This window comes from Erinaceus europaeus, chromosome 12 (genome assembly GCF_950295315.1).
Source record: "Erinaceus europaeus chromosome 12, mEriEur2.1, whole genome shotgun sequence".
NCBI lineage: Eukaryota > Metazoa > Chordata > Mammalia > Eulipotyphla > Erinaceidae > Erinaceus > Erinaceus europaeus.
In genome coordinates, this window is record NC_080173.1 from 44,945,281 (window position 1) to 45,050,943 (window position 105,663).

Consider the following 105,663-nt stretch of genomic DNA (forward strand, 5'->3'; position numbering starts at 1 on the left):
GGGTCTACAGAAAAAGGAGGGTTCTGGTTCTTCCAATTATACAAACCAGAAGTGCTAAAAGGGATGTAAGTCCTTAGAGGTCGTCCTCCTGTATCCGCCTCCTCTATCTCCCGCAAAGGAAAAGTCCCGACCGACACAGGTTCTGATCCAAAAGCGGTCCCTGCTCTCATGTGAGGCGGACTCAAAACTCCTGAGAGGAGCCCAGACGTGGAATCAGGTACCTGGGGGGGTTCCCTCGGGGGCAGAGGCCCTTGGGGCTTCAGGATAAGGAGGAGGGTTCTCACTCCTTAACTTCCTTATGCTCAGGGGAGACTCGGGGGCCTCAGGGAGGACCAGGGCGGTAGGCCTTCTAGGAAGCCTGTCTCCCGGCTCACTCCCGGCCACAAACATCCCTGATCTATTCCTAGCCTTTTTCTTCCGTCTGGGGCCACTTCTGCACTCTCGCAAGTACTTCGGCTGGTCCTGAACGATACCTATCTAGACCTTGATGTAGGACATCTGGTCAGGGTGCCTGGGGTTTCCGAAAACCACGTCGTGCACTGCCACGCACTTTCCCGGGTCGAGACTCCCCGTCCCAGGCCAGCCGACCCCAAAGGTCGGCCACTCCCTTTCACAGAGCTTCCTCAGTGTGAAGACGTCCACCTGGGCTCTGAACCCAGCCACCCTCCTAGAGAAATCTGAAAAATTCTTAATTAAACATTCAAGGGGGGTGAGTTGGTAATTCTTGGACTGGCTCTGTCCATTTTTTCATCAAAATGGAACAAAAGGGAGACAAACAATGCAACAAGAGTTATAGCAACTAAACTGAGGGTCCCTTTCACTCCTTTTCTCACACGCCAGCTGGCACACCACACACTTTCACAATCTCTTTCACTCACATACACTTTTCCAGTCAAACCGAAGGGTGTCCACTTAGGACCTTCTCCCTTTTTGGGGTTGTGTAGGGTTTCTGTGGATGGGAACTCCAGTTTTACTTACTACCTAGTCACACAGAAAAAGAAGGACAGAAATAACACTGGAAAAAGAACTTCCATCCTGAGGGGGACAGATAATCATCTGTGCTCGCCTGGCTGGGCCCCTCGCGGGACCTTAAGGAGTCTTAGCTTAGGAGTAACCGTATAAGCCCCAGCCTCGGTCTCAATGAAATTGAGAATCTCCACTGAGCTGAGACGACTCCAATCATGCCCCGTAGTCTAATGACCGTGAGGCACACAACACACAAGCATTCACACCAAAGCATTCATTCAGTCAAAAGGGGGTGATTACCTGACCGGCCGCCGCTACTAAGATATTACAAGTCAGACCTTCAGGAATCACTGGAGAGTAGCTCCGGCCAGACTCCGTCAGTTGCACTGACAAGGTCAATCTTTTCGTGAATTGCCAAAGTGGAGAGAGAGACCAGAGGTGGACAGGAGAGAGAGATAAGTCAGGGCCACAGGGGACGTTTCCTGAGGCGTCCGAACCAGTGGCCGACCTATCGTCCAGGCCTCACCTGGCTATAGCATGGCGTGGTACACACCCACACTCTTCAGGACTCTGCCCCAGGAATTCCCATCTGAAGAGAGCCTTGACCCAAGCAGCCTGGAAGTCGTCACTTCCCAATGCTGCGGTCTGGGATTTCAACGCGGCGTCCCGCAATCCACAGACTCCAAACCCCGCGGGGACACACAAGCGGTATACCGTGCACAAAAATCAGGCCTGTCTTACCGGCTCCAGGCAAGGCTTCTTAGGATCTGGATCCGGGATGGGGTATCCTCTGGAATTCCCCATCTGAGGAGATCTCGCTGGAGACTCCAAATGTTAGCAAGCAAAATCAAACCACCATCTACTGCAAGGAAGCAAAAGATGTTTATTCACGAATTCGAATCCGGGTCGAGAGGTGACTGACAGCAGTCCACCAGGCTCGACACTGAGCAAGGCTCAAACCACACAATTTATAGGATTTCAGAATACACTCAGGGAGGGGGAATGTATAACCTTATCACTCTACAACCAATAACATGCCATAAAAAGCGCGGAATCCAATCATTTTAAACATAGTGAAGCGCGGGGTCCACTCAAAGCAAAGCGTGGGCTTATTTCAAACATTGCACCACCACACAACCAATAGGACTTAGCCAGAGTAGCTGTCCCCACATCCTTCTGCCATCAATTGTAACCATCTGGTAAACAGCTTTCTTTAAACCCTGTGTAAAGGTCCTGATAAGCCTTGCCCTTATGCGGGGTCTTGTTAAACATCTAGTGGCTTACTGGTTGGGTCCTGTTTTTCTTTAAGGGAGAAAGTACAAAGAATTTTCCACTCCACAGAAGGAAGCTTTGATGCTATAGTTTCCTTTAGGCTCTCTCTGCCTCTACCTGAAAAACTCACCCTAGAGCAATGAAGCCCCAGTGATGACAAGAGGAAAAAAAAGTCTGAGGAGACAGCGTAATGGTTATGCAAAAGACTTTCATCCCTGGTGCTCTGAGGTCCCAGGTTCAATCCCCAATAAGCCAGAGCTGAGCAGTGCTCTGGTCTTTCTCTCTGTATCACTCTCATTAAAATAAAGTTAATAGTTTTTAAATAATAAAATGGATGGGGGTAGATAGCATAATTATTATGCAAAGAGACTCTTATGCTTGAGGTTCCAAAGTTCCAGGTTCAGTCTTCCATCACTTGCACCACCATAAGCTAGAGTTGAACAGTGTGCTGGTTAAAACCAATAATAATAATTAATAAATAAAAGAATTTGTCCCGGGGCAGTGGTGCACCTGATTAAGCGCACACACTACAGTGTGCAAGGACCTGGGTTCAAGCCCCTGGTCCCCACCTGCAAGGGGAAAGCTTCACAAGTGGTGAAACAGGGCTGTAGGTGTCTCTCTCTCTCCCTCTATCTCCCCCTCCCCTCTCAATTTCTCTCTATATGATAAATAAAATATTTTTAAAAAGAATTTGTTCCAAAGAAAAAAATAACTGAGGACCAGGCAGTAGCATAGTTAGTTAAGTTCACAGGTTACCATGCACAAGGACTTGGGTTTGAGCCCCTACTCCCCACCTACAGGGGGAAGCTTCATGAGTAGTGAAGCAGGTCTACAGGTAGCTATCTTTCTCTCCTTATCTCTCCCTCCCCTCTCAATTTCTCTCTGACTTATCAAATAAAATGGAAAGAAAAAAAATAGGAAAAAATGGCTTCCAGGAGCAGTGGATTTGTAGTGCAGGCACCAAGTCCCAGTGATCCCAGTGATAACCCTGGGGGCAATAAAAAGATGGAAATAAAGAGGGGAAAGAAAGAAGAAAAGAACAATTATGATATTCAGAGGTGTAGCTACATTTTAAAAAATATTTTACTTATTTATTAATGAGAAAGATAGGAGGAGAGAGAGAAAAAACCAGCTATTACTCTGGTACATGCGCTGCCAGGGATTGAACTCAGGACCTCATGCTTGAGAGTCCAGTGCCTTAGCCAGTGTGCTACCCCCTGGACCACTTTCTTTCTTTTTTTTTTTTTTGTAGCTACATTCAGGTATAAGTGTAGCATCACAGTATTTATCAAAACATGAAAGATAGCCTGGGAAACAGCCTATATGCATACCTTAACAAGCTCAAGGTCTTGGGGGTTGCATTGTTATGTGGAAAACTGAGAGATGTTATGCATGTACAAACTATTGTCAAATGTAAAACATTAAACCCCCCAATAAAGGGGAAAAAAGCTTAAAAAATAAAATAAAAAGCATACATTGTAAGTATACAGTGTGGTGGACTTTTCATCTGTTCGTACCTTGTAAGCAGTATTTAGCTCAATAAACAACATAATTCAGAAATGTTAGAAACAAAATAACAAACAAACAAAAAAACAAGCTCAAGGTCCTGTATGCAAACCTCCTTGAGTGTACCATGGACAGTACCAGAGGGAGCTCCATGGATGATAGAGATTTTCCTCACTGTCTTTCTCTCTCTCTCTCTCTTTTTTTTTAAATTAAAAATTATATTTATTTATTATTGGATAGAGACAGAGAGAAAATGAGAATTGAGGTGGAGGTGGAGGAGAGAAACACCTGTAGTCCTATTTCACCACTCGTGAAGCTTTTCCCCTGCAGGTGGAGACCAGTGACTTGAACCCCAAGTCCGTGTGCACTGTAATGTGTGCACTTAACCAGATGCAGTACTGTCTGGCTCTTTCTCTATCTTCTCTGTTCTCTTCTTCTCCTTCCTGAAAGAAAAACAGAAAAGAACCCAAACATCCATCAAAAGGGATTCAATAAAAAAAAACTGTAGTGTGGGACGGGGGTAGGTAGCATAATGGTAATATAGCAATATGCAAACAGACTCTCCTGCCTAAGGCCCCATAGTCCCAAATTCAATCCCCTGTACCACCATAAACCAGAACTGGGCAGTGCTCTGGCAAAAAAAAAAAAAAAAAAAAAGAGGAGGAGGAGAAGGAGAAGAAATTCTGTATTGTGTGGTCTAGGAAGTGGCTCCGTGGATAAAACGCTGAACAAACTCTCAAGCATGAGGTCCTAAATTCAATCCCAGGCAGCACATGTACCAGAGTGATGTGTGGTTCTTTCTCTCTCTGCCTATCTTCTTCATAAATAACTAAAAAAGATCTAAAGAAGAAGGAGGAGGAGGAAACTGTAGCAAAAAACATCACAATGGAATACTTTGAAGTCATTGAAAATGATGTTGCTGAAGATTTGATCCCATAGGAATACACCCAAGATATATAAAATGTTATAGCAGCCTGGGAAGTGGTGCAGTGGCTACCGGTTGGACTTTTAAGCATAAAATCCCAAGTTTGATCCCTAGCATTACATGTGCCAGTGATGCTCTGGTTCTTCCTCTCCCCCCACCCCCTCTCTCTCACACACACACATAAATAAATCTTAAGGAATAAAAAACAAAACGGAGGCTGAGTGGTGGCACACCTGGTTGAGCACACACATTACAATGTACAGGGACCCGGGTTTAAGTCCCTGGTCCCCACTTGCAGGGGAAAAGCTTTGGGAGTGGTGAAGCAACCAGTGCTACAGGTGTCTCTCTGTCTCTCTCCCTCTCTATCATCCCCTTCCCTCTTGATTTCTGGCTATCTCTATCCAATAAATAAAGATAATTAAAAAAAAAAAAGGGAAAAAAAACTCAGTCTGTAAAACTGGGGGCTGGAAAAATAACTCACTTGGATAGTGTGCTGCTTTGAATTATGTGTGACCTAGGTCTGAGCCCAGTCGTCACCACAATGAGGGAAACTCACATACAGGGCTGGCAAAATAGGTCATTTGGATAGTGTGCTGCTTTGTTATAAGCATGAACCAGGTTCAGGTCCATGTCCTATCACACTGAGAGGAAATTTATTCTCTCCCTCTCTCTCCCTCTCTGTCTCTCTGTAGTTTCCCCCAGACCACTGTTTAGCTCTGGCTCAAGGTGGTGCTGGGAGTTGAACCTGGGACCTCTGGGGCCTCAGACATACATGTTGGTGCTCTAAGAGGCTGAACTGTCTTTCAACTATTTTTTATTTTAATTCAATTTTTTTTTAATTTGAACTTAAAATTTAATTAATTAATTAAGTAAGTAATTTTTGCCTCCAGTCCCTGGGGCTCGGTGCCAGCACTACAAATTGACCTCTCCTGGTACCCCACCTTTTTTTTTTCCTTTTCATCCCATAGGTCAGAGAGAAGTTGAGAGGGGAGGGGGATTCAGAGGAGGGAGAGAAAGATAGACACCTGCAGACTTGCTTTACCACTTGTGAAGCATTCCAACCGCAAGTGGGGAGCGGGGGTTCAAACCTGGGTCCTTTACATGTATCCTTGTGCTTAGTACTATGTGCACTTCACCAGCTGCATCACCGCCCAGCCCCATTTACTTATTTATTTATTTCCTTTTGTTGTCCTTGTTGTTTTATTGTTGTAGTTATTATTGTTGTCATTGTTGGATAGAACAGAGAGAAATGGAGAGAGGAGGGGAGACAGAGGGGGAGAGAAAGATAGACACCTGCAGACCTGCTTCACCGCCTGTGAAGCACCGGGGTCCTTAAACCGGTCCTTGGGCTTTGCACTATGTGCACTTAATCCGCTGCGCTACTGCCCGACTCCCTTTATTTTTATTAAATAGAGACAAAGAGAAACTGATAGAAAGGGGGAGAAAGAAAGACAGCAGTAGAGAGCATAGTAGTTATGCAAAGAGACTCTCATGGCTGAGGCTCCAAAGTCCAAGGTTCAATCCCTCCACATCAATATAAGCTGAGCATTGCTCTGGTGAAAAACAAAACAAGGGCTGGGGAGACAGCATAATGGTTACGCAAAAAGATTTTCATGCCAGGCAGGGATAGATAGCATAATGGTTATGCAAAGAGACTCTCATGCCTGAGGTTCTAAAGTCCCAGGTTCAATCCCCCATACCACAATCATCAAGCCAGAGCTGTACAGTGCTCTGGTAAAAATAAATAATTAAATAAATAAATAAATAAATAAATAAATAAATAAATAAAGAGAGAGAGAGAGAGACCTACAGCACTTCTTCACCACTTCTAAGGCTTCTACCCTGTAGGTGGGGGCAGGGGCTTGAATCCTGATCCTTCTACATGGTAATGTGTGTACTTTACCAGGTGTACCACCACCTGGCCCCTCTTAAATTCAAATGTAACTTCCATTTGTCACCTCTACCCTTATCTGGCAACTCTATTCTGAACTCCATGCTTCTGTAAAATCCCCGAAGCTAGAAACAGATTTGGGAACTGGGGGCATGGGATTTGGAGCCAAGGATGACAGAGGGAAGGGCATCAGTCATTTCCAGAGTGGAAGGGGATGGCCAGTAGCATTCTAGCAAACTCAGAACCAGAGAAGAAGTGGAACCAAGACTGGAGGTAAGGATGGGACTTAGCCTTTGCTGTACCCTTCGCTGACCCTTTATTTATTGATTGATTGATGAGACTAGGAGGAGAGAGAGAAAGAACCAGACAGCACTCTGGTACATGTGCTTCTGGGGATTGAACTCAGGACCTCACGCTTGAGAGTCAAGCGCTTTATCCACTGCGCCACCTCCGGAACCACTTTTTTAAAAAATATTTATTTTCCTTTTTGTTGCCCTTGTTTTTTTATTATTATTGTTATTGATGTTGTCGTTGTTAGGACAGAGAGAAATGGAGAGAGGAGGGGAAGACAGAGAGGGGAAGAGAAAGATAGACACCAGGGGGGTCAGGCAGTAGCTCAGCGGGTTAAACGCAGGTGGCACAAAGTGCAAGGACCAGCTTATGGATCCGTTCGAGCCCCCGGCTCCTCATCTGTAGGGGAGTCACTTCACAGGCGGTGAAGCAGGTCCGCAGGTGTCTTTCTCTCTCTCTGTGTCTTCCCCTCCTCTCTCCATTTCTCTCTGTCCTATCCAACAACGACGGCATCAATAACTACAACAATAAGACAAAAAGGGCAACAAAAGGGAATAAATAAATAAATATTAAAAAAAAAAAAAGATAGACACCTACAGACCTGCTTCACGGCCTGTGAAGCGACGCCCCTACAGGTGGGGAGCCCGTGGTTCAAACCCGGATCCTTACGCAGGTCCTTGCTGTTCGCACCACATGCGCTTAACCCTCTGCAGTAACGCCCAACTCTCTTTTTTTAAAACATTTTTTTATTATCTTTATTTATTTCTAGGATAGAGACAACCAGAAATCAAGAAGGAACGATGAAGAGAGACATCTACAACACTGCTTCACCACTCGTGAAGCGTTCCCCTTCAGGTGGGGACCCGTTACTCGAACCAGGACCCTTATTCATTGTAACATGTACACTCAAGCAGGTGCGCCACCACCCGGCCCCTAAAACATATATCATGAGAGTCTGGCGGTAGCGCAGCAGGTTAAACGTATGTGGCAAAGCGCAAGGACCTGCAGCAGCGTAAGGAAACCAGTTGGAGCCCCTGGCTCCCCACCTGCAGGGGAGTCACTTTACAGGCGGTGAAGCAGGTCTGCAGGTGTCTCTCTTTCTCTCCCCCCTCCGTTTTTCCCTCCTCTCTCCATTTCTCTCTGTCCTATCCAACAACGACGACACCAATAACAACAACAACAATAATAAAAAGGGCAGCAACAGGGAAAATAAATAAATATAAAAAAACATATGTCATGTGTTTTAATTAATTTATTTTTTACTTTTTTTTTTTTCTCCAGAGCACTGCTCACCTCAGGCTTCGGGTGGTGTGGGGGAATGAACTTGGGGCTTTGGAGTCTCAGGCATGAGAATCTCTTTGCATTACTGTTACACTATCTACCCCTACCCCACTGACTTTTTACACAGTTATTCCAAGTCATGTCCCAACAACTCCATGGTAATGATGTTATTTTCCTTCCCTACAAGTGGGAAACCAGATTCTAGGACATTGAAAGCGGGTAGAGCACTGAATTTGCAAACTTTAGGGCCCAAGTTTTATTCCTTGTACCACATATGCCAGAATAATGCTTTTGTTTTCTCTATTTTCTCTCACACAAATACATACATCTTTTAAAAACACTATAATAGTCTTATCTTTCTCTCCATGTCTCTGTCTTCCCTTCCTCTCTCCATTTCTCTCTGTCCTGTCTAATGACTATGACATCAGTAACAACAACAATAATAACTACAACAACAATAAAAAACAACAAGGGCAACAAAAGGGAAAATAAATAAATAAATATAAAAATTGTTTAAAAGAAAAAAAAATACTATAATAATAATAATCCTGCCCGGGAGGTGATGCAGTGGATAAAGTGTTGAATTTTCAAACACCTCACACACAAAAAAATGACAAGGCAACAATAAATGATGGGGAAGTTAGGAGAAAAACATTCCATGTGAGTGGTACAGTAAATTGGAACAGCAGTCTGGAGATCCAGCTTTCTGGTCCCTCTCTCCAACCATGACACCATCTCCCCAGACAACAGTCTAGGTCACCTATACACACCAGATGTTAAGCACAGGCAAAAACTAGTTGGGTCATGGGCCCCTTGAAATATACCCAAAATAAACCCACTAGCTTTTTCCAATATGGAGACCCCCAAATCTCCATCAGCAATATTCTTGCCTTTAGGTTCATGATCAGTCAACAATTTGCTCTGCCTTCCATCCTAACTCTCCTTCACTCACCAGGTTCTAGACACTACCATAATGCCAACCCGACCTTCCTGGGCAAAGGACCCCACCAATGTGTCCTGGAACCCCACCCCACTAGAGAGAGTCCGGCTGGTAGCATGGATCAACCTGACAATGCCCAATGTTCAGCAGGGAAGCAACCACAGAAGCCAGACCCTCCACCCTTCACACCCCACAATGTCCCCAGGTCCATACTCCCAGAGGGACAAAGAATAGGAAAGCTATCAGGAGAGGGGATGGGACACAGACCTTTGGTGGTGGGAATTGTGTGGAGCTGCACCCCTCCCATGCCACAGTCTCGTCAGTGTTCCCATTTCACAAACAAAAACTTAAATATATATATGTATATGTATATATATATATATATACATATACATATATATATATATATATATATATATATATATATATATATATAATATTAAAAAGGAAAACCCTGGGGTGTGTGTGGCAGGGGGGGAGAATACAGGTCCAAAAAGGATGACAAAAGACCTAGTGGGGGTTGTATTGTTATATGGAAAACTGGGAAATGTTATGCATGTACAAACTATTGCATTTACTGTCGAATGTAAAATATTAATTCCCCAATAAGGAAATTAAAAAAAAGAAAAAGAGAAACCTCTGGAAGCCACCAGGTTCCAGATGCTAGTATGATGCTGACCAGACTTCCCTAGACAGAGGACCCCACCAATGTGTCCTGGAGCTCTGCTTCCCCAGAGCTCCACCCTACTAGGGAAAGAGAGAGGTGGGCTGGGAGTATGGATCAACCTCTCAACACCCATGTTCATCAGGAGAGCAATTCAGAAGCCAGACCTTCCACCTTCTGCATCTCCCAATGACCTTGGATTCATACGCCCAGAGGGATAAAGAATGGGAAAGCTATCAGGGGAGGGGACGGGATACGGAGAGCTGGTGGTGGGAATTGTGTGGTGTTGTACCCCTCTTATCCTATGGTTTTGTTAATGTCTCTTTTTTATAAATAAAGAAAAAAAAAAGAAAAAAGAAAAAAGAAAAAGAGAAACCTACAATTGGGGAGATATCTCAGCCTGTTAGGACCTGCCTGAGGCTCCAGAGAATATAGGTTCAAATTCATGCACCCTTATATGCTAGAGCTAAGCAATACTCTGGTTCTATCTATTTATATATCTCATCATAAATAAACAAATATTTTAAGAAAATATAAAAAGGATAACCATAAATGCCATAAGCCCTAGATATTCCATTTTTGACATTTGTTAAGAACATACAAAAACATCCATTTGGAAAGACCTAGGCATTCACAATTCATTGTAGTGTTATGTGCAAAACAAGTCATGGGAACAGCCAGGGAAGTGGTGCAGTGGATGAAGTCTTGTTATGTGCAAAACAAGTCATGGGAAGCCACTGGATTCTTCACAACTGGTGGATGGATAACGAAGATGGGATGGATGTATTACAGACATACGGGTATAGATACAAAACGAGTGAAAAACCACTCAAGTATAAAAACATGATGGAATCTTGATATCTACAACAGGGCTAGATCTTGAAGGCATTCTATTTAATGAAGTATGTCAAATGGAGAGAGAAGCTTGTAGCATGATTTCTGTAATGTGCTGGATACATCTTTAGCTTGGGCCGGGTGTTCTGAGCGGCTTCCCAAGAATGAAGAGGAGAGAGTGAACTAAAGGAGGAAAGAGAAAAACAAAACAAAAAACACAATGAACTCAGAGACACAAAAAGACAAGTGGAACTTTTTTTTTTTATCTTAAATTCAATTAAAAAATTTTTTGAACTTGGGGCCAGGCAGTGGAGCACCTGGTTAAGCACACACATTATAGTGTTCAAGCCCCTGGTCCCCACCTGCAGGGGGGAAAGCTTCATGAGTTGGTGAAGCAGGTCTGTAGGTGTCTCTCTGTCTCTCTGCCACACTATTTCCACCTCCCCTCATAATTTCTCTCTGTCTCTATTCAAAATAAATAAATAAATATTAAAAAAATTTAAATGTGACCAACAGTGTAAAATTTCACTTATATACTGGGTGAAAAATTGAACTTAAAGTTTAATTAACTGCTCAGCTCTGGTTTATGGTGGTATGGGGGACTGAACCTGGGACTTTAGAGCCTCAAGCTTGACACTCTGTTTGCATAACCATGATGCTGTCTACCTCCACTCACTGATAAGTGGTCTTTACCTGACTGAGGTAGAGTCAGTGGCTAAGCCATTGTGTGCTCCAATAGTGAGGAGCAGAACCCTTATCTTTAATTACTTGGTGTGGCTTTTGGCAATTTCCTGAAGTCTCCCAAACCTCAGATTCTCTTTGCAGAACAGGGAAAAATCTTTTGGAGTCAGCTATGTCATTTTGAAAATTAAATTAATTATTTTTATTAGGAATATTATATTATGTTATGTTATATTATATTAGTTAAATAGAGATGGTCAGAAATTGAGAGGGGTGGGATGATAGAGAGGGAGACAGAAAGATACCTGCAACACTTCTTTACCACTTGGGAAGCTTTCCTCTGCAGATAGGGACTGGGGGCTTAAACCCAGGTCCTTGTGCATTGTAACATGTGCACTCAACCAAGTGAGCAACCACTCAGCCCTTAATTTATTATTTTTTAAATATTTATTTCTTCCTTTTTGTTGCCCTTGTTGTTTTATTGTTGTTGTTATTGATGTTGTTGCTGTTGGATAGGACAGAGAGAAATGGAGAGAAGAGGGGAAGACAGAGGGGGGAGAGAAAGATACCTGCAGACCTGCTTCACTGCTTGTGAAATGACTCCCCTGCAGATGGGGAGCGGGGGGCTCGAACCAGGATCCTTATGCTGGTCCTTGCGCTTTGCACCAAATGCGCTTAACCCGCTGTGCTACCTCCCAACTCCCCTTATTATTTTTTTTAACCAGAGCACTGATCAGCTCTGGCTTATGTTGGTGTGGGGAATTGAACTTCAGATTTTGGAACTTCAGAAATGAAAACCTGTTTGCATAACTGCTATGCTATCTTTCCCACCCAAGTTATGCCATTTTATATGTATAGCAATTGAAGCTCAGAATGGTGCTGGTTTCTCCTATTGCTCTCTCTGCAAGCATCTCAGCAAGTACTGTTATAAGCCAACTACTCAAGGAAAACAGGTTCCTCCTACTGAAAGGCCAGTAAAGAGGGATTTCTTTCCTCACCCCCTTCATCCGTTGGACCATTCAAAAATGTATTCATCTGGAATACAATCCAGTCCAGCCTTCTCATCTTACAGATGTAGAAACTGGTCTGAGGGCATCCATCCAGGGCCTCACAGGGAAGCCTGGACCACACTGGGGACAGTCTATATTATACTCTGCACAGCTCTGTCCTCACAGACTGGCCTTTACTTTGTACCCAGGGGCATTGGAATTGTTTATCCTGAAATCAAATCTCTAGGTTTTTGAGCACATTGTACACAGCCCCTAGTGCAGGCATACAGGTCCAGCCTAAAATCTGAAGCCAGCACTAAGCTGCATGGCATTTGATTCTAAGCTCTCTAGTATGGTGGAAGTGAAAGGGAAACTCGAGAACAGAAGTCCAAGTTCTGTTTCCCAGGTAAGGACACTAAGGTGCTGAGGTGAAACGGAACAGATCCTTGCCTCTGGTCCTGTTTTTTTCTTGTTTTTGTTGTCTTCCCCAAAGCAGTGGAAATTGTGCTGGCCTCATAACTTTTCAATATGCTCTGAAAATCTTGCTGGATTAGAATACAAACAAGATGTCTCTATAAAAAACAAAATATTTAAAAAATAATAAATTAAGGGCTGAGTGGTTGCTCACTTGGTTGGGAGTCTGGCAGTAGTGCAGCAGGTTAATTGCAGGTGGCACAAAGAGCAAGGACTGGAGTAAGGATCCGGGTTCGAGCCCTGGATCCCTACCTGCAAGGGAGTTGATTCACAATCGGTGAAGCAGGTCTGCAGGTGTCTTGTCTCTCTCCATTTCTCTCTGTCCTATCCAACAATGACGACATCAAGAACAACAATAATAACCACAACAATAAAAAACAAGAAGGGCAACAAAAGGGAATAAATAAATAAATATTTTTTTAAAAAGTGGTCTGGGAGGTGGCACAGTGATAAGGCTTTGGACTCTCAAGTATGAGGTCCCGAGTTAGATTTCCAGCGGCACATGTGCCAGAGTGATGTCTGGTTCTTTCTCTCTCCTCCTATCTTTCTCATAAATGAAATAAAAATCTTAAAAAAAAACTTTGTAATTGATAAAACTTTAAAGCTTTTTAATAAAATTTGTAAACATTTATTTATTTCCTTTTGTTGCCCTTGTTGTTTTTATTGTTGTTGTTATTGATGTTGTTGTTGGATAGGACAAAGAGAAATGGAGAGGAGGGAAAGACAGAGGGGGGAGAGAAAGATAGACACCTGAAGACCTGCTTCACCTCTTGTGAAGCAAATCCCCTGCAGGTGGGGAGCCAGGGGCTCGAACCAGGATTCTTATGCCGGTCCTTGTGCTTTGCACCATGTAAACTTTAAAGAATACATATTTCCTTTGAGGAATGTCTTACACATTCTTTTTAAATTTTTTTAAAATTATCTATTTATTTATTGGATAGAGATAGCCAGAAATTGTTAGGAAGGGAGAGGTAGAGAGGGAAAGAAACAGAGACACCACACCTGCAGCACTGCTTCACCACTCGCAAAGCTTTCCCCTACTGGTGGGGACTGGGGGCTTGAACCTGGGTCCTTGTGCATTGTAACATGTGTGTTCAACCAGGTACACCACCACCCAACCCCTTCACACATTCTTTAATTTTTTTTTTAATGTATTGGATACACATAAAAATTGAGAGGGAAAGGGAAGATAGAGAGGGAAAGAAACAGCTGCAGCAGTGCTTCACCTCTTGTGAAGCTTTCTCCCTTCAAGTGGGGATTGGGGAGCTTGAACCTGGTTCTTTGTGCATAATAGCATGTGCACTCAACTAGTGCACCACCACTTGACTCCTCTTGCAAATTCTTTTTTGTTACAAATTTTTTTTTGCTCCCATAGCCACTGCTCACTGACTTTCTAGTGACAGGAGTGAGGATGAGGGCTGGGTGAGGGGGTGGGAGTGGAGGAGCAGTAGATCTCTCACTAATTGAGCACACTTTTTGCCATGTATGAGGACCTCGGTTACAGCCCCTGCCACCACCTGAGAGTATCTGCACAGCAAAGCGTCAGAAGCAGTGGAATAGTGCTGTGGTGTCTCTCCTCTCTATCTCTCTCTCCCTCTCTCTCTCTCTCTCCCCTTCCCCTATATCTTAAAAAAAAAAATCTCCTGGTGTAGGTGCAGAGCCCCAGTGATAACACTGGTTGCAAGAGAAAAGGAAAGAAAGAGGGAGTCGGGTGGTAACGTAGTGGGTTAAGCGCACGTGGCGCCAAGCGCAAGGACCAGCGTAGAGCTCCTAGTTGGAACCCCCCCCCCGCCCCCCCCCCCCCCCCCCGGCTCCCCACCTGCCGAGGAGCCGTTTCACAAGTGGTGAAGCAGATCTGCAGGTGTCTGTCTTTCTCTCCCCCTCTCTGTCTTCCCCTCCTGTCTCCATTTCTCTCTGTCCTATCTAACAACGATGACATTAATAACAAAACAATAATAACTACAGCAACAATAAAAAAAAACCCAAGGGCAACAAAAAGGAGAATAAATAAATTTTTAATAAAAGAAAGAAGACACACCACAGCACCCCCTACATCATGACACTCCCTTATGGCTCCAGAGTTCAAACCTGGGCTGTGCAAATGGGTAGGCACATGCTATACTGGGTGAACTATCTTCTTGTTTATTGTAACTTTTTTTTTCTTTTGGTTATCATCGGGCTTCAGTGATCTAGACTAACTTTCCCCCCCTCTGAATAGAAAGAGAGAAAGGTGGGGGAGATCATAAGGCTCTGAAGTCTCTAGCACCACCCAAAGCCAGAGCTGAGAAAAGAAAAGAAAAAGGAAAGAAAGAAAAAGGAAAAGGAAAGAGAGAGCTACCCAGGAGGTGACCTATTGGCTAAAGTGCTGGACTTTCAAGCATGAGACCCGAAGTATGATCCCTGGCATTGTATGTGCCAGAGTGAGTCTCTTGTCCTCTTCTGTAATTAATGAGAGAAGGGAAGGGGAAGCTAGGGAGATAGCACAATTATTATGCAAAAGACTTTCATGCTTCAAGCTCCAAGGTCTCAAGTTCAATCCCTAGCACCATAATAAACCAAAATTGAATAAAAATAAAATAAAAGAGATATTAAACCAGACCAGCCAAGTCAGAAACCGGAGAAATTTCCCCATATCTATCTCAGTTTTCCTTTATCTCAGGGACTTTCGATAAGAAAGAGAGGGGAGGGTTGAAAAAGAGTTTAGAAATGGTTTGTGTGTGTGTGTGTGTGTGTGTGTGTGTGTGTGTGTGTGTGTGTGTGTGTGTGTGTGTGTGCAGTGTTGGCTTCATTTGACGTTTGATTGGTTCAGCCTGTTTTGTTATGCACACAGTAAAGCACATATGTTACAATGCTCAAAGATCTGGGTTCAAGTCTCTAGTCCCTACTAAAGGGAAGAAGCTTCACAAGCAGTTCTACAAGTCTGCCTATCTGTCAGTCAGCCTATCTATCTGTCTATCTATCTATCTATCTATCTATCTATCATCTACCTATCTATCTCCACTTTCTCACTTTCTAGCTCTACTCAATAATAAATAAATAAAGTATTTTAAAAAATAAAAATAAAAGAGATAGGTAGATTAGATTAGATTATATAGATAAACAGACCACAGCACCAGTGCTTTTCCCCAGAATGAAACTGGGCTCGAGCCTGCATCAAACATATGACAAAACAGGTACCTTCTCAGGTGAACTGGCTGTCTGGGCCATATTGTAAATTCTTTTTTTTTTAATTTTTGTATTATCTTTATTTATTTGACAGAGAAAGCCAAAAATCTTTTGGGAAGGGTGGGATAGACAGAGTCAGAGAGACACCTACAGCACTGCTTCACCACTTGTGAAGCTTTCCCCCTGCAGGTGGGGACTGGGGACTCGAATCTGGGTCCTTCCACATTGTAATGTGTGTGCTCGACCCGGTGTGCCACCGCCCGGCCCCACCATATTGTAAGTTATTATTGCTTGGGCTTGACAGCTCTGTTCTTTCTCAGTCTACAGTACTTTTTTTTTTTTTTTTTTTGCCTCCAGGGTTATTGCCGGGGCTCTGTGCCTTCTTTATGAATCCACTGCTCCTGGCAGCCATCTTTTTCCATTGTTGTTGCTGTTATTGTTGCTGCTGCTATTGTTGTTGGATAAGACAGAGAGAATCTGAGAGATGAGGGGACGACAGAGAGAGGAAGAGAAAGATAGACACCTGCAGATATGCTTCACCACTCTTGAAGTGGCACACCCCCCCCGCAGGTGGGGAGCAGGGGGCTCGGACAGGGATCCTTGCGGCAGTCATTGTGCTTGGCACTAAGTGCGCTTAACCTGGTGCACTACTGTCCAGCTCCTTCTACAGTACTTTAAAAAAATTATTTATTTGTTTATTTATTTATTATTATTTTTTGACTCCAGGATTATCACTGGGGCGTGGTGCCTGCACCACGAATCCACTGCTCCTGGAGGGCATTTTCCCCCATTTTTTGTTGCCCTTGTTGTTACAGCCCTTGTTGTCATTATTGTTATTGTTGCCATTGATGTTGTTGGCTAGGACAGAGAGAGGGAGAGACAAAGAGAGGGAGAGAAAGATAGACACCTGCAGACCTGCTTCTTCACTTATGAAGCGATCCCCATGCAGGTGGGGAGCCGGAGGCTCAAACTGGGATCCTTACATAGGTCCTTGCTCTTTGTGCCATGTGTGCTTTTTTACTGGGGGTTGTATTTCAACAGAATTGAACTATTTCCACCCCCACGCACTCTTTGGAGGCCAGCACAGACACTTTAAGTGTTGTTTTATCAGGAACCAAAACTACGAACTCTTACTGGGACCTTCCCAGAGCTTCTGGAATCCTGCCCATGGGTCTGAGGGCTTCCACTCCAGAAGAAACCTCAGGTGAATGCATATGTAATCTGGGTACCCTATCTGTTCCCATGCAGTGCTAGGTGTATGAGAGAGGAGTATGTGTGTGAGAGGAGATGAGTGTGAGCTGTCAGTGTCCACCAAGAGAGAAGAAAGTTTCTGTCTTTCCTGCTCAGGTTCTGGCCAGTGAAAATCTTATGATTCCAGCTAGGGGTAGCCACTCTGAGAGCCCCTAGTCACACTCCTCATTCCTCATTGCTCTCATTTACCTTGATGCTTCCTTCTCAAACTCCCATAGTGCTGCCAATCTTTTATATATATATATATATATATATTTATTTTTATTTATTTTCCCCTTTGTTGCCCTTGTTGTTTAACATTGTTGTGTTTATTGATGTTGTTGTTGTTGGATAGGACAGAAAGAAATGGAGAGAGGAGGGGAAGACAGAGAGGCAGAGAGAAAGACACACCTCAGACCTGTTTCACCACTTGTGAAGCAACTTCCCTGAGATGGGGAGCTGGGGCTCAAACTGGGACCCTTACGCAGGTCCTTGCGCTTTGCGCCACGTGCACTTAACCCGATGCGCCACCGCCTGACTCCCTGTGCTGCCAATCTTTTGGGCTATAGTTTCAACACTTGGCTCCTCCAAGACTGAGTTCCTTCTACCAAGAAATCAAATTCACCACCTGATCTCAAGGTCAAAAGTTCCCCATTGAGCTACTAGATCCTACCTGCAGGGTCACATTGGGAAACTGATGTTACCCCACTATATTTCATATTAGACAGGGTCTACCCTAGGACTTGTGGTAAAAGACAGTTTTATTGTTGGTAAGTAAATTATTATTATTATCATTATTATTATTATTTTGCCCTCAGAGTTATGGCTGGAGCTCAGTGCCTGCACTACGAATACTCCCAGAGGCCATTTTTTCCCTCTTTGTTGCCCTTGTTGTTTATCATTGTTGTTGTTGTTGTTATTGCTATTGCTGTCATTGTTGTTGGATAGGACAGAGAGAAATTGAGAGAGGAGGGGAAGACAGAGAGGGGGAGAGAAAGACACCTGCAGCCCTGCTTCACCGCCTGTGAATTGACCCCCCTGCAGGTGGGGAGCCAGGAGCTCAAACTGGGATCCTCACACAGGTCCTTGTTCTTTCTGCCAAGTGCTAATCTGCTGTGCTACTGCCCAGACTCCTAATTTTTTTTTTTAATTTGGAGAATACATAGAAAAATTGAGTTGGGGATGGGGTAGAGAACAAGACAGAGAGACAACTAAAGGACTGACTTATTGTTTGTGAAGCCCCTCACCCCATAGTGGGAACCATGGGCTTGAACTCAGGCCCTTGAGCATTGTAACATGTGCACTCTACCAAGTGTGCCATCTCCTGGCCTCAACTCTGAGTTTTCTAAGGGCAGGTGATTTCCTTCTCTCAGTTTTTTTCTTTTTCTTTCTCTTTCTCTTTAGTTGCCACCAAGGTTATTGCTCAGTGCCTGCACTACAAATCCACCATTTTTCTAGCAGCCATTTTTCTTCCTTTTTTTCTTTTATTTGATAGGACAGAGAGAAATTGAGTAAGGAAGAGGAAATAGAGAAGGAGAGAGAAAGAGGAACACTTGCAGCACTATCTCGCTGCTTGTGAAACTCCCTGCCTGCAGGGTCCTTACACATAGAAGGAACATATGCACTTAAGTGGGTGTGCCACCACTAGTCCGCAAGATCTGTTTGCTTATGAAAGGTAGGAAGAGAGGGGGGGGATGGGAGAGGGAGAGAGAAAGAGAATATCAGAGCATCACTCTGGCACATATGATGCCATGGGCTGAACTCAGAACCTTATGCTTGAGGATTCAATGCTTTATCCAGTCTATCACCTCCTGGACCACTTTTCCCTCATTCTTTATAAATATTTTAGTTTGCACAGCACTTCATATATTTGTGGGGGTGGGGGGAGTCAGGGCCTAGAGAATGCATATTGTTACTGCTCATGGGATACATATATTTTTTAAATTTTATTTATTGCTTTCTACGAAGATGGAACAAAAAGCAAAGAAGGAAGCCCCTGCCCCTCACAAAGCTGAAGCTAAATCCAAAGCTTTGAAGGCCAAGAAAACAGTGCTGAAAGGCGTCCACAGTCATAAGAAAAAGAAGATCCACATGTTACCTACCTTCTGTCAACCCAAGACAGCTCAGGTATCCTCGGAAGAGCGCCCCCAAGAGAAACAAACTTGACCACTATGCCATCATCAAGTTCCCCCTGACCACAGAATCAGCCATAAAGAAGATAGAAGACGATAATATACTTGTTTTCATTGTGGATGTCAAGGTCAATAAGTACCATATAAAACAGGCTGTAAAGAAACTCTATGACATTATGTGGCCAAGGTCAACACCCTGATCAGACCTGATGGAGAGAAGAAGGCATATGTTCGATTGGCTCCTGACTATGATTCCTTGGATGTTGCCAACAAAATTGGATCATCTAAACTGAGTCCAGCTGCCTAATTCTTTTTGTTTGTTTTTTAATTTCTTTATTGGGGAATTAATGTTTTACATTTGAAAGTAAATACAGTAGTTTTTACATGCATAACATTTCCCAGTTTTCCATATAACAATACAACCCCCACTAGGTCCTCTGTCATTCTTCTTGGATCTATATTCTCCCCATCCACCTATCCCAGAGTCTTTTTTTAAAAAATATTTTATTTATTTATTAATGAGAGAGATAGGAGGAGAGAGAAGGAACCAGACATCACTCTGGCACATGTGCTTCCAGGTATCGAACTCAGGACCTCATGCTTGAGAGTCCAAAGCTTTATCACTGTGCCACCTCCCAGACCACCCCGGAGTTTTTTACTTTGGTGCAATACGCCAATTCCAGTTCAGGTTCTACTTGTGTTTTCTCTTCTGATCTTGTTTTTCAATTTCTGCCTGAGAGTGAGATCATCCCATATTCATCTGTCTGTTTCTGACTTATTTCATGAATTTTTCAAGGTCCATCCAAGATAGGCTGAAAACGGTGAAGTCACCATTTCTTATAGCTGAGTAGTATTCCATTGTGTATCTATGCCACAACTTGCTCAGCTACTCATCTGTTGTTGGACACCTGGGTTGCTTCCAGGTTTTGGCTATTACAAATTGTGCTGCCAAGAACATATGTGTACACAGATCTTTTTGGATGGGTGTGTTCGGTTCCTTAGGATATATCCCCAGAAGAGGAATTGCAAGATCATAGGTTAGGTCCAGCTGCTTAATTCTAAATATAATTTCTCACTATAAAAAGATTTTATTTATTTATTGATGAGGAAGATAGGATGAGAGAAAAAACCAGACATCACTCTGGTACATGTGCTGCTAGGGATTGAACTCAAGACCTCATGCTTGAGAGTCCAATGCTTTATCCACTTTGCCATTTCCCAGACCACTGGGCTGCATTTTTTTCCTTTTTTTTTTTTTTTGTTCTGCATCCAGGGTCATCAGTGGGGCTTGGTGCCTTCACTGTGAATCCACTGCTCCTAAGGCCATTTTCTCCATTTTGTTGCCTTTGTTGTTATTGTTATTATTGGATAGGACAGAGAGAAATCAAGAGAGGAGGGGAAGAAAAAGAGGGGGAAAAAAAGACACCTGCAGACCTGCTTCACCGCTTGGGAAGTAACCCCCCTGCAGGTGGGGAACTGAGGGCTCAAACTGGGATCCTTATGCTTGTCCTTGCACTTTGCTTATCCCACTGTGCTACTGCCTAGCCCCTGGACTGCATTTTCATTCAGAGAGAATGAAGGAGAGAAGCACCAGAGAACAGAGCCCCCTACAGTGCCATAGAAAATCCCATGTAGTGCTGGAACTTGAAGCTGGGCTCCACACACATGACAAGGCACCTTACCTACCTGGTGAGCTATCTCCAACCTAAGACACATCATTCCTATATTCTCAACATCAGTCACGAATATGCAAGCATGTAGAATTAATGCAGAATTATCTAACTCCTGAGAATAGGAAATCTGTGGTTTCATCAGGGTGCCCTGTGGTGAATTCTTGTTAGTTCTGGGCATTTGGAGGACCCAAGTAAATTTAGAGATCTTCAAAGAAGAAAACTAGAGTGTTAAAATCTTTAAAAAAAAAAAAAAAAAGAGGTCCGGGAGGTGGCACAGTGATAAAGCTTTGGACTCTCAAGCATGAGGTCCCGAGTTTGATCCCCGGCAGCACATGTACCAGAGTGATGTCTGGCTCTTTCTCTCTCCTCCTGTCTTTCTCATAAATAAATAAAATCTTTTAAAAAAAGAAAAAAGAAAGAAAACTAGAGTGCTGAGCCTGGAAATTCAACTCCCTCTGCACTTGTTCCTTATATGTGTGGTACAGACCCGGGGTGTGAGTCTCAGTTCTCGCTTTTATGAAATCTGTAACTGTAGATACTTTATTTAGCCTCCCCGAGCCTCAGTTCCCTCCTCTATGGAAAGGGAAGTGCCTAGCAAAGGTGCTCCATGAGATGGCTACAGGCATCCGTCACACAAGATGAGGACAGACTTTCCCCTTGTTCTGAGAACTCCAGAGGAGAAATTCCAGTGTCTTCAGTGTCCTCAGCCTTGCTATGTGGGAGGTGATCTGCTAGGTGTTAAAGAGGCAAGAAGAAACATGATCTTCTCAAACACTAGGTTTGGGGAAGCAAGACACAAGCACTGAGAGAACACAATCCTAACTTAGCCCAACCGCCCAAAAGACATTGTAAAGTTGTGCAAGAGTCTCAGCAAATGTGTGGCCTCATTGTTACAGGGTGGAGGGAACAGGACTCCTATCTTAGAGTCACATGGGATGACTGAGAGTGGCCTTCTGCTCAGAATCCATTGTCCAGTAAGAAAATGTTCACTTTACTTTCATAGTTTTTCAATTTGCTCCAAATTTATTTTGTATAGTGACAAAGGAAAAATGAGAGGGAAGGGGGAAATAGGGAGACACATCTGTAACACTGCTTTACCACTTCCGAAACTTCCCCCTGAAGATGAAGAACAGGAGTTTAAACTTGGGTCCTTGTACAAATTTGTGCCACCAGTGGCCCCATTTAGTTTAGTTTTAATATATTTCTTTATTTATTGTTACCACCAGATCTGTTTTTGTTTCTTTATTTTTTCAGGAATAGCTCTGGGGCTTGGTGCCAGCATACAAATCCACCTAGTGACCATTTTTTCCTTTCCTTTCCTCATTTCCTTCCTTTCTTCTTCTTTTCCTCCTTCTCCTTCTTTCTATTTTACTATTTAATAGTACAGAGAAAAATTGAAAAAGGGATTTCGACTTCTAGAGGCGGGGCTACGGAACAGCAGCAGCTGTGTTTCTCTCCTCTCCTCTCCCGGGTCAACTAGGAATACTAAAGGAGGTTACCTGGGACCACAACAAGGCAGGACTAGAACAACTTCAAGAACCCACCAAATCAATGATGAGTGCAAATACTTGTGGCTATGGACAGAGAGGAGCCTAAGGAGAGACTGAGCAGCTGGTAACAGTCTGGCAGTTTACCAGTCTGCTTTACCAATAAAAAGACTGCTGAAGGGAGGAGAGGACTCCCAAATACTCACCAAATGCAATTGTGAGTCTCCAATGTTACTGCCCTCAGAGGCTGGAGCAGCAGTGGGGGAGGCCCTGTGCTGACATCTGGAAACAGAGAACTGACCAGGAAACTCAGGAGAAGAGCTACACCTTGGTGGCCCTAGCAGTGGGGCTGTATAGTGGGAGCCTTTCCACATTGTTCTCCTGATGAGAACATGGTGAATAATTGCCTCAGAACTTACAGACTATAAATGGGTCTTGTTTAGAAACTCACAGGGCCCAGCAGTGCTGCCTGGATTGGCAGAGAAGTTGAATTGAGCCTGGAGCTTTGTATCTTTGGGGTGTGAGAGTCTCTTTTCATAACCACTGTGCTATCTCTCCACCACCCTGCTATATCTCTTGGTCAGGAGTGAGTGATTAAGCTAAGAAGCCTGCTTATAGTTTAAAATCCCTCAGGCTCCCATAGCCTACAGGGAAGAAAAAGCACAAAAGAGGCTTTAATAGCCAATGGGCTACAACTCAGGAACTGAAATAATATTGAAACAACTTAATTTCCACAACTGTGAACTCCTTCAGTACCTTACTTAGACACAAGTCAATCCAGGCAAGAGTGATCAGTAATTTGAAAAGTACTGAGAGAGGGACCTCATAACATACTATATAGAATGGTTAAACCAACAAGAAGAAATACTGGAAAAATGAATCAGGACAAGAGTCCAGCTAAAAGCCCCCCCCCAAGGCTGAACCACAAAATAGTGAGGTTAACATCCAAACACTAGTTAAGGAAATAGTCATAGGAGTGAGTAAAGAGTTTGAAAGAATTGCCATCAGAAATGCAGAAACAACAAATGAGACTCTGGAAGAAAACACTAATTATCTCAAAGTTATTAAAGAGCTGAAAGCTGAAATAGCTGAGCTAAGAATATAAATAGCTGAACAAGCTAAAACAGTATCAGAACAAGGTAACAAAATAGATGAACTTCAGAAAACAGTAGAGGGGAAAGAGAATAGAATAAATGAGGCTGAAGATAGAATTAGCAAGATCGAGGACGAATTAGAGACAACTAAAAAAAGAAGTAAAAGGGGAGTTGGGCGGTAGTGCAAGGACCAGTATAAGGATTCCAGTTTGATCCCCTGGCTCCCCACCTGCAGGGGAGTCGCTTCACAAGCGGTGAAGCAGGTCTTCAGGTGTCTATCTTTCTCTCCCCCTCCTCTCTCCATTTCTCTCTGTCCTATCTAGCAACAATGACATCAGTAACAACAACAATAATAACTACAACAACAATAAAAAACAACAAGGGAAAATAAATATATAAATAAATTTTTAAAAAACATTAAAAAAGAAGAGATCTCAAAAAGAAATTAAGAGATACTGAAAATAACAACAGAGACCGATGGGATGACTTCAAAAGAAATAATATATGCATTATTGGCTTACCAGAGGAAGAAAGAGAGGGAAGGGAAGAAAGCATTCTTCGGGACATAATAGCTGAGAACTTCTCTAGTCTAGACAACATAAAAGACATAAAGATTCAAGAAGCCCAGAGGTTCCCAAACAGAATTAACCCAGACTTAAAGACACCAAGACACATCATATTTAAAGATAAAGAAAGGATAAAGAAAAGATAAAGAAAGGATCTTGAAGGCTGCAAGAGAAAAACAAAGAGTTACCTACAAAAAAAAAATAATAATAAGATTACCAGCAGACTTCTCCACACAAACACTACAGGCCAGAAGAGAATGGCAAGATATCTATCAAGAGCTCAATGAGAAAGGCTTTCAACCAAGACTACTGTATCCTGCTAGACTGTCATTCAGACTAGATGGAGGCATAAAAACCTCCTCAGACAAACAACAGTTGAATGAATTAACTATTACCAAGCCTGCCCTGAAATAAGTTCTGAAAGGTCTCCTATAAACAGTCAGACCACCATAAATATGCCATACATAAGAACACTCTACAAATCTACAACAATGGCATTAAAATATCTTCAATCTATGATATCAATAAATGTCAATGGCCTGAATTCACCTATTAAAAGGCACAGAGTAGGAAGATGGATTAGAAAACACAATCCAACTATATACTGTCTACAGGAAACCCACTTAACAAGACAAACACAAACTCAAAGTGAAAGGATAGAAAACTATCATATAAGCCAATGGCCCACAAAAAAGGGCAGGAACAGTTATTCTCATATCTGACATGATAGACTTTAAAATAAATGAAATTGGGGAGTCGGGCTGTAGTGCAGTGGGTTAAGCACAGGTGGCGCAAAGCGCCAAGGACCTGCATAAGGATCCCAGTTCGAGCCCCCGGCACCCCACCTGTAGGGGAGTCACTTCACAGGTATGCAGGTGTCTGTCTTTCTCTCTCCCTCTCTGTCTTCCCCTCCTCTCTCCATTTCTCTCTGTCCTACCTAACAATGACAACATCAATAACAACAACAATAATTTATAAAGGCAAGGGCAACAAAAGGGAGAAAAAATGAAATTAAAAAAGACAGGGATGGACAGTACTTAATGCTCAGAGGATCAGTCAACCAAGAGGACTTAACAGTTATTAACATCTATGCACCCAATGAGAAGCCATCTAAATACATCACACATCTACTGAAAGAGCTACCGCAATATATTAACAGCAACACAGTCATAGTTGGGGGCTTCAACACCCCACTCTCTCACCTTGACAGATCATCCAGGCAGAAAATCAATAAAGAAATGAGGGAGCTAAATGAGGAGATAGATAAATTAGAACTATTGGACATTTTCAGAGTCATTCATCCCAAGAAACTGGAATACACATTCTACTCAAGTCCACATGGGTCATTCTCAAGGTTAAACCATATTTTATGCCACAAAGACAGCATCAGCAAATTCAAGAGCATTGAAATCATCACAAGCATCTTCTCAGACCACAGTAGAACACTTAAGAATCAACAAAAGATTAGTTATAGTCCCAAAATGTGGAAGCTCAACAGTACACTACTTAACAACTACTGGGTCAAAGAGGAAATAAAGGAAGAAATCAAAATGTTTTGAGAGTTCAATGAAAATGAAGACACAAGCTATCAAAATACTTGGGACACAGCAGCTAAGGCAGTACTGAGAGGGAAGTTCATAGCCATACAAGCACAAATCATGAGAGGCTTCTATGAACAACTAGATGCCACCAAGCTAGAGAACCTGGAAGAAATGGACAATTTCCTAGATACCCACAAACTTCCAAAATTAAATAAAGAGGAACTAGAAAATATGAACAGGCCCATCACAGCTAATGAAATTGAAACAGTTATCAAAAACCTTCCCCAGAATAAAAGTCCTGGACCAGATGGTTTTACAAAAGAATTCTACAAAACCTTCAAGGAAGAGTTAATACCTCTACTTTTAAAAGTCTTCCAGAAGATTGAAGACACAGGAATACTCCCTTCCAGCTTCTATGAAGCCAACATCACTGTGATACCAAAAGCAGACAGGGAAACAACCAAAAAAGAAAACTACAGGCCAATATCTCTGATGAACATAGATGCAAAAATATTGGACAAAATTCTAGCCAACTGGCTACAGCAGTATATTAAAAAGATTGTTCATCATGACCAAGTGGGGTTTATCTCAGGCATGCAAGGTTGGTTTAATATACATAAATCAATCAATGTGATCTACCACATCAATAAAAGCAGACCAAAAACCACATGGTTATATCAATAGATGCAGAGAAAGCCTTTGACGAAATCCAACATCCCTTTATGATCAAAATGCTACGAAAAATAGGAATATATGGAAAATTTCTCAAGATAGTGGAGTCTACATATAGCAAACCTATAGCCAACATCATACTCAATGGTGAAAAACTGGAAGCATTTCCCCTCAGATCAGGTACTAGACAGGGGCTGCCCACTATCACCATTACTATTCAACATAGGTTAGAAGTTCTTGCCTAGCAGTCAGGCAGGAGCAAGAAATTAAAGGGATACAGATAGGAAGAGAAGAAGTCAAACTCTCCCTATTTGCAGATGACATGATAGTATACATAGAAAAACCTAAACAGGGAGTCGGACGGTAGCGCAGCAGGTTAAGCACATGTGGCGCAAAGCGCAAGGACCGGCATAAGGATCCCGGTTTGAGCCCCCGGCTCCCCATCTGCAGGGGAGTCGCTTCACAGGCAGTGAAGCAGGTCTGCAGGTGTCTATCTTTCTCTCCTCCTCTCTGTCTTCCCCTCCTCTCTCCATTTCTCTCTGTCCTATCCAACAACAATGACAACAATAACTACAACAACAATAAAAAAGACAACAAGGGCAACAAAAGGGAAAATAAATAAATAATAAAAAAAAAGAAAAACTTAAACAATCCAGCAAAAAGCTTTTGGAAATCATCAGGCAATACAGTAAGGTGTCAGGCTACAAAATTAACATTCAAAAGTCAGTGGCATTCCTCTATGCAAACACTAAGTTAGAAGAAGATGAAATCCAGAAATCAATTCCTTTTACTATAGCAGTAAAAACAATAAAATATCTAGAAATAAACCTAACCAAAGAAGTGGAAGACTTGTATACTGAAAATTATGAGTCACTACTCAAGGAAATAGAAAAAGACACAAAGAAGTAGAAAGATATTCCATGTTCATGGGTTGGAAGAATTAAAATCATTAAAATGAATATACTACCCAGAGCCATATGCAAATTTAATGCTATCCCCATCAAGATCCCAACCACATTTTTAGGAGAATAGAAAAAATGCTACAAATGTTTATCTGGAACCAGAAATGACCTAGAATTGCCAAAACAATCTTGAGAAGAAAGAACAGAACTGGAGGGAGGCATCACACTCCCAGATCTCAAATTATATTATAGGGCCATTGTCATCAAGACTGCTTGGTACATATCGCACCAAAGTAAAAGACTTTGGGGTGGGTGAGTGGGTGGGGAGAATACAGGTCCAAGAAGGATTCAGAAGATCTAGTGGGGGTTGTATTGTTATATGGGAATCTGGGGAATGTTATGCATGTACAAACTATTGTACTTACTGTTGAATGTAAAACATTAATTCCCCAATAAAAAAATAAATTAAAAAAAACTGCTTGGTACTGGAACATGTATAGACACACTGACCAGTGGAATAGAATTGAGAGCCCAGACAAAAGCCCCCACACCTATGGACATTTAATTTTTGACAAAGGTGCCCAGACTATTAAATGGGGAAAGTAGAGTCTCTTTGATAAATGGTGTTGGAAAAAATGGGTTGAAACATGCAGAAGAATGAAACTGAACCACTATATTTCACCAAACACAAAAGTAAATTCCAAGTGGATCAAGGACTTCGATGTTAGAACAGCAACTGTCAGATACTTAGAGGAAAATATTGGCTGAACTCTTTTTTTTTATTTCATTTTTTAAAATTTATTTATTGGGGAATTCATGTTTTACATTCAATAGTAAATACAATAGTTTGTACATGCATAACATTTCCCAATTTTCCATATAACAATACAACCCCCACTATGTCATTTATCATCCTTCATGGATCTGTATTCTCCCCATCCACCCACCCCAGAGTCTTTTACTTTGGTGCAATATGCCAGTTCCAGTTGAGGTTCTACTTCTTTTCTGATCTTGTTCTTCAACTTCTGCCTGAGAATGAGATCATCCCATATTCATCCTTCTGTTTCTGACTCATTTCACTTAACATGAATTTTTCTTTTTTTCTTTTTTTTCCTCCAGGGTTATTGCTGGGCTCGGTGCCTGCACCATGAATCCACCACTCTTGGAGGCCATTTTTCCCCCTTTTTGTTGCCCTAGTTGTTGCAGCCTCGTTGCGGTTATTATTGCCATTGTTGATGTTGCTTTGTTGTTGGATAGGACAGAGAGAAATGGAGAGAGGAGGGGAAGACACAGAGAGAGGGGAGAGAAAGATAGACACCTGCAGACCTGCTTCACCGCCAGTGAAGAGACTCCCCTGCAGGTGGGGAGCCGGGGGCTCGAACCGGGATCCTTACGCCGGTTCCTGCGCTTTGCGCCACTTGCGCTTACCCCACTGCGCCACCGCCAGACTCCCAACATGAATTTTTCTAGGTCCATCCAAGATCGGCTGAAAACGGTGAAGTCACCATTTCTTATAGCTGAGTAGTATTCCATTGGGTATATATACCACAACCTGCTCAGCCACTCATCTGTTGTTGGACACCTAGGTTGATTCTAGGTTTTGGCTATTACAGATTGTGCTGTCAAGAACATATGTGTACACAGATCTTTTTGAAGGGGTGTGTTGGGTTCCTTAGAATATATCCCCAGGAGAGGAACTGCAGGGTTATAGGGTAGGTCCATTTCTAGCCTTCTGAGAGTTCTCCAGACTGTTCTCCACAGAGGCTGGACCAATTTACATTCCTACCAGCAGTGCAGGAGGGTTCCTTTGATTCCACAACCTCTCTAGCATTTGTTGCTGTTACCTTTTCTGATGTATGACATTCTCACAGGAGTGAAGGGATATCTCATTGTTGTCTTTATTTGCATTTCTCTGACAATCAGAGACTTGGAGCATTTTTTCATGTGTTTCTCGGCCTTTTGGATCTCTTCTGTGGTGAATATTCTGTCCATGTCCTCCCCACATTTTTGGATGGGGTCATTTGTTTTCTTGTTGTTGAGTTTGCAAGTTCTTTATATATTCTGGTTATTAGCCTCTTGTCTGATGTATGGCATGTAAAGATCTTCTCCCATTCTGTGAGGGGTCTCTTGGTTTGGGTAGTAGTTTCTTTAGCTGTTCAGAAGCTTTTCAATTTGATGTAGTCCCATAGGTTTATGCTTGCCTTAGTCTTCTTTGTAATTGAATTCGTTTCATTGAAGATGTCTTTAAAATTTATGCAGAAAAGAGTTCTGCCAATATTTTCCTCTAAGTATCAGATAGTTTGTGGTCTAACATCCAAGTCCTTTATCCACTTGGAATTTACTTTTGTGTTTGGTGAAATATAGTGGTTCAGTTTCATTCTTCTGCATGTTTCAACCCATTATTTCCATCACCATTTTTTGAAGAGACTCTGCTTTCTCCATTAATAGTCTGGGCACCTTTGTCAAAGATTAGATGTCCATAGGTGTGAGTGAACTCTTTTTTGCATAAATTTTAAAGACATCTTCAATGAAATGAATCCAATTATAAAGAAGACTAAGGCAAGTATAAACCTATGGGACTATATCAAATTAAAAAGCTGTAAGCTCTCTGTCCTATCCAACAATGATCACATCAATAACAACAACAATAATAACTACAACAATAAGAAACAACAAGGGCAACAAAAGGGAATAAATAAATAAATAAATAAAAGACTTTCATGCCTGAGCTTCTGAGGTCCTAGGTTCAATCCCTAGCATCACCATATGCCAGAACTGTGCAAATGCCCTCATTAAAATAATAATAACAATAAATAAAATATAATTCTGGGGGCCAGGTAGTGGTGCACCTGGCTAAGCATACACATCGCAGTGTGCAACGATGCAGGTTCAAGCCCCTGGTTCCCACCTGCAGGGGGAAAGCTTCATGAGTGGTGAAGAAGGGCTATAGGTGTCCCTCTTCCTTTCTTTTTTTCTTTTCTTTTCTTTTTTTTTCAATTTTTTTACCTTTATTTTTTTGGATAGAAACAGCCAGAAATTGAGAAGGGGGGACAGAGAGGGAGAAAGATGGAGAGACACCTGCAGCCCTGCTTCACCACTCGTGAAGCTTTCCCCCTGCAGGTGGGGACTGGGGGCTCGAACCTGGGTCCTTGTGCACTGTAACTTATGCGCCCAACCAGATGCGCCACCACCCGGCCCCTGTCGCTCTTTTTCTTTTTATTTTTTTAATATCATTTTATTTTATTTATTCTCTTTTGTTTCCCTTTGTTCTTTTACTGTTGTAGTCTTTGTTGGATAAGACAGAGAGAAATGGAGAGAGGAGGGGAAGACAGAGAGGGGGAGAGAAAGACAGACACCCACAGACCTGCTTCACTGCTTATGAAGCAACTCCCGTATAGGTAGGGAGTCCGGGGCTGGAACCGGGATCCTTATGCCGGTCCTTGCGCTTTGTGCCACGTGTGCTTAACCTGATGCCCTACCGCCAGACTCCCTCTCTCTTTCTTTCTATCTCCCTCTCCCTGCTCAATTTTTCTCTCTCTACCCAATAATAAATGAATAAAAATATATAAAAACAAAAAATAAAATTCTAGCCTCCCCACTCCCACCCCAGTATGAGGAAAAGGATCATTTTGCTGCAGTAAAAATCCCCTGGGGTACTATTTAAGATAAAGATATCGGGGCCAGGTGGTGGCACACCTGGTTAAATGTACACATTACAGTACACAAGGACCTGGGTTTAAGCCCTCAGTCTCCACCTGCGGGAGAAAGCTTCAGGGGTGGTGAAGCAGGGCTGCAGGTATCTCTCTGTCTCTTCCCCTATCTTCCCCTCCTCTCTTGATTTCTCTGTGTGTCTCTCCAATAATATATAAATACATAATAAAATATAAAGTTTTCTGAAAGACAAAAAGCACAATGATTATACAGAGAACTTTGATCCTCTGGTAAAGAAAAAAAAAAGTTATATTGGGGTTGGGAGTGTGCTTAGCCAGTAGAGTGCACTTTACCAAGCAAAATGACCCAGGGTCAAGCCCCTACACAGGAGCACCATGTGAAGAGGAGATTTCATGAATAGTGAAGCAATGCTGTGCAGTGATCTGCTGTTTCTCCTTCTCTCTCTTTTTCTCTACCATTCCTTTATTTTTTTAAAGGTTATTTATTTATTTATTTATTCATGAGAAATGATAGGAAAGAAAGAACCAGACATCACTCTGGTACACGTGCTGCTGGGAATTAAACTCGGGACCTCATGCTTTAGAGTCCAATGCCCTATCCAATGTGCCACCTCCCAGACTACTTTCTCTACCACTCTTTATCTTAAAAGAGTCCATTGTGAGTAGTGGAATCATGCAGGCATGAAGCCCCAGAGAAAACCCTGGTGGAGGAGAAAAGAGGAAAATTTCTTTCTTTTTAATTTTTTCCCCTGCCTCCTGGGTTATCACTGGGGCTTGATGCCTGCACTACAAATCCACTGCTCCTGGAGGCCATTTTTCCCATTTTTGTTGCTCTTGTTGTTATTGTTATATCTGTTGTTGTTGTTGGATAGGAAGAGAGAAATCGAGAGAGGAGGGGAGGACAGAGAAGGGGAGAGAAAGACACCTGCATACTTGCTTCACTGCTTTTGAAGCAACCCTCCTGCAGTTGGGGGGCTGGGGTTCGAACCGGGATCCCTGTGTGTTTAACCGGCTGTGTTACCGCCCGGCTCCTCTTTTTAAATTTTTATTGTTTTTATTTATTGGATAAAGACCACCAGAAATCAAGAGGGTAGGAAGATATGGAGGAGAGATACACCTGCAGCACTACTTACTATGTCACTACTCGCCAAGCTTTACCCTTCCAGGTGGAGACTGGGGGCTTGAACTTGGGTCCTTACACAGACTCAACCAGGTGCGCCAAGAAGAAAATATCTGGGTCTGATCTCCAGTGAAAAATAAACTCTGTGCTTGCTTCGGCAGCACATACACTAAAATTGGAACGATCCAGAGAAGATTAGCATGGCCCTTGAGCAAGGATGACATGCAAATTCGTGAAGCATTCCATTTAAAAATAAATAAATAAATAAATATATAAACTGAGGCTGAGGAGATGGCATAATTGGGGATTGAATCTGAGTCCTTGTTCTTGGTAACTCTACTGCATAACTCTTATGCAAACAACTTTCATGCCTGGGGCTCAGAATTCTCAGGTTCAATCCCTAGCACCTCAGTAAGACAGATCCAAGCTGTGCTGTGTTAAAGAAAGGGCGGGGGTTAAAAAAAAAAAAAGGCTAAAATCAAACACAAATAACAAAATGAAAAAAAACCTGACTGGCATTCTTAGCATTTTGAATAAGCTTCTCAGATAGTTTACTTTAAATTTTCAGTTTAAAAAGCACCTTTTCTGGATTAGATACAAATTTCAGTGACAAAATTGAACATAGGGCATAGAGCCCTTCCTTGATTAGCTTTGTGTTCTAAAAGAAAAAGAAAAAAAAGACACTTCCCTTATGGGGGAAGGTTGGAGTGAATGTATGGAGTAAGGAGTAACTCATTTGAGGAGGCAGCTGTATTATTACCTCAGCTGTGGAATGATTTGGCTCAAAATGAGGATGTGGATGGAAATGGGTGAGTGTGGCCAAACTGATGAGATACTCTGTAGGAAGTACCTTAACATGAATTATAGATGCACTTATGCATGTCATTTAATTTTTCTATTAGATAAATAACATGTGACCATTGTAACATTTCAGTTATACATGAAAAGATGAAGGAAGCAGGTGGGGATAGATAGTATAATGGTTACACAAGGGAATTCTCATGTCTAAGGCTCCAAAATCCCAGGTTCAATCCCCTCTAACACCAGAAGCCAGAGTTGAGCTATGCTCTGGTAAAAAACCAAACAAGGACCCGAGTAAAGATCCCAGTTGGAGCCCCTGGCTCCCCACCTGCAGGGGAGTCGCTTCACAAGCAGTGAAACAGGTCTGCAGGTGTCTTTCTCTCCTCTTCTCTGTCTGCCCCTCCTCTCTCCATTTCTCTCTGTCCTATCTAACAACGATGATATCAATAACAACAACAATAATAACTATAACAACAATAAAAAACAAGGGCAACAAAAGGGAAAATAAATAAATATAAAAAATAATAAAAACCAATCAAACAAAGGAAGGGAGCAGAGGCAAATGTTTCAGTATGCATCTTCTAGGCCTCTTTATATACAGACTGATTCAGACATCTGAATCTAGTTTGTTGCTGCTTACAATAATGAAACAATTCTGTAGTATTTGAGGTCCTATGTTTGATCCTCAGCACCATCTGTACCAGAGTGTTGTGCTGGTTCATTTCCTCTTTCTTCTTTATCACTAGTTAAAAAAAAAAATGTTTAAAACAATTATTATATCAAGAGTATCTTTTTAGGTTAATACAGACCTATATCATTTTAAGTGCCTGGATAGCATTCCATTTAGTTGATTTTTTTACAAAAGATTTTAATTATTAATGAGAAAGATTAATAATTAAAAAAACAAACATCACTCTGGTACATATGCTGCCAGGGAGCAAACTTGGGACCTCACGCTTGAGAGTCCAATGCTCCATACACTGTGCCACCTCCTAGACTAACCATTTAGCTAATTTTTCAACACATCTGATAGTTACTTTCCAGCTTTTCATATCATTATAAGCAGTTCTTGCTTTCTATACTCAGTTTTTTAGTATAATAGTGTTTTTATTTCCTTAGAATAGTTGGGTTAGTTGAGTTACTGGGTCATTGACAAACTGTCATTACATACACTCATATTGCGTACTAATAGGAGTTACAGAGGTTTAGGACTCCCAAGACAGGGGCCCTAAGATTTCCTTTTGAAAGTCTGCGACAGTTATAACCACACTCTACTTTTCCTTGTCTTTTCTTTCCCTGGAGCAGAGAGGGTACTCGGCCTGTCCCAGTCACTTAGTCTGGGCCCCTAGGGGCCTCCGCGGGCCGACGAGCTTCTAAGAACCCCCCCTCCCCCACCGCGGAGGGCATGTTGGGGAGAAGCTTTCACTGGCAATGACTGCACCATGCGTGGTTCGAAAAGGAAGTCGAAGAAGCTCAGAAAGGAAAACCGAGCCTCCCAGAGGCCCAGTCCCGGCCCGAAACAACTCTCCTTCACTCCACCTCCGCTTTCTGCTCCAGGATCCCCCAACTCCTCCCCGCCCCGCGACACTTTGCTGGGCACTGGCCCTTTAAGAAGCTGTCACGGGGCGCTTCAGGCCACGCCTGGGGGGGAGGGCCCACAGGGAGGGGAGGGGTTGGTGATGGCTGAAGCTGGAGGGGGGGTCTGGGTCTATTTTTAGTACCGGGTCGGGTCACGTGACGGGAGTGACGTCTCCGAATGTTGTTGTTGGTGGCGGCGGCGAACGGAGCCGGAGGAGCCGCCGCAAAGATGGAGGAGCCGTCGAGGAGGCGCTGTCGCTGCTGCCGCCGCCGCTGCTACCGCCACCGCCCGCGAAGCCGGAGCTCGAGCCGCAGGGGGTGAGTCCGCCGCACCCCTCCGGTCCCACCTCCCCGCGGCCGCTCGGGCCCGCACGGCCACCCCTCCTCCTGTCGTCGCTGCCCGCGCGCGCCGGCTCCGCGCCCCCTTCCTTCCTCCCCGCGCCGGGTGCCAGCCCGCGCCCCTTGGGAGCTTCGCCAGCCCGGGAGCCGGGCTCGGGTTGCTGCGCGCGCCCCTCCCGGCCCTCACAAGCAGGGGCGCCTTTCCTGCAGTTCAAGGGAGGGGCCCGTGCTTCGCGCCCCCAAATGTCCCGGAGACCGATCCCTCTGGGACCGCGCAGGTTGCGGAGCAGAGCGATTCGAGCCCTGCAGCAAGGTTCTTTGCAGACCCCTCTTCGCTAGACACCCTTTTCTTGGTTCTCTGAGGTGAGGGGCGCTGCCCATCCCTCAGCGCCTCTACCCAAAGCTAAGAACGCATCCTTGATTTTGTGTCCTTGACTTCCAAGCGTGAGGAGGGGCCCTTGGGGGCCCACCTTACTTCTCTGCCATTATTCTCACCCCCTCGCCTGCGATTGTTCCCACCCTCTTCTCCCGTCTGACACCCTGGAACCAGAGAGAGCTGAGAGATGAGCTCCCCTCTCTTCTAGTCTTGGGTGGATGCCCCCCCATCTTTTCATATTTGGTCTCGTGGAAGCGGGGACACTGCTTGTGCCATTTGCCTTGGGGAAGACTGATTCCCTACCCCACCCTTCTCTGGGACTCTGGGGAAGATGAGAACTGGCTGGGTGGTAATAAGTATTCAATCTGGGACTCTGGTTGGGGAGGGGGCCCACTTGAGGGAGGTGATGACCACCTGATACCCCCTCTATTGGCCTTCTGAGACTACGTGTGTCCCTAAAGAGGAAGCTACAGTTGTTTGGGGGTGTTGTAAAGCAACCCACTACTCTGACAGTGCCCACCCTCATTGTTTCTGGGGCCTGGCATTGGCTTTGGTGATGGGGGTGGTGCTGGTGGTGATTACTGGGTTCAGGGTTCAGCTGGGTAGGGAGGATGGAGCCACATCATATGAACAAAAGAAAGCAAGGAATGGGAGATCTAAGAGTCCTGTCTGTAGAGACACCTTACCAGCCTGCCCTGCAGGGCTGGAACCCAGGCCTGGGTCCTACTCTTGGCTTCCTTAGGTTCACAGGAGTGAGGCACTGTGGTTCTCAGTTAAGAGTTCCAGCCACCAGGGCCCCTGCACCTATGCTGGCTGGGGATGGTGGGGTGAGCCATGTTGGGGGCTGCCTGATTTTTCATTCCCATCTAGCCTCCTTACTTTTCCCTTCTAAACGCAGCTGTGGGGAGGCCATGGTTTCTTTCTCTTGATTCCTCGGTTTGCCCTGTCTTGACTTGGACTTGGGTCTGGGCTCTGTCTTGACAAGGCAGGCCAAGGTGTTTCTAAGTTGGATGGGAGGGCCCCCATCATCTGCACCCAGTCCTAGGACGGTGTGCATGTTAGGTGTGGGAGAGACAGGTCTTAGTTAGGTGTGAGCTACTTGGGGGCCAGGATGGAGAGAGTGCTAGTTGTGCACAGCCTCTGCTTTCTCCATGGGAATTCTCTATGGTTGGATGGGTAGTTGGTGTGTGTGTGTGTGTGTGTGTGTGTGTGTGTGTGTGTGCAGTATCATATGCCCCACCCACTCCAAGTAGCTGTTGAGACAAAGGTTTGCTTTGCCTTCCCTAGGGGTGGCATCTTAACCGAGTGTTTAGAAATGGGGACTGGGGATTGGCGGGAGGAGTTTGTGTTGCTGCTGGGTGGGGTGGGGGGTAGTGGGAGGGGGATAAGCTATAGGAGCTGGGGCGGGGGTGGGGGGGGGGTGGGGGGGTGAGTGTAGTCGGTGCCGAAGTACCAGCTGCTCTTTAATAATTAATTCTTCCTACTCACATCCCTTTGAGGAGGGATGTCTGGAACACGGCATCAGGCTCAGCCAGCCTGCTAGAGGACATACTCCTGTTGGTGGGGTGGAGATAGGAGAGAGACTGGTGGGGGGTGCTTCGTTCTTGGCATTTTTGGAGCACCGTTGCTTGCTCATGAATGAAAACCTGATGCAGCCTGTGAGGGGGCCTGTTGTAGCCAACTTGCGCTAATTAAACTTTCTCTGCTTTTCTTTGCACGCTCACCCCATCTTGCCCCAGCCCCAAGCTCAAGCTCTTTCTTGAATAGATACCTTGTCTGGTAGTGCTGGGGAGGGTGGAGGGTAATCTACTCTGCCTCAGATTTTAGGGTAAGCAGACCCTGTCTTCTGCCCTCTGCTTCCCCTCCTCTCTTTCCCTCCCCCCCTCCTTTTTTTTTTTTTCTAGAAATAGCAGCCTCCTCCATCTGGCTTGTGCAGATGCCTGGAGCTGCATCTGAGCAGACAAACAGAAATGGGCCGATTGCAAAAATGAATTTGTCAGCCTGGTGCCTTTTTTCATTCTCTGTCGGCCTTCTCCTTTCTCTTCATTTCAGACCTGGACATTTATTTCATCTTCTTTTTGGGCTCTGACAATCCCAGGCTTCTCATGGCCCCATTGAGAGGATGCTCTTGGAGAGTGTGCAAAGTGGTCTGAGATGGGGTCAAGATGAGAGGTTTTTGTGTCTTAAGTTGTGCTTGCCTGGTATTATAACTTTCAGATTAAGCCTTTGGGAGGACATTTCAGATTCTGAGCCAACTCAGACTAGGGGGATTTGGTTCACAGCTCACCCATCGCCTGTGACCTGGGGCAAGGACCCAAACCTTTGTGCTCAGGATCTGGCCAGAGTTAGTGTGTCAGGAGGGGTCTGCCTGGTAGCACTGGGGTCTGAGAGACCCTGGAAGGGACACCTACCTTTCCAAAGAATTCCCATGGAGTGTGAGGGATAAGATTCCTTGCAGGATCTTGGAAGGGAACACAGACCTAACTAAAAGAGAGACCTTATGGGTAGGGACAAGGTCCTGGGTTTTGCCTACTTACTGCTTCATGGAAGCTAGGTCACTCATAGGTTTGGCTTGAAAGTGCTGGTCACTTAGATGATTTACAACTCTTGGTCTCCGACTATGTGCTGAGACCCTCTTACAATATTAGTCAGCAGTCAATTTTTTTCTGGTAAAGACCAAATGGCTCAGATTTTGACCATCATGCTGTCCACTTTCCTGTTCATGCCCCACCCCAGTCAAGAATCGGTGCCTGCTCTGATCAGGCTGAGGACACTGTTTTGTCCTAGTGAGTCTCCTACTCACTGGGGAGTCTGGGGGGGGGGGGCTGAGGAGGGCTCTCTGCAGGTGGACAGGGTCCCAGGGGTAGGGTGCTGCTGAATCCTGCAGGGTGGAGAGTCAAGCCTCTTAGCCAGCTAGTTACTGTACCCTGGGAGTTATAGGAGCCCCTTTCTTTCTGTTCTCCCTAGAACTGTGAAACATGGGGGAACAGGCAGATCTTAACCTAGTTTAGACCACTGAGGCTCTTCTTCTGAGTACCCACTCTTGGAGGTGCCTGCTGGAAATCGTGAGAATTGCTGAACCTGTGTTCCCCAACCCACGGGAAAGGGTGTGAGCGGGACTGGGCGCCAGTCCTAGGGTAGGCATGGGCTGAACTGCCTGCCCACGCGGGCCCTGCCAGAGTACCTACAACCCCACCTGCTGCATTCCTAAGTTTGGCCCCAGCCCTGTGCCAACTTCTTTTGTCCTTACACCACACCTGTGCTTGCCAGGAGCCATTCAGACACTTCACTCTGCTTCCTCCCAGCTCCCTGAGTGAGTGTACCTTTCTAGAGTCTTAGAGTCCAAACCCCAGGGAGTCAGAGCAGAGGACCACAGGCCTGGGAAGACTTGAGATCTTGCTAGGAGTGGTGTGTGTGTGTGTGTGTGTGTGTGTGTGTGTGTGTGTGTGTTTTTCTTCGTTCATGTTCCCTGCCATGGCTGGCTCCTGGGCTCCAAATGGACCCCACTCCTGGGAATCCTCTAGAATGCAAAGCTTCCTGAATGTTAATCCTGCCAGGAGGTGGGGCTGTCCAGGAGGCAGAGCTGATTGCCTTCTCTTGGCTGGGGCAGTAGAGTGACAGCTTAAACACCTAGCTCCACGCAGCCTCATCTGATTGCTTCCCATTGCCCTGCTTTTATTGGGTACTGGAAAGCCTGCCTCCGTTTGGAAGCAGATGAATGAGATCATGTCTGGGGTGGATCGTGGGCTGTTTAGGGATGGCCCAGGTGGGAGTATGCGTAGTGTCTGAGGTTAGTGGCGGGGCTGGAGAGGAACAGGGAGTTGGAGGAGTGGGGTCAGGTCGTATCAGACTGACAGTCCTGATCCTGTACCTCCTCTATTAATATGTTGACTGTGGCAAACCTATTACTAGTGGGCCTTTTTGTTCCTTTGTGCAAACTGGAAAATGATGTCCATTACTTTGGGTGGACTCAGCCTGTGTCAGACTCTTGGCTTGGTAGGCAGAGTGCAGACTCTATTTCAGACTGTGCATAGTGCACAGCTTATAGTAAAGCACACCCAAAGCCCAGGACTTGCCCTATTTTTCACCCCTCATCTGAGGGCTAGTACCAGGAGTGCAACTCTTGGATGAATATCCATACTTTTTCAAATTCCAGGAAATGGCATTTTTTTTTAATATTTATTTTTTCCTGTTTGTTGTCCTTGTTGTTTTTTATTATTGTAGTTATTATTGCTGTTGTTGATGTTGTCATCATTGTTGGATAGGAGAGAAATGGAGAGAGGAGGGGAAGACGGGGAGAGAAAGATAGACACCTGCAGATCTGCTTCACCTCTTATGAAGTGACTCCCCTGCAGGTGGGGAGCCGGGAGGGCTCTAACCGGGATCTTTAAGCCGGTTCTTGCACTTTGCACCACCTGCACTTAACCCCTTGTGCTACCGCCCAATTCCCGGAAATGGCATGTTTTATGGTGGTGCCAGGGATTGAACCTGGGACCTCTAAGCTTCAGCCATGAAAGTCTGTTGCACAAACAACTATGCCATCCCCCTGGGCCCACTTTCTTTGCTTGATCTGTTATTGAATGTGGTAGACCAAGGCAGAAGTACATCATATTTCTAGAGTTGGTTGCATAAGGATCAGAAAGTAGGGAGAAGGTGACTGCTTGAGAGATCCAGTTCAGGCCACTGAGGTTGGGGTTCCAGTGTGTCCCTTCTGCTAAGAACTCCAGATCAACCCTGCATCTCCTCATAGCCATGGACAGAACTTAGAAGCCTTCTTTAACTTTCTCCTTTGGGGTACACACACCCCAGTGCCACATCAGGTACCCTTGCGAGTCTGTAAGAACCCCCTCCCTACCCTCCCTCCACCCCCACAGTAGACTGTCACCCAAAAAGGAGTTTGGCTGGGTATGGCTGCCAGAGCTATCTTATTCCCATTACAGGGATGCTCACTAGTTAGAAAGTTATGTGAGTTTCTCTCCCCATTAGCAGGTGTGTCCTTATACTTTGCCTCCTTGTAGCAATTGACAAGCTCTAAGGTCTCCTTTGACTCTCAGATTCCTTAACCAGGGACCTCTAACCCTGCTCCATCTCTCCCCCAGGGATGCCGTGCTGAGTGCCTGACTGCCTCGCCCAGAAGGATGGCCTCGGATGGGCATTAGAGGCACAGTGGCCCCGGGCTCCTGTCCCGTCCATCTGTCTGTTATCGTCTGTCTCTCTTGACATCATCGCAGCTTCACCCCCTCCTGTCCCAGCCCCCAACGCCAGCTTCCTGCGGGCCTAAAGCCGGTATGAACTCTCCCAACGAGTCGGGTAAGAGCTGGGAGACCAGAGAAGAACATCCTGGGGTTGTATTGGACGTGACAGACTGGGGGTTTCCAGCCCACCCAGGCCAGCAGACCTCCAGTGTCTGAGCTGGGAGGCAATAACAGGGTCAGGAGTGGAGAAGCAGTGCCAGAAAAAGATGGAGGCACCTCAAATTATTGACCAGAAGGTAGACTGGGAACTAATGCATTGACATTCAACCTGACTCTGGGAGTTCACAGATCTTTTTCTGTCCTCCTGCTCACTTTGGGGGCCTTTGGTTTCTGCCCTTTTCCCCCAAACAGACAAGCAGTGGGGATGTCTATCTCTGGATTTCTCTGGGCAGTCTGGGATGCTGTTGGAAGAATTTCCCTATAATAACTGAATCACACAGCCTCTTTTTTATGATGGTGGCCTCTTCCTGGTGGAGTATTTCTTTGTGTTGCATACTTTTTTCTTCATGGAGACCAGTGGCCTGAGCCTCTGTTGCAGTGAATAGTAGGGGTACAGTGACATGTTGGTAGCGGAACGTCATTCTCTCCCGTAAGTCAAGATAGGCAACCCTTTCTCCTCCTGAGCCCCGGATATGGCTGATCCTTAATTTGGGGTCTTGGACTCTTTGCTCCTAGGATCCTGCTGCATGCTGCCAGAAATACTCTGTGGGTGGAACTCCAGGCTGCTTTGTGCCCTGGTGGGTCTGGGTGTGTGCCCATGAGTTTGTGTTAAAATGGCCTGAGCCGGACCCTCAGGAGTTTCCCAGGAGGGTCATGGGTCAGTGTGGTCAGTGTAATAACTGCTTTTGCTCCTGAGCTGTCTCCTTCCCTACAGACTTAAGGACCAGAGTCCATCTTGTCCAACTTTAACTCCCCCTAGCTCCACCCCCATTCATCTTTTTTTTTTTTTCCTGTGAGAATAGAGAAACGTTCTTCATTTATTTATTTTTTTATAAAGACAAAAAAGGTAGAGAATGAAAGAGAGCACTGCACCAGAACTTTCTTTAATGCAGTGGGGGGCCAGGCTTGAATCTGGGTCACGTACATGGCAAAGCAGCACACTATCCAAGTGAGCTATGTCCCTGGCCCATTTTTCCTTCTTTTAGAGATAGGGGCTGGGCTGGGCCGGGCTACATCTGATTGAGCACACATGTTACCATGCACAAGGAGTTCAAGTTCCTCCAGGGAGGCTTCACAGTAGTGAAGCAGGTCATCAGGTGTCTATCTTTCTCTCTTTCTAGCTTTTCCTCCCCTTTCAGTTTCTCTCTGTCCTACCTAATATAAAAGAAAGGGAGAAGAAGAGGAAGAAGGAGGAGGAGGAAGAGGAGAAGTAGTAGTGGTGGTGGTGGAGGAGGAGGAAGAAGAAAACATGGCCACAGGAGCAGTGGATTGATAGTGCTTGCACTGAACCCCAGCTGTAACTGTAGTGGCAACAACCACCACACACACACATACACACACACAAAAATAATGACGATGCTAAATAAACAAACAAATCAAAATAGAGATAAGGAAGCAAGAGATGAAAACACATGTGTATGATGGTGCAGAAGGAGTGTTGGGGGACCCAGGTCCCTCCCATCTCATTCCCCACCACCACTTTGCTGGACCTAATACTCTCTTTTGTGAGGACCCAGTACTGGCCTTATATGGAAGAGAATCTACCCAGTGTCCTCTGGGTTCCAGCAGACTCAAGGAAAGCAGGAAGCTGATAGCACTGGTTGGGTTTGTGCCCCCTCCTTATAAGCAGAGAGGAGTGTCAGTGGGAGGAGTGCCAGCTTTACCTGGGGGGGCTCCTCCTGCATGGTCTGTGGCTCCCCTCATATCCTCCATTTCTGCTGTTACCTTCATTCATTCAGCCTGCTGGGCCATGTTTTGTATGTGAGAGGTGTGTGTGATTCCAGTGCTTGGACAGGAGGTTGTCAAGCTCTGACTTCCACTTCCTTCTCGGAGGCTTGGCTGGTGAAGGAAGAAGAGAGGCCTGGTGGGTTCTCACCCATCCCTTGCCATCTCACTGGAACAGGTGGCTGTCCCCAGCAGTAGCTGTAGGTGTTCTTTCCTGCTGAGCCACTACACTGTCCAGGTCCCATGTCCAGTTATACCTGGGGTCTAATCCTTGACCAAGGGAACAGAAGCTGCCCAGGCATCTATTGGTGGCTTGGGAAGGACATTTCCCAGTCTTGGGGCTTCATTCTCTTACAATAAAGGTTAAAGTATACCATGTTTGAGGCCCAGTAGGACAAGCACTGGACTTGGAAACATGGGGTCCTGATTTTGATCCTCAGTGTTGCACATACTAGAGTGATGTTCTGCTCTTTCTCCCTGTCTCTCAGTCTCTCCTATGAGATAAATAAAACAAATTTTAGTGGTCTGGGGGTAGGCGCAGTGGATAAAGCACTGGACTCTCAAGCATGAGGTTCCAAGTTCAATCCCTGCAGCATATATACCAGAGTGATGCCTGGTTCTTTCTCTTTCTTTTTAAGAAATATTTTTATTTACTTCTTATTGGGCAGAGACAAATAAATGGAGAGGGGAGGGGAAGATAGAGAGGGAGAGAAACAAAGAGACACTTGTAGCCCTGCTTCACCACTCATGAAACTTTCCCCCTGCAGGTGGGGACCAGAGGCTTGAACCTGGGTCTCTGTGCACTATGATATGAGCGCTTAACCAGGTGTACCACCACCTGCCCCCTCTGCTTCTTTCTCTCTCTTCCTATCTTTCTTTAAATATATTTTATTTATTTATTAATGAGAGGGATAGGAGGAGAGAAAGAACCAGGCATCACTCCGATACATGTGTTGCCTGGGATTGAATTCAGAACCTCATGCTTGAGAGCCCAACACTTTATCCACTGTGCCACCTCCCAGACCACTCCTCCTATCTTTCTAATAAATAAATAAAATCTTAATAGAATAAAATAAATTTAAAAAGTGAAGTATACTGGGCTAGCTAAATAGCTTACTTGGATAATACACTGCTTTGCCATGTGTGCAATCCAGGTTTGCACCCAGCCTCCCCCACACTGAAGGAAGTGCTTCAGTGCTGTGCTCTCTGCCATACTGTCTCTAAGTAAATAAAGTGTACCACCTTGATAGATGATGCCTCTGGGTGCTTTTGTAGACATAGGGCCCAAGTTACCCTTTTAGCCTCTTCTTTCAGGACTGGCAGGGGTGTATGGTGGTAGCTGGAGATGTCCAGTGCAGCAAATGGGCAGCCTGGGAGCACCTGCGAACTGGCTGCAGGGCCTCCTGGTTGGGCTTATGGAATCACTTCAGCTCCTGGCTGGCTTTCCAGCTCCCCCCAGTAGGGGGAGATGCTGTCTTCTTTGTGTTGGGGAAGGAGGGTGTCAGAGATTGGGAACCTCATTTTAGGGCTCTGGAGAGGCTGAGGAACTGGGATCATTAGCTAGGGACTTCCCACAAAGAGCCTCCCTCCCTGGCTTTCCCTGGGGCTCCTGGACTGGCTCTCCCACCTGTGGAGTTATAGTTGCCCTGAGCTGGGGAGATGCTGGGCCTCCAGACCTCTCTCCCTCTCTGGAGGGCTCAGCACCTGCTATTCCTAAAACTCACAGGCATCTGGGCTGGGGGTTCTGGTGCTTGGTGCAAGCAGCCCCCCTGCAGGTGTAGAGCAGGGGCTCAAACCTGGGTCCTTGCACTTGGTAATATGTGCACTTAACTGGTACTCCGCCATCCGACCCCACCAGAAATCTCTACAGTGCCAACATGGATGATCTCTGGGCTGCTTTTTTTGTTGTTGCCATCAGGGTTTTTGATGAGGCTTCATGCCTACATAATTCCAGTGCTGCTGAAGGACATTTTCCTTTCCTTTTTTTTTTTTTTTTTCTCCCTCTTTAGAGAAGGAGGCATATGGAGTGGGAAAGACAACCACTCCACCACTTATGACACTTCCTCCCTGCATGGTGTTCCCATTTGGGTACTTGGACCCAGACTCTGATTCATGGAAAGCTTGCACTCTATTGGCTAAGCTATCTCCCAGCTCTGCTTTGGTTTATGGTGGTTTGGGGGGATTGAACCTGGGACTTTGAAGCCTCAGGCATGAGAGTCTTTTTGTATAATCATTATGCTATCTCCCCTACCCTCAAGAGGAATTTCTTTATGAGAGAGAGTCAGAGTAACACTTTAGCATGTATAGTGCTGGGGATCCAACTCAGGGCCTTACCATGTCCATCGCACACTCCACCACTGAACCTTCTTCCTGGCCACAGGAGCAAAGTTTTCTGCTTTTCCCTGTTCCCCTCATTTTCTCCCAGGAACTTTTCTATTTGAGAAGGTCCTGCTGAGTATCACCAACCTTCCTCTAGCAGACAAGTCAGTCACCAGTGTCCCTGGTGAAGGGCGTCAGGTAGAGACGTGGAGTTATTAGCTTCTGGGGTTCACTCCTCCTCCTTGGGGAGTGGGAACTGATCAGCTTACCTCCTGACTGGACTCAGCACCAGCACTTGACCTTGTCTGCCTCTTGTGCAGTGCTGGGAACACAGGTGGAGGCTGCTGAAGGGAACATCTGCTCTCTAAGCAGCACTTCCTGGTTTCTGGCTTCTCTTCGAACGCCTGAGGATTGAGACTTTCTTTTTTCTTTTTTTGATTTCTTTATTTGGGGGATTAATGTTTTACAGTTGACAGTAAATACAGTATAAATACATGCATAACATTTCTCAGTTTTCCATACAACAATACAACCCTCCACTTCTTTTTTATTTTTATTTTTTATTTTATTTTACTTTTTTACCAGAGCATTGCTCAGCTATGGCTTATGGTGGTACAGGGGATTGAACCTGGGACTTCGGAGCCTCAGATATGAGAGTCTCTTTGCATAATCATTATGCTATCTACCCCCACCCTGAGACTTTATTTTTCTGTCTAATTAATTTTTTTTATTTTATAATGATTTTATTTTTTTATTAATGAGAAAGAGAGGAAGAGAGAGAGAAAGAACCAGACATCATTCTGGTACATGTGCTGCTGGGGATTGAACTCAGGACCTCATGCTTGAGAGTCCAGTGCTTTATCCATAGTGCCACTTCCCAGACCACGAGACTTTATTTTTCTGCAACTGATCATTTCTACTCCCCTCAGTGGGGTTCAAAGACTAAAGGAATCTACCCCCTGCCTGGACTTGGCCAGCCCAGGCCAGAGAAGCTATCCTAGACCTGGGAGTGAGGCCTATTCTGTTGCTGCCCAGAGCTGAAAGAGAATGAGACCCACCTGGCCTTACCAGCCTGTCTGTGTGGTGACAGGGCCCCAGGAGGAGGCAGCCAGGATCTTAGCCCCTGCGTGGGAGGGAGACAAGCTTCATGACAACACCTGCCTGCCCAGCACCTCCCAGCACGCTCCACACTTTCTCTCCTTCCCTTTCCCGGGGGGAGGGTATCTGCCCCTTCCTTTCTGGGTGACCAGAGAAACTGGGGCATGGGTGTGGAGTGGAGCCAGGCACCTCTGCATCTTGCCTTCCAGCCTTGGGCTCAGGCTCTGCCTGAACCTCCTGGGGATGATGGACAGCCCTGAGGAGGAGAAAGTGGCTCAGTGCCAGAGTAGGCAGGGGTCCCCTGGCACACCTCTGTGCCCACCATAGTTGGGCTCTCCTTCACCTTTTCTTCCCTCCTCCATCATTCCAAAGGGATCAAAGACTTAGAATGGAACAATGAGAGGAGGCAGGACCAAGCCTGAGGGGAGGTGAAAGATGCCAAAGTAGGTGTTCACATTTTTCCTGGATTTAGTTTCCATTAAGAGCATTCAGCCAGCACCTTGCATGGGACCTAGCACCTGGCAGTGATGCTGATGGGCTTCGGCATGACTGGGCTCCAAGGACAGGAGAAAACTGGAGGGCAGGCAAGCCTGGCAGCTTGCCCAGGGCATCTGGCACCCCACACTCTCCTATCTGGGGTGCTCCTGGGCCAGTCTTGGACTTTTTAATTTTCTTTTTCAATTTTTAAAAACATTTAAAAATTGTTTTAAATAATTATTTATTCCCTTTTTGTTGCCCTTCTTTTATTGTTGTAGTTATTGTTGTTGTTATTGATGTCATTGTTGTTGGATAGGACAGAGAGAAATGGAGAAAAATGGGGAAGACAGAGAGGGGGAGAGAAAGATAGACACCTGCAGACCTGCTTCACCGCCTGTGAAGCGACTCCCCTGCAGGTGGGGAGCTGGGGGCTCAAACCGGAATCCTTATGCCGGTCCTTGCACTTTGTGCCACCTGCTCTTAACCCGCTGCACTACCGCCGGACTCCCTAAAATATTTTATTTATTTGTCAATGAGAGGGATAGGAGGAGAGAGAGAGAGAGAGAGAGAGAGAGAACCAGACATCACTCTGGTACATGTGCTGCTGGGATCGAACTCAGGACCTCATGCTTGAGAGTCCAATGCTTTATCCACTGCGCCACCTCCCGGACCACTTAGTTTTATTTTTCATTCAAGTTTTTTTTTTTATTTTTTAAAAAAATATTTATTTACTTTCCTTTTTGTTGCCCTTTTTTTTAATTGTTGTTGTAGTTGATGTTGTTATTGATGTCATTGTTGGTAGATAGGACAGAGAGAAATGGAGAAAGTAGGGGAAGATAGAGAGAGGAAGAGAAAGACAGACACCTGCAGACCTGCTTCATTGCTTGTGAAGTGACCTCCCTGCAGGTGGGGAGCCAGGGGCTCGAACTGGGATGCTTATGCCGGTCTTCATTAAAGATTTTATAGGGTGGAGGGTAGACAGCATAATGGTTATTCAAACAGACTCTCATGCCTGAGGCTCCAACGTCCCAGGTTCAGTCCCCCACACCAACCATAAGACAGAGCTGAACAGTGCTGTGGTTAAAAAATTAAAAAATAAAAAGATTTTATTAACACAAGATGGGAGGGTGGAGTGGGGGAAGAAACATCACAAACCAGAACCTCATTTGAACACACAAGATGCTAGGGATTGGACTCGGGACCTCATGTTTCCAAGTTCAGTTCCTCACTGCACTACCTCTTGATCCACTGACTTTGACTTTTAAATTCTACACAAAGGAGACTCACTGTCTTCCCTTCAGTGAGGTCTTAGTTCAGCCTTTGGGTCCAGAAAATAACCTGGAGGAACACAAGGACCTAGTATTGAACCACCCCTTCCCTGCAGATCTTTAAAAATATATATTTACTTGAGGAATGGATGGTAGCGCACTGGGTTAAGAACACATAGTGCAAAGCACAAGGCTCCTGGTTCAAGTCCCTGACTCCCCACCAGCAGGGGGGGTCTCTTTGCAAGCAGTGAAGCAGGTCTGCGGGTGTCTCTCCCCCCCCCCCCATCATTCCTTCCTCTCTCAATTTCTCTCTGTCCTCTCCAACAACAACAATGGAAAAAAGATGGCCTCCAGGAGCAATGGATTTGTAGTGCAGGTACTGAGCCCCAGTGATAACCCCAGGAGGCAGGGGAAAACATATATATATATGTATACATGTATACTTACTTTATTTATAAATAGCTCCACTGCTCCTGGAGGCTATTTTCCCCTTTTGTTGCCCTTGTTTTTTTCTTTTTTGATTGTTGTTGTGGTTATTATTGTTGTTATTATCAATGTCCTTGTTGTTGGATAGGACAGAGAGAAATCCAGAGAGGAGGGGAAGACAGACAGGGGGAGAGAAAGATAGACACCTGCAGACCTGCTTCACTGCTTGTGAAGCTACTACCCCCCTGCAGGTGGGAAGCTGGAGGCTCGAACCAGGATCCTTACGCTGGTCCTTGTGCTTTGCGCCACATGCGCTTAACTTGCTGTGCTGCTGCCCGACCACCTCTTTTTATTTTTAATCATACATGTACACACACACACACACACACACACAAACACACACACACCAGAGAACTACTCAGCTCTAATTTATGGTAGTACAAGGGGATTGAACCTGGGACCTTGTAATCTCAGACATAAAAGTTCATTTGCATAACTGTTACGCTGTCTCTCCTGATTTTTAAAAAAACTATATATATATATATTTAAATTTTATTTATTATTGGATAGAGACAGAGAGAAATTGAGAAGGGAGGGTGGGGAGATAGAGAGGGGCCAGGTGGTGGCACACCTGGTTAAGCGCACACTTATAGTGTGCAAGGACCCAGGTTCAAGCCCCTGGTCTCCATCTGCAGGAGGGAATCTTCACGAGTGGTAAAGCAGTGCTGCAGGTGTCTCTCTGTTTCTCTCCCTCTATATATCCCCTTGCCCTCTCAACTTCTCTCTGTCTCTGTCCAATAATAAATAAATAAATAAATACATTTTAAGAGAGGGAGTCGGGCAGTAGCACAGCAGGTTAAGCGCATGTGGCGCAAAGTGCAAGGACCAGCGTAAGGATCCTGGTTCAAGCCCCCAGCTCGCCACCTGCAGGGGGGTCGCTTCACAAGCAGTGAAGCAGGTCTGCAGGTGTCTTATCTTTCTCTCCCCCTGTCTGTCTTCCCCTCCTCTCTCCATTTCTCTCTGTCCTATCTAACAACAATGACATCAATAACAACAATAATAACTACAACAATAAAACAACAAGTAACAAAAAGGGAATAAATAATAAATAAATAAAAACATTTTTAAAAGTACAATAAAAAAAAGAAGAAAAGAGAGGGACCTGCTCACTACTTGTAAAGCATTCCTCTGCAGGTAGGGACCAGGGGCTTGAATCTTGGTCCTTGTGCTCTGTAATATGTGCATATAACCAGGTACGCCACCACCTGCCCCTCCAAAAAAATTATATATTCACTAATCACACACACACCACAGCATTACTGCGGCATATATAATGCCAGGGATCAAACTCAGGACCTCATGCTTGCTAGTCCAACACTGTATCTACTGTATCACCTCCCAGGCCACCCGGATTTAAAAGATTAGGAGACCTGAATCCATCCTCTCAGGGAGGCTGTTAGATCATCATGGTCTGCAGAGGTGGTGCTGGCCATCATGCTTGCTGGGTGCTCTGTTAGGCTGGTAGGATGACAAGTGGGTAAGCTAGGTGGGCAGGGATAGAGAAGGACTATAAAGCAGGAAGGACTGAGGTTAGACATTATGAAGACATTAGGTGAGACATGTCTCACCTGCCTTTCAGAAGAAAAGGAGACATTGGCCCCACAGCAAGCTGTCTCTCCTGTTCCCCTGAAGCATTCTGGGAATTGCATTGAGGAATGCCTGGCTGTCTGACACTTTGCTTCCCACTTCATCTGTTACTGGAAGCCATAACAGTGCCAGCTGCTGGCCTCCTCTCCTGGCTCTGGCTCTCTCTAGGTGCCCAGTCTCCTGGGTGCTCCGATCTTTATAAGCAAGGAACTCTCTGGCCTATAGGCTTCTGACTGTTGCAGATTCTGGGGAATCTGCTTTTGAGTCATTGTAACTGATGACTGGCTTGCTTTCTATCAGAGCTCCCTTGCTGTACTCTCCTGTGCCCGGGGCAGGCAGAGATTGCTGGGACTGGGCTAGCCAGCCCTTCTGGTTGCTCCAAGCGTGGGTAGGTGGAGTTGGGGCTGGGAGGGGCTGTTGCCCCCGGCTTTCTGGACTCCTTTGAATCTGCTGCCTGCCACCTTAGTGAGAGGATGTTGAGTTCCCTTCATTTTTTTCCTCCAGAGTCAAACCTGGTTGGTTGGGATGAAGTTGGGGCAGGGTACAGGGAATGAAGTTCCCAAATCTACCCAATTTTTCACCAAAGCCAGCCTCCTGTTGAGAGAACTATTCCATCCTCATTCTTCTGGAGTCTTTCTTTCCTGACTGAGGTGTGGAGACTCCAGATCTGTATTTAGTTCCAGTTCCTACACCCCCTCATGCATCTTTCCAGGCCTGGGAGAACCCATCTCTTACCTTCCTTGTCCATGTGCTGTCACAGCCTGAGGGCAGGCGGTCTCTTTGCCATTCCTGGCTGGCAGATGTCATTCAGAGATGGGCTTCAGGAGCCTCAGCCACTGTGTCCTTGGTTGGCCAGCTTCTCCAGCGCTCCCGACAGGAGGGTGAGGTCATCTAGTCCAGAGAGGACAGGTGTCCCTGGCTCCATGCCTGGAGTTGGGGGCAAGGAGGGGCCATAAGGGGGCTTGAAAATAGCAACTGTGACATCAGGAAGGGGGAGGGGGATGCAGGTCCAGGAATAACCAGGCTATTAAAAGGCTCCAGTGAGGTCAGGGGGCCAAGTGGGATCTCTGCACCATTGGGAAGCATGACCCGGGGAGAAAGGACTAGCTAGTGGTGATGGTGTTTGATGGGTGGCACCAGTCCTCACAGACACCAATCATAGGTCCCAGCAGGACCCCAGGAAGAGGGCTGCTCTGCCAGGCCTGAGGGGAAGGGCCAGATGTCATTGTCCTCTTAACTCCAGAGGGCTCCAGCCACAAGGGGTCATTGTAGTGTTTTTTGTTTGTTTTTTGCCACTGGGGTTATCACTGGGATTGGTGCCTGCATGAATCCACCACTGGTTCCCAGCAGCCAGTCTTTTTTGTTGTTGTTGGAGGGAGGAGACTTATAGCACTGTCCCATCGCTTGTTCAGATTTCCCCCAGCAAGTGGGGACCAGGGTCTTGTACCTGGGTGCTTGTGCATGGTAATATGTGTGCTCTATTGCTTGTCAGGTGAGCCACCATCTAGCCCCATCATACAAGTTAATGGAAATTCAGGAATGAAGACACACACACACACACACACACAGACACACACACACATATAAATTCAGGATAGCTTCATGAACTCACTCACTTAGAAAACAGTGGGCTGTGGTGATCAGCACTTTGATTTGAGCCTTCAACATGGAAACCTTGTACATAAGCAGGTAGGGCTGCTTATGACCAGGGCAAGTGACTTCATCTCTTTGTGCCTTAGCTTCCCCACTTGCACTTTTCTCCTGAGGTTATCGTGCAAAATAAGTCAAATGATGTAGGTACTGCTCTTAGCATTGTATCTGTCATGTTGCCAGGGAAGAGACTGGGCAGATGCTCCCTGTCCCCTTTCTTGGGTGGGGGCGAGGCCTATCCAGCAAAAGTGTCCCTGTCCCTTGGAGGGAAGCTGAGCAGCCTAAAAATATGACACCCTAGTAAGCAGGAGGGAGATGCATTTTGCTGTTGCTCAGGGGTGTCTCCCTGCTGGTCACTGGGTAGGGAGACACCTTCCAGCTGAGAGGGGAGAGAATAAACAAACTTCCATCTGGTTATTGGTACTTAGGAAAGATGCAACACTAGGGTTGTTGGTCCATTCTGCCACCCTCTCCTAGGCCCTTCCGCTTCCTCTGCCTACTCTGAGTGGCAGGAGGGTAGACAGCCCCTCACCTGCAAACAACAGCACTAGAGCTACTCCCAGACGATTGGATCCTCTGGCCAGCCCTTCCCAGGCATAGCCTCTGGCCACCAGGCTCTGTGGCCTTGGCCCTGAGTGCAGGCCCTCCTCTGTTCCCATCCCCCTCCCTGGTGCTTCCTCCTGGGGTGGAACGCGCCTCCCCCCCATGGGGCCTCAGCCAGGCCTGGGCTCCTGGCAGCCGGCCTGCGGCTCCCTGAGCATGCTCCACCTATTTATAGATAGGGCCCTCCCCCAACTGCTATTTCAGTCTCTTGCCAGCTGCCGGCGGCTCATTCGGGAAGGAGGAGCAGGGAGCCGGGCCCAGAGCTGTCACCCAGGACTGGGAGGGAACACAGAGAGCCCGCCTGCCTGCTGAGCTCCCCTTCCTGTTCCCTGAGTGCCCAGCCATACAAACCCCGGCTCCTGGGAGCTGGGGAAAGACCAGTGGTTCAATGCCCCATACAGGAGAGCTGGGCCTGTAGCTCCCAGGCCTCCCTGTTCCCCTTGCTACCAGGAGGCCAGGAGTGGAGTGCCTAGGCCAGATGAGGCACCTCCCCAGCCCAAGGGTCCCAGCAGCAGCAGCCTGAGGGTGTCCCCTGAGTAGCAAGGGCCCTGCCCACCACCTCTGCTTTGGCTGACTCCCCGCCTCAGGCGGCCCCCTCCCTGGCATGCTGCTGGTGCCCAAAGCTCAGGGGCTCGTGGAGATGCTGCAGACTATCTATGAGACGGAATCCTGTTTCTCAGCAGATGGGATGTCAGGCCGGGAACCGTCCTTGGAGATCCTGCCTCGGACCCCTTTACACGGCATCCCTGTGGCAGGTAAGTCTAGCCTTGATGTTCCAGCCTGCTCTCTGCTGTGGGGCATCCTTGCCCCTGGGGTTGAGTATTCAGCTCTGAGACTCCCCTAGATAGGGTCTTCCTACTCAGATCTTCTTGGATGACTTTGTGGAGCACAGGGGAGCTGGTCCTTCCCTGGTCTAGAACTTGCCCTCCCACCATTCCCTTCAACTGCACTCCACTGCATCTCTCTAAGTCCCTTTGGCATTCCACAGGGTCGGTACCAGCTGCTGGGGGCTGTGGATTACTAGAAGATCCTGGCCTAGTTGGCACTGTGGTCAGAGGGGAGGAAGTGGGTCAGTAACCTGCCTCCACTGTCTGTTCCCCAGCCTCAGCTCCGGAAAGAAGCCAGGGCTGCAGTGTTCATGAGAGTGAAGGCTCCCCAGCCTCTCCTGCTGGTTCTTGGGGGCAGTAGGAGGAGGGCAATACTTATTGCCAGCCCCCTGGCTAGGAGCCTCTTGGGAGAACTTACCTGGGGAGGAAGCTTAATGCACTTGTGTTGGAGTGAAGCAGAGACAGGGGACCTTGGCTCTCAGCTCCCAGCTCCCCCACATCTCTCCTTTCTGCAGGCCTTGGCATGTGTATGCCCCTTTCAGGAGGATAAAGTGTAATTACTTCAGCTATCCCTTCCTGTGCAGGCTTATGGGCTCCCTAACCCTGCCACCTTCTCAGCAGGAACTTTTCTGGCCCTTCCTGGGGGTGGGGTCCCCCAGAGCTGGGCCACTCCCTCCCTCTCTCCCAGGAACCTGCTGGCAGCATCAAAGCTTTCTGGCACAGCTTCCCCACTGGGCTGGCACCACAAGATGCTTCCTTTAGGGAGGGGCCCACTGGACCCATGCCCGCTTGGCCTCTCCTGGCAGTGGTTTGGCATTTGGGTGTTGGGGTGTGTGTGTGTGTGTGTGTGTGTGTGTGTGTATGCAAGCAAGTAGGGAGTCTTTGCCTCTATATATGTGGGTGTGGCTCCCAAGCTTTAAACTGGAAGGTGGGAGCTGTGTGCCCACACAGGTGCATGAGATTTGGCTCTGAGCCACTCAAGGATAAGGTTGCAACTGGACTGGGATATGTCAGAGGACAGTGCTTTAGGAATATTTGGAAAACCCTTGGAATAAAGCCTGCCACCTGCCAGGGATGGGCTGCCCATGTAGTTTCCTAGTATAGGGGTGTGGCACTGGGGGCCAACCATTTAGAATACTTGCACCCTTGTGATGAGGCATAAACTATGGAGGACTGGCCTGGCCCTGGTCTGGGGACCCTGCAGCTCCGATTCTGGTTCTTGCCTGCTGTTCCCTACCCCTAGGGCTCTGGGAGTCAGGGTAGTCTCTTGGGAAGCCAAGGGTTGGCTGCAAAGCATCTGCTTGGGAGCATTTCTGTCCCATGTAGCAGATACCCTATCAGCCCACGCCTCCGCCCTGTCTCCACTGTCCTATGTCTCCCCGCAGTAGTTGGCAGCAGACCTGAAGTTTTCTCCCCAACTTCTTCTCTTGCCTTCTTTCCAGCTAGACCCTAGAACCTTTTGCAAACTGGAACCCTTCTCTTCACTCTTTCCTTAAGACTGCCTGCCCTGTGTAGAACTCCTCACCCCCAGCCAGTTCCTCTCCAGATCCTGTCTTTCCACCCCCTTTCCAGGCACACACACTGCCTCTGAGTGGCATGGTCTGTGCTGGCAGGAGGGAGGCGTGAGTCACCTCAGTGGCTCGGGGAGAGGGCTAAGAATGTCCCTTCTGCGCAGCTCTGATGCTGTGTCTGTGACGCGACTGGGGACAGATATAGACCTGGAGCTCGGCTGCCTTGTATTTTTTTTTTTTTTTTTTGGACTCTGGAATGTAAATAGATGTTTCAAATAGAAACGCTTTAACCTTTGGGTTAAAAAAAAAATCCACCCCGGATAAACACGGCCACGAGGGCCCAGGCAGCCTCGTGTCCCCTCCCCCCCCTTCCTCTTCCCATCTTTGATCAGTCTCCAGACAGGATGCAGAAGCCTGTAGCTGAAAAAGCAGGTGACCAGGGATATTTCTTGGACTGTGTGTGTCGCCAGGCCTTCCCAGCCCAAGAGACTGGGGGAAGGGGCTTTCTAGGGTAGTGAGTATCTGTCTGGGTTCTGGTGGCCAAACTTTGAAACTCTATTTTAAAGGCATCCTTTGCTCTCTGGGCTGCCTAGTTCCCTGCCATTCCCCAGCAGTTAGCATGGTGCCTGGCACACGGATGAATGAGTGTTGCTGGAAAGGGCTGGTATCCAGGACTGATGGCAGGACTCCGGGTCTCTATTCTGGGGCTTGCTGATTAGAGACAGCAGGGGAACTAGAACCTTGGCATGAGCAGTAGGGGGTACTTTCTACTGTTCCCCTCTCCAGAGAGAATGGGACCCAAACCACTGCTTTAGCTCCTGCATTCAGAGCTCTTTCTTGATAGATGGGTCTCCACCTTACTTTCCCACAACATTGGCACATCAAACAGGCACCCCTTCATCCAGTCCTGGTCTCAGCCGGAGGAACCCCAGAACTTCAACTCCATGTGGGATTCCCCAGGATGTACTGCTGCCAGGGAGTCCCTGCCTCCTCCTCCAGCCTGGCCTGGGCAGAGCTGTTGCTTGTCAGTGTAGGATGTGGTGAACAGGCATGCAGAGGGAGGCTGAGGATCCTGCTTGTGCCAGGAAGGGTGCCATGGATATTGGGGATTGCCAAGGGTTTTGGGTTTTTCCCTTGGATAATTTTTTTCTGCTGTTGTTTGGTGCTAAAGGTTGAACCCAGGATTTCACACAAAAGGCACACAAAGCAAGTGCTGTCCCACTAAGATACATCCCTCGTATTCCCTGTATATTCTTGTCAGTTTGTTTCATTTTTTTTTAACAGAGCACTGCTCAGCTGTGGCTTATGGTGGTCCTGGGGGATTGAAACTGGGACTTTGGCATTAAATTTTTTTTTTTGCATAACCACTATACTCCCATATCTCTTTAATTTTTTTAAATGTATTTATTAACAAGAGAGAAGTAGAGCATCACTCTGGCACATGTGATACTGGGGACCAAGTTAAGGATCTTATACTTGAAAATCCAGCCCTTTATTCACTTCACCACTTCATGGCCACTTCCTTGTACATCCTTTAAAAAAAAATCATTACTGGTGTATTGCACCAAAGTAAAAGACTCTGGGGATGGTGGGGGGGAGAGTACAGGTCCAAAAAGGATGACAGAGGACCTAGTGGGGGGGTTGTATTGTATTGTATTTGTGGAAAACTGAGAAATGTTATGCATGTACAAACTATTGTATTTACTATCAAATATAAAACATTAATCCCCCAATAAATTTTAAAAATCATTATTAATGAGAGAGAGAGATAAGAGGAGGAGTGGTCTAGCCTAAAAAGAAGAGGAAGAAAGAACCAGAATAGGGTTGGTGAAATACATACCTCACTTGGATAGTGCACTGCTTTGCCGTTTGAGCAACCAAGTTCAAGCCTGACCCCTCTGTCTTGAAGGGAGCTTCAGTGTCATGGTGTGTGTGTGTGTGTGTGTGTGTGTGTGTGTGTGTGTGTGTGTGTGTGTGTGTGTCCTATGTGAGAAAGAAAGAAAGAAATAAGAGGGAGAACCAGAGTATTGCTCTGGCACTTGCAGTGCTAGGGATTGAACTTGGAATCTGATGCTCAAGAGTCCAGTGCTTTATCCACTGAGATATACTCCTGGTCTCCCTTGTATATTCACTTTATTTCTCTCTTTCTTTCTTTTTTTATTGTTGTAGTTATTGATGTTGTTGTTGTTGGGTAGGACAGAGAGAAATGGAGAGAGGAGGGGAAGACAGAGATGGGGAGAGAAAGACAGACACCTGCAGACCTGCTTCACCGCCTGTAAAGCGACTCCCCTGTAGGTGGGGAGCTGGGGGCTCGAACTGGAATCCTTATGCTGGTCCTTGAGCTTAGCACCAACTTATTTCTCTCTTTTAAAATATTTGTATGCATCAGAGAGGGAGAGAAAGAGAGAAAGAGAGAGAGAGAACCAACCACAGTATCACTATGGTACATGTGCTGCCAGGGATAGAACTCTGGAACTCATGCTTATATTATAAGTCCAGTGTTTTGTCCACTGGACCACCCCTGTATATTTTTATCCATGTTCTTCAGACTATTCTAAGATAGACAGAGATAGAGAGTTTGTGAGAATGTGGGGGTGAGGTGGGGGATGGTGGTGCAGGGAAGGTAGAAAGGGCAAGACTCTTGGAAGGGACTAAATAGGCACCGAGTGCAAGGTATTGGGTATTTTCCTTACTTTATCTCTTTTAGGAAGCTAATAATAGCCATGTTTTGCAATTGGAAGATCAGAAAGTTTAAAGAATTTGCCCAAGGTCACAGAATAAAGTGGCAGCTGGGATTCAGACTCTGAATCTCTGAGCAGAGCCGTTGCTAACCTGCACAAAAGCTCCATTGTCAGAATTTCAGATGGTGGCCCTTCTTCCAGATAAAAAGAGGAGTCCATGGCTTAATCATTAGTGTGTGGGCTTGATTTCAGTGCCACTTTCTCCTTTTTCTTTGGGACATTCTTAGGGTCTTGTGCATGTGTAATCTCTCTGCAAGTGATTTTTTCCCCTTCCATTCAGAAAGAGAGAGGCAGAGAGAGAGAGAGAGAGAGAAAGAAAGAAACACCACAGCACCACCATTTCCTTTGGTGCCACAGCACACTCCCAGGTAGTGCTGGGGCTTGACTTGGGTTGTGCATGAGCCAAGCAGTTACCCTACCTGGTGAGCTATTTCTCCAGACCTGCCCCTTTCCCAGATACACAGGTGTGGGTCCCAAGATTTGAATGGAAAGGTAGACTGTACCTGTGACTTGGCTCTGGGTCCCCCCTCCCCCAAGGGATGAGGTTACAGCTGGGCTGGGCTATATGTCTTTGTAAGACTGGAAAAACCTTTGGCACAAGACCTGCCACCTGCCTGGGGACTGGGTGGCTCATGCTGTCTCCCAGTGTCGCAGTACTCTCATAGAGCACACAGAGCAGATTGCTTGCTGGGTCTCAGCGTGCCTGTAGCTTGTGCTCCTAGAGGATGGAGGCCAGGCTGGCTTTGGAGAAATTCCTGAACTTTTTGAGTGGAGGCTTTGTTTTCTCTGAGCTCTGAGAATACTTGCTCAGCTATCTCCCTCCCTGCAGGGACTGCAGTCCAAGGGGAAGAGAGGGGCCTCAGCAGCGAAGACAAACCCCCTATCCCATGTAGGCAGTTTCCCCTGCTCCTATCCGCTCTGTCTTCATGCTCTCTTCTTGTTTTTTAGACCCTCAGCTGTCCCTCCTGCACAGCTGTCAGACAGGAAATCAGATTAACTGTGTCCACACTCACAGCTGTAGCAGCTGTCAGGTTGGCAGCAGGAATAAGTGCAGTTAGCCTGGAGACACTGTGAGAAAGTGGGTCTCAAACATTCACTTTCAGCCAAATCACCAAAATCTAGATTAAAATACAGATTCCCGGGCCAGGGAGATAGCATAATGGTTATGCAAAATACTTAAAAATTTTTTTATTCATCATTGCATAGAGACAGAGAGAAATTGAGAGGAGTGGGGGAGGTAGAGAGGGAGAGAGAAAGAGAGACACCTGCAGCCCTGCTTCACCCACTTGTGAAGCTTTCCCCCTGCAGGTGGGGAGCAGGGGCTTGAACCTGGGTCCTTGTGCACTGTAGTGTGTATACTTGACAGGTGCACCACCACCTGCCCCCCCCCCTTTAAGTATCTTTACTTATTGGATAGAGACAGCCAGAAATCAAGAGAGAAGGGGGGGAGTAGATAGCACAATGGTTATGCAAACAGACTCTCATGCCTGAAGCTCTGTCAAGTTCCAGGTTCAATCCCTTGTACCACTAGCTGAGCAGTGCTCTTGTTAAAAAAAAAAAAAAAAAAAAAAGGAAGAAGTGATAGAGAGTGAAACAGACAGACACCTATAGCCCCTGCTTTACCACTTGTGAAGCTTTCCCCCCGCAGGTGGGGACTGGGGGCTCGAACCCAGGTCCTTGCACATTGTAATATGTGCGCTCAACCAGGTGCACCACCACCCGGCCCCAGGTTCAGAATCCTTAGGGAAACCCAGGAATCAGCATTTTTGTAGCTCTCAGTTGGTTGTGATGTGAGTCTTTTCAGGACACACTTGGAGTCACCAGCATTCCTGGGAAGTCTTGGTGGACTTTGGGACTCCTGGGAGAAAGGCCTTCTGCAAAGGGAGGAGGGCTGTCACTCCAGTGTGGGGGCACATCCAGCTCCCTGCAGCCGATAGTCTGAAGAGAGACAATGTGTAGATACTGGGGAGCAAGTGTGTAAACTCCAGCAGGGGTGGGGGGGACTATGGCATATGGCCAGGTGGGCATAGCAGCATACTGAACTCTCAGAACTGGGTTGTATTTGGTTTTACTAATTTTCCCTGTGTCTGGGATTTCACCACTCCAGGCTAATTGTTTTTTTTTTTAATATATATTATATATATATATATTTTTTTTTTTGCCTCCAGGGTTATTGCTGGGGCTTGGTGCCTGTACTATGAATCCACTGCTCCTGGAGGCTATTTTTTCCCCCATTTTTGTTGCCCTTGTTGTTGTTATTGTTGTATTGCTATTGTTTTTGTTGGATAGGACAGAGAAATTGAGAGAGGGAAGAAGACAGAGAGGGGGAGAGAAAGATAGACACCTGCAGACCTGCTTCACCGCCTGTGAAGTGACCGACCCCCCCTGCAGGTGGGGAGCCGGAGCTCGAACCAGGATCCTTGTGCTTTGTGCCATGTGCGCTTAACCCTCTGTGCTACTGCCTGCCCCTCCTTTTTTTTTTTTAAATATTTATTTTATTTATTTATTCCCTTTGTTGCCCTTGTTGTTTTATTGTTGTAGTTATTATTGTTGTTGTCATTGTTGGATAGGACAGAGAGAAATGGAGAGAGGGAGGGGAAGAGAGAGAAGAGGAGAGAAAGATAGACACCTGCAGACCTGCTTCACCGCCTGTGAAGCGACTCCCCTGCAGGTGGGGAGCCGGGGCTCAAACCAGGATCCTTATGCCGGTCCTTGTGCTTTGCGCCACCTGCGCTTAGCCCACTGTGCTACAGCCCGACTCCCCTGCCCCTCCTTTTTAAAAATATTTGTAGGGGCCTGGAGGTGGTGCACTTGGTTAAGTATACACATATTACAGTGCGCAAGGATCCAGGTTCAAGCCCCTGCTCCCCACCTGCAGGGGGAAAGCTTCACAAGTGGTGAAGCAGGGCTGAAGGTATCTCTCTGTCTCTCTCCCTCTCTGTCTTCCCCTCTCAATTTCTGTCTCTTTACAATAATAAATAATAAGTTTAAAAAAATTTGTATTTATTTATTATTGGATAGAGACAGAAATTGGGAAGTGAGGGGGAGATACAGAAGGAAAAATAATAGGGAGACACCTGCAACCCTGCTTCACCACTCATGAAGCTTTTCCTTTGCCAGTGGGGACCAGGGGCTTGAACCTGGATCCTTTCACATTGTAACGTGTGCTTAAGCAGGTGCGCCACCGTCTGGCCCCTTCCGATCTAGTTTTTCAGATAGTGACACAGGCAAAACAAACAAATCCAGAACAACAAAGCTTCTTCAATGTAGTGGGGGCCAGGCTCAAATGTGGGTCACACACATAGCAAAGCAATGCACTATACAAATGAGCTGTTTCACCAGCCCTGGCTGAGTTGTACTTGTGGGGTAAGGATGAGCTCTTGTCTTGGGCCCTGCTGCCCACCCCAGGTGTGGAGCAAGCAGTCTCAGCAACAGCTGCAGACTCTGCAGGATTAGTGGCCTCTGAATTACCTCATGCTTGGTGCCCAAGTGTTTCCTGGATATGGCTGGGCTGGAGAAGCCAATCTATTTCACCACATAGTAAGTACCCCAAGATCGGCAGCTAATTTTCCCATGAGACGTATTCTGTGACCTCTACCATGCCACTGTACCCCTTGGGGCATATTCTGCCTTGACATTCCTGGGGATTCTGTTCATTTGACACACCCCCATACTTCCTGCTTTTACTGTGCTAGCCAGCTGCCCTTGTCTAGATTCTAGGGGTGTGTGTGTGTGTGTGTGTGTGTGTGTGTGTGTTTGTGTGTGTGTGTTGTGTCGTGTCACTATGGATTGAACCCAGAGCCTTATACATACCAGGCACATGCTTTGTCACTGAGCTATATCCCCAGCTAGATCCTGAGATCCTCAATACAGAGTATGACTCTTTGCTTCATCTCTTTAAATTCAGAAGCAGCCCTTAAGGTTTCTCCTGTGGGTGGCAAAGAAAGAGCCAGAAGACCTTAGGGCAATCGTTGGCTTCCCCATCTTCTTTCCAAATGATTCTCTCTTTTTAAGATTTTTTATTTGTTTAATTTTTATTTGTTTATTTGTATTTATTTATTTTCCCTTTTGTTGCCCTTGTTTTTTATTGTTGCTGTAGTTATTGTTGTTATTGATGTCGTTGTTGTTAGATAGGACAGAGAGAAATGGAGAGAGAAGGGGAAGACAGAGAAAGATAAGACACCCGCAGACCTGCTTCACACCGCCTGTGTAGCGGCTCCCCTGCAGGTGGGGAGCCAGGGGCTCAAACAGGATCCACGTGTGCTTAATCTGCTGCACTACTGCCCAACTCCCTGGGTTTTATTGCTTTATTAATGAGAAAGGAGGAGAGAGAAAGAACCAGACATCACTCTAGTACATGTGCTCCCAGGGATTAAACTCAACATCTCACCCTTGAGAGTTCAATATTTTATCTACTGTGCCACTTCCCAGACCATGTGGACAGATATCTCTCTGGCCTCACTTTCCCCCTCTGTCACCTGCAAAGTTGAGTTGCTGATACTTAGGCCCTTCCTGAAGTGGGTTGCATGTGGCTTCTGCCTTGTGAAAAGAGGGGCTAAGTGCCCTCAGTGAGTATGTGGAGTCAAGTTAGGGAAGGAGGTATGGCCTTCCGTGAACACATCAACTATAGATACCAGGCAAGACTTTCTGAATGCTTGGAACTAAGTCTTGGAGATCAAGGACTGGAACATATGATCGTTTGTGCTAAATAATGTTTTTGAGGAACAGGAGAGATCTCACCGCTGTGGACTCAGTGAGGGGGACAGAGTGGCCCTTCCTTGAGGTAGCAAGGGAGAAGAGACAGCTACAAGTGCTGTGGATAGGTGGAGACTCTTCCTAGAGATTTCATTCCCAGCATGGGGGCCCAGCTGATGGCCACTACAGCTGGCTCTGCATGGGGCCCAGTGGGAAGGGCTCTGATTAGGACAGGAATACAGATCGACCTTGGGACAATCCCAAATGAGAGGGCTTAGCCCGTACTTTGGCAGAGGTCTGAGACTAGCTTCTGTTGACGCAAGGAGGTTTATGACTTGATCCTCTGTAATTCTATATATCCTTTAAAAACATTCTGAGAAGAGATCTATTGGTTTCAGTGAATTGCCAAAGGGGTCCAGGAAATGAAACATGTCAGGAGCCATTAATAATAGCCATAGCTAGTATCTGTTGAGATCTTCTTGGGCCGTGTGCCTACCTCCTCTGTATGTGTTATCTCTCCAGTCTCTCACAGCTTTGGGAGGTGGGTGCTATTCTTACTCCCATTTCACAGATGCCCATGCATCCTAGGGAGGTGCCTGGTGCTTTGCCCGACATGAACCCTGGTGCCCTGGTGTTCTCTTACTCCAGAGCCCTGGCTCTTAACTATTTATGTGTGCTGTGTTTGCTTATATTACATGCGGGATTGTGGAAATTGCTAGGTGAGAGCCATCCCTGATTGCACATGTAGAAATACTGCTGGGATTGTGGTAAAACCTGTTGGCCTTCCTAGTTCTGGAAGAGCACAGAAATAGATCATGGGAAATTGCCCTTTCTGGTGGGGATGGGAGTGTCACATCACAGGGAGGAGTGTGAAGTGCTATTTCCTACCTCCTTCCCAAGTCCCTTAAAGCCTGGAAGGGTACCAGAATCTTTTCTCATTCTCCAATAAGACAGAGTGAGGACAGTAGATGATTCCCCAGCCTGGCAAGAGCCAACTTGAGGGCAGAGGTGCTGGTGGAAGATGCTGCCAGCCTGATGCTTTCTGGGAGAGTCAGTAACCCAGGCCTAGGATGCACAGAGCACCCAAGGTGCACATCTATGTTCAGAGGGAACCTGTCTGAGTTGGGACTCAGGACACCTGGGTGTAGGTCCTTGTTTCACTGCTGCTTCATTAATGGAATCTTCCTGTCCCCTTGTCTGCGGAACAAGAAGGTTGGAACAGATTATCTCAAGGCTCATCTACCCTTTCTTCCTCTTTTATGCACATAACTCCTCAGACTTGGGGTTTATCAACAGAGACCTTGTCTGTGTCCTGCATCAACATTCCTAGCAGCTGGATGCACCTAGCCCTCATAGTATGCCACCTTCCTCCAATCCTGTTGTGTCAACTCCTGGGAGCTTCTTCTTCTTTTTAAATTTTTTTAAGGGAGTCAGGCAGTAGCACAGCGGGTTAAGCACAGGTGGCACAAAGTGCAAGGACTGGCGGAAGGATTCCAGTTCAAGCCCCTGGCTCCCCACCTGCAGGGAAGTCGCTTCATAGGCGGTGAAGCAGGTCTGCAGGTGTATCTCTTTCTCTCCCCCTCTTTGTCTTCCCCTCCTTTCTCCATTTCTCTCTGTCTTATCCAACAATGACGACATCAATAACAACAACAATAATAGCTACAACAATAAAACAAGGGCAGCAAAAAGGAATAAATAAATAATTTTTTTTTTTTAAGAAAGGATTAATTAACAAAACCATAGGGTAGGAGGGGTACAACTCCACACAATTCCCACCGCCCAATCTCCATATCCCACCCCCTCCCCCGATAGCTTTCCCATTCTCTATCCCTCTGGGAGCATGGACCCAGGGTCATTGTGGGTTGCAGAAGGTAGAAGGTCTGGCTTCTGTAATTGCTTCCCCGCTGAACATGGGCGTTGACTGGTCGGTCCATACTCCCAGTCTGCCTCTCTCTTTCCCTAGTAAGGTATGTCTCTGGGGAAGCTGAGCTCCAGGACACATTGGTGGGGTCTTCAATCCAGGGAAGTCTGGCCGGCATCCTGATGACACCTGGAACCTGGTGACTGAAAAGAGAGTTAACGTACAAAGCCAAACAAATTGTTGAGCAATCATGGACCCAAAGCTTGGAAAAGTGGAGAGGAAGTATTAGGGAGGTACTCACTGCAAACTCTAGTGTACTTCTGCTTTCTTACTTTGGTGCCATACTCCAAACTCAGTCAATTTCTGCTTTGCGTATAAATAAATATTTTTAATTATTATTATTATACTGTTATTATTGTTGTTGATGATGATGTCATTGTTGGATAGGACAGAGAGAAATAGAGAGAGGAGGGGAAGACGGGGAGAGAAAGATAAACACATGCAGACCTGCTTCACCACTTGTGAAGTGACTCCCCTGCAAAGTGGGGAGACAGGGGCTAGAATTGGGATCCTTGCGCCGGTCCTTGTGCTTTGTGCTTAACCTACCGCCTACCTCCTTTTTTCTTTCTTTTTTTTTTTTTAATATACCTGGGTCCTTGCGTACTGTAATGTGAGTGCTTAACTGGGTGCACCACTACCTGGCACCAGGAGTAGGGTCTTTTCATAGCCAAGTTTAAGCTTCTTGACCTGACAGGCAGGTCCACACACTGTGGTGCCCCCTCCCTACAGGGCTTCTCCTGGGAAAACTGAAGGTACCATTCCCCTACTGCTCCAGTTTGGGTCACAGATTCTGGAGTTGGTGATTCTTCCAAGTGGGCTTGGAGCTGGGGCTTGGCTTATACTGTATTTGGAGTAGAATTTTAGCCTTTCCCTTGGGCAACTAGATCTGTTTTTAAATTTTGTTTTAAAAATATTTATTTTGGGAGTCGGGCAGTAGCACAGCGGGTTAAGCGCAGGTAGCGCAAAGTGCAAAGACTGGTTAGGATCCTGGTTCAAGCCCCTGGCTCCCCACCTACAAGGGAGTCGCTTCACAGGTGGTGAAGCAGGTCTGCATGTGTCTCTTTGTTTCTCTTCCTCTCTTATCTCCCCCTTCTCTCTCAATTTCTCTCTATCCAGTAACAAATTTTAAAAAATTATTTTATTTACTTTTTTAACTATTTAAATTAAAATTTTTTTTTTACTATATTCCTTTTTTAAAAAATAGAATTATTTGGGAGTTGGGCGGTAGCGCAGCGGGTTAAGCACACGTGGCGCAAAGCCCAAGGACCGGCATAAGGATCCCGGTTCAAGCCCCCGGCTCCCCACCTGCAGGGGAGTCGCTTCACAGGTGGTGAAGTAGGTCTGCAGGTGTCTGTCTTTCTCTCCCTCCTCTGTCTTCCTCTCCTCTCTCCATTTCTCTCTGTCCTATCTAAATAATAACAAGGGCAACAAAAGGGAAAATAAATAAATATATTTAAAAAATTTTTTTTAAAAAGAATTATTTATTCCATTTTTGTTGCCCTTGTTTTATTGTTGTAGTTATTGATTTCCTCATTGTTGGATAGGACAGAGAGAAATCAAGAGGATGGGAAGACAGAGAGGGGGAGAGAAAGACAGACATCTGCCAACCTGCTTCACCGCCTGTGAAGTGACCGACCGACCCCCCCCCCCGCAGGTGGGGAGCCGGGGACTCAAACTGGGATCCTTATGCTGGTCCTTGTGCTTTGCGCCACGTGCGCTTAACCTGCTGCGCTACCGTCTGACTCCCTAAAAAAAAATATTTTATTTCTCAAGATAGATAAGTAAGTAAGCAGAGAGACAGGAAGACACACCCAACGAGAGCATCACTCTGCCATGTGCAGTGCCAGGGATTGAACACATGTGCAAGTACAGAACTCTACCACTGCATATATCCTGGGCCACTTTATTTTTATTTATTTTTTTACTATTTATTCCATTTTGTTGCCCTTATAGTTTTATTGTTGTAGTTATTATTGTTGTTATTGATGTCGTCATTGTTGGATAGGACAGAGAAAAATGGAGAGAGGAGGGCAAGACAGAGGGGGAGAGAGATACAGACACCTGCAGACCTGCTTTACCGCCTGTGAAGCGACTCCCCTGCAGGTGGGGTGCCAGGGGCTCGAACCGGGATCCTTATACCGGTCCTTGCACTTTGCGCCACCTGCACTTAATTGGGCCACTTTTTTATTTTGAACCCTTTCCCCCAGTATTTAGATTTGGGACTCTGGGCCCAGGCCCCAGCTTCCTTTCTTGTTGTTGTTGTCACAAGGACTTCACCATTAAGAGGCCAACCTTCTTTTTCTTTTTCTGTTTTTCTGAAAGAGGGGCAAGATGACAGCACTTCCTCTCTCTCTCTCTCATTGCCTCCAGGGTTATTGCTGGTGCTCAGTGCCTACACTAAGAATCCACTGCTCCTAGTGGCCAATTTTTCCTTTTATTATTATTTTTTTTTGGCTAGGACAGAGAAGAGGGGGAGTTATAGAGGGAGAGAGAAAGACACCTGCAGACCTGCTTCACCACTTGTGAAGTAAGCCTCCCTGCAGGTGGGAAGCTGGGGGCTCGAACCAGGACAGGATCCTTGTATTTTGTACTGTGTGCACTTAACCTGGTGTGCCACCACCTGACCCCCCTTTTTTTTTTCTTTTGCTAGAGACAGAGATACATAGATATATACACAGAGGGAGGGGAAACAATCACAATAATTATGGAAAAGACTTTGATGCCTGAGACTCTAAGGCTCCAGGTTCAATCCCCAGCACCTCTATGCATCTATCATCTTTCTCTCTGTATCTCTCATTAAAATAAATATTTTTGGGAATCAGGCAGTGGTGTAGTGGGTTAAGCGCACATGGTGCAAAGCACAAGGACCGGTGTAAGGATCTCGGTTTGAGCCCCCGGCTCCCCACCTGCAGGGGTGTTGCTTTACAAGCCGTGAAGCAGGTCTGCAAGTGTCTATCTTTCTCTCCCCCTCTCTGTCTTCCCCTCCTCTCTCCATTTCTTTCTGTCCTATCCAACAATGAAGACATCAGTAACAATAATAATAACTACAACAACAATAAAAAACAACAAGGGCAACAAGAAGGGAAAATAAATAAATAAATATTAAAATAAATACTTTAAAAAATATATAGGGAAGGGGGTTGGGCGGTAGCACAGTGGATTTTTTTTTAATATTTATTTTCCCTTTTGTTACCCTTGTTGTTTTATTGTTGTAGTTATTATTGTTGTTATTGATGTCATTGTAGTGGGGGGAGAGAAAGACACCTGCAGACCTGCTTTATCGCTTGTGAAGCAACTCCCCTGCAGGTGGGAGCCAGGAGCTCGAACCGGGATCCTTATGCTGGTCTTTGCGCTTTGTACAACCTGCACTTAACTCCGTGGAGGCATCATAGGTGGGTCGCACAGAAGGCTAGAGTACAGGATGCTGCTGTTCCTGAGACACCCCACTCCCAGGGAGCAGGGACAGGGTCCCCAGAAGGCGTAGAGCTTGGCATAGCCTAGACCTGGACCCTTCCCTTTGCAGAGACTCCCATATGACTGGTTAGTCCCTTTCTGTTCCTTGTAGCTCACTGTCAGAAGGAGGCATGGGGTGGGGAAAGAACCCAGGGCCTTGTACTCTTAGGGGGTCCCTCCCCCTAAGCTTTCCAGAGGCTCTTAAGCTAGCCAGCTTTCCAGCCTGTCATCTCTATCTGCTTTACCCTTTCCAGAGTTCTCCCACTTTTAAACTTTTTTTAAATATGTATTTATTTATTTATTTTAAAAAATTTTTTATATTTATTTTATTTATTCCCTTTTGTTGCCCTTGTTGTTTTATTGTTGTAGTTATTATTGTTGTTGTCGTTGTTGGATAGGACAGAGAGAAATGGAGAGAGGGAGGGGAAGACAGAGAGGAGGAGAGAAAGATAGACACCTGCAGACCTGCTTCACCGCCTGTGAAGCGACTCCCCTGCAGGTGGGGAGCCGGGGTTCGAACCAGGATCCTTATGCCGGTCCTTGTGCTTTGCGCCACCTGCACTTAGCCTGCTGCACTACAGCCCGACTCCCTAAATATGTATTTATTTATTCCCTTTTGTTGTCCTTGTTTTATTGTTGTAATTATTATTGTTGTTGTTATTGATGTCGTTGTTGTTGGATAGGACAGAGAGAAATGGAGAGAAGAGGAGAAGACAGAGAGGGGGAGAGAAAGACACCTGCAGATGGGGAGCCGGGGACTCGAACCAGGATCCTTAGACCGGTCCTTGTGCTTTGCGCCACCTGTACTTAGCCCACTGTGCTACCGCCCGACTCCCTACCACTTCTTTTTTTTTTTTTTTTAAGATTTTTTAATATGTATTTATTTCCTTTTTGTTGCCCTTGTTTGTTTTATTGTTGTTGTAGTTATTGTTGTTATTGATGCCATTGTTGTTGGATAGGACAGAGAGAAATGGAGAGAGGAGGGGAAGACAGAGAGGGGGAGAGCAAGATAGACACCTGCAGACCTGCTTCACTGCCTGTGAAGCGACTCCCCTGCAGGTGGGGAGCCGGGGACTGGAACTGGGATCCTTATGCCGGTCCTTGTGCTTTGCGCCACGTGAGCTTAACCCGCTGCGCTACCGCCCGACTCCCTACCACTTCTTTTGATCCACCAGGAGGTGGCCTTGAGTCTCCTCCTCTCCTGACACACCCTCTTCCCCTCCAGGTGCCTGGCTTTGATGGCAGCCACTGCTACCTGCTCTGCTTTACCAAGCTTGTAGAGAGCACAGATCCTCAAGGGGGTGTGAGACCAGCCATACTTTACAGGCTCCATGACAGCCCTTCTCCCCATGCCATCTCCCTGACTTCAGCCTCCAACCCTTCCACCTTTGAAGAAGCCAGAGTCTTCCCTAGCAGCTCCTGGGATACTATCTCCTGTCCAGGACTACTATACTCTACCATGCTTCCTGTGAGGACCAGGATTATCAGTGGTTTCCCTTGGTGGCCCCTCCATCTGCATACCAATGTCAGGTATCTTTGCTGTGGTAGAGGCTGCCCTGTGGGAGCCCAGTTGGGAGACTCCCCTCACCTGAACTCAGGCCCTCCCTCATTCGCAGGTCTTTTTCAAGGGAATCTGGTGCTGCTGGTGGCTGCTCCAGTCCCAGTAAGGATTATCTGTTGGGAGCCAAGAGTGATTGGCTCCTGCCTTTCCCTGAGCAGGCGAGCTGGCATCCGGCTCTCATAGCCCCAGTGCGCTATTGGGAGCAGCAGGCTGAAGCAGAGTTCCATGGGCCCAGCCAGCTTTGCCTAGAACAGAAAACTCTCCAGGCTGCTTGAGGTCTTGTTGGGCATCTCTAGGAAACACTCCAAGCTGGATGCTGGCTCCTTGCTATTGGGCTGGGGTTAGCCATCTACAGAAAGTCTCTGTAGTTTCCAAGGGCCTTCCTCCTAGAGCTGGGGAGGGAGATGGCTTAGGAAGCAAAATAAGCGTGTGTGTGTGTGTGTGTGTGTGTGTGTGTGTGTGTGTGTGTGTGTGTGTGTGTGTGTGTGTGTCTCCCCCCACCCTCCTGGCCACATCTGACCACTCTTGTAGATGTGGCTCTGGCCTGGTAGCCGCAGAGTCGTCAGTATGGCTGGTGGGCAAACCACAGAGGAATGTGCCTAGCAGTCCTGAGGAAGGGTGGTGGTGGTGGGAAGCAGCATGGGGGAGGAGAAGGGGTGTGTGAGAACTGAGATTCTGCTTTGGCTTTGCCTCTTTCCCATTCTAGCTGGGTCCAGAGGCAGTGTTCAGCTTGAGCCTATGGGACCTAGCCCCTCAGCAGATCTTGCCCTTGCTTCCTGGGTACTCAGACACTGCATGCTCCTTGGAGAGAAACAGGCCTGTCTTTTAGCCGCTTGCCCCTTATCTCAGGCCTCTTCCACTCCTATGGTGGTGGGCTGTGCTATGAGGGAGGGAGTTAGTGGCAACTGGTGGGAAGATGGGTTTTTCCTTCTTCAGGAAAGCCTGAGTTTCTCCAGCTTCTCTCTGGCCTTCATAGAATGAAGTAAGGAAAGTGAGGACTTTCTTTGGAGAAAGAAATGGAAAAGAAACATGAAGTGTTGGCCCAGCCTCTCACTTCCTCCTTCCCAGCCTTCTCTTTCCTGTTGGCAGTCAGGAGGCTTTATGGGGTGTAGGCTAGGCTTTGGGGGCTCCCTGCCATTGTGGTGTTTGCCCAGTTACCCTGGCAACCATAAGGCAGTGGTGGGGAGTGACATTCAGTGACCAGAGGACAGTGTACAAGGATCGAGAGATTGAGACCCTGCCTTCCCATAAGCCCACTCAGTTGGAATTTTTGCCATTCCCTGGTGCCCCAGACCCTAGGTGTGGGGGCCTAGCAGGCTTTGCACATTCTCCTTTCGGCAGGCTTTCTCTGGGCCTGGAGTTCTGAGATCTCTGCCTCAACTCCATGCCAGCCCCCCCTTCCTGTCTGATTCCCTTTCCTTTCCTGTCTCCTCCTCCCACCTCCTCCCTGAGCCTGCCCGCCCATTCTCTCATTCCCCCTCCCCCCAGGCACAGCTGCTGTTTGGCTCACTCTATATATAGCGGCATTTTCAGGGTAATTACAATAAAACTGTTGAAAGGAGATAATCCAGCAAAGGAAGCTAGTCTGCCTCCCAGCCCCCTCCTGTTTCTGGCTTGGTGCAGCCCTGCACCCCTTTCCCTGGCCTCCTGTTCCTGCAGAGACAGACAGCTATTGGGCCCCCATGTTAACTGAGGTCCGTGACTCAACCAGCTCTGTCAGTTCTAGAAATCATTTCTGTGCCTTAGTTTATCTTCTAGTATATAGGCAGCTTAGCTGGGAATGTGGAGTGTTGTGAGATGGGGAAGAAGACTTGGGTCAGTCACTTAAACTTCCATTTCCTCATCAGTAAAGTAACTCACAAAATACCCAGTGATGTAGGACATGGTGATGGTGCACCCAGTAGACCTCACATTTACACATGTGAGGACTCAGGTTCAAGCTCCAGGCCCCCACCTGCAGGGAGAAAACTTCACATGTGGCAGAACGGTGCTATACTGCTTCTTCCTCCCTCCTCACCTCCCTCCACCCTCCAATCTCTCTCATAGAGGCAGAGAGAAAGAGACCAAAACACGAAACAGGGTTGCATACATGGCAGAACTGCACTACTCAAGTGACCTACTTCACCGGCCAATCCTCTTTAAAAAAATAATGCCCAGTGGCATAAACTATCAATGACAGTATCAACTCAACATGGAGTATTCCGGGTACCATCCTTTACACTTAGGCACATTATCTTATTAAAGTTCATGGCCTCAGTGTAACTTAGTGAAGACGGAGGCTATATCCACAGAGCAGAGGGATGTGGCTATCTCCTTCTGGGCCTGTAGCCCCTGCCTAGTGTCTTTCTAAGTCCCAGGCCTCACTGGGATACTGGGATTTGGGGAGGAGTGTAGGGAGGAGAATCTGAGAGAAAGCCCATTGATTCCTTGTCTTTTCCCCTGCAGTCGAGGTGAAGCCAGTGCTGACAGGAGCCATGCCCAGCTCCTTGGGAAGTGGGAGTGGAGGCAGCCCCAGCCCTGTGGAGCTGCGGGGTGCTCTGGCAGGCCCCGTAGACCCCGCGTTGCGTGAGCAGCAATTGCAGCAGGAGCTCCTGGCACTGAAGCAGCAGCAGCAGCTGCAGAAGCAGCTCCTGTTCGCCGAGTTCCAGAAACAGCACGACCACCTGACACGGCAGCATGAGGTCCAGCTGCAGAAGCACCTCAAGGTGAGTGAGGGAGGTGCTGGGGCCACCCAGACCTCTGAGTCCTGCCCGAACTTGGCTCACCTAGCTTCCCTCTCCTCTACATTCCTGCAGCAGCAGCAGGAGATGCTGGCAGCCAAGAGGCAGCAGGAGCTTGAACAGCAGCGACAGCGGGAGCAACAGCGGCAGGAGGAGCTGGAGAAGCAGCGGCTGGAGCAGCAGCTGCTCATCCTGCGCAACAAGGAGAAGAGCAAAGAGAGTAAGGCGGGGGGCCTTCTGGTGCCTGCTGTACCCCCAGCCACCCCCATCCCCAGCTATGGGCTTCTGGCCCCAAGCATCCAGGTCAGCTGTACCTTGTCCCGCAGGTGCCATCGCCAGCACTGAGGTGAAGCTGAGGCTCCAGGAATTCCTCCTGTCAAAGTCAAAGGAGCCCACACCAGGCGGCCTCAACCATTCCCTCCCACAGCATCCCAAGTGCTGGTAATGGCCCTCAGCAGGCTGCAGGATGGCCAGGGGCTACTCCCCAAAGTCACAGCCGGGCCCTATAATCTCTATCAGGGCACAAGACCATAAAACTCCCACCCTTGGTTTCTCTCCTCCCCCAGGCCCCCTTCATTTCCTCTCCCTACATGCAACAGATGTTTTATAAATATAGATTGCTTAAAAAGCTAAAGTTCATGTTTGAAAAAAAAAAAAGTAGATTGGAGGGTGCTAGGTCTAGCTGACTGAGTGATAGCCTAGACCTGTTTCTATCCCTACCCCCTCAGGGGAGCCCACCATGCTTCTTTGGACCAGAGTTCCCCTCCCCAGAGTGGCCCCCCTGGGACGCCTCCCTCCTACAAACTGCCTTTGCTTGGGCCCTATGACAGCCGAGATGACTTCCCCCTCCGCAAAACAGGTGAGAGAATGCCCAGCCCAATCTCCAGAACACAGCTGGCGGATTATACAGGGGTTAGGCTGGCTGTCAGGCCAGGCCACAAGTGGGCTGTAGATAGAGGTGTGTGTGTGTGTGTGTGTGTGTGTGTGTGTGTGTGTGTGTGTGTGTGTGTGTGTGTGTCTGTTGTTGAGCCTTGGCTACCTTCTTCCAACAGCCTCTGAACCCAACTTGAAAGTACGTTCAAGGCTAAAACAAAAGGTGGCTGAGCGGAGAAGCAGTCCTCTCCTGCGTCGCAAGGATGGGACTGTCATCAGCACCTTTAAGAAGAGAGCTGTTGAGATTACAGGGGCTGGACCTGGGGGTAAGGACTCTTCTCCTGTCCCTGTCCATCTGGAGGTTGCTCTAGGCAGGCTCAGGTAACGGACACTTCTCTTGCAGTGTCGTCAGTATGTAACAGTGCACCAGGCTCCGGCCCCAGCTCTCCCAACAGCTCCCACAGCACTATCGCTGAGAATGGCTTTACTGGCTCAGTCCCCAACATCCCAACTGAGGTATAGGCTGCTGGGCTGGGTGGGCCAGAGCTGCTCCCTTGGCCCTAGAAGGAGGGCAGCTTCTTCCGGTTTTGTCTCACTGAGTGCCTGGCAGGACACAGCCTGCATAGACAGGCTGAAGAGATGTGTTGACCTGAAGTAGAATCTGTTCCATGGCCCTTTGAAGGACTTTGATCTCTCAGTCCTCCCCCCCAGGTGGGGGCCCGGGTGGGGTGGAGCATCATGCAGAACCCTTGGCCTTGCCTCCACCTCGTGGCCTCCTTTGCCTGTTCTCATATCTGTCTCTCTGGACTGCTCCCCAGATGCTCCCCCAGCACCGAGCCCTCCCTCTGGACAGCTCCCCCAACCAGTTCAGCCTCTACACGTCTCCCTCTCTGCCCAACATCTCCCTAGGGCTGCAGGCCACGGTTACTGTCACCAACTCGCACCTCACTGTGAGTATGAGGCACTTGCCCTGTCCTGTGGTGTCAGGTTTTTGCCTCCCCAGAGTTGGGGGATAGACAAAGGGTAGATGGGATTGCTGGACCAAAATTGCCAGGAATGGAGACAGTATGAACTCTTTCAGCTCTGCTTCCTCTTCTTCCCTCTCAGGCCTCCCCAAAGCTGTCAACACAACAGGAGGCCGAGAGACAGGCTCTCCAGTCCCTGCGGCAGGGTGGCGCACTGACCGGCAAGTTCATGAGCACATCCTCTATCCCGGGCTGCCTGCTGGGCGTGACGTTAGAGGGTGACACCAGCCCCCACGGGCATGCCTCGCTGCTGCAGCATGTGCTGCTGCTGGAACAGGCCCGACAGCAGAGCACCCTCATTGCTGGTGAGTGGGCGAGCAGTCTTGCATGTGCCAGCCATCTGGGAGAAGCAGCTAGGAATGCCCTCCAGCTCAGAGACGGGTGTTCTTCTGCATTCTGCAAACACTGTTGAATACCCACAGCATGCCAGGCACTTTTCTGCAGGGTTGCTGATGCCTTTGTGAAGCTCCCAGAGCCAGGCTGTCTAGTAGAAATGCAGCACAGCAACCCAGGGAAGGGGAGATAGAGAGACACCTGCAACCCTCTTCACCACTCATGAAGCTTTCCCTGCAGGTGGGGTCCAGGGCTTGAACCAGGTCCTTGCACACTGTAACGTGCACTCAACCAGGTGCACCACCACCCAGTTCCCTTTCTTTCCCTCCCTCCCTTCCTTCCTTCCTTCCTTCCTTCCTTTCTTTCTTTTTTTCTTTCTTTCTTTCTTTCATTGCCACCAGGATTATTGCTGGGGCTCAGCGCCAGCACTACAAATCCACTGGTCCTGGCAACCATTTTTTCCTTTTTTTTTTTTTTCTTACTTTATTTGACAAGACAAAGAGAAATTGACAGAGGTAGAGAGATTGAGAGAGAAAGATAGAGGGGCCAGGCAGTGGCGCACCTGGTTTAGCACACATACTACAGTGCACAAGGACCAGGGCTCAAGCCCCTGGTCCCCACCTACAGGTGGGAAAGCTTCACAAGTGGTGAAGCAGGTCTGCAGGTCTCTCTCTCTATCTATCTATCTCTTTCCTTCTCTGTATCTCCCCCCCTCAATTTCTTTCTGTTTGTACCCAATAATAAATAAATAATGGGGGCCAGGTGGTGGCACACCTGATTAAGGGCACATGTTACAATGTGCAAGGACCCAGATTTGAGCCCCCAGTCCCCACCTGTAGGGGAAATGCTTTGCAAGTGGTGAAGCAGTGTTGCGGGTGACTCTCTGTCTCTCCCTCTCTATCACCCCCTTCCCTCTTGATTTCTGGCTGTCTCTATCCAGTAAATAAAATTAAAATAATAAAAAATTTAAATAATAATAATAAATAAAATTTAAAAGACAGTAATAGACATCTGCAGCCCTGCTTCACCACTTGTGAAGTGTCCCCTTGCAGGTAAGCAAAACATTCCTTAAATGCAACACAAGCTGCATAGGCAACTTAAAGGTGTCATTGTTTTATGAGAAAATAAACACTGCTCTGGCATATGTGGTTGTGCAGAACCAGGGATTGAACCCAGGGCTCCACGGATGGAAAGCATGTGCTCCGCTATTCAGTCACCTTCCTGCCCCACATTTTTTTCTTTTCTATTTTTTATTTACTCACTTTTGTTGCCCTTGTTTGTAGTTTGTATTGTTTGTAGTTATTATTGACGTAGTCATTGTTGGATAGGACAGAGAGAAATGGAGAGAGGAGGGGAAGACAGAGAGGGGGAGAGAAAGACAGACACCTGCAGACCTGCTTCACCGCCTGTGAAGCAACTCCCCTGCAGGTGGGGAGCCGGGGGCTCGAACCGGGATCCTTACGCTGGTCCCTATGCTTTGCGCCACATGCACTTAACCCACTGCACTACCACCCAACAGTAAATAAAATCTTAAAAAAAATAGATAAAAACGGGAGTCGGGCGGTAGCGCAGTGGGTTAAGTGCATGTGGCGCAAAGCACAGGGACCAGCGTAAGGATCCTGGTTCGAGCCCCCAGCTCCCCACCTGCAGGGGAGTTGCTTCACAGGCGGTGAAGCAGGTCTGCAGGTGTCTGTCTTTCTCTCCCCCTCTCTGTCTTCCCCTCCTCTCTCCATTTCTCTCTGTCCTATCCAACAACGAACAACATCAACAATGGCAATAATAATAACCACAGCAAAGCTACAACAACAAGGGCAACAAAAAGGGGGGAAAAATGGCCTCCAGGAGCGGTGGATTCATTGTGCAGGCACCAAGCCCAGCAATAACCCTGGAGGGAAAAAAAAAGATTTTATTTATTTATTAATGAGAAAGATAGGAAGAGAAAGACCTCACATCACTTTGGTACTACCGGGGACTGAACTCAAGACCTTGTGCTTGAAAGTCTAAAACTTTATCCACTGCGCCACCTCCTGGACCACTTTTCTAGTTTTTTTTTTTTTTAATTTGATAAGACAGAAATTGAGATGGGAGTAGAAGGACACCTGCTCATGCTTCACTGCTCATGAAGTGCCTGTCCCTTCACATTTCCTTTTTTCTTTTCAGAGCACTGGTAAGGAACCTGGGACTTTGGAGCCTCAGGCATGAAAGTCTCTTTGCATAACTGTTATGCTGTTCTGTCCACCCAACATTCACCTTTATACAGGCTACATTTCAAGTGCCTGGCAATCACCAGTGGCTGGTAGCAGTGGGACTGAATAGCGTAGCTTTGGACAGTCAACTTTTTTAAGGAGCTAATGGCAGATGAGGGTGGCCTGCTTAAATGACATGTCATCCTGACCCCCAGGCTTCCCAGACTGGTGGGACCCACATCCATGACGTGTGTGTGGGGGGTCTTGTTGCAGTTGGGGAGTTCACATTTGGGGAGTAGAAAGCTCCAGGTGCTCTTAGACTTTTCCTGAGTATGTCGGTAGAGGTACTCCTAGAACAGGATAGTCAGAGTGGGATTGGGAGTGGGGTACTCTGATGCTTATTCTGTCTCCCCCCCGTCCACAGTGCCAATCCACGGTCAGTCCCCACTGGTAACAGGCGAACGCTTGGCCACAAGCATGCGGACGGTGGGCAAACTTCCTCGGCACCGGCCCCTAAGCCGCACTCAGTCCTCACCGCTTCCCCAGAGCCCCCAGGCCCTGCAGCAGCTGGTCATGCAGCAGCAGCACCAGCAGTTTCTGGAGAAGCAGAAGCAGCAGCAGCTGCAGCTGGGCAAGGTGAGCTGAGCCTGGGGCTGTTGTGGAGGCAGGCCCCAGACTGGTGCCAGGCTGCCTGAAAGGGAGTGGGACTGAAGCCCCCAGCCACTGCCTGGCTTGCAGGTTGCAGTGTGCTCAGAGGAGCTACCTTGTTTTGTTTCCTAATTTGCACAGGGGCTAGTGAAATAGCTCACTTGGATAGTGCACTGCTATGCCATGTGCACAACCCAGGTTCAAGCCTGGCCCCCACCATACTAAAGGAAGCTTCAGTGGTGTGATACCTACCTCTCTCTGCCTCTATCTTAAAAAAAAAAAAAAAAAAAAAAAGTGCATAGAAGCTCTGTGGGCTGGTATAGAGAGGCAAGAGAAGGATAGACCCACTTGGGCCATAGGTGACCCACCCCTGCAACTCACGAATCCCCCCTCTGCTCCATTCCCAGATCCTCACCAAGACTGGGGAGTTGTCTAGGCAGCCCACTACCCACCCAGAGGAGACAGAGGAGGAGCTAACAGAGCAGCAGGAGGTCTTTCTGGGAGATGGGGGCCTGGCCATACCCAGAGAGGGCTCCACAGAGAGTGAAAGCACACAGGAAGACCTGGAGGAGGAGGAGGAAGGAGAAGATGAAGAGGAAGACTGCATCCAAGTCAAGGATGAGGAGGGCGAGAGTGGTTCCGAGGAGGGTCCTGATTTGGAGGAATCCAGTGCTGCTTACAAAAAGGTGCCACCTTTCCTTCCAAGGCGTGATCATGACCCCACTGTCCTCCCCCTTTGCAGTACCACCCCCTTCACCATCACCAGTCAGCAGTTTCCAGGCTGTGCAGGGAGGGATGGCTTGCTTGCTTTCTGACTTTATTTTTTAAGATCTTATTTATGGTCCGGGAGGTAGCACAGTGGATAAAGACTTTATTTATTTATTTATTTATTTTTATGGAGTACATGTTCTTAGTGATAGGTAAGTCAGAGTGTCAATTTGCATAACTTTTTGTTCCTGGTATTGTTTTTTTTGTACTGTATATTATTTTATTTATTTATTTAATTTCTTTATTGGGGAATTAATGTTTTACATTCAACAGTAAATACAATAGTTTCTAGATTTTATTTATTTATTAATGAAAAAGACAGGAGGAGAGAAAGAACCAGACAGCACCCTAGTACATGTGCTGCCCGGGGTTAGACTCAGGACCTCATGCTTGAGAGTCCAATGCTCTATCCACTGCGCCACTTCCCGGGCCACTTTTTTCTTTTTTTCTTTATTGGGGGATTAATATTTTACATTTGGCAGTAAATACAATAGTTTGTACATGCATAACATCTCAGTTTTCCACACAATACAACCCCCACTAGGTCCTCTATCATCCTTTTCCAGGACTTGTACTCTCTCCCCCCACCCTTTGGTGCAATACACCAGGAGGGGGATGGCTTTCTAAAGAGAGCCTAAGGGGAGGAGGAGGGGCTCAGAGCCACTGCAGCCTATCTGTCAGCCCCTCCCTGTGCCTGTGCCTGTGCCTGCCCCCGCCTGTCTGCTGTGTGTGGATGCCCACGTGGCCTGTGTGTATCTACGTTTCTGCCTGCGTAGGGCCGTTTATGTGTAGGTCTCAGTGCATGCCCGTGCGCATGTACACACACGCCCCCACTGTTACTACAGTCTGCCCCGCTCCTAGCGAGCATCCATTCATTGCGGAGATAGCCAAGCCCTCTGGGCCTGACTCATCCCACCCCCTCTCACGCCCCCCCCCCCCCCCCCCCCCGCAGCCACTTACCTCAGTGCTGCTCCGCATGATTCATCACATCCTCTGATGGAGCTGGCAGGACTCTGGAGAGTCTTCTGTCCCTGGAGGGAGAAGGTGGGAGGAGGAGGTTTGAAAGAGGAGGACTGGCTTAGGAACCCCTCCCAGCAGGCCTTTGCCCTCACATCCTCACCCAAGCTCCACCCACCCTTCCTTCCCAGGTGTTTTCAGATACCCAGCAGCAACTGCAGCCTCTACAAGTGTATCAAGCACCCCTCAGCCTGGCCACTGTGCCCCACCAGGCCCTGGGCCGCACCCAGTCCTCACCTGCTGCCCCTGGGGGCATGAAGAGCCCCCCAGACCAGCCCACCAAGCACCTCTTCACTACAGGTGGGTCTCATAGTTCTGGCCTACTGTGTATCATGGGCCTGTCTTGGTATTCAGCCCCCTGGGGGGTGGGTAGGCAACTGCATAGATAGAGCCCTGCCCCGGAGGGATTTTTAGAGCCCATCAGGGTGCCCCGTAGGGAGGAAAGAGGCCTTCTCTGCTGTGCACCTCAGCACCTGTGGCAGTAGTTGCAGCATCTGATAAGCGTCTTTCCCTACCTTCCAGGGATGTGTGTGTGTGTGTGTGTGTGTGTGTGTGTGTACATATATATGCTTCACCCCCCACTTTCTCTGTAGTGCTGGGGCCTCATGCATGCAGTTTCACTGCTCCCATGGTGACTTTTTTTTTTAATATTTATTTATTTATTCACTTTTGTTGCCCTTGTTTTATTGTTGTAGTTATTCTTGTCCTCGTTTTCGGATAGGACAGAGAGAACTGGAGAGAGGAGGGGAAGACGGGGGGAGAGAAAGAGAGACACCTGCAGACCTGCAGACATGCTTCACTGCTTGTGAAGCGACTCCCCTGCAGGTGGAAAGCCGGGGGCTTGAACCGGGATCCTTATGCAGGTCCTTTTGCTTTACGCCACCTGCACTTAACCCGCTGTGTTACCCGACTCCCTCACGGTGACTTTTTTCATTGTTTATTTCAGATAGAATGGGAGAGATACTATAGCATTGCCCCACTATCTGTGGAGCTTCCCCAGGCAGCATGGTTCAAACTCGGACTCGGCCTTGCACTTGTCTTCTTCACATCCTTACCCCATTGCCTTTGAGGGACCTGTTCTTGTACCACCATTGGATAAGCCCCAGAGTAGAACACAAGCTGGAAGGAGCCAGCTGTTTCAGTTGGGTCTTGACCTTCTAGTTTCCCCCTCACTCTCTCTGTCAAGAACAAGGTCTTTAGTGTGAAGCTACCCTGTGCACTGATGCCTGAGGATGGTGTATCTTTCCAGTGGGGAGTGTTTAAATGAGAAAGGCTGGACTGGGAGAGGTGTGGAAAGGAGCAGCACATAGGATCCTGTGACAGGATGGGTGAAAGGATGAATAATTGTGAAGGGACAGAGATCAAAACCAGTGTAGGACTGGGGAGACAGCATAATAGTTATGCAGAAAGACTTTTATGCCCAGGACTCTGAAATTCCAGGTTCAGTTCCCAAATACTACCATTAGCCAGAGCTGAGCAGTGGTCTGGTAAAAAATCATAATAAAATGGGAGTCAGGCGGTAGCACAGTGGGTTAGGCATAGGTGGCAAAAAGCACAAGGACTGGTGTAAGGATCCCGGTTCAAGCGCCCAGCTCCCCCCCTGCAGGGGAGTCACTTCACAAGCGGTGAAGCAGGTCTGCAGGTGTCTATCTTTCTCTCCCTCTGTCTGTCTTCCCCTCCTCTCTCCATTTCTCTCTGTCCTATCCAACAAGGACAACATTAATAGCAACAACAGTAACTACTACAACAATAAAACAACAAGGGCAACAAAAGGGAATAAGTAAATAAATAAATAATAAAACAAAACTAGTGTCAAAAGGATGGGTGTTGGTTTACCCAGTAGAATGCACACTTCTAGTAGTATGCAAGAGGACCCAGTTTCAAACCCCTGGCCCCCAAATGCATAGAAAAGCTTTAGGAGCAATGGAGCAGTACTGAAGATGTCTCTCTTTCTCAAAAAGAAAAAAGGGCCTGGGTGGTAGCACAGCTGGTTGAGTGTACATGTTACAATGTGCAAGGACCTGGATTCAAGCCCCCTGTCCCCACCTACAGGGGGAAAGCTTCACAAGTGGTGAAGCAAGTTTGTAGGTGTCTCTCTGTCTCTCCTCTATCTCCCCCTTCCGTCTTGATAACTGGCTGTTTCTATCAAGTAAATATAACTAAAAAAGGGGGGTCGGTGGTGGTGTAGTGGGTTAAGCACACATAGTACGAAGCACAAGGACCTGACCTGCTCAAAGATCCCAGTTCAAGCCCTCAGTTCCCCATTTGCAGGAGGTATTGCTTCACAAGCAGTGAAGCAGGTCTGCTGGTATCTGTCTCTCTCCCTATTTCCCCTTCCTCTCTCAATTTCTCTGTGTCCTATCCAATATAAGGGGGGAAAAAAAGGCCTTCAGGAGCAGTGGATTCATAGTGCCAGCACCTAGCTCCAGCGATAACACTGGAGGCAATAATAATAATAATTTTTAAAAGGAGGACAGGGAAATAGCATAATGTTTATGTAAAATGGGCTTTCATGCCAGAGGCTCTAAAGTCTCAGGTTCAGTTCCCTGCCTGAGCATCTCTCTTTTATTTTCTTTTTTTAAAAAAAATTTATTGGATAGAGACACCCGGAAATCTAGAGGGAAAGGATAATAGGGAGAGAGACAGAGATACCTACAACACTGTTCCATCACTAGCAAAGCTTTCCCCTTGCAAGTGGGGACCCAAGGCTCAAACCTGGGGTCCTTGTGCATTGTAACAGGTGTGTTCAATCAGGTGGGCCACCACCTGGCCCTTTCTTTTTCTTATTAATAAAATAAATACAGTGGCCTGGGAGGCAGCGCAGTGGATAAAGTATTGGATTCTCAACCATGAGGTCCTGAGTTCGATCCCCGGCAGCACATGTACCAGAGTCATGTCTGGTTCTTTCTCTCCTCCTATCTTTCTCATGAGTAAATAAATAAATTCTTAAAAAATAATAATAAAATAAATAAATAAATACAGGGAGTTGGGCGGTAGCGCAGCAGGTTAAGCGCATGTGGTGAAAGGATAAGGACCAGCATAAGGATCCCGGTTTGAGCCCCGGCTCCCCACCTGCAGGGGAGTCGCTTCACAGGCAATGAAGCAGGTCTGCAGGTGTCTATCTTTCTCTCCCCCTCTGTCTTGCCCTCCTCTCTCCATTTCTCTCTGTCCTATCCAACAAAGACAACATCAGTAACAACAATAGTAACTACAACAATAAAAAACAAGGACAACAAAAGGGAAAATAGGATGGAGACAGCATGATGGTTATGCAAACAGACTCTCATGCCTGAGGCTCCAAAGTTCCAGGTTCAATCCCCCACACCACTATAAGCCAGAGCTGAACAGTGCTCTAGTTAAAAAAAAAAAAAGGAGGGAAATAAACATAAAATTTAAAAAAACCTACTAAAATATAATAATAAAAACAAATAAATACAAGGAACTGGGTGGTGGTGCACCTGGTTGAGCACACATGTTACAGTGCTCAGGGATTCAGGTTCGAGCCCCCAGTTCTACCTGCAGGGGGAAAGCTTTGCAGGTGGTGAAGTAGTGCTGCAGGTGTCTATCACTCCCCTCTCGATTTCTGACTGTCTCTATCCAATAAATAAAGATAATGCAAAAGAAAATAATAGTAAATACAGTGTATTTCTTTTAAATGGCTTCCAGGAGTGGTGGATTTACCATATGGTACTGAGCCCTAGCAATAATCCTACTGGCACAAAACTAAATAAAAGGAGATAGCTCAGCAATAATACATAATACTTAGATTTTTAATAATATTTTTTGAGAATGGAATTTATTTATTTATTGCCAGAGTACTGTTCAGCTCTGGCTTGTGGTGGTGAACCTGGGACTCCACTATAAGCCAGAGCTGAGTAGTGCTCGGGTTTAAAAAAAAAAAAAAACCGGAGTCAGGCGGTAGCACAGCTGGTTAAGCGCGCATGGCGCAAAGCACAAGGACTGGCATAAGGATCCCGGTTCGAGACCCCCAGCTCCCCACCTGCAAGGAAGTTGCTTTACAGGCGGTGAAGCAGGTCTGCAGGTGTCTATCTTTTTCTACCCATCTATATCCTCCCCTCCTCTCTCCATTTCTCTCTGTCCTATCCCACAACGATGACAACAATAACAGTAATAACTACAACAATAAAACAAGGGCAACAAAAGTGAATAAATAAATATTTAAAAAAAAAGATAGAGAGTAGGCAGTGATAAACCTGGTTAAGTGATTAAGTGCATACACTACAGCATGCAAGGACCCAGATTCAAACCCCTGGTCTCTACCTGCAGGGGGAAGCTTCACAAGTGGTGAAGCAGTGCTGTAGGTATCCCTCTGTCTCTCTTCCTCTTTATCTCCCCTACCCTAGTCAAATAAATAAAATTAGTACGGGGGTAGATAGCATACTGGTTATGCAAAGAGACTCTCATGCCTGAGGCTCCAAAGTCCCGGGTTCAGTCCTCCGCACCACCATAAACTAGAGCTGAACAGTGCTCTGGTTAAAAAATAAATAGGAGGCTTGGCAGTAGCGCAGTGGGTTAAGTGCACATGGTGCAAAGCATGAGGGTTGGCATAAGAATCCCAGTTCGAGCCCCCAGATTCTCACCTGCAGGGGGTTCGCTTCACAATAACAACTACAACAAGGGCAACAAAATGAGAAAAATGGCCTCCAGGAGCAGAGGATTTGTAGTGCAGGCACTGAACCCAAGCTATAACCCTGGAGGCAAAAATAAGTAATAAATAAATAAATGTAAAAAAAAAAAAATCTAGGAAATGTCACAGTGGATAACACTGTAAATTATCAAGCATGCTGTCCTGAGTTCCACCCTGGCATCACATGTGCCAGAGTGAGACTCTGTTTTCTCCCCCTCCCTTATTAATAAAAATATATTTTTGAATTGCTACCAGGGTTATCACTGGGGCTCAGTGCTGACACTACAAACCCAGTGCTCCCACCGACCATCCCCCCCCCTTTATTTTATAGGACAGAGAGAAATTGAGAAAGGAGGGGGAGATAGAAACACCTGTAGACCTGCTTCACAGTTAGTGAAATATTCCTCCTGCAGATGGGGAGCAAGGCCTTAAACCCAGGTTCTGTGTGCATTCAGCCAGGTGCACCACTACCTGGCCCCCAAATAAATCAATTCTAAAATAAATAAATAAATACTAACAAAATAACTCTTATGGATAGTGTGCGCGTGGCCCAAGTGCAAGTCTAGCTCCTATATTGGAGGAAGCTTCAGTGCTGTGGTGATTTGCCTTCTTTCTCTCTTTTTGTCTGTGCCCCCCACCTTGTGTCAATAAATACACAGTCTTTGGGAAAGGGGCCAAGTGGTGCCATAACAGGTTGAGTTCATATGTTACTAAGCTCAAGGACTCAGGTTCAAACTCCTCATCCCCACCTGCAGGGTCCCCACCTTCATAAGCAGTGACACAGAACTACCGTGTCTCTCTCTCTCTCTCTCCCCTTCCCCTCTCAATTTCTTTCTATGCTATCAAATTAAAATCAGTAACAACAAAAAATTATTTTTCTTACCAGAGTACTGCTCAGCTCTGGCTTCTAAGTTGGTGCAGGGGATTGAACCTGGGACTTTGAAGCCTCAGGCAAGAGAGTCTCTTTGCATAACCACTATGCTGTCTACCCCCACCTAACAAAATTATTTAAAAAAAAAAACTTTTTTTTGTTGTTGATAAAATAGCATGAAGGGGAGCCTAGTTGAGGTGTGAGGCATAGGAAGGCTCTTAACCAACAGTAATGGAGGCAAAGAGTTTCCAATGAGCAGAGGGCAAGCATGTGGGAGCAGGGTGGCAGTGGCCATGAGGAGGGACCCGAGCTGGAGAGGCCTCAGTGGACTCTGAGGGTGGAGGCCATTAGGCCTTGACACTGGGCCCCAGCAGTGCTGGCTGACAGGTATGTCCTCCTGGCCCAGGTGTGGTCTACGACACATTCATGCTTAAGCACCAGTGTATGTGTGGGAACACACATGTGCACCCCGAGCATGCTGGCCGGATCCAGAGCATCTGGTCTCGGCTGCAGGAGACAGGCCTGCTTAGCAAGTGTGAGGTAAGGGAGCTCCTTCTTCCTCCTGTCCCCAAACCCAGTCAAAGCATTTGTGCTTCCCCTGACAATAAGACTACATCTCTGTCTCTTCCGCATCCTCATTTCAACTCCGGGCCTCAGGACAATTTTCCCAGCCACCATCCAATCCATCCCTCTTTTACTGTTTCCTCACATGACCCGCACTGAATGGGAGGGGGTCCTGGACTGGGCTACCTAGAGGGCTAGCATATACTTTCTTGAAAACCTTCAGACTTTTACATTCTGAGCCTTCATACCACCCCGACTGGTCTCTCCTCCTACCCTTCCTTTGCCAGCGGATCCGGGGGCGCAAAGCGACGCTGGATGAAATTCAGACAGTGCACTCCGAGTACCACACCCTGCTCTATGGGACCAGTCCCCTTAACCGACAGAAGCTGGACAGCAAGAAGCTTCTTGGTGAGCTGGCTGGGGGGGGGGGGGGGTTTGCCAGGTGCCAGTGAGGCTGTGTTTTGCCTGGGTGGGGAAAGGTTGCTGGGAAGACCAACGGCAGGGTGAGCAGCTTGTCTTCTTGGCAGAGGGGGCACCATTGCTACATCACACACCTGCAGGGGCACTGTCTGCATAAGCTAAGGCATGGACATGGCATGCTGGTGGGGCATGGAGTAGGTGATGATGGTGAGGCTTGGTGATGAGTGAGTCATTTACTCGTCTCCCGAGTCCATCATGCCCCTCTCCCATCTGCCTTGGAAGTCACATGTCTCCCCAGATCAGAGGTCAAACAGCCTAGCTGAAGCGTCATCCTGCAAGAGGGCCTGGCTTTCTTATCCTGTGTCTGAGCATACTGCCCTCTGCAGATCCCCAAGGCCCTAGCATTTGGAACAACTTGCTGAGCATCTCTGTCCCTCTTCCCTGCAGGCCCCATCAGCCAGAAGATGTATGCCATGCTGCCTTGTGGGGGCATTGGGGTGAGTATAGCACCTGCTAGTGGGTGGGTTGGTGGCCCTTCCAACTCCAGCCCTTCCCTTCCCCAACCCTACCCCTGGCTCTGGCCCCCTGTCCAGGTGCCCACCCCCCTTCTTGCCCTCCCCCTGCAGGGGGCACGCTGAAGCCTGCTCTCCTGCCCCCGCAGGTGGACAGTGACACTGTGTGGAATGAAATGCACTCATCCAGTGCTGTGCGCATGGCAGTGGGCTGCCTGGTGGAGCTGGCCTTCAAGGTGGCAGCAGGGGAGCTCAAGGTGAGTGTGTACCAGGGAGCTTAGCACTGCCCAGCCTGGGCCTGCCTTCTCCAGAGTGGAGGACCAGGCCAGTCTGGGCCTTCTCTCCAGTGAGGCAGTGTTCTTTGAAACCTCAACTCCCATGAGCAAGACTGGGTTGGAAGTGACAGCCCAGCCCAGGGGGAGGGGTAAAGAGGGGGACAAGGACTGGGCAGTGAAGCAGCTGAACAAGCATACATATTACCATGTGCGAGGACTGGGGTCTAAGCCTCTGGTCCCCAATGCAAGAGGGGAACCTTCATGAACATGAAACAGTGCTGCAGGTGTCTCTCTACCCCTCCCCCTCAATTTTTCTCTTTCCTATTAAAAAAATAAGGGTGGGGGGGACAGCATTATGGTTATGCAAACAGACTCATATGCCTAAGCCTCTGAGGTCTCAGGTTTAATTCCCTGTGCCACTATAAGCCAGAGCTGAGCAGTGCTCTGGTAAAAAAGAAAGAAAGAAAGAAAGAAAGAAAGAAAGAAAGAAAGAAAGAAAGAAAGAAAGAAAGAAAGAAAGAAAGGGAAGGAAGGAAGGAAAAGAAAGAAAGAAAAAAGAAAGGGATGGGGGGAAAATGGCTGCCAGGATTTGTAGATTCTCTCGTGCAGACACTGAGCTCCAATTATAACGCTCGTGAAAGAAAGGAAAAAAAATGAGCAAAGAGGCTCTGATATCTCAAGGCTGGAGCTGGAGGTGCCCACCTGTCCATGTGGCCTGCACCTGGAATTCCTGTTTATGACATGTCTGCACTCTCTGAGCTATGTTCTCTTTCCTGCCTGTCTCATGTGTCTCCTGTGTCCATCTGCTCTGTGGCCACTTTACCTTCCTGATAGTCTCTCATCTTTGCTTCTCTACAGAATGGATTTGCCATCATCCGGCCCCCAGGACACCACGCTGAGGAATCTACAGCCATGTGAGTGTCACACACACAGCCCCTCCCCAGGCCCTCTGCAGGCTGCTCTCTTCTGTCATGCTCACTAACGCTCACTCCCTGCCCTTTCTCTCCCCCCCCCCCCCCCCCCCGCAGGGGATTCTGCTTCTTCAACTCTGTAGCCATCACAACTAAACTCCTTCAGCAGAAGCTGAACGTGGGCAAGGTTCTCATTGTGGACTGGGTAAGCTGACGGGGGAGGGCCAATTCACTCTACCACCACCCCCAGGAAGTCTTCTCTTCCTCTGACACTCACTGGAGCTGGGCCTCATGATTCAGCTTAGATCCTCCTGTTGGGACCTTATCCAGCCCCTCAACCTTCTTATGGGACTTCCTCCTCCTGAAGCGTCAAAAGTGGTTTCAGGGGGTCGGGCTGTAGCGTAGCGGGTTAAACGTACATGGCGCAAAACTCAAGGATGGGCGTAAGGATCCCTGTTTGAGCCCCTGGCTCCCCACCTGCAGGGGTGGAGGGATCGCTTCACAAGTAATGAAGCAGGTCTGCAGGTATCTTTCTCTCCCATCTCTGTCTTCCCCTCCTTTCTCCATTTCTCTCTGCCCTGTCCAGCAACAATATCAATAACAATAATAATAACCACAGCAATGATAAAAACAAGGGCAACAAAAAAGGAAAATAAATAGGGGGCTGGGCGGTAGCACAGCGGGTTAAGCGTACGTGGTGCAAAGCGCAAGGACAGGCTAAGGATCCCGGTTTGAGACCTTGGCTCCCCACCTGCAGGGGAGTTGCTTCACAGGCGGTGAAGCAGGTCTGTAGGTGTTCATCTTTCTCTCCCCCTCTGTCTTCCCCTCCTCTCTCCATTTCTCTCTGTCCTATCCAACAACAATGACAACAATAATAGTAACAACAACGATAAACAAGGGCAACAAAAGGGAAAAACTGGCCTCCAGGAGCAGTGGATTCATAGTGCAGGCACCAAGCCCCAGCAATAACCTTGGAGGCAAAAAAAAAAAAGGGAAATAAATAAAATATTTTTTTTAAAAAGTGGTTTCAGTCCTTGGTCCATCGGCTCTCACCCTGCAGCTTCAAGAACCTGAGGGAATTGCTGCACTTGAACAGCAGGGGCATTGCCTTTGAAGAACAGTCTCTGGATTGGGGGCCCACCCTATGGCAGGCCCCAGTCAGTTCTTGTTGCAGCCTGCTGATCATGGACATTGCTTTATTTATTTATTTATTTTTTATTTCCTGCAGAGTCAGGGCCTTGCACATGTGTGACTTTACTGCTTCAGACCACTTTTTCTTTCAGACTCACACGCACACACTGGACCACAGCTCTTGTAGAACTAGGAATTCCAATTTTTTAGTTTTTTTTTTTTTAATATTTAATGAGTTAAATGTCAAGATACAGAGAGAGAAGCCTGCTTACGTCTGGCTTATGGCAGTGCCGAGGATTAAATTTGGGATCTCAGAGTCTCAGGCATGAACATCTTTTTTATTATTATTATTATTTCTTTATTGGGGAATTAATGTTTTATATTCAACAGTAAGTACAATAGTTTGTACATGCATAACATTCCCCAGTTTCCCATATAACAATACAACCCTCACTAGGTCCTCTATCATCCTTCATGGACCTGTATTCTCACCACCCACCCACCCCAGAGTCTTTTACTTTGGTGAGGCATGAAAATCTTTTGCATTATACTGTCTCCCCATTCCTTACTAACCTCAGTGTCCCTTCCACATCATTAAGGAGCATGGACTCCATAGGGAGGCCCGCCACATTTGTCCTGTGGCGTTGTTTCTCCTCTGTATGCTGCCATGCCTGGGTTGCAGACCTCCACTACAAGCATGGGATGAACTGTGAACAAAATATAGATACACTGCAGCTGTTGATGGACTGTACCCTCAGAGCTCAGCATTAGGGAGGGTGAAGGGGAGGCAAGTTGGATTTTGCCCTGGTTCCGTCTTCCTGATGCTTCTGCTTCTCCTCACTAGGACATTCACCATGGCAATGGCACCCAGCAGGCCTTCTACAATGATCCCTCTGTACTCTACATCTCCCTGCATCGCTATGACAATGGGAATTTCTTTCCAGGCTCGGGGGCACCTGAAGAGGTATAGCTCCTGCGTTCAAACTCAGGGCCCCTTGGGAGGTAGCAGAATGGACCTTGTAGGGAGCCACAGGGGTCAGTGGTGTAGCTGGTACCTGAGGAGTGTGGGCTCCTAGTGGGAGAATTATGCCAGCCAGTTGCCCCTCCTTGCAGAGCAGATGTCAGTGGAGGGCTGGAAGTGGGCTGAGGGAGGGGGCAGTGACGGGGATCTCTAGGCAGTGAGAATAACCCCTCCCCCACCCTGGTGCCAGGTTGGCGGAGGGCCGGGCGTGGGGTACAATGTGAACGTGGCATGGACGGGAGGTGTGGACCCCCCCATCGGAGACGTGGAGTACCTAACGGCCTTCAGGTGGGGACTGAGAAGGGTAGGGTGGGAGCCTCCCCTACTCCCCCCCCCCCCCCCCCCGGGCCATGCTGTGGGAGGGGCAGAAGGCACTCAGTTGGGTCTGGGTGGAAGGGCATATCTTGGGTGAAGGACACAGAGTGCAGCGAGACCTGGTCCCACCACCTGCCTGTGTCATCCTGGGCCATCCCTTTGCAGGACAGTGGTGATGCCCATTGCCCACGAGTTCTCACCTGATGTGGTCCTAGTCTCTGCCGGGTTTGATGCTGTTGAGGGACACCTTTCTCCGCTGGGTGGCTACTCTGTCACCGCCAGATGTGAGCCTGCTGGGGGCTGCTGCGTGTGTGGGGTGGGGGTGGGCTGTGGAGCAGTGGTGGATCGGGTAGACTGACAACCCCTCCCCCCACTCTCTTGAGCAGCCTTGACCAACTTGAGGATCAAGTTGGTGGTGGTGGGCTAGCAGACCTCCTGGGGTCACGGGATGGAATTTAGATTCCTTACATTGCAGTGCTCCTTATGAGCTGTGGCAGATTCCTTTTAGCCAGTCTGTTAGATCTTTAGTGGAACTTGTGGTCTGTTGACAGTGAATCTCACAAATTTGTTTCTGAGTTTAAATCTACCACTTTATTGTGTACTGTTCGACTTACCTCTTGCGTTCACTGTTCTCTCCTTTCTTACCTTGATATTTTTAAAAAATATTTATTTATTCCCTTTTGTTGCCCTTGTTGGCTTCTCTTGATCTTAACCATGCCATCCTCCTCCCTCTACCCATCCCCAAAGGTTTTGGCCACTTAACCAGGCAGCTGATGACGCTGGCAGGGGGCCGGGTGGTGCTGGCCCTGGAGGGAGGCCACGACCTGACCGCCATCTGTGATGCCTCTGAGGCTTGTGTCTCAGCTCTGCTCAGCGTGGAGGTAGGGGTTCAAGAGAGGCCTGGGAGAGGAGAAACAGCAGGTCAAGGGATGAGGGGTCAGCAAGAGAGGGCCCCTCCCCTTGGTCAGGCAGCAGTGAGGGCCCTGGGGAAGGTTTCTGTGGAAAGGGTTTCTGAGTAGAGGTTCTTCCACAAAGGCTAGGCTTATCCTTGTCATGAGCTGTCTAGAGCTAATTGGAGTGATTAGAGGGAGCAGACACCCCAACCTAAAGCCTTCTCTTCTATCCTCTGCAGCTGCAACCCTTGGATGAAGCAGTTTTGCAGCAGAAGCCGAATATCAATGCTGTAGCCACACTAGAGAAAGTCATCGAGATCCAGAGTGCGTGGATAGGCAAAGGGGCTCAGACCTCAGCTTACAGGGGTGGGGGAGTGTCAAAGCTGGAGGTAGACCCAACCATGGGGGCTCTGTCCTTCCTGACTCTACCCCTCGCTGCCCCTTCCACAGGCAAACACTGGAGCTGTGTGCAGAGGTTTGCTGCTGGTTTAGGTCGGTCCTTACGGGAGGCCCAGGCTGGTGAGACAGAGGAGGCCGAGACTGTGAGCGCCATGGCCTTGCTGTCGGTGGGAGCTGAGCAGGCCCAGGCTGCAGCAGCCCAGGAGCACAGCCCCAGGTAAGGGGCTCGAACCCCTCTGCCTTCACCTATGCTGCTGCACACTCCTTATGCTCACTGCTTCCCCTATGCTTGTCCCCACAGGCCAGCAGAAGAGCCCATGGAGCAGGAGCCTGCCCTGTGATGCCCTGGTCCCCATCCCTCTGGGCTTCATCATTGTGATTTTGTTTATTTTTTCTATTAAAAACAAAAAGTCACACATTCAATACCGTGTGCTGTGTGGGTCTCTCAGCCTCACCCTTTCTGCTCCTCTAAGCTGCCTCAGCCCTCCTCCCTGTGGCCCACTTCTCAGCTCTGCAAGTTTGCTCCCTGTGCAGGATGGGAAGAGTATTCTTTCCAGCCCCTTCCCTCCACTTCTCTGTCTTGTCTTCTCTTTACCCACACCCCAGAGCCTTGGCCAGCTCAAGGACATTGGGATCTGGATTATACCTTTTGGTTCTGGGGAATCCCTGAATGAGGAACAGTTAAGTTTGGTGCCTTGGCTTTAGCTGATGTGGAGGGAAATGCCTTAATCTTGCCCTCCTGCCTCCCCGAGAGGGTCCTTCTACGGCCTTAGATGTAGAGTGGAGGAGAGGTGAGCTGAAGTCTGTGGGTAGGGCCCATTTCCTTTTATCAGGGGCTGGAGAGGGTGACAGTGTGTAGGGAGGAACTAGAAGGATCCTCAGAACCAGGCCTGTGCCCTACCTTTCTCTGTTGGCATCCCTGTCCCTATGTTGGCAGAGTCTGGGGAGGGGAAGAAAGTGGTCCCTGCAGGGGGGGGCTCCAGGCTGGTGAGAGCCCCCCTGCTGTTCAGGACCAGATTTCCCCAGCCATCCAGCAAGCTGCAAGTAGATGGGGCAATGGCCCAGCTCCTGAGGCCTTCTGCTCTCAAGCTCTGAAGAATGGGGCTTCTCAAAGGGGAAGGGTCAGAACCCAGGACGAGATTGGGCACTGTCCCTGAGGCCCTAGCAGTATCTCTATTTCCAGGGCTCTGGCCCACAAGACCTCTAGAGAATGCTGTCCAGCCTGTAGGAAACCAAAGATGGGAAGCAGTTCCTAAGAGGCTGAGTCTTCCACCCTCCCAGCCTCCACACACTTTCTTTCCTCCCACCCCTGGGGCCCTACCAATCTGTTTACATATTTATTATCCTAATGGGGGCCTGAGCAGGGTGGAGGGAGCCAGGAGTGGGGCAGAAGTCCACCACTATTGGTTTATTGTGTGCTTGTGTCCTCTGTGTTAGCGTGTTCTAGATCCTCCAGGGGGATGGGGATGGGGCTAGGCCCAGTGTACCAGGCTTCCCCTTGCTGAGCCCTAGCTCTGGACCCCTTGTCTTCCCTTATCCCTGTGGCTGGTCTGGTTTCTCATGTAAACCCACTCCTTGCTATGTCTCCCTGGATATGAATTTCAGTAAAGTATTTTGTAACCCATTATATTGTGTGTCCTTGTGTAAATAAACTTGTTTCCAGCAGTGTTTTCTGGGGCCAGTGTCTCTCTTCTCTAGACTCCTAAATGGTGTAAAGGTTCTCATTACCTTTTCAGGCAAAAAAAAAAAAAGTTTCTCCAGCACTTTGACTAGCCAATTTAGGAAATAAGAAGTTAGGGCAGGGCCTCTGTTCTGATGGTGAAGGACAAGGTTACATAGAATGTGACTATAGCTTCTCATGGGACCTGTGTGGCTGAATGCTGATGGTGGGAAGAGGTTCCTAGCCTGAGGGTCTCACAGTCATCCCCTTGCCCTTGGCCTCTGCCTTGGCACAAATAGGGTTGCAGGTGGTGCAGAGCAGGTAGCCCTGCAAGGGTACCGTTTGTACACATGCAGGCAAGTTCAGGAGGGAAGTGGGCACAGGCAAAACGAAGAATTCAGAAGTGTTCAAGGACTTTATTGGGGCTGTCTGAGCCCCTCACAGTGTTGAAGAACCCATACTCTTTGAGGACTTTAGGAGGGAAGGCAGGAGGAAAACTGGTCTTTCTGAGAGTGGGAAGGTCCTTCTTTGGGGCTAAGAAGGAAAATTCAAGAGATTCAAGCAGGGCCTGTTGGGGGCAGCAAGGGACCAGAACATGGAGTGTTGGCTCTTGGGGAGGGAAACTGGCAGAAAGAGGCATCTAACATTAGGAAGAACGGATGGGTGGTGTTTCCTGGGCACTGAATATATGAACCACCCAGGGCACAAGGGCCAGGACCAGGCATGGCCAGAGGGTATACTTAAAGAAATTGAAGATGTAGAAAAGGCTGATCTGAGGGGGGTATCCAAGCCAGTCCAAGGGCAACAGCAGCCCCATAGCCAGCACAAAGCAGGCTATCTTCTGGCTCTTTCCCAAGTATGCCCGCCGTACCTTGGCATAGCAGGGAGAGTGCAAGGCAATGCCCAGACCCAGTGCGGCCCCTGCATCACGGCTCAGTGAGGCAAAGGGCCGAGTGTCCATGTGCACCCACTCGGGCCGTTCACACCACTTGAGGGCTAGGTTGATGGACCTGTGGGGAAAAGGAGTGTTTGTCAAGTGGGACATTCCCAGGGGGCTAGGCGGTAGCGCAGCAGGTTAAGCGCACATGGCGCCAAGCACAAGGATTGGCGTAAAGATCCTTGTTCAAGCCCTGGCTCCCCACCTGCAGGGGGTTCACTTCACAAGCAGTGAAGCAGGCCTGCAGGTATCTTATCTTTTTCTCTCCCCCTCTGTCTCCCGTCCTCTCTTGATTTCTCACTGTCCTATCCAACAACAACAGCAATAATAACAAGGGCAACAAAAGGGAAAAAGCCTCCAGGAGCAGGAGCAGTGGATTCATAGTACTGTTACTGTGCCTCAGCGATAACGCTGGAGGGAAAAAAAAGGCATTCCGACATTCCCCTGAAACCTGGAGAGCTAGTGGTCCTCAGTCCCTAGGGTGGGTGGGTGGAGGGCTACCCCAGGCAATGTGTCCTTTTTAAATTTTGTTCTCTATTACTGTATTTAGGTATTTAGGATAGAGACAGCCAGAAAAAAAGAGGAAGGGGGAGGGAGAGAAAGAGACAACTGTAGCATTGCTTCACCACTCGAAAAGCTTACCCCCTGCAGGTAAATGTGTCCCTTTTTTTATAGCTTTAAGGAATCAGACCCACGAGACTAGGTTATATAAGTCAGGCCCCAGCCTGTCCAAGCCCTAAAGCAGGACTTACCAGGAGAGATCCAGGCCCAGGGTTAAGAGGATCCAATAGATGAGGCTGGCACCCAGCAAGAGAGACAGTGAGGTCAGCCCATAGAAGCTTAGCTCCCGTTTCACAGGCACTCGGGGGGTCATCAGCCAGCCCAGGACAGCACCTAGGGGACAGGGTCCCCTTGAGCTACAGTGCAACTGGCAAAGTAGACTGAGATATAAGGCAGGTATTGGGGTTGGCTGTACAATGGAAAGATGGCACATAGGTCCTCCCATTGCCAATGGTGCCCTCCAGGCCCACTGTGTTGCTCCAGTTGCTCACCAGTTACTAGGCCAGCCAAAACCTGGTGAGGGAAGTGTGCTAAGAGAAAAATCCGGGATAGGCCAACTGCCAGTAGGAAGGTGCAATAAGCCAGACTAGGTATTGCCTTCACCCAGGTGCTAAAAGAAAGAGAAAGAATGAGAGTTCAGGGGAGTACTCAGATAGTTTCTCTCAGCATCCAAGCACTTTGTAATTGGCATGTATGTGCCAGGGTTCCCCAGAACCCCAGATCCCAGACTTCCCTCCTGCTGGGTCTTTTGGTTCCAGGGTACCATCACCCCTGCTCCCATAGGAGGGCAATGCCAGACTGTACCTGTGGGCCCGAGTGGCCACCTGAGAAGAGATGGCCGTCATTATGGGCCAGAGAGCTGCTCCAGTGATCATGCAATGTCCCGAAGGGCTGCCTGCCGGGGGATCCAGACACTGTGGTGAGAGGATGGGGGCAGGACCCAGATACCCCTGGAGATAACTTAGTACAGCAGCTTCTCTCTGGTTGAGAGAGCTTTTCCCTGGCACTGGTCCATAGCTCCCTCTGGTTTGAATGAAGCCTTCTTCACCTTTATCTGAGGCCACTGCCTTCAACTTCTGCCTTGATTTAGGTCTCTTGGCTGTACTTCTGATACATAGCCAAGAGCAGCCAGGGAAATAGCATAGAACTTGCATGCCTGAGGACCTGGGTTTCATTCCTGATAGTATATGAACCAGAGTAGTGCTCTGGCTCACTTCTCTCTCTTAAATGTAGAATAATCTTTTGTTGTTGTTGTTGTTGTTAATAGCAAGTGAGGTTGGGTGGAGGCACACCTTGTTGAGCACACATGTTGCCATGTACAAGGACCTGAGTTATAAAGTCTCCAGTCCCTACCTGCTGAGGAAGCTTCACCAATCAGTGTCTCTATAACTTACTCCCTCTCTCCCCTCCCCCTCATAATTTCTCTCCATCCTATTAAATAAAATAAAATTAGACAAAACAAACAAAAAGAAAAAAAAGGGGGGGGAAGCAAACAAAAAACAAGCTGGCACACCTCCCATAATCCATCTTGGTCTGATTGGTTCTCTGGGGCAGCCACTAAGAAATGGGGTCTCTGGTTGGGTCACTTTAGCTAAAAAAATTTTCTAAATCTCTCATCTGAACTCTTAACTACATCACCAAAGGGACGTTTGAGGCTTCTCACCTGGACCAGTTTCACAAGAAGAAGGGAACTGGTGAACTTGGGCTGGGGCTTGCCTGTAGTACCCCGACTCATGGACCCACCAAAAGGGCCTGTCTCCAAACAGAAGCCTAGAAAGGAACAGATATGAGAGAACATTCTGAGGGCTGGGTGGTGGAGCACCTGGTTGAGTGCACATGTTACGGTACTCAAGGACCCAGGTTCAAGCCCTGAGTCCCAACCTGTAGGGGAAAAACTGTGAGTAGTGAAGCAGTGCTACAAGTGTGTCTATTTCTCTACCAACTCCTAATTTCTGGCTGTCTCTATCCAACAAATAAAGATTAGAAAAAAAAAATAATAAAAAATATAACATTACACATACATAGGGAGGGGAACCTGGGCTAGGAGGTGTGCTGGAGCAGGTAGGGGACTCTAGATGAATAGGAAGAAAAAAAAATGCTGAGGAGGACGGGCTGGGGAGATGGAGAGGTAGAATAATGGTTATGAAAAGACTTTCATGCCAAGGTACTAAAGGTCCCAGGTTCAATCCCCAGCATCAGGGAAAAAAGGAAGAGAAGAGAATTAATAGGGGCTTTATTATATGAGGGGCATTAACAGTGCCTATTGAGAGGGACATATAGTCTGACTTTAGGGAAGGGGAAGTAAAAGGGCAATCAAGCAAGAAGGAAATGATCAGACAAACAGCTTTTCAGTTGACAATAGAGTTGAAGATCTTACCTGGAAGAGAGTAAAAGATAGGAACTCTGACTTTGTCTTTTTTTTTTAACTTTTTAACTTTATTCATTTTATTCCCTTTTGTTGCCCTTGTTGTTTTTTATTGTTGTAGTTATTCTTGTTGTTATTGATGTCATCGTTGTTAGATAGGACAGAGAGAAATGGAGAGAGGAGGGGAAGACAGAGAGGGGGAGAGAAAGACACCTGCAGACCTGCTTCACCGCCTGTGAAGCGACTCCCCTGCAGGTGGGGAGCCGGGGCTCCAACTGGGATCCTTGTGCAGGTCCTTGCGCTTTCTGCCACCTGCTGTGCTACCACCCGACTCCCCTTTGTCTCCCCCCACCCCCTGCCCAGTAAGTCACTCCATCCCAGCCCACTCTAGTGTCTCCTCTGAACTTCCTTCATTCCTGTAATTACAACAGGGGCTGAAGTAAGGAGCAGGTGCAGCTGTATGCCTAGTGGGGGGCATAGCTCTTTTCTGCACCCCAGAAAGAAAAGGTGGAACAAAGAGTTTATCCTCTGGAGCCAGACGGTGGCACACCTGGTTAAGCGTGCACATTACAGTGCACAAGGACCCAGGTTCAAGCCCCTAGCCTCCACCCGCAGGAGGGAAGCTTCATGAGCGGTGAAGCAGGGCTGCAGTTGTCTCCCTCCCTCTCTGTGTTCCCCTCCCCTCTCAATTTCTCTGTCTCTATCCAATAATAAATAAATAAATAAAAATATCCTAAAAAAGAGAGTTTAGGGGCTGGGTGGTGGCGCACCTGGTTAAGCGCATGTATTACAATGCACAAGGACCTGGGTTCAAGCCCCAGGTCCCCACCTGCAGGGGGAAAGCTTTACAAGTGGTGAAGCAGGGCTGCAGGTGTCACTCTGTCTCTCTCCCTCTCTATCACCCCCTTCCCTCTTGATTTCTGGATGTCTCTATCCAATAAAGATAATAAAAATTAAAATTAAAAAAAGGGCTTAGCCCCCAGGGCCCTACCCACTTGCCTGGAATTCTTTACTTTTTTTTTTTTAATATTTATTCCCTTTTGTTGCCCTTTTTTATTGCTGTAGTTGTTGTTGGATAGGATGGAGAGAAATGGAGGAGGGGAAGACAGGGGTGGGGTGGGGTGGGGTGGGGAACAGACACCTACAGACCTGCTTCACCACCTGTGAAGTGACTCCCCTGCAGATGGGGAGCCGGGGCTCGAACCGGGATCCTTACTCCGGTCCTTGTGCTCCACACAATTCCCACCAGCCAATCTCCATATCCCACCCCCTCCCCCGATAGCTTTCCCATTCTCTATCCCTCTGGGAGTAAGGACCCAGGGTCGTTGTGGGTTGCAGAAGGTGGAAGGTCTGGCTTCTGTAATTGCTTCCCCGCTGAACACGGGCGTTGACTGGTCAGTCCATACTCCCAGTCTGCCTCTCTCTTTCCCTAGTAGGGTGGGTCTCTAGGGAAGCGGAGCTCCAGGACACATTGGTGGGGTCCTCCCCCCCATTTTATTGGATAGGACAGAGAGAAGGGGAATTGGTAGGTGGCACACTGGGTGAAGTGCAAGGGCCCTGCAAGGACCCAGGTTAGAGCCCCGCCCCCCACCTTCAGGGGGTGGCTTCACAAGTGGTGAAACAGGTCTGCAGGTGTCTTTCTCTCCCCTTCTCTATCTTCTCCTCACCTCAGTTTCTCTCTGTCCTATCCAATAAAATGGAAAACAGTGGCCAACTGGAGCAGTGGATTTGGAGTGCAGGCACTGAGGCCCAGCGATAACCCTGGAGGAAAAAAAAAAAAAAGAGCAGGAGAGAAAAACACCTCTGCTTATGGAGTCACATCCCTGTAGTTAAGGAGCTGGGGGCTCCAGCTGCGATCCTGGGGGGGGGGGGGTTATCTTTGTGTTTCTTACTTTGTGTGCTGAACCAGGTGCGCCACCACCGACCCCTGAATTCTTGACTTTTATTGAAATTTAAGAACCTACTAGGAAATAAAGGAGAAAATTGGTGGTCTGGGAGGTTGCGCAGTGGATAAAGCATTGGACTCTCAAGCATGAGGTCCAGAGTTCAATCCCTGGCAGCACACATACCAGAGTAATGTCTGGTTGTTTCTCTCTCTCCTATCTTTCTTATTAACAAACAGAATCTTTTAAAAATGAATAAATACGGGGGTCGGGCGGTAGTGCAGCAGGTTAAGCGCAGGTGGTGTAAAGGATCCCGGTTCGAGCCCCTGGCTCCCCGCTTGCAGGAGGGGTCCCTTCACAAGCAGGTCTGCAGGTGTCTTTCTCTCCCCCTCTCTGTTTTCCCCTCCTCTCTCCATTTCTCTCTCTGTCCTATCCAACAATGAACGACATCAACAACAAAAATAATAACCACAACAAGGCTACAACAACAAGGGCAACAAAAGGGGGGAAATGGCCTCCAGGAGCAGTGGATTCATGGTGCAGGCACTGAGCCCCAGCAATAACCCTGCAGGCAAAAAAAAAAAAAAAAAAGAATAAACACTTTTAAAAAGAAGAAGAAAATCATTTTCTGAAAGGTAATGCTGTAGTTCAGTATTTTCTTTTTCTTTTTTATTTTCCCTTTTGTTGCCCTTGTTTTTTATTGTTGTAGTTATCATTGTCGTTATTGGTGTCGTCGTTGTTGGATAGGAAAGAGAGAAATGGAGAGAGAAGGGGGAGAGAAAGATAGACACCGCCTGTGAAGCGACTCCCCTGCAGGTGGGGAGCTGGGGGCTCAAATCGGGACCCTTACACTGGCCCTTGCGCTACCTGCACTTAACCTGTTGCGCCACCGCCCAACTCCCAAAATGTGAATACTGATCTAGTAGCTCTGATCTGAGCCACAGAATTCTGCATTTCTAACAAGTTTTCTAGTTCTCCCTAAGTTGCCAGTTATGACCATAACTTAACTTGCAAGCATTTTCTGTCCTTAGTAGCTAATGTGATGCCAGAATGAATAGATGAATAAAAAGAAAGTGATAGAGGGCCTGGCGGTAGCGCAGCAGGTTAAGCACACGTGAGTGAAGCCCAAGGACCTGCGGGGGGGGGGGGGGGTCGCCTCACAAGTGGTGAAGCAGGTCTGCAGGAATCTTTCTCTGTCCCTCTGTCTTCTCCCCTTCTCAATTTCTAATTTCTTTGATCTATCCAACAACAACAGCAATGGCAAGAATAGCAATAACAAGGGCAACAAAGGGGAGGAAAGGCCTCCAGGAGCAGTGGATTTGTAGTGCAAGCACTGAACCCCACCGATAACCCTGGAGGCAGAATATATATATATATATATATATATATATATATATATATATATATATACAGATTGTCATGCTTGAGGCTCCCAGATTCAATCCCTTGCACTACTGATCAGTGCTCTGGTTAAAAAAAAAAGAAAGAGAGAGAGAAAAAAAAAAGCAGGACGTTTTGCTACTTACGTCACCATAGACACCTGTTAAAATATCCCAGGATTCCAGCCCCTCGAAGGGGCTGAATTAGGAATGGGTATGGCTGAATTAGGAAGGGGCCAGGATAGGAATGGGTACTTGCTGTTTAAATATAACTTTTTGGTGATTTATTTCTGTGATCCCACTCATTTAAGGAAAACCAGTTTAGTGGGTAGCATGGTCTTCGAGTCCAAGATATACAACGATGCTCAAAGGGGGGGAGTTAGGCGCCCAGTAGGGATGGGGTAGATCTTAATGCCATAAGTTCAAGGTGAGGAGAAGAGGAGGAGCTCCAGGCCTTTGCGGTATCTCTGGAGCAAGATCAGAGCTTGACAGGACTCAGGGCCTGTGGAGTGGGGATGGAGGGGCTTCTGGATCTCACCACTTGAAGACGAGGTTGAGCCACTCGGTGATCAGGCAGATCCACAGCACCGCGATGCCCACACGGCGGGAGACATAGTAGGCCGCGGGGAAGTAGAACATAAAGAGGCTCTTGGGGTCGCCCAGAAAGGTCACCCAGAGCCACACCTTCTCCAACCAGGGCAGTTGGTTCTGCAGCGTCTCAGCCACGGCGATGCCGGTGACCAGGGCTGACTCCATGGCGACGCAAGGCCTTGCACGGGCAGGTTTGATCCAGGAGGAAACCTACAAACCAATGCTGTAAAGATTGCCCGCAGCCTTCCAAAGCCCACCCTGCCAGGTGCAGGCTCCGCCTCCCCGCCAGCACAACGCCCCGCCCCTTCCCCTGCCCCGGGCCGCCCTGGCTAAAGGAAGGCGGTTCTCAGGCTAGTACTGTTCTTTCCTGCGCTCTTTCCTGGCCTTCCTCTCTACTGGGCAGCGCTGGGGACAAATCTTTGCGAAAGCGTTTCCGTAGGTCCCCTCGTGGTTGGTGTTGCTGGCACGTGGGTATCAAGCTTAGAGGCCAGTGCCACTGTTACTCAACGCCTAGACCTGTTTTTCTCAAGCACAAGCTAAATCCTAAACTGTTGTTTGTCATTAAGGCAAAAGACATGCATAGTTAAGGGTCTGAGTTTTCAGACCATCAAATCATTTTTTTAAAAATATTCTATTTATTTATTAATGAGAAAGATAAAGGAGAGAGAAAAACAGACATCACTGGTATGTGTGCTGCTAGGGATTGAACTGGGGACCTCATGCTTGAGAGTCCAATGCTTTATCCACTTTGCCATCTCCTAGGCCACTCAATTCATTTTACTTTCAGGATTTTCTTTAATTTCTGCGAGAACGATCTCTGTAAACAGGGTACAAGAGAGTGATTATCTTTTCCTAATCCAACACATCAATGTCAGGTTGCCATGTTAGAAAGCTTTGTCTTGGGAGTCCAGCGGTAGCACAGTGGGTTAAGCGCAAATGGCACAAAGCGCAAAAGCCGGGCTTAAGGATCCTGGTTCGGTCCCCTGGCTCCCTACCTGCAGAGGGGTCGCTTCACAAGCAGTGAAGCAGGTCTGCAGGTGTCTATCTTTCCCTCCCCCTCTCTGTCTTCCCCTCCTCTCTCCATTTCTCTCTGTTCTATCTAACAACGACATCAACAACAATAATAACTACAACAACAATGAAAAACAAGGGCAACAAAAGAAAATAAATAAGTAAATAAACTAGTTATCGGGCTGTGGGTAGATAGCATAATGGTTATGCAAACAGACTCTCATGCCTGAGGCTCCAGAGTCCCAGGTTCAATCCCCCGCACCACCATAAGCCAGAACTGAACAGTGCTCTGGTTAAAAAATAATAATAAATAAACAAATAAATAAGAAAAGAAAACAACTAGTTATCAAAAAAAAAAAAAGGTTTATTTCTTGGGCTAGGGAGAGAGCATAATGATTATGCAAAAAAAAAAAAGAAAGACAAAGAAAAGAAAAGAAAAAAATACTTTTGTACTTGAGGCTCCGAGGTCATCCGTTCAATTCCCAGTACCACCATAAACCAGAGCTGAGCAGTGCTCTGAAAAAAAAAAAAAAAAATCCAATTAACAGAAGTTGCTGTCTTTATCATGGTAAAGAAATACTTTTGAATTTTGTTCAGGATAAATACTGCCAAGGCTAGCTTTGCTTCTCTCTGGACTGGAAAAAGGTTGACCTATTGTTATTTAGACAAGGGGTTCTAACACTTTTCTTTTCAATATTTTATTTTAATGAGAGAAAGAGAAAGAAAAAGAGAGATAGAGGCACCAGAACACCACTTAACTCTGGCTTATGGTAGTCCTGGGGATTGAACCTGGGACTTCTGGAGCCACAAGCATTATTATCTGCTGTGTAAACCATAGTACTATTCCTCCCTATGTAACAGTATTTCAATATTAAGACAACTTAAAAAAAAAAAAAGGTCGGAGTCAGGCACTGGCACAGCGGGTTAAGCGCACGTGGCGCAAAGCGCAAGGGCCAGCTTAGGATCCCGATTCGAGCCCCAGCTCCCCACTCGCAGGGGAGTCGCTTCATAGGCAGTGAAGCAGGTCTGCAGGTGTCTCTCTTTCTCTCCCCCTCTGTGTCTTCCCCTTCTCCCTCCATTTCTCTCTGTCCTATCTAACAATGACGACATCAATAACAACAACAATAACTACAACAACAATGAAAGACAAGGGCAACAAAAGGGAAAATAAATAAATATTTAAAAAAATAGTTATCAAAAAAAGGTTTATTTCTTGGGCTAGGGAGAGAGCATAATGGTTACACAAAAAAAAAAAAAGAAAGAAAGAAAAAAAAGACTTTTGTATTTGAGGCTCCGAGGTCATTGGTTCAATTCCCAGTAACACCATAAACCAGAGCTGAGCAATGCTCTGGTATTTCTCTGTCTGTCTGTCTGCCTTCCTTCCTTCCTTTCTTTTTTTTTTTTTTAATAATTTATTTCTTTATTGGGGAATTAATGTTTTACATTCAACAGTATTTCCTTCCTTTCTTTTTAAAATTTTGCTTATTTATTAATGAGAAAGGAGGAGAGAGAGCGAGACAAAGAAAGAACCAGATATCTCTCTGGTACATGTGCTGCTGGGATTGAATTTGGGACCTCATGCTTGAGAGTCTAATGCTTTATCCACTGTGTCATCTCCTGAACTTAATGAGAGAAAGAAAAATAGAGAGAGAGGACCAGAGCATCATTTTGGCATATGTGATGCTGGGGATTGAATTTAGGACCTCATGCTTGTGAATCCAAGACTTTATATATATTTTTATTTGTTATTGGATAGAGACAGAGAAATTGAGAGAGAAGGGGGAGATAGAGAGGAAGAGAGACAGAGAAATGCCTGCAGACCTGCTTCACCGCCTGTAAAGCGACTCCCCTGCAGGTGGGAAGCCGGGGGCTTGAACCAGGATCCTAACGGTTCTTGTGCCACATGCGCTTAACCCACTGCGCTACCACAGGACTCCTGAATCCAAGACTTGATCTACTGTGCCATCTGCTGGGGCACTTTTTCCCTCTAAGATTTATATGATGCTGGTTTCAAACTCTGGACCTCATGCCTGTAAGTTTGGTGCTACAGCCACTGTTCAACATTTGGGCTATTTTTATTATTATTGTTTTTTTACCTTTTTTTTTAACCAGAGCACTGTTCAGTTCTGGTTTATGGTGGTGCAGGGGATTGAACCTGGGACTATGGAGCCTCAGGCATGAGAGTCTGTTTGCATAACCATTATGCTATCTACCCTCCACCCCATATTATTATTATTATTTTTAAACATGTATTTATTCCCTTGTTTTATTGTAGTTATCATTGTTGTTGTTGGATAGACAGAGAGAAATGGAGAGAGGAGGGGAAGACAGAGAGGGGGAGAGAAAGATAAACACCTGCAGACCTGCTTCACCACTTGTGAAGCGACTCCCCTGTAGGTGGGGAGCCGGGGGCTTGAACTGGTATCCTGATGCTGATCCTTGCACTTTCCGCTACCTGCGCTTAACGCGCTGCACTACTGTCCGATTCCCTATTTTATTATTTTTTAAATATGAAATGAATATTAACACGTAAAACTCCTGCCCCAGGGGCTGGTGAAAAAGCTCACCTAAGAGAGTATCTGCTTTATCTGGTATTCTCTCTAGTGCAGGGGAGCTAGAATAATGGCTATGCAAAAAGATTCTTATGTCAGGGCTGGGTGGTGGTACACGTGGTTGATGCATATGTTATAATGTGTAAGGACCTGGGTTCAAGCCCCTCGTCCCCACATGCAGGGAGAAAGCTTTGCAAGTGGTGAAGCAGGGCTGTGTCTCTCTTCCTCCCTCTCTAACCTCTCGGGTTTCCGGCTATCTCTATCCAATAAAAATTAAAAAAAAAAAAACTGTCATGGCTCCAACCACCATAAGTCAGTGCTTAGCAGTGCTCTAGTGAAAACAAATAAAGTAAATAAAAATAAAAAAAATTAGGGCTGGGGGCCGGGCGGTAGCTCACAGGATTAAGCGCACATGGCGCAAAAAGCAAGGATTTACACAAGGACAAGGGTTTGAAACACCTCCCTCCCCTCCCCCGCCCCTTGCTTGCCACCTACAGGGGGGCCGCTTTCCTCTCTCTGTCTTCCCCTCCTCTCTGGATTTCTCTCTGTCCTATCCAACAAAAAGCAGCAGCAAGGGCAACAATAACAATAACAGTAATAACAAGGGCAACGAAATGGCCTCCAGGAGCAGTGGATTCCAGAGCAGGCACCCAGCCCCAGCAATAACCCTGGAGGCAAAAATTTAGGGCGGGGTGGGGGGTGAGGTGGGGTATAGATAGCATAATGGTTATGTAGAGAGACTTAGGCCTGAGGCTCCAAAGTCCCAGTTTCAACCCCCCTCACCCCCATCATAAACCAGAATGGAACAGTGCTCTGGTTAAAAAGTAAAACTTACCTAGTACTTTCTCTGCCCCCTCATCTTTTAATTATTATTATTATTATTATTTTGCCACCAGGATTATTTTGGGGACCCAGTGCTTGCATGACTTCACCATCCCAAAAACCATTTCTTAAGTAAGAGACAGGGAAAGAGAAACAGACATTTGCAGTATTGCCCCACCGTTTGTAAAGTTTCCCCCTATAGGTTCCTATATTGGGTGGTCCGGGAGGTGGTGCAGTGGCTAAGGCTCCTATATTGGAACCTGGGGCTTAAACCTAGGTTTTGGGTCTTCATGCATTGTAATGGGCTCTACCAGGTTTGCCACACATGGATTTTCCTTTTTAATTAACACTCATTTATTATTTATTTAAAGAATTTATTTATTCATGAGAAAGATAGGAAGAGAGAAAGAATCAGACATCACTCTGGTACATGTGCTGCCGGGGCTTGAACTCAGGACCTCATGCTTGAGAGTCAAGTGCATTATCCACTGTGCCACCTCCTGAACCACATTTATTTATTTATTTTTACCAGAGCACTACTCAGCTCTGGCTTATGGTGGTGCAGGGGATTGAATGGGATTTGATGGAGCCTCAGGCTTGAGAGTCTGTTTGCATAACCATTATGCTATCTACCCCACCCCCACATTTATCTATTTATTTATTTTTTTCATAAGTCATCTCTTGAGCATTTATTTATTTTTTTAATTTTTTAAAAAATTTATTTCTTTATTGAGGAATTAATGTTTTACATTCAACACCACATTTATTTTTTATTTATTACTATATATATACTTGTTTCACTAAAGCTTTTTAAAATTTTTTAAATATTTATTTTCCCTTTTGTTGCCCTTGTTTTTTATTGTTGTAGTTATTGTTGTTGTTATTGATGTCGTTGTTAGATAGGACAGAGAGAAATGGAGAGAGGAGAGGAAGACAGGGAGAAAAAGTTAGACACCTGCAGACCTGCTTCACCACTTGTGAAGTGACTCCCCTGCAGGTGGGTGGGGGGATCGAACCGGGTTCCTTATGCTGCTCCTTGCGCTTAGCACCACGTGTGCTTAACCCGCTGCGCTACTGCCTGACTCCCTCACTAAAGCTTTTAACATTTTTTTTTGGTATTTTTTTATTTCCTTATTGGGGAATTAATGTTTTATATTCGACAGTAAATACAATAGTTTGTACATGCATAACATTCCCCAGTTTCCCATTTAACAATACAACCCCCACTATGTCATTTATCATCCTTCATGGACCTGTATTCTCCCCACCCACCCACCCACCCCAGAGTCTTTTACTTTGGTGCAATACGCCAATTCCATTTCAGGTTCTACTTGTTGCTCAATTATCTTTAACATTTCTATTTATTTATTACTGGATAAATACTGAGATATTTTTGAGAGGGGAAAGGGATGTAGAGAGGGAGAGAGACATAGATAACTGCAGCCCTGCTTCACCATTTGTGAAGCTTTCCTCTTGCAGGAGGGGACCAGGGTCTTGAACCCAGGTTCTTGAGCAATGTAATGTAAGCACTTAACCAGGTACATCACTACCTGTCCCCCTGCTCAATTCTATATAGGAAAAAGCAAAGGAGATGGGGGTGACATCCTGAGTTCCAAGGATGATGCCTACATGAAGCTCTACTACATGTCAATACATTTGTACACATTATCTCATTTAACTTCCGAAGTACTCAATGAGAGATTATCTATCAATATTATAGGATAGTAGCAAATAGTGCTGCCTTTGAAAATAGGCAGACCTGGGGCAGGGACAGATAGTATAATGGTTATGTAAATACTCTTCATGCCTGAGCCTCCAAAGTCTCTGGTTCAATCCCTCTCTACCATCATAAGCCAGAGCTGAGCAGTGCTCTGGTAAATAAAAATAAATTTAAAAAATAAGCAGGCCAAATGATTGCTAGCTGTGTGATTCTTAGAAAGTTTAGTTTAGGGGGCCAGATGGTAGCACAGAGGGT

The 105,663-nt window shown here is 47.1% G+C and overlaps 2 protein-coding genes, 1 non-coding gene and 1 pseudogene across 12 annotated transcripts; 3 read left to right on the plus strand and 1 right to left on the minus strand.

Annotated features, from left to right (window-relative positions):
• The first annotated feature begins 19,077 nt into the window (after positions 1 to 19,077).
• On the plus strand, positions 19,078 to 19,548 carry LOC103121327 (large ribosomal subunit protein uL23-like; annotated as a pseudogene).
• Positions 19,549 to 32,112: 12,564 nt separating this feature from the next.
• LOC132542239 (U6 spliceosomal RNA) lies at positions 32,113 to 32,219 on the plus strand. The gene has a single exon (XR_009553345.1). It is a non-coding gene; the product is annotated as a U6 spliceosomal RNA (small nuclear RNA).
• Positions 32,220 to 34,524: 2,305 nt separating this feature from the next.
• On the plus strand, positions 34,525 to 90,350 carry HDAC5 (histone deacetylase 5). 7 transcript variants are annotated; one of them, XM_016191993.2, is made up of 27 exons: positions 34,525 to 34,664; positions 40,161 to 40,371; positions 52,369 to 52,443; positions 70,843 to 71,102; positions 71,193 to 71,337; positions 71,444 to 71,558; positions 71,846 to 71,976; positions 72,170 to 72,316; positions 72,394 to 72,506; positions 72,809 to 72,940; positions 73,098 to 73,320; positions 75,959 to 76,170; positions 76,590 to 76,868; positions 78,099 to 78,267; positions 83,893 to 84,026; positions 84,338 to 84,458; positions 84,918 to 84,967; positions 85,132 to 85,239; positions 86,116 to 86,171; positions 86,286 to 86,373; positions 88,144 to 88,263; positions 88,511 to 88,608; positions 88,801 to 88,919; positions 89,383 to 89,516; positions 89,768 to 89,852; positions 89,979 to 90,144; positions 90,229 to 90,350. In XM_016191993.2, the coding sequence occupies exons 2-27, from the start codon at positions 40,350 to 40,352 to the stop codon at positions 90,266 to 90,268; spliced, it is 3,342 nt and encodes a 1,113-aa protein (XP_016047479.1). In that variant the 5' UTR covers positions 34,525 to 34,664; positions 40,161 to 40,349; the 3' UTR covers positions 90,269 to 90,350. The 7 variants fall into 7 exon arrangements, with proteins under 7 accessions (XP_016047479.1, XP_060059384.1, XP_060059386.1 ...); XM_060203401.1 differs by having other exon boundaries at positions 52,372 to 52,443; XM_060203403.1 differs by having other exon boundaries at positions 40,161 to 40,347.
• G6PC3 (glucose-6-phosphatase catalytic subunit 3) lies at positions 87,372 to 99,623 on the minus strand. 4 transcript variants are annotated; one of them, XM_016191994.2, is made up of 7 exons: positions 99,251 to 99,616; positions 94,749 to 94,855; positions 93,890 to 93,980; positions 93,577 to 93,695; positions 93,277 to 93,418; positions 92,459 to 92,597; positions 87,372 to 89,535 (listed from the first exon to the last, which is right to left on the minus strand). In XM_016191994.2, the coding sequence occupies exons 1-7, from the start codon at positions 99,466 to 99,468 to the stop codon at positions 89,506 to 89,508; spliced, it is 846 nt and encodes a 281-aa protein (XP_016047480.1). In that variant the 5' UTR covers positions 99,469 to 99,616; the 3' UTR covers positions 87,372 to 89,505. The 4 variants fall into 4 exon arrangements, with proteins under 4 accessions (XP_016047480.1, XP_007531893.1, XP_060059390.1 ...); XM_007531831.3 differs by lacking the exon at positions 87,372 to 89,535 and having other exon boundaries at positions 91,984 to 92,597; positions 99,251 to 99,613; XM_060203407.1 differs by lacking the exon at positions 87,372 to 89,535 and having other exon boundaries at positions 91,984 to 92,597; positions 93,890 to 93,999; positions 99,251 to 99,388.
• Positions 99,624 to 105,663: the final 6,040 nt, after the last annotated feature.

What these genes read in the sequence shown, in the direction of transcription:
- HDAC5 (XM_060203400.1), top strand. Translation starts at nt 52,293, where the DNA reads ATGCTGCTGGTGCCCAAAGCTCAGGGGCTCGTGGAGATGCTGCAGACT. An exon ending in GCCTGCTTAGCAAGTGTGAG is followed by an intron (nt 84,027 to 84,337) that starts GTAAGGGAGCTC and finishes TTCCTTTGCCAG; the next exon opens with CGGATCCGGGGGCGCAAAGC. An exon ending in CAGCTCTGCTCAGCGTGGAG is followed by an intron (nt 89,517 to 89,767) that starts GTAGGGGTTCAA and finishes TATCCTCTGCAG; the next exon opens with CTGCAACCCTTGGATGAAGC.
- G6PC3 (XM_007531831.3), bottom strand. Translation starts at nt 99,468, where the DNA reads ATGGAGTCAGCCCTGGTCACCGGCATCGCCGTGGCTGAGACGCTGCAG. An exon ending in CTCAACCTCGTCTTCAAGTG is followed by an intron (nt 94,856 to 99,250) that starts GTGAGATCCAGA and finishes GTTCCTTTCTAG; the next exon opens with GCTTCTGTTTGGAGACAGGC. An exon ending in TTCTTGTGAAACTGGTCCAG is followed by an intron (nt 93,981 to 94,748) that starts GTGAGAAGCCTC and finishes ATCCCCCGGCAG; the next exon opens with GCAGCCCTTCGGGACATTGC.